Source organism: Astyanax mexicanus, chromosome 21 (genome assembly GCF_023375975.1).
Source record: "Astyanax mexicanus isolate ESR-SI-001 chromosome 21, AstMex3_surface, whole genome shotgun sequence".
Classification (NCBI taxonomy): Eukaryota; Metazoa; Chordata; class Actinopteri; order Characiformes; family Acestrorhamphidae; genus Astyanax; species Astyanax mexicanus.
In genome coordinates this window covers 39,886,287-40,030,465 of record NC_064428.1, presented here as the reverse complement: position 1 = coordinate 40,030,465, position 144,179 = coordinate 39,886,287, and the positions used below count along the sequence as shown (strand labels likewise).

Below are 144,179 nucleotides of genomic sequence, written 5' to 3'. Positions count from 1 at the left end.
TTCTTATGATCACCTGACACAGGGATGACTTCTGCAGTATCTGACTAGACCTAAAGGGGGAGTCAGTGTGACATTCTGTAACATCTTTTTTTATCTCATTAACTCTACAAAGCTGTTCATTTATTGTTTCTTCTGAAATCAAGGGCATTAAAAATAGTATTTCCTGTATTTGTTTGAAGTAACTCTTTTTTGTACTAACTTTTAGAGCATTGCTGTGAGGATTTGATTGCATTCAGCATGAAGAGCATTTGTGAGGCAGGACGGTGACTAAGCATCACCATACATTGTGCTGAACTCCATAAATCCATAATTATTTTTTTTTTCACTGATACACACTTCAACACTGGTGTTAAATAAATGTGGTTTTGAGATCACAAACTATACTGCATTCTTTAAAAGGGATTGACTAGCAGTGTGTTTGTAAACACTCAATGAATGCACTTTTAAAGTTTATTAAGTGGGGCTGGGGAGTTAACCCATATAAAAAATACTGGATGAAAATAAATACTGAATAAGATGCATTTAATCAAATAGAACATCAGATTAAAAAAAACCCTTCCAGTATAAAAGTATGGCCTAGATAAGCCTTTCGTCCAATACTCCAGAGAAATCTGTAAAGTCAGTGACACATTATGACAATAAGAATGACATCACTCTGAGGAGAACTGAGGATAACACACAGGAGACTAAAGTTCATTGGAGTGGTTTTACTGTCATGTTTCTTTATGATTCTCTATTGTTTCTAATCATATCCACATAAAGTTGGTACATAGTTATGTCTTAGGCAGATATGTAAATGATTAAAGGTGTGGTTGGATTATAAATGGAGTTTTGAAACAAATGGGGGGAGTAAAAGTTCTTCCCTCACTGTCCTAAAAAAATGGCTCTCAGGGACTACTTTTAGGTAGTGTACCTCTTTGTGAGAGACCACTGGTTGCTAAACATGCCTATATCACACTTTCAAAGACATTTGTCCCAACAGACCTTGAGAGGGGGCACATTAGTCATTAGCAGAAAAAAAACTGACCCAATAACAATCAAGGTTTGAATATGGAAGCTTCATGGTGAGCACTTCAATCCTGCCTTTGAGGTGGACTGAAGAGTTCACACTGTAAACTGCTGGTGTGACTGATTATCTGGGAAGCATTGCATACGGTAACCCCTAGTAGTGATTCGAGAATCACAGAATGTCCTGCAGTATTCTTTACGAACCCCCCACAATATGGTGTCACAGTTCGGTTTGCACAATTGCGTGCAGAATACACGGTACAGGCAGTCTGTAGGAGACTTGAAGAACCAAATTAAAATAATGCAGAACTAATGGAATGTTGCACCCGGACAGAATAGCTTTAGCAATGGTGCTTTTAGCAACTTTAAATACTTTTTCTGACTAAAGACGCCTTTATAAGTTACCATAGCAAACCATAGTTACCTAGCAACACTATAACAATTGGCTCTACTACAAAGTGACCCCTTTTAGCTTCTTCCTGCATTGTTTAAATAGCAACAGAGCTTCTGAATATAGCTTCACTGATGGTGGTGGTGGTGGTCTGGAAATTAGGTGTGTTCAGGTAAATTTCTGGAGTATTTCTATCTTGGTAACTTTTAAATCAACAATAAACAGAATACTAAATAAAATAACATTGCTGTTCCCGTAAATGAGCTTCTGCAGCCATTTAAATATCCATACCTGGATATTTAATAGGCCTTAGTGAAATTACATTCTCTAGTTTTTATTGGTAAAATCAATACTAACAATACTAGTGTCATTTTATATCAAGGACCATTATAGAATAAATGGCCTGAGCAGCCAGCTTTACTCACAGCCCCTCCTCCTCAGTGTTAAACTCAGTGTCTGGTTGGTGGGTTTGGTGGTAGGAGCTCAAAAGCAGAAGATCTGACTCATATTTAAGAAACAGGAAACAGTCGACAGCAGTCGGAGAGTGAATTTTGTTAGACAGACAGGTACCAGAGATAGAAGAGACCTCCCAAACAAGTGGACTGGAGTTAGAGTGGACATCCCTGACATCACCAAGATGAAGATCCTCCTCATCCTCACCCTGTACCTGATCTCAGGTCAGATTTTCTAATTCTGTTTAAAATATAAACTGTATTTTCAAAGGTTTTTGGACACCATGTCTAATGAAAGACAATACTGACAAATATATATAAAAAATACTGCCAATAGAATGTGGACTTTTTGCATCAGATAAAGAAACAAAACTTTTTTTTATCTACTGTCTTCACCCAAGAATGATGCAGCTCCATCCAACACTTTTAAATTTCATGAGTTGGGGAGTTGAGGATCAGTTTGTAAGGCTGGTGATCATCAAACATCTTTACGTCACAAGCAATCCTCTAAAATTTTGTTCGGGATGAGAGAAAATAGACTGTTAGCAGGGTGTAGGATAACAATGAACATCACAATACTACTTGCATGGGGTGTAAGATATAAATAAAGTGGCTTAGTTCGAATAGCCCTTTGTAGCATCTCCGTTTTAAGGCCTTAGATATTATTAGGAAGGGTTTCTTAGAACTCAGCAAGCTGCTAGCATGAACCACAGACACCCAACAGGAAGTCACTTGTGACGGTCAAGCTGCAGAGGGGTTTTAGTTTTAGTCTTCTTATATGTGACAAATGTGACAATCATGTCTATAGATTGTGGAATACTCTACCAGGAATGATCAAACCAAGCCAAAAATCCCCATTTAGCCTATGCTAATAGCTAATGCTTGGGCTAGTACATGAAAACACACTGATAGAAGTTTTAACAATGGCATGCATTGTTCAATAATGTGAATATATTGTTCTGTTATTGTGTCATTAATCACTGAAGAGGTCTGAAGTCATGGTTGCAACAAATTCTAAGAAGAAGGCCGCTGTACATCTCTCTCATTTTTATCTTAAGTGGAGACAATGTAATTGTTAAGCACCACATATAGACCTGCTTTTAAAACTGTTTCAGTGCATCATTCTGTCATCAGTGCGGTTTATTCTTAATGTTTCACTAAGGTTTTGAACTTCCATTTGAGTGTCTGTACACACACTGCACAGTAGCATGCTAAAGCTAAAGCACCCTGGTCTACTGTATTTTTTGCACTATAAGGTGCACCGAATTATAATGCACACTATCAATGAATGTCAATGTCCTGGTCTATTTTTCATACACAAGACGCCTTGGATTATAAGGCGCATTTTATGCAATGCTAGTAAGGAACAGGGGGTTGCCATTTTTTCCTACTAATTCAGCAGGGTTTGACCTGTACTGACCTGTACCAGCAGGTAATTTAAAGAAGCACTAGGTAGAATTTCCTTGATTTTTGATCTTTTTGTAAAGAAGTAAAATTACAGCTTGAAACTCACTGCAGCGCTGCATTGAGGTGTAATAGGGGGAATAGCGGTGCCCTTGTGTCTGTGTCGGAGCTCCTCTGAGCTCAAACCAGACTCTGTAAGTTTTCCGAGGCAGCCGCGACTGACGCTCGCGAGAACTGCGACCTGCTTTCCGACCTTTAGTTCTAACCGTTCTACAAGGACTACTGGTTCATTCTTTACAAACTAACATACAGTCACTCTGGCAGAAGCTGGAAAGAGACCGGATATGTCTGTGAAAGACAGAAAATGAGAAAGAGAAACTAATCCGCCTGAAACATTTATTACACTCTACAACTGTAGGGGGAGCCCACGAGCACAAAATCTCAATCCTACCTAGTGGAGCTTTAAGAGAACAGTAATGTTATTTTGTTCTATATTCTGTTTATTGTTGATGCAAAAGTTGGATTTGCATGGCTACAATAGAAATTGGACGGCTGACTGTTGACTGTTGTCAGGGTTTTAATCAGTCAATGGAGCACCACTTTTTTCCACCGCCTAGATAAAAACACAACAGAAATGTACCTGAACACACCTCATTTCCAGACGTTTCCAATATGCAAAGTATTACATTTAAAAATATATACTTCAAGTGTATTAAAAAAGGTGTTTTAAAACACATACTCGTGCTTAAATCTACTAAAGTTTGCAGAAGTTATACGAAAAAAGCCGCACTCAAGCACAACTTAATGCTTTTTTGTTGTGTTTAAATATTTAAGCTTAATTGCAACTAAAATATAAAAAAGTTGACATAAGTTGTTCCAAAATAGTACATTTAGTATGTATGTATTACGTGCATATTTACATTCTAATAAATTATGTACTTGTCCAGGTTTAGTATGCTTTAAAAATATATACTTAATACACTTTTCTTTCACACAGGAAGAGCAAGAGTTTCCTCTGTTGCACAGGATAAGTTATCAGAGTAACCCACCTCGGAAATATGCAAAGCAAAACAATAATACTGGTGTTGTTTAATTTATCAGTTGGAAACTGGAAACTCTGATAATCAATGTTTTTTTCATGAATAATCAGGATTAGTTTAATTTGTACTTAGAAATGGTATTATATTATATTCTATTATATTGTTGAATGAGATCAAAGAGATGAGTGAAGTGTTGAATATCATTGGCAGGTCTTGGGGGCTGCTTCAATGTGATTGGCTACCCAGGAGGAGGAGTTATGATAACCTGCAGAGATGAAAACTATGGAGGAGGACAGAAGGCTTTTTGCAAATTAAAATCAATAACCAGACAGTGTGGAGATGCTGTAAGTACTCAGTATGGACAGTATAACACACTGGTTCATAACGACAGGTTTTCTCTATATGATGATTATGGGAAAGCACTTACAGCCACCATCAGACACCTGACATCAAAAGATGCTGGATTATATCAGTGGGGAGAATATGGAGGGTGGATTCATGATCTGAACCTGGTGATGAAAGAAGGTAACTGATTTGATACAATTCTTGTTTTTATCATTAACTGTATAAAGCAAAAATAACACTGTGTCTCTCAAAAGGCGTTTGTGGCCCCAAGCAAAATGGTGTTGAAGGTTCGTATTTTGCCGGCTGCAGGAATGACGAACCTGACTGACTAGCTAGTAACTACTGGGAGCGCCCTATTGAGGGGGATTCTGATAACAGTGCTATTGGACTTTTCTGCACTGAAGGTGTGCTTGCAAAAAAAATCATAACCAGTCGTTTTTTTAGGGACCCCAGGCCAGATCGAGCCTCTACACAATTGATTGGTTTGCTTGCCCTGTTTTCATAGTCTTGTTTTCTTCAGTTTGGTCTTTGTAGCTGATTTCTCTTAGTCTTGCTTATTTGGTTTTACATTACCTTATCTGTGTTTGCTTTCTGTTTTGCTTTTGTTCATGTGTAAATAAATCTGTATTGCTTGCATTTACATTGTTTATTGTTTATATAAAACAAAGGGAATGAAACCGCAATGAAACACAATGTCTATACAATAAACATTTATTGGTTTCTTTATATGGATCATTTAGAATACGTATAATTTTTACTCTACACTTTACAAGAGAGTTGATATTAGTATTGATTATACACAGGGATTTAAAATGAATAAAAACAAGATTATTTCTAAAATAAAGTACATAATAGGGATGAGATTACTGACGCTGGACGCTAATCACCTCTGTATGATTGGCAGGTCCGTGTTGTTCTGAAACAAAGCCGGAGGTGATTGGTTATGCTGGAGAGACCGTCACCATCAACTGTTCCTATCCAGAGGAGTTTCAGAAATACAGCAAGGGATTATATAAAGAGAAAAATAAATCTCTTATTCCAGTGCTCAGAACCACTGACCCAACGCTGTACAAGTTCTCCATCTCTGAGGACAGAAGATCTGGAGTTTTCAGTGTGAGAATCAGAGATGTGAGAGAAGATGATGGAGGAGTTTATTACTGTGGAGTGGAATCTGGAGGAAAGTCACTCAGTTATGAATCCCTCTACACACAGATTCATCTACAAGTTAGAAAGTCGAGAAATGGTGAGAAATGCTATTTTATTTGCTTTTTCTTATTTCATTACAGGAGATTATTAATAATAAACATCCTAGAAACAAGCACTAAATGTAGATATATGCTATAATATGATAATGTTCTGGTTCTATTTAATGTATTTTTCCAATTTTTCAAGGGCACCTTATGTAAGATTTCTACCAGTCAGGTATTAAGGAGCAGTAAAGCCACTCCGCTGAAGTTCAGAGTTATACAGGAGTTTCAGTTTAGTTCTCCAGCACTAAAGCTCTATTAACATTAGCTGCTAACTGTGCTAAGTGATAGCTCTTTTGTCGTTAAGAGGTCAGTATTAGTGTTTACAGTGTTCTAACAAGCTACATGGGACGAACCACTAGCTAATATCGCCCTGGCTTTCTATAACACTCAGCCGGCAAATGATAAATAATGCTAATGCTTCAGCCATAGTGAAGAAGAAAACTGTCGCATGATTTTCTATTTTCATAAAATAATGTATGAAAATAGACCAAAAAATAGATGTTCATTGATAATGTGCCTTATAATCTGGTGTGCCTTTCAGTGCAAAATGTATAGTATTAACTCTTAATTTGCTGTGTTTATTACACTTTAGGCTTTCCAATATTTTATGTTTTATTATATTACCTTAAATAATGTCAACGTATTACGTGTTATTGTGCAGTAAAACTGAAATAAACTAAAAGTAAGGGGATATGTTCATTACAAATCCAATAATAGGCCAGCATTTAATATTTGTAGCATGATATATTTTAATACAGTTATATATTTAGCTGAAATTATGCAATCATCCATTGCATGTATGTATTTTCTGTATTTACATATGTTCCACACTTCTGATCCTCAACATAATCACCGAAATATAACTGTAATCAAGATTAAAGCACAACAGTGAGAATAGAACATACATCAGTCACAGTCACAACAACAGCACCTGGTAAGATATTATAATAATATACAGATTTGGAGTGAGTGCAAGTATGTTTATTGGTGTTTTTGGGGACTGAATTCTTTAGAAAATATAAAACAACTTACCTTTTCTCATATAAATTTGAATGCTATTTAACATGGTTTGTGTTTTTTTATTGTTTGCATAACTGCTGATTTATGAACACTGCTGTTTATATATTGATCTTTTCCGTAATTAAAATAACCAAGATCTGTTCAGAATCTTTAACTACATCTTTTACTCAAGCTGTTCACATTTATCAGCAGAGACACTCAAATATCCTGGAATTCCATTAATTTTCTAAAATGCCTTAAATACGTAAAGCCACACCTGCTTTAATCCTCTTGTATTTCAGTTTGTGTGCTTAGATTCAGAATAATTTTTGTCTGAATATGAAATAAAATAATTTTCTGTGTCCCATCTTTAGCTCCAAGTTTCATCATCATCTCTGTGAGTATCTGTGTGGTTCTGCTGCTGATTGGAGGCTTAATACTGATCTTCTACAAGCTAAGACACTCCAAGACTCCAGGTACTGTTCCCAATCACACAAACACACCTGTTCACAAACACTCCTATGCACCAGAAAATAAGATATTGGACCATCTGAAAACCCTACTATACAATAAAATAAGAGAAAATAGTCCATGGACACCTCAGAAAATGCTTATATATCCAACAATATTGGAATATAGTATATATTAGATAGTAAACACCCCCTGAAAACCATATTATACCATACTAAGACCTGGCGTCCACATGTGTGGACATCAAATTTTGGGTTGTCTAGACCAAAACACAAAATTTTGCTCTTCAAGGGCCTGGTGCCATCTAGTGGTGGCAGAAGAGTTTAACAAGTTTTAGTTTTGATTTTGTTCAGATTTTTTTTTGTTCAGACATTTGGAGTTTTTTAAATATTATCGTTAACACTGGAGAGAAGATTATAAATGTGACAGATTCTCTCTTTCGTCTGGTATAATACAGATTTCTGATTGATCTTCTGTTGTTTGCAGGCTCCACCTCCACCAATCAGCAGATGAGAAGAAATGAAACAGTGAGTAAAACAAGAATCTAAACTAATCCTATTTTTATTGTGTTGAAAATATGTGGTTTATCTTTATCATTATGTTAATCTGGCATGAACTGCTAAATCTAAGAACGTTGTTTTATTCTACCGTGTTAATTTTTCTTCTTTCTTTAATTTCAGGCTGATCGTGATTATGAAATTGATCCACCTACCAACCAGAATATCAATCTGAACCTAAACCAATCAGATTCAGTCTACCAGAGCCTAAACCCCAACACCAACCAATCAGATTCAATCTACCAGAGCCTAAACCCCAACATCAACCAATCAGATTCAGTCTACCAGAGCCTAAACCCCAAAACATCCAATCACATTCAGTTTACCAGAGCCTAAACCCCAACACCAACCAATCAGATTCAATCTACCAGAGCCTAAACCCCAACATCAACCAATCAGATTCAGTCTACCAGAGCCTAAACCCCAAGACCATCCAATCAGATTCCGTTTACCATACCATACTCTAAGCCCCTATACCAATCAATCAAATCCATCTACAAGAGCATAGCCCCAAATAAATCAAATTAATATTTTCAGTCTACCAGAATCTAACTGCAAACACCAACCAATCAGATTCAGTCTACTAGAGCCCAAATCTTAACACCAACCAATAAGATTCAATCCACTGAAATATAGACCAAGCTGATTGAATTTTCAAAAGCTTACACCAGAAGACCTACCATTCAGATTCAGTCTACCAGAGTCTAAACCCAAACTCTTACCAGTCAGTCATACTTTTTGATTAGGCTGATTGATTGGTTAGTGATTAACCTGTGTACTAAATGTATTTAATTCACTATTACTTTGCTTCTAGGTTCCATTTAATTTGCATAATGTGTGCTCTGAATTATTGCAGCATCTAGTGTCTGTTATGTTGTATTATAAACAAAACCAGCTTTCCTTTAATAAATGTAAACATATCCATGCAAACACAGTTCAGAATATATGTCAATATTTCATTATGTTCTATCATTATTTTAAATAATTTGACTGCTTTATATCTTTTAATATATAATGAACGTTTTTGCTTGTTTTTTTATATTTTTATTTGTTCAGCTTTCAGGGATTTTCATATTATTATGGTATATGATGGTTCAATTGTATATTCAGCCTAATAAAGAAAAAAATAAAATAATTGGGTATCTCTGATTCATTCAACATATTTTAAAGTTTAAAAACTGAAACTACAATAAACAAATATTGTCATGTCCAACATTATACGTTTCTAATTCATTCTTACACAAAACTGATTTAGGATTAAGATTCTAGTCAAATATTTGCACACACTTTGTTCAAAAGGACAAATTCAAGCTTTTTAACACATTTTTTAACATAAGTTTCTTTCTGAGGCAAAATAACAGGGTGAAACAATGACTAGCTAAACCATATCTGAGCTAGCCATAGCTCACACTATTTACAAAACACACTATTTACAAAACAGACAGCTTAAATAAAAACTAATAATTATACAAAAAAACCCATCTTCAGCACTAAAAAAACATATTGATTCTAAAAAAGCAGGTTGTGAGTGGTGAGTAGCTTTAATAATGGTAATCTAATCCTTATGTTCATCAAATGTAACAGGGATGCAGTACATGACTAAACCAGAAGGGGGAGTCAGTCTGACATTGTGTAACATCATCTTGACATCTCATTAACACTACAAAGCTTTAAAATAATAAATTATTATTTATTCTAAAATCAAGGGCATTAAAGTAATACTTCCTGCTTTTGATACTTTTTTTTACTAACTTTTAGAGCATTGCTGTGAGGATTTAATTGAATTCAGCATGCAGAGCATTGGTGAGGTCAGGATGATGATTAAGCACCACCATACATTGTGCTGAACTCCCCAAAAGTATTGCATGGAGCTCCATAAATCCTTAATTCAAAATAGTTCCACTGATACACACTTTATTACTGGGGTTTTATACCCCTCTATAGCCCACATCTGGCATTAGATTAGGCATGGACCCAGTAGATTCATGATTGTTCATGATTCCAAAGAGTCCTATTGTTTTGGAAGTACTTTTCTACTGGGACTAGGCAAGCTTTGATTGTGTGTGCATTTGCACATCTGTGTCAGCAATGGGTTCAACTTAAATTAGCTAAATGCAGCATTGATTAAAAGGGATATACAGAAACATGTGGACATGTGAATTTGAACTGTTTTATAGTTTTAAAGACTATAAAAGACAATTTATATCAAGAAACTATTTTTCTTATCCTATCAATGGAAAATATCCATTCACACTGCTGTGTATTCCAAGACTAGGCTTAATCCCTGTATGGGAATCTGTCCCATAGATTGTAAAATTAAATTAATAATATGTAGATATGTACACTTACATCTGTTTGGAGCAATTTTACGTTATTATTTACAACATGTGAACAAAGAAATATATGTCATATAAATGTTTACACAAGGGACTGACTAGCAGTGTGTTTGTAGACACTTAGTAAAAAAGTCTTTAAAGTGTATTGATCTTAAAGTCTTATTTAAGTTTATTTATGTAGCACATTTTAAAACGTAGGGGGTCTTTAATGGGTTAGAAAAATCTAAATTAATCCAGTCCAAAAAAATTCTGGACAACAATAAAGACTGAATTAATCAAATAGAACATCAGAGTCTAAAAAAATTGCTTACAGGACAAAAATAGGGCCTAGTTACGCCTTTCATCTATAGAAAGCAGAACCAACACTCCAGAGAAATCTGTAAAGTCAGTGAATCATTATGACAACAAGAATGACATCACTCTGAGGAGTACTGAAAATAAAACAGGAGACTGAAGTTCATTTGATTGGTTTTACCTTCACGTTCCTTTATAATTATATATAGTCTCTTATCATATCTGTAAAAACTTGCTATGCCATTATGTCTTAGACAGATATGTAAATTATTAGAGGTGCATTTGGATTATATATGGAGTCTTAACACAAATGAGGGAGTAAAAGTGCTTCCCTCACTGTCCTATAAAAACAGCTCTTAGAGCCTTTTTTTGGGAGGTGTATCTTTTTTGAGAGACTATTAACTGTTAAACATGCCTATATGACACTTTCAAAGACAATTAGCATTTAGCACATTAGTCATTAATAAAAAAAACTGACCCAATAACAATCAAGGTTTGAGTATGGAAGCATCATGGTGAGCACTTCAAGTCGGCCTGTGAGGTGGACTGAAGAGTTCACACTGTAAACTGCAGGTGTGGACCTAAGAGTTCACACTGTAAACTGCTGGTGTGGACTAAAGAGTTCACACTGTAAACTGCAGGTGTGACTGATGATCTGGGGAGTGTCTCATATGACAGTCATAAACCACTAGTAGTGAAACGAGGAATACTAACAGCTCAGTGATATGTGCAGAACATCCTGCAGACATCTGTCTTGCTGCCTCTCATGGCAGAACTTCCAACTGATAGCATTTTTCAGCAGGATAATGCTCACCCACACACAGCAAGGGTTTCCTAGGAATGTCTCCACCAGAATGCAGAGTGTAGAGCATGATCTACAGGCCCATATGTAGTAACATCAGTGGGTAAATGTGCTGCAGGATCCATACAGAACCTATAAACCTCCATAACCTTCCATATCTGCATCTCCAAAATTATCATCCATACCCTTTGTTTCCTGTAGTGGTACACAGCCCCAGTTGCCCTTGTTGATTGAGCCTGGTGGTGGCTGGCAAGTTCAATCAACAATAAACAGAATACTAAATAAAATAACATTGCTGTTCCCGTAAATGAGCTGCTGGAGCCATTTCTCATTTTTTGGAAATAAATGCTATTTAAATATTTTTATCTGGAATTTGGGAGAAATGTTGTCTGTAGTTTTTTTAAAAACAAACCCCGGCGGCCGGCAACAGGGAGAGGCTGGGAATAACAGGAGATGAGATCGGGGACTGAAACTGAGACAGGACAGAGAACAGAGACAGAAACGGGTACAGGGACAAAGACAGAGACAGGGACCAAAACAGGGAGAGACATGGGGACCAGAAACACGGGTGGTGCCCAGGACTGGCAAAAGTCCAGGGAAAAGTCTGAGGCAAAGACTGAGGAGCCAGCCTGGGCACAGTTATGGGGTCAAAGTCAGGGGACCTCAGTGCCTGCCTGGGTACGTGGGACCTGGAGCCAAACACTGTCCTGGGTGCAGGAACCAGTTGGTTGGCGACTCGGGCAGCGGGTGCTGGCGGCGCAGCGACTCTGGCAGCGGGTGCTGGCACTGAGACTTGGACAGCTGGCACTGATGCTGAGACTTGGACAGCTGGCGCTGGTACAGAGACTTGGGCAGCTGGCTCTGGCATTGAGACTGTTGGAGCAGACACAGAGGCTTGAACTGCTGGAGCAGACACTGATGCTTGAACTGCTGGAGCAGACACTGAGACTTGAGAAGCACGCACAGTAGCATATGCAGAGTCTGGGACAGCAGGAGTCCGGGGGCGTGGCTCAGCAACCGAAAGAATTTCGGAGCTGGGCGTGTGAAGATCCAGCGCTGCAGCTGTGAGGCCTGAAGCCGCGGGTGAAAGTCCACAGTAAGCAGCGCGGGGCCGCCGGTAGAGACTGGCACGGGAAAAGTCACTGACCGCAGCTGGTTCACCGCGGAAATAGTCCCGGAGCACGGCTGGGTTGCCGTGGAGAGAGTCCAAGAGCGAGGCTAGATTGCAGCGGCAGAATCCAGCTCTGCAGCCGCCATGAAAGCCAGCTCCTCAGCCTGAGATGCTGGCGCTGCAGCTGCGGGGCTCAAAGCTGCGGGTGCCGCAAAAACCCGGACTGGAGTTTTACTTTCTCCGGCTGAGTCAAGCGTGTTGAAAGTCCCTGCTCGCGGGTAGGAGGTGCTGTAGCGCGGTTCGGCTGCTACCGCGGGAATCACGGAGCGCGGTTCAGCAGCAACCGCAGGTATCACGGGGCGAGGTTCGGCTGCTACCACAGGGATCACGGGGCGCGGTTTCACAGCCGTTGCGGAAGTCACGGAGCGTGGTTTAGCCGCTGAAGAGGAGAGTGTCTTGGCCGCGGGAGCTAGCTTGAGAGGCACCGGAGATGCTAACACCTTGAGAGGAGGACGGAGGGGAGACGGCATCTGGAAGACCGACGCCGCTGCAGATCTCCCCGGAGTGATTGCCGCTTCCTCCAGGAACCAGGGTGGACACAAGTGTGCCGGAGGCAGAACCGCTCCCGGAGGCAGCGGCCGATGAGCTGGTGTAGGGAGAAAGTCCTCCTCCTCCTCAGAGCTGCTGAGAGCGCACCCGAGAAAATCTCATGGGTCGCGCTTAACCTGCCTCTGGTCCTCGTAGGCACCACCTTGTCCAGGGTGAGGACCAAGGCTCACCGCACCAACCCTTATCGCCCCCCAAGAAAATCCTCCCCGGAAAAGGGGTCTTCCTCCGGCTGGCAGGACCCCTTAGAGGACTACTGCTTTAATCCTCTTGTATTTCAGTTTGTGTGCTTAGATTCAGAATAATTTTTGTCTGAATATGAAATAAAATAATTTTCTGTGTCCCATCTTTAGCTCCAAGTTTCATCATCATCTCTGTGAGTATCTGTGTGGTTCTGCTGCTGATTGGAGGCTTAATACTGATCTTCTACAAGCTAAGACACTCCAAGACTCCAGGTACTGTTCCCAATCACACAAACACACCTGTTCACAAACACTCCTATGCACCAGAAAAGAAGATATTGGACCATCTGAAAACCCTACAATACAATAAAATAAGAGAAAATAGTCCATGGACACCTCAGAAAATGCTTATATATCCAACAATATTGGAATATAGTATATATTAGATAGTAAACACCCCCTGAAAACCATATTATACCATACTAAGACCTGGCGTCCACATGTGTGGACATCAAATTTTGGGTTGTCTAGACCAAAACACAAAATTTTGCTCTTCAAGGGCCTGGTGCCATCTAGTGGTGGCAGAAGAGTTTAACAAGTTTTAGTTTTGATTTTGTTCAGATTTTTTTTGTTCAGACATTTTGAGTTTTTTAAATATTATCGTTAACACTGGAGAGAAGATTATAAATGTGACAGATTCTCTCTTTCGTCTGGTATAATACAGATTTCTGATTGATCTTCTGTTGTTTGCAGGCTCCACCTCCACCAATCAGCAGATGAGAAGAAATGAAACAGTGAGTAAAACAAGAATCTAAACTAATCCTATTTTTATTGTGTTGAAAATATGTGGTTTATCTTTATCATTATATTAAGCTGGCATGAACTGCTAAATCTAAGAATGTTGTTTTATTCTACCGTGTTAATTTTTCTTCTTTCTTTAATTTCAGGCTGATCGTGATTATGAAATTGATCCACCTACAAACCAGAACATCAATCTGAACCTCAACACCAACCAATCAGATTCAGTCTACCAGAGCCTAAACCCCAACACCAACCAATCAGATTCAATCTACCAGAGCCTAAACCCCAACATCAACCAATCAGATTCAGTCTACCAGAGCCTAAACCCCAACAACATCCAATCAGATTTAGTCTACCAGAGCCTAAACCCCAACACCATCCAATCACATTCAGTATATCAGAGCCTAAACCCCAACAACATCCAATCAGATTCAGTTTACCAGAGCCTAAACCCCAACACCATCCAAATCCGATTCAGTCTACCAGAGACTAAACCCCAAGACCATCCAATCAGATTCCATTTACCATACCATACTCTAAGCCCCTATACCAATCAATCAAATCCATCTACAAGAGCATAGCCCCAAATAAATCAAAATAATATTTTCAGTCTACCAGAATCTAACTGCAAACACCAACCAATCAGATTCAGTCTACTAGAGCCCAAATCTTAACACCAACCAATAAGATTCAATCCACTGAAATATAGACCAAGCTGATTGAATTTTCAAAAGCTTACACCAGAAGACCTACCATTCAGATTCAGTCTACCAGAGTCTAAACCCAAACTCTTACCAGTCAGTCATACTTTTTGATTAGGCTGATTGATTGGTTAGTGATTAACCTGTGTACTAAATGTATTTAATTCACTATTACTTTGCTTCTAGGTTCCATTTAATTTGCATAATGTGTGCTCTGAATTATTGCAGCATCTAGTGTCTGTTATGTTGTATTATAAACAAAACCAGCTTTCCTTTAATAAATGTAAATATATCCATGCAAACACAGTTCAGAATATATGTCAATATTTCATTATGTTCTATCATTATTTTAAATAATTTGACTGCTTTATATCTTTTAATATATAATGAACGTTTTTGCTTGTTTTTTATATTTTTATTTGTTCAGCTTTCAGGGATTTTCATATTATTATGGTATATGATGGTTCAATTGTATATTCAGCCTAATAAAGAAATAAAAAAAATAAATAATTGGGTATCTCTGATTCATTCAACATATTTTAAAGTTTAAAAACTGAAACTACAATAAACAAATATTGTCATGTCCAACATTATACATTTGTAATTCATTCTTACACAAAACTGATTTAGGATTAAGATTCTAGTCAAATATTTGCACACACTTTGTTCAAAAGGACAAATTCAAGCTTTTTAACACATTTTTTAACATAAGTTTCTTTCTGAGGCAAAATAACAGGGTGAAACAATGACTAGCTAAACCATATCTGAGCTAGCCATAGCTCACACTATTTACAAAACACACTATTTACAAAACAGACAGCTTAAATAAAAACTAATAATTATACAAAAAAAACATCTTCAGCACTAAAAAAACATATTGATTCTAAAAAAGCAGGTTGTGAGTGGTGAGTAGCTTTAATAATGGTAATCTAATCCTTATGTTCATCAAATGTCACAGGGATGCAGTACATTACTACACCAGAAGGGGGAGTCAGTCTGACATTGTGTAACATCATCTTGACATCTCATTAACACTACAAAGCTTTAAAATAATAAATAATTATTTATTCTAAAATCAAGGGCATTAAAGTAGTACTTCCTGCTTTTGATACTTTTTTTTACTAACTTTTAGAGCATTGCTGTGAGGATTTAATTGAATTCAGCATGCAGAGCATTGGTGAGGTCAGGATGATGATTAAGCACAACCATACATTGTGCTGAACTCCCCAAAAGTATTGCATGGAGCTCCATAAATCCTTAATTCAAAATAGTTCCACTGATACACACTTTATTACTGGGGTTTTATACCCCTCTATAGCCCACATCTGGCATTAGATAAGGCATGGACCCAGTAGATTCATGATTGTTCATGATTCCAAAGAGTCCTATTGTTTTGGAAGTACTTTTCTACTGGGACTAGGCAAGCTTTGATTGTGTGTGCATTTGCACATCTGTGTCAGCAATGGGTTCAACTTAAATTAGCTAAATGCAGCATTGATTAAAAGGGGTATACAGAAACATGTGGACATGTGAATTTGAACTTTTTTATAGTTTTAAAGACTATAAAAGACAATTTATATCAAGAAACTATTTTTCTTACCATATCAATGGAAAATATCCATTCACACTGCTGTGTAGTCCAAGACTAGGCTTAATCCCTGTATGGGAATCTGTCCCATAGATTGTAAAATTAAATTAATAATATGTAGATATGTACACTTACATCTGTTTGGAGCAATTTTACGTTATTATTTACAACATGTGAACAAAGAAATATATGTCATATAAATGTTTACGCAAGGGACTGACTAGCAGTGTGTTTGTAGACACTTATTAAAAAAGTCTTTAAAGTGTATTGATCTTAAAGTCTTATTTAAGTTTATTTATGTAGCACATTTTAAAACGTAGGGGGTCTTTAATGGGTTAGAAAAATCTAAATTAATCCAGTCCAAAAAAATTCTGGACAAAAATAAAGACTGAATTAATCAAATAGAACATCAGAGTCTAAAAAATTGCTTACAGGACAAAAATAGGGCCTAGTTACGCCTTTCATCTATAGAAAGCAGAACCAACACTCCAGAGAAATCTGTAAAGTCAGTGAATCATTATGACAACAAGAATGACATCACTCTGAGGAGTACTGAAAATAAAACAGGAGACTGAAGTTCATTTGATTGGTTTTACCTTCACGTTCCTTTATAATTATATATAGTCTCTTATCATATCTGTAAAAACTTGCTATGCCATTATGTCTTAGACAGATATGTAAATTATTAGAGGTGCATTTGGATTATATATGGAGTCTTAACACAAATGAGGGAGTAAAAGTGCTTCCCTCACTGTCCTATAAAAACAGCTCTTAGAGCCTTTTTTTGGGAGGTGTATCTTTTTTGAGAGACTATTAACTGTTAAACATGCCTATATGACACTTTCAAAGACAATTAGCATTTAGCACATTAGTCATTAATAAAAAAAACTGACCCAATAACAATCAAGGTTTGAGTATGGAAGCATCATGGTGAGCACTTCAAGTCGGCCTGTGAGGTGGACTGAAGAGTTCACACTGTAAACTGCAGGTGTGGACCTAAGAGTTCACACTGTAAACTGCTGGTGTGGACTGAGGAGTTCACACTGTAAACTGCTGGTGTGGACTGAAGAGTTCACACTGTAAACTGCTGGTGTGGACTAAAGAGTTCACACTGTAAACTGCAGGTGTGACTGATGATCTGGGGAGTGTCTCATATGACAGTCATAAACCACTAGTAGTGAAACGAGGAATACTAACAGCTCAGTGATATGTGCAGAACATCCTGCAGACATCTGTCTTGCTGCCTCTCATGGCAGAACTTCCAACTGATAGCATTTTTCAGCAGGATAATGCTCACCCACACACAGCAAGGGTTTCCTAGGAATGTCTCCACCAGAATGCAGAGTGTAGAGCATGATCTACAGGCCCATATGTAGTAACATCAGTGGGTAAATGTGCTGCAGGATCCATACAGAACCTATAAACCTCCATAACCTTCCATATCTGCATCTCCAAAATTATCATCCATACCCTTTGTTTCCTGTAGTGGTACACAGCCCCAGTTGCCCTTGTTGATTGAGCCTGGTGGTGGCTGGCAAGTTCAATCAACAATAAACAGAATACTAAATAAAATAACATTGCTGTTCCCGTAAATGAGCTGCTGGAGCCATTTCTCATTTTTTGGAAATAAATGCTATTTAAATATTTTTATCTGGAATTTGGGAGAAATGTTGTCTGTAGTTTTTTTAAAAAGAGGCAGAGACAGGACAGAGAACAGAGACAGAAACGGGTACAGGGACAAAGACAGAGACAGGGACCAAAACAGGGAGAGACATGGGGACCAGAAACACGGGTGGTGCCCAGGACTGGCAAAAGTCCAGGGAAAAGTCTGAGGCAAAGACTGAGGAGCCAGCCTGGGCACAGTTATGGGGTCAAAGTCAGGGGACCTCAGTGCCTGCCTGGGTACGTGGGACCTGGAGCCAAACACTGTCCTGGGTGCAGGAACCAGTTGGTTGGCGACTCGGGCAGCGGGTGCTGGCGGCGCAGCGACTCTGGCAGCGGGTGCTGGCACTGAGACTTGGACAGCTGGCACTGATGCTGAGACTTGGACAGCTGGCGCTGGTACAGAGACTTGGGCAGCTGGCTCTGGCATTGAGACTGTTGGAGCAGACACAGAGGCTTGAACTGCTGGAGCAGACACTGATGCTTGAACTGCTGGAGCAGACACTGAGACTTGAGAAGCACGCACAGTAGCATATGCAGAGTCTGGGACAGCAGGAGTCCGGGGGCGTGGCTCAGCAACCGAAAGAATTTCGGAGCTGGGCGTGTGAAGATCCAGCGCTGCAGCTGTGAGGCCTGAAGCCGCGGGTGAAAGTCCACAGTAAGCAGCGCGGGGCCGCCGGTAGAGACTGGCACGGGAAAAGTCACTGACCGCAGCTGGTTCACCGCGGAAATAGTCCCGGAGCACGGCTGGGTTGCCGTGGAGAGAGTCCAAGAGCGAGGCTAGATTGCAGCGGCAGAATCCAGCTCTGCAGCCGCCATGAAAGCCAGCTCCTCAGCCTGAGATGCTGGCGCTGCAGCTGCGGGGCTCAAAGCTGCGGGTGCCGCAAAAACCCGGACTGGAGTTTTACTTTCTCCGGCTGAGTCAAGCGTGTTGAAAGTCCCTGCTCGCGGGTAGGAGGTGCTGTAGCGCGGTTCGGCTGCTACCGCGGGAATCACGGAGCGCGGTTCAGCAGCAACCGCAGGTATCACGGGGCGAGGTTCGGCTGCTACCACAGGGATCACGGGGCGCGGTTTCACAGCCGTTGCGGAAGTCACGGAGCGTGGTTTAGCCGCTGAAGAGGAGAGTGTCTTGGCCGCGGGAGCTAGCTTGAGAGGCACCGGAGATGCTAACACCTTGAGAGGAGGACGGAGGGGAGACGGCATCTGGAAGACCGACGCCGCTGCAGATCTCCCCGGAGTGATTGCCGCTTCCTCCAGGAACCAGGGTGGACACAAGTGTGCCGGAGGCAGAACCGCTCCCGGAGGCAGCGGCCGATGAGCTGGTGTAGGGAGAAAGTCCTCCTCCTCCTCAGAGCTGCTGAGAGCGCACCCGAGAAAATCTCATGGGTCGCGCTTAACCTGCCTCTGGTCCTCGTAGGCACCACCTTGTCCAGGGTGAGGACCAAGGCTCACCGCACCAACCCTTATCGCCCCCCAAGAAAATCCTCCCCGGAAAAGGGGTCTTCCTCCGGCTGGCAGGACCCCTTAGAGGACTACTGCTTTAATCCTCTTGTATTTCAGTTTGTGTGCTTAGATTCAGAATAATTTTTGTCTGAATATGAAATAAAATAATTTTCTGTGTCCCATCTTTAGCTCCAAGTTTCATCATCATCTCTGTGAGTATCTGTGTGGTTCTGCTGCTGATTGGAGGCTTAATACTGATCTTCTACAAGCTAAGACACTCCAAGACTCCAGGTACTGTTCCCAATCACACAAACACACCTGTTCACAAACACTCCTATGCACCAGAAAAGAAGATATTGGACCATCTGAAAACCCTACAATACAATAAAATAAGAGAAAATAGTCCATGGACACCTCAGAAAATGCTTATATATCCAACAATATTGGAATATAGTATATATTAGATAGTAAACACCCCCTGAAAACCATATTATACCATACTAAGACCTGGCGTCCACATGTGTGGACATCAAATTTTGGGTTGTCTAGACCAAAACACAAAATTTTGCTCTTCAAGGGCCTGGTGCCATCTAGTGGTGGCAGAAGAGTTTAACAAGTTTTAGTTTTGATTTTGTTCAGATTTTTTTTGTTCAGACATTTTGAGTTTTTTAAATATTATCGTTAACACTGGAGAGAAGATTATAAATGTGACAGATTCTCTCTTTCGTCTGGTATAATACAGATTTCTGATTGATCTTCTGTTGTTTGCAGGCTCCACCTCCACCAATCAGCAGATGAGAAGAAATGAAACAGTGAGTAAAACAAGAATCTAAACTAATCCTATTTTTATTGTGTTGAAAATATGTGGTTTATCTTTATCATTATATTAAGCTGGCATGAACTGCTAAATCTAAGAATGTTGTTTTATTCTACCGTGTTAATTTTTCTTCTTTCTTTAATTTCAGGCTGATCGTGATTATGAAATTGATCCACCTACAAACCAGAACATCAATCTGAACCTCAACACCAACCAATCAGATTCAGTCTACCAGAGCCTAAACCCCAACACCAACCAATCAGATTCAATCTACCAGAGCCTAAACCCCAACATCAACCAATCAGATTCAGTCTACCAGAGCCTAAACCCCAACAACATCCAATCAGATTTAGTCTACCAGAGCCTAAACCCCAACACCATCCAATCACATTCAGTATATCAGAGCCTAAACCCCAACAACATCCAATCAGATTCAGTTTACCAGAGCCTAAACCCCAACACCATCCAAATCCGATTCAGTCTACCAGAGACTAAACCCCAAGACCATCCAATCAGATTCCATTTACCATACCATACTCTAAGCCCCTATACCAATCAATCAAATCCATCTACAAGAGCATAGCCCCAAATAAATCAAAATAATATTTTCAGTCTACCAGAATCTAACTGCAAACACCAACCAATCAGATTCAGTCTACTAGAGCCCAAATCTTAACACCAACCAATAAGATTCAATCCACTGAAATATAGACCAAGCTGATTGAATTTTCAAAAGCTTACACCAGAAGACCTACCATTCAGATTCAGTCTACCAGAGTCTAAACCCAAACTCTTACCAGTCAGTCATACTTTTTGATTAGGCTGATTGATTGGTTAGTGATTAACCTGTGTACTAAATGTATTTAATTCACTATTACTTTGCTTCTAGGTTCCATTTAATTTGCATAATGTGTGCTCTGAATTATTGCAGCATCTAGTGTCTGTTATGTTGTATTATAAACAAAACCAGCTTTCCTTTAATAAATGTAAATATATCCATGCAAACACAGTTCAGAATATATGTCAATATTTCATTATGTTCTATCATTATTTTAAATAATTTGACTGCTTTATATCTTTTAATATATAATGAACGTTTTTGCTTGTTTTTTATATTTTTATTTGTTCAGCTTTCAGGGATTTTCATATTATTATGGTATATGATGGTTCAATTGTATATTCAGCCTAATAAAGAAATAAAAAAAATAAATAATTGGGTATCTCTGATTCATTCAACATATTTTAAAGTTTAAAAACTGAAACTACAATAAACAAATATTGTCATGTCCAACATTATACATTTGTAATTCATTCTTACACAAAACTGATTTAGGATTAAGATTCTAGTCAAATATTTGCACACACTTTGTTCAAAAGGACAAATTCAAGCTTTTTAACACATTTTTTAACATAAGTTTCTTTCTGAGGCAAAATAACAGGGTGAAACAATGACTAGCTAAACCATATCTGAGCTAGCCATAGCTCACACTATTTACAAAACACACTATTTACAAAACAGACAGCTTAAATAAAAACTAATAATTATACAAAAAAAACATCTTCAGCACTAAAAAAACATATTGATTCTAAAAAAGCAGGTTGTGAGTGGTGAGTAGCTTTAATAATGGTAATCTAATCCTTATGTTCATCAAATGTCACAGGGATGCAGTACATGACTACACCAGAAGGGGGAGTCAGTCTGACATTGTGTAACATCATCTTGACATCTCATTAACACTACAAAGCTTTAAAATAATAAATAATTATTTATTCTAAAATCAAGGGCATTAAAGTAGTACTTCCTGCTTTTGATACTTTTTTTTACTAACTTTTAGAGCATTGCTGTGAGGATTTAATTGAATTCAGCATGCAGAGCATTGGTGAGGTCAGGATGATGATTAAGCACAACCATACATTGTGCTGAACTCCCCAAAAGTATTGCATGGAGCTCCATAAATCCTTAATTCAAAATAGTTCCACTGATACACACTTTATTACTGGGGTTTTATACCCCTCTATAGCCCACATCTGGCATTAGATAAGGCATGGACCCAGTAGATTCATGATTGTTCATGATTCCAAAGAGTCCTATTGTTTTGGAAGTACTTTTCTACTGGGACTAGGCAAGCTTTGATTGTGTGTGCATTTGCACATCTGTGTCAGCAATGGGTTCAACTTAAATTAGCTAAATGCAGCATTGATTAAAAGGGGTATACAGAAACATGTGGACATGTGAATTTGAACTTTTTTATAGTTTTAAAGACTATAAAAGACAATTTATATCAAGAAACTATTTTTCTTACCATATCAATGGAAAATATCCATTCACACTGCTGTGTAGTCCAAGACTAGGCTTAATCCCTGTATGGGAATCTGTCCCATAGATTGTAAAATTAAATTAATAATATGTAGATATGTACACTTACATCTGTTTGGAGCAATTTTACGTTATTATTTACAACATGTGAACAAAGAAATATATGTCATATAAATGTTTACGCAAGGGACTGACTAGCAGTGTGTTTGTAGACACTTATTAAAAAAGTCTTTAAAGTGTATTGATCTTAAAGTCTTATTTAAGTTTATTTATGTAGCACATTTTAAAACGTAGGGGGTCTTTAATGGGTTAGAAAAATCTAAATTAATCCATTCCAAAAAAATTCTGGACAAAAATAAAGACTGAATTAATCAAATAGAACATCAGAGTCTAAAAAAATTGCTTACAGGACAAAAATAGGGCCTAGTTACGCCTTTCATCTATAGAAAGCAGAACCAACACTCCAGAGAAATCTGTAAAGTCAGTGAATCATTATGACAACAAGAATGACATCACTCTGAGGAGTACTGAAAATAAAACAGGAGACTGAAGTTCATTTGATTGGTTTTACCTTCACGTTCCTTTATAATTATATATAGTCTCTTATCATATCTGTAAAAACTTGCTATGCCATTATGTCTTAGACAGATATGTAAATTATTAGAGGTGCATTTGGATTACATATGGAGTCTTAACACAAATGAGGGAGTAAAAGTGCTTCCCTCACTGTCCTATAAAAACAGCTCTTAGAGCCTTTTTTTGGGAGGTGTATCTTTTTTGAGAGACTATTAACTGTTAAACATGCCTATATGACACTTTCAAAGACAATTAGCATTTAGCACATTAGTCATTAATAAAAAAACTGACCCAATAACAATCAAGGTTTGAGTATGGAAGCATCATGGTGAGCACTTCAAGTCGGCCTGTGAGGTGGACTGAAGAGTTCACACTGTAAACTGCAGGTGTGGACCTAAGAGTTCACACTGTAAACTGCTGGTGTGGACTGAGGAGTTCACACTGTAAACTGCTGGTGTGGACTGAAGAGTTCACACTGTAAACTGCTGGTGTGGACTAAAGAGTTCACACTGTAAACTGCAGGTGTGACTGATGATCTGGGGAGCGTCTCATATGACAGTCATAAACCCCTAGTAGTGAAACGAGGAATACTAACAGCTCTGTGATATGTGCAGAACATCCTGCAGACATCTGTCTTGCTGCCTCTCATGGCAGAACTTCCAACTGATAGCATTTTTCAGCAGGATAATGCTCACCCACACACAGCAAGGGTTTCCTAGGAATGTCTCCACCAGAATGCAGAGTGTAGAGCATGATCTACAGGCCCATATGTAGTAACATCAGTGGGTAAATGTGCTGCAGGATCCATACAGAACCTATAAACCTCCATAACATTCCATATCTGCATCTCCAAAATTATATCATCCATACGCTTTGTTTCCTGTAGTGGTACACAGCCCCAGTTGCCCTTGTTGATTGAGGCTTTTGGTGGCTGCCACGTTTCTTCTAGTATCACGTTCATATGAAGTGGTACACAATCCCAGTGGCACATTTAGAGTAGGGATCCCATGGTCTGGAAATGAGGTGTGTTCAGGTACATTTCTGAAGTATTTCTATCTTGGTAACAGAAAACACAAGAGCTCCACTGACTGATTTGAACCCTGATAACAGTCAAGAGTCAGACATTCATTGCTACCTTGGCAACACAGGTGCATACCCAACGTTCATATAACCCTACTTATTACACACATGAACACACAGCAGCACAAACCCAACTTTTCCATCAACAATAAACAGAATACTAAATAAAATAACATTGCTGTTCCCGTAAATGAGCTGCTGGATCCATTCCTTATTTTCTGTAAATAAATGCTCTAAATGAGAATATTTTTATTTGAAATTTGGGAGAAATGTTGACTGTAGTTTATAGAATAAAACAACAATGTTCATTTTACTCAAACATAAACCTATAAATAGCAAAATCAGAGAAACTGATTCATAGACTGAAGTGGTCTCTTTGTTTTTTACCAAAGCTGTATCCCTACATACCACAACATATTTTTATTTATAAATTATTATAGCTTGTTATCAAAATTTAAAAAGTATGAAAATGTTCCAGAAGAAAATAATATCTTAATAAGTGGTGTGAATAATATATAATTAATATAATTAATGTCATAGAGGATTAACACTCCAGTAGAATGGTTGACCCTTCACTATACCTGGATTTTTGAATAGGCCTAGGTTTTATTGGTAAAATTAATACTAACAATACTAGTGTCATTTTAGATCAAGGACCATTATAGAATACATGGCCTGAGCAGCCAGCAACACCCACAGCCCCTCCCCCTCAGTGTTAAACTCAGTGTCTGATTGGTGGTTTTGGTGGTAGGAGCTTAAAAGCAGGAGATCTGACTCATATTTAAAAAACAGGAAACAGTCGACAGCAGTCAGAGAGTGAACTGTGTTAGATAGACAGGTACCAGAGATAGAAGAGACCTTCCGGACGAGTGGACTGGAGTTAGAGTGGACATCCCTGACATCACCAAGATGAAGATCCTCCTCATCCTCACCCTGTACCTGATCTCAGGTCAGATTTACTAATTGTGTTTAAAATATAAACTGTATTTTTAAAGGTTTTTGGAAACCCTGTCTAATGAAGGACAATACTGACAAATATATATATATGTATATATATAAATGTACTGCCAATAGAATGTGGACTTTTTTGCATCAGATAAATAAACAAAACTTTTTAATCTACTGTCTTCACCCAAGAATGATGCAGCTCCATCCAACACTTTTAAATTTCATGAGTTGGGGAGTTGAGGATCAGTTTGTAAGGCTGGTGATCATCAAACATCTTTACGTCACAAGCAATCCTCTAAAATTTTGTTCGGGAGGAGTGAAAATAGACTGTTAGCAGGGTGTAGGATAGCAATGAACATCACACTACTACTTGCATGGGGTGTAAGATATAAATAAAATAAAATAAATAAAAAGTCTGTCTTCTGGTATTTTACCAGTTTGAAGGTGTGTCACACTTACAGCTCCTTTAAACCAAAATCCCCCATGTACTAAAAGTGGCTTAGTTCGAATAGCCCTTTGTAGCATCTCCGTTTTAAGGCCTTAGATATTATTAGGAAGGGTTTCTTAGAACTCAGCAAGCAACTGCTAGCATTAACCACAGACACCCAACAGAAAGTCACTTGTGCAGAGGGGTTTTAGTTTTAGTCTTCTTATATGTGACAAATGTGACAATCATGTCTATAGATTGTGGAATACTCTACCAGGAATGATCAAACCAAGCAAAAAATCCCCCTTTAGCCTATGCTAATAGCTAATGCTTGGGCTAGTACATGAAAACACACTGATAGAAGTTTTATCAATGGCATGCATTGTTCAATAACGTGAATATATTTTTCTGTTATTGTGTCATTAATCACTGAAGAGGTCTGAAGTTAAAGTTGCAACAAATTCTAAGAAGAAGGCCGCTGTACATCTCTCTCATTTTTATCTTAAGTGGAGACGATGTAATTGTTAAGCACCACATATAGACCTGCTTTTAAAACTGTTCCAGTGCGTCATTCTGTCATCAGTGCGGTTTATTCTTAATGTTTCACTCATTTGAGTGTCTGTACACACACTGCACAGTAGCATGCTAAAGCTAAAGCACCCTGGTCTACTGTATTTTTTGCACTATAAGGTGCACCGAATTATAATGCACACTATCAATGAATGTCTATGTTCTGGTCTATTTTCATACATAAGACGCCTTGGATTATAAGGCGCATTTTATGCAATGCTAGTAAGGAACAGGGGGTTGCCATGTTTTCCTACTAATTCAGCAGGGTTTGACCTGTACTGACCTGTACCAGCAGGTAATTTAAAGAAGCCCTAGGTAGATTTTCTTTGATTTTTGATCTTTTTTAAAGCAGTAAAATTACAGCTCGAAACTCACTGCAGCGCTGCATTGAGGTGTAATAGGAGGAATAGCGGTGCTCTTGTGTCTGTGCCGGAGCTCCTCTGAGCTCAAACCAGACTCTAATTTTTCCGAGGCGGCCACGACCGACGCTCGCGAGAACTGCGACCTGCTTTCCGACCTTTAGTTCTAACAGTTCTACAAGGACTACTGGTTCATTCTTTACAAACTAACATACAGACACGCTGGCAGAAGCTGGAAAGAGGCCGAATATGTCTGTGAAAGCCAGAAAACGAGAAAGAGAAACGAATCCGCCTGAAACATTTATTACAGCCCACGAGCACACAATCTCAATCCTACCCAGTGGAGCTTTAAGGGAACAGTAATGTTATTTTATTCTATATTCTGTTTATTGTTGATGCAAAAGTTGGATTTGCATGGCTACAATAGAAATTGGACGGCTGACTGTTGACTGTTGTCAGGGTTTTAATCAGTCAATGGAGGACCACTATTTTCCACCGCCAAGATAAAAACACAACAGAAATGTACCTGAACACACCTCATTTCCAGACTACCACGTCCATCAGTGTACATTTATTCTTAAACTCTGATGCTATTTTGTAACAATAATGCGGGAGCGTGGAGTGAAAATAGACTGTTGACGGGGTGTGAGATAACAAAGAACATTGTGACACACCTTGCACAGGGTGTACGATAGAGCCCTTTGTCTCTTTTGAACAATAAAGAACGCAAAATGACCACACCTTAAAAAAAATAATGCTTAAATTCCTGTTATTATAAAAATAACTCCTAAAAATATAATAAATTAAATATATAATAATATTGCTTATTGTTTTGGTGAGGATTTTAAAATGTTGAATGAGATCAGAGAGATGAGTGAAGAGTTGAATGTGATTGGCAGGTCTTTTCGGCTGCTTTGATGTGATTGGCTACCCAGGAGGAGAAGTTATTATAACCTGCAGATATGATGACATCTATGGAGGAGAACAGAAGCCTTTTTTTCCACGTTAAAAACAAATGCCAGAGTGTGTGAATATGCTGTACAAACTCAATATGCAAAGTAGTACATTTACACTTCCGGCGATAATGTCCAAAGTAGTACATTATCACTTCCGGCGCCGACGCGAGTGGCTGTCTGTTCCAGTAGCTCCGTCTCTTTGTGTGTTTTTCTGAGTTTTTTTTACGTTTATTTATCGTCTCTGTGCTACTACACACGTCTAGTGTGCATCTTATTTATATCCTAAGGATATTTTTTGTGTAAATATGCGGGGCAGCGAGGAATACCGTGTTTATTCCCGGGAAGAACTGCTAGCCCTCCGACCCGCGGGACGTGGGGGCATTGTCCACACAATACCGGATGATCTGAGAAGGAGGTACCGAGGTTGCAGGGCCGGCGCTATGCTAAAGGCTAAGCTAAAGGCTAAGAGCAGACTGTACTTCCTCAGAAGGCTCAGGGCTTTCAACATCTGCCAGAAACTCCTCCTGATGTTCTACCAGTCTGTGGTAGCCAGCGTCCTCTTTTACACTGTTGTGTGTTGGGGAGGCAGCATCAGCAAGAGGGATGCTGGACGACTGGACAGGCTGGTGAGGAAAGCTGGTTCTGTGCTGGGATTAGAGCTGGAGTCCTTAACACCACTGGCAGAGAGGAGAGCCCTCAGTAAGCTGCTGAACATCATGGACAATGTTCACCACCCTCTGCACAGCACCATCACCAGGCAGAGGAGCTCATTCAGCGGCAGACTGCTGTCCCAGTCCTGCTCCACAGACAGACTCCGAAAGTCTTTTGTTCCTCAGGCCATAAGACTTTTCAACTCCTCTCAGCACAGCAAACTAAAGACTCTGTGACACTTTTTCATTCCGGCCACTCTGGCCACACCATGAACACACCCTCAGCTATGGACACACTCTCAGACTTGCTGATGCCTAGAACACTTTTTATAGTTCTAACATATTTTGCACTAGTAGTTCATTCACTAGTTAATTCATCTACTGTTTACGTATCTTTTGCACTCTTTACGTATCTTTTGCACTGCTTAATTTAAATTATTATATAACTGTGTATTTGCACTTTCTGTTTGGCTGACATCAGTTATCCTCACTTTATGCACATCAACTGGTGTTCACTGTCTATTGTGTTCAACTGCACTACCTCCATTCTCCATCTCCATCACACACACACACACGAAGACTGTACATTTACACTGTATATTCTATTTCTTATTTGATTGTATTTATATGTATCTTTATATTTTATATTTTATCTTTTTTAACTTTGTGTATTGTGTAACCTGCTACTGGATGCCAAGAATTTCCCCCCGGGGATCAATAAAGTATCTATCTATCTATCTATCTATCTATCTATCTATCTATCTATCTATCTATCTATCTATCTATCTATTTACAATATACTTCAAGTGTATTAAAAATGTGTTTAAAAACACATAACATACTTAAATCTACTAAAGTTTGCAGAAGTTATACGAAAAAAGTAGCACTCAAAAGCACAATTTAATGCTTTTTTGTTGTGTTTAAATATTTAAGATTCATTACAACAGAAATATACTTAAGTTGCCATGAGTTAGTACATTTAGTATGTATTTAAGTGCATATTTAAATTCTAATAAATTATGTACTTTTCCAGGTTTAGTATACTTTAAAAATATATACCTAATACACTTTTCTTTTACAAGGGAAGAGCAAGAGTATCCTCTGTTGCACAGGATAAGTTATCAGAGTTACCCACCTCGGAAATATGCAAAGCAAAACAATAATACTGGTGTTGTTTAATTTATTAGTTAGCAATGAAAACTCTGATAATTAATGATTTATTCATTAATGATCGGGATTGGTTTAATTTTTATTTATAAATGGTATTATAATGTATTCTATTTAAGTGTTGAATGAGATCAGAGAGATGAGTGAAGTGTTGAATGTCATTGGCAGGTCTTGGGCGCTGCTTTGATGTGATTGGCTACCCAGGAGGAGGAGTTCTAATAACCTGCAGAGATGAAAACTATGGAGGAGGACGGAAGGATTTTTGCAAATTAAAAATAGAGGGAGAATCCAGAGAGTGTGGAGATGCTGTAGAAACTCAGTATGGACAGTATAACACACTGGTTCATAACGGCAGATATTCTCTAATTGATGGCTCTGATAAAGCACTTACAGCCACCATCAGACACCTGACATCAAAAGATGCTGGATTATATCAGTGTGGAGAAGCTAGTGGGTGGAGTCATGATCTGAACCTGGTGATGAAAGAAGGTAACTGATTTGATACAATTCTTGTTTTTATTATTAACTGTATAAAGCATAGATAACACTGTGTCTCTCAGAAGTAAAGCTCCACAAGTCTAGCGCCTCTGCTGGCTGGTTGCAGTATGACGTGTAGCTCCGCCCATATCCATATGTTTCAATGATAAAACCATTTCCTTTCCATCTCTAATGTCTAATTCCAACAGTTAGTTTTCACTGTGCTAATATTACCCAGAATTCAGTTTATAAACTTTTTTCTGATATATTCAATTATGTTAGTTTAGCTAACTAGCTAGTTAATCATACTATTATTGATTACATTATTATTATTATTATTATTATTATTATTATTATTACATTATTATTGTCACATAACACTCTGTATGAAGTTCTTTATAGTTAAATTGGCCAGTGTGCTCCAATTAGCAAGTTAGCCACTCAGCTAACGTTAGATTAGTTATACGCATTGAACTTGGTTGTATTAGTTCTATTATTTTGGTGTTCAAAACTGAATTGAGTCCAAATAGCATTAAAACACCAATAAGAAGAATTTTCAATTGTATGTAAATCTATGAGATTTTATAGTCATGTGCATATTTCTCCATAGTCACATTACCTGTATTCTATATGTAAATGAGGTGGGTAGGAAAGGGGTAATATTTTTGAATTTTGAATAAGGCTATTCAAGTAGTCAACAAACAAATATAACATGTGGCATAAACTTGGGTAATAATTTAACTATTATAGAATAATTTTCTCGAGTTTAAAATGGCTGACATAATGGCCAAACATAATAGATGTTGTTATTGTTAATAACATAAAATATGTTTTATTCTAAATGTTTTGGATTACATAACAAGTTTTACTTAAAAATAATATAAAGACAATAAAGTACCAAATAAAATCTATATTTTCAATTTCAAGAATTTTTTAAAAATGCTATTCAAGTATTCAACAAACAAATATAGCATGTAACATAAACTTATTATATAATAAATATATGTAGTTTAAATTTGCTGGGGTTAAATTGACCACAAATATAAAAGATGTTAGTACATTTGAAGGTAACAGGAGGGTTAAAATATTTATTTTAATCTTTTTTTATCGTAAACTTGGTTATAGTAGCTTCGGAAATTAAAACTGTTACCCCATGTTTGTTGTGTTTCTTCTTTTCTTGGTTATTTTTTGCTTGTCTTCCCTGGTCTGCTTGTGTTCTTAGCTATGTTCTCCCGCCCCCTCGTTATCTACCCCAGGTGTTCCCGGTCTCTCTGTGTATATAGAGCCTCTTTGTTTCAGTGTTCTTTGTCTGGTGTTTTGTGTGCTTTGTGGTTTCAGATCTGGGAGTGTTTGTTTGTGTTTAGAGCTGTATCTAGGCATTTGGGGGCCCAAGCAAAATGGTGTTGAAGTTTTATATTTTGCCGGCTGCAGGAATGATGAATTTGACTGACTGGCTGCTGTCAGTAACTAGTGGGAGCGCCCCCTTGGGGGGGATTCTGATAACAGTGCTATTGGACTGTTCTGCACTGAAGGTGTGCTTGCAAAAAAATTTATAACCAGTCATTTTTTTAGGGACCCCAGGCCAGATTGAGCCTCTAGGCAATTGATTGGTTTGCTTGCCCTGTTAAAACGGGACCTGATCATGCTCCTTGCCTGTTCTTCATTGTTCTGTTCTTTTTCCTTTTCTTAGTCACGTTTATTAAGTCTAGTTTTCATAGTCTTGTTTTCTTCAGTTTGGTCTTTGTAGTTGATTTCTCTTAGTCTTGCTTATTTGGTTTTACATTACCTTATCTGTGTTTGCTTTCTGTTTTGCTTTTGTTCATGTTTAAATAAATCTGTATTACTTGCATTTACATTGTTTATTGTTTATATAAAACAAAGGGAATGAAACCGCAATGAAACACAATGTCTATACAATAAACATTTATTGGTTTCTTTATATGGATCATTTTGAATACGTATAATTTTTACTTTACACTTTACAAGAGAGTTGACATTAGTAGTTATTATACACAGGGATTTAATATTAACAAAAACAAGATTATTCCTAAAATAAAGTCACATAATAGTGATCAGATTACTGGACGCTAATCACCTCTGTATGATTGGCAGGTCCGTGTTGTTCTGGAACAAAGCCGGAGGTGATTGGTTATCTGGGAGAAACCATCACCATCAACTGTCCCTATCCAGAGGAGTTTCAGAATCACAGCAAGGGATTATATAAAGATAAAAATACATCTCTTAATCGAGTGATCAGAACCACTGACCCTCCACTGTACAAGTTCTTCATCTCTGATAACAGAATCTCTAGAGTTCTCAGTGTGAGAATCAGAGATGTGAGAGAAGATGATGGAGGAGTTTATTACTGTGGAGCGGATTTTGGAAGAAAGTCAGTCAGTTATGAATCCCTCTACACACAGATTCATCTACAAGTTAGAAAGTCGAGAAATGGTGAGAAATGCTATTTTATTTGCTTTGCTTATTTTATTACAGGAGATTATTAATGATTACTAAACATCCTATAAACACGCACTAAATGTAGATATACTGTATGCTATAATATGATAATGTTCTGGTTCTATTTACTGTATTTTTCCCATTTTCCAAGAGTACCTTATGTAAGATTTCTACCAGTCAGGTATTAAGGAGCAGTAAAGACACTCCGCTGAGGTACAGAGTTATACAGGAGTTTCAGTTTAGTTCTCCAGCACTAAAGCTCTATTAGCATTAGCTGCTAACTGTGCTAAGCGATAGCTCTTTTGTCATTAAGAGGTCAGTATTAGTGTTTACAGTGTTCTAACAAGCTACATGGGACGAACCGCTAGCTAATATCGCCCTGGCTTTCCATAACACTCAGCCGGCAAATGATAAATAATGCTAATGCTTCAGCCTTAGTGCTGGGAATCTAAGCTTACTGTAAATAAACAGAAGCGCTTTACTCACCCAAATAAACAGTTTTCAGGAGAGAAATCTGTGTAGATTAACATCCAGTGCTCGTTTTATTTAAAAAAAAAATTTGTTTTTTAAGAATGACATTTTTATGAGTATTTATAGCACCCAGCGGCAAGACCTGCTAAATCAGAAGGGAAAAATGGCGACAACCCTTTTTCTTACTAGTGTCGCATGATTTTCTATTTTCATAATATAATGTATGAAAATAGACCAAAAAATAGATGTTCATTGATAATGTGCCTTATAATCTGGTGTGCCTTTCAGTGCAAAATGTATAGTATTAACTCTTAATTTGCTGTGTTTATTACAGTTTAGGCTTTCCAATATTTTATGTTTTATTATATTACCTTAAATAATGTCAACGTATTACGTGTTATTGTGCAGTAAAACTGAAATAAACTGGAAGTAAGGGGATATGTTCATTACAAATCCAATAATAGGCCAGCATTAATATTTGTAGCATGATATATTTTAATACAGTTATATATTTAGCTGAAATGATGCAATCATCCATTACATGTATGTATTTTCTGTATTTACATATGTTCCACACTTCTGATCCTCAACATAATCACCGAAATATAACTGTAATCAAGATCAAAGCACAACTGAGATGATAGAACATACAACAGTCACAACAACAGCACCTGGTAAGATATTATAATAATATACAGATTTGGAGTGAGTGCAAGTATGTTTATTGGTGTTTTTGGGGACTGAATTCTTTAGAAAATATAAAACAACTGACCTTTTCTCATATAAATTTGAATGCTATTTAACATGGTTTGTGTTTTTTATTGTTTGCATAACTGCTGATTTATGAACACTGTTGTTCATATATTGATCTTTCCCGTAATTAAGAGGAAACCAGAGCAGCCTCAGATCAGACTGGTAAGAAACTTCTACATTACTACTTTACTACCCATGTGGGATAAGCTCCTCCCCTTTTTATCATTCTTTTAGGGGGTTATTCCTTTCTTTTACAGACTCCCCCTAATGATTCTGTATGATATTAGATCTGTTGAGGATCTTTAACTACATCTTTTACTCAAGCTGTTCACATTTATCAGCAGAGACACTTAAATATTATGGCATTCCATGAATTGTCTAAAATGCTTAAAATAAATAAAGCCACACCAGTTTAATCCTCTTGTATTTCAATTTGTGTGCTCAGATTCAGAATATTTTTTAAAATAATTTTCTGTGTCCCATCTTTAGCTTTATATTTCGTTGTTATTACTGTGAGTATCTGTGTGGTTCTGCTGCTGATTGGAGGAACAACACTGATTCTCTACATGCTGAGATGCTCCAAGACTCAAGGTACTGTTCCCAATCACACAAACACACCTGTTCACAAACACTCCAAAAAAGAAGATATCAGACCCTAAACACCATCTGAAAACCCTACTATACAATAAAATAAGATACAATAGTCCATGGACACCTCAGGAAATGCTTATATATCCAAGAATATTGCAATATAGTATATATTAGATAGTAAACACCCCCTGAAAACCATATTATACCATCCTAAGACCTGGTGTCCACATGTGTGGACATCAAATTTTGGGTTGTCTAAACCATAACACTAAAGTTTGCTCTACAAGGGCCTGGTGTCCTCTTATGAGGCCATTATACTGCCATCTAGTGTGGCAGAAGAGTTTAACACGTTTTAGTTTTGATTTTGTTCAGACATTTGGAGCTTTCAAAATATTATCGTTAACACTGGAGAGAAGATTATAAATGTGACAGATTCTCTCTTTGGTCTGTTATAATACAGATTTCTGATTTGATCTTCTGATGTTTTGCAGACTCCACCTCCACCAATCTGCAGATGAGAAGAAATGACACAGTGAGTAAAACAAGAATCTAAACTAATCCTATTGTTATTGTGTTGACAATATATGGTTAATGTTCCTCATTATATTAAGCTGGCATGAACTGCTAAATCTAAGAACGTTGTTTTATTCTACTGTGTGATTTTTTCTTCTTTCTTTAATTTTAGGCTGATTGTGATTATGAAAATGATCCACCTACAAACCAGAACATCAATCTGAACCTCAACACCAACCAATCAGATTCAGTCTACCAGAGCCTAAACCCCAACACCATCCAGTCAGATTCAATCTACCAGAGTCTATACCCCAACACCAACCAATCAGATTCTGTTTACCAGAGCCTAAACCCCAACACCATCCAATCAGATTCTGTTTACCATACTCTAAGCCCCTATGCCAATCAATCAAATCCATCTACAAGAGCATAGCCCCAAATAAATCAAATTAATACATTCAGTCTAACAGAATCTAACACCAAACACCAACCAATCAGATTCAGTCTACCAGAACCTAAGCCCCAACACCTAATCAAATTAAGTCTAAACCCCAAAACCAACCAATCAGATTCAATCCACTGAAATATGGACCAAGCAGATTGAATTTTCAAGAGCTTAAACCAGAAGACCTACCATTCAGATTCAGTCTACCAGAGTCTAAACCCAAACTCTAACCAGTCAGTCATACTTATTGATTAGGCTGATTGATTGGTTAGTGATTAACCTGTATACTAAATGTATTTCATTCACTATTACTTTGCTTCTGGATTCCATTTAATTTGCATAATGTGTGCTCTGAATTATTGCAGCATCTAGTGTCTGTTATGTTGTATTATGAACAAAACCAGCTTTCCTTTAATAAATGTAAATGTACAGTTCAGTTCAGAATATATGCCAATATTTCACGATGTTTTGTCATTATTTAAAATAATTTGACTGCTTTATATCTCTCAATACATTATGAACTTTTTTCTGCTTGTGGTTATTTTTATTTGTTTAGCTTTTAGGAATTCTCATGTTACTATGGTATATGATGGGTCATGTGTATTTTCAGCCTAATAAAAAATAAAAAAAATAAAATGTGCTTGTATTCACTGATTCATTTAACTTATTTTAAAATGTAGATACTGAAACTACAATAAAACAAAAATATTGTCCTGAATCCAACATTATAAATGCTTAATTTATTCTTACACAAAACTGATCTAAGATTAAGATTCTAGTCAAAAGTTTGGACACTTTGTGTTCAAATCACAACTTTCAGCTTTTTAACACATTTAAGTATCGGTACTTTCTGAAGCAAAATAACAGGGTGAAATATAGACTTGCTAAAACTAAAATTTAAACTAGCCATAGTCACAAATGCACTATTTATACAACACATCTTATATTGTTAAGAGCACCAAGTTCCTTGGTGTCCACTTAGCAGATAACCTCACCTGGACCCTGAACACCAGCTCTACAGCCAAGAAAGCCCAGCAGTGTCTCTACTTCCTCCGGAAGCTGAGAAAGGCCCGTCTCCCTCCACCCATCCTCACACTCTTCTATAGAGGGACCATTGAGAGCATCCTGAGCAGCTGCATCACTGCCTGGTTTGGGACCTGCACCGTCTCTGACCGCAAGACCCTCCAGCGTATTGTGAGGACAGCTGAGAGGATCATCAGCGTCTCTCTCCCCTCCATCACGGACATTTACACCACCCGCAGCATCCGCAAAGCAACCAGCATTGTGAATGACCCCACTCATCCCTCACACGAACTGTTCTCCCTCCTGCCTTCGGGAAGAAGGTACCGCAGCATCCGGTCCAGCACGACCAGATTCTGCAACAGCTTCTACCCCCAAGCCATCAGACTCCTCAACTGCAGAGACTGAACTGATGGTTTTTCTGTACATGCACACACACTCTTACCCCACTTACCCCAGAAAATGGAAAGCACTAAAAACCCTACTACCTCACTGGACTCTATTGCACACTGTGTAATAGAGGTAATTACTACCTCACTGGACTCTATTGCACACTGTGTAATAGAGGTAATTACTACCTCACTGGTCTTTTTTGCACACGTTTTGCACACTGCATAATTTGCACACTGTCTTGTTATTTATTATTCTTTGTCTGTATTGTGTTGTATTGTCTGTCTGCACTTTTGTACTGTTGCACTATTGTTCTGTCTACACTGTGTTTATGTGCACCATGGTCCCTGGAGGAACGTTGTTTCGTTTCACTGTGTACTCTGTATATAGCTGAAATGACAATAAAAACCACTTTGACTTTGACTTTGACACACAACATAAATAAAAAGTAATACATTCTCCAGATCTTTAAATTATGAATATATTTTTGTTCACTAAATGAAATTCATTTTTATATAAACACACTTATAATAAAAAAAACATCTTCAGCACTAAAAAAAAACATATTGATTCTAAAAAAGCAGGTTGTGGGTGGTGAGAAGCTTTAATAATGGTAATCCAATCCTTATGTTCATCAAATGTCAAAGGGATGCAGTACATGACTAAACCAGAAGGGGGAGTCAGTCTGACATTGTGTAACATCATCTTGACATTAACACTACAAAGCTTTAAAATAATAAATTATTATTTATTGTAAAATCAAAGGGCATTAAAGTAATATTTCCTGCTTTTGTTACTTTTTTTTACTAACTTTTAGAGCATTGCTGTGAGGATTTAATTGAATTCAGCATGAAGAGCATTTGTGAGGTCAGGATGATGATTAAGCACCACCATACATTGTGCTCAACAACCCCATTGGGTATTGGAGCTCCATAAATCCATAATTAAACACGGTTCCACTGATATACACTTCAATATTAGAGGGTTTATTCCCCTCTATAGCACACACCTGGCATTAGATTAGGCATGGACCCAGTAGGTTCATGATTGTTCATGATTCCAAAGAGTCCTATTGGAAGTACTTTTTTACTGGGACTAGGCAAGCTTTGATTGTGTGTGCATTTGCACATATGTTTCAGCAATGGGTTCAACTTAAACTAGCTGAATGCAGCATTGATTAAAAGGGGTATACACAAACATACAGCATGAATTTGACTTTTTTATAGTTTTAAAAACTTTGTATCATGAAACCTTTTTTTCTTATTCTATTAATGGAAAATATCCATTCACACTGCTGTGTAGTCCAAGACTAGGCTTAATCCCTGTATGGGAATATGTCCCGTTAGATCGTGAAATTAAATGAGTAATATGTAGATATGTATACATCTACTTATATCTGTTTGGAACAATTTCACATTATTATTTACAACATGTGAACAAAGAAATACATGTCAAATAAATGTTTATGTAACGGACTGACTAGCAGTGTGTTTGTAGACACTCAGTAAACACACTTTTAAGGTTTATTTGTCTTTAAGTCTTATTTAAGTTAATTCATGTAGCACATTTTAAAACTCAGAGGGGCCTTCAAAGGATTAGTAAAATCTATATTAATCCAGTCCAAAAAAATCTGGACAAAAATAAAGACTGAATAAGATGCACGTAAACAAACAGAACATTCGAATCTAAAAAACTGCTTACAGGACAAAAATAGGGCCTAGTTACGCCTTTCATCTATAGAAAGCAGAACCAACACTCCAGAGAAATCTGTGAAGTCAGTGAATCATTATGACAAAAAGAATGACATCACTCTAAAGAGAACTGAGAATAACATACAGGACACTAAAGTTCATTGAAGTGGTTTTACTGTTATGTTTCTTTATGATTATCTACTGTCTCTAATCATTTCCATATGAACTTGGTACATAGTTAAGTCTCAGACAGATATGTAAATGATTACAGGTGTATGGATATGGAGTCTTAACACAAATGGGAAGGGGGGGGGGTAAAAGTGCTTCCCACACTGTCCTATAAAAACAGCTCTTAGAGGCTACTTCTGGGAGGTGTACCTCTTCGTGAGAGACCGTTAACTGCTAAACATGCCTATATGATACTTTCAAAAACAATTAGCATTTAGCACACTAGTCATTAACAAAAAAAAAACTGACCCAATAACAATCAAGGTTTGAGTATGGAAGCATCATGGTGAGCACTTCAAGTCTGCCTGTGAGGTGGACTGAAGAGTTCACACTGTAAACTGCTGGTGTGGACTAAAGAGTTCACACTGTAAACTGCAGGTGTGATTGATGATCTGGGGAGCATCTCATATGACAGTCAGAAACCCCTAGTAGTGATAGGAGGAACACTAACAGTGATCTCAGTGATATGTCCAGAACATCCTGCAGACACATGTGTTGCTGCCTCTCGTGGCCGAATGTCCAACAGATACTATTTTTCAGCAGGATAATATTCAACCACACACAGCAAACATTTTCCATAAACGTCTCCACCAGGTTGGTCACAAGATTTATCACAAATCCAGCATTTATGGGGCAGCTAGTGTAGAGCAGGATCTACAGGCCCAGCTTTAGCAACATCTGTTGGTAAATGTGCTGCAGGATCCATACAGAACCTCCATAACCTACCATATCTGCATCTACAAAATTATATCGTCCATACCTTTTGTTTCATGTTCCCATTGTTGCTTGAGGCTGGTGGTGGCTGGCACGTTTCTTCTAGTAGTTATTGTTATATGAAGTGGTACACAACCTCAGTTGCACTTGTAGGGTAAATTTTTCCTTGAAATCTCTGGATTAGCTCCTGTGCTCTTTAGAGCTCCCTTTTGCAGTTGTTAAGGACTGGCATAATAGTATTTACAGTAATGGGTCATCCTGGCTTGCATATGATCCGCCCCCTTTCCTTCATGTGAAATGGTGCTTATGTCTGGAAATTTTGTTCCCTAGTGTGGTGTTGTGGGGGGTTTTGGTCTCTACAGATTGCCTCATCATGAACTCATCCCATCCAAAAGTGTTGGTGGGAGCACCATCATTCCAGAGAACCAAGTTCAACAACTTAAAGTTCTGCCCCTTAAATGTAAGAAAGGTGCAAATACGTTTCAGAGAGTCCTAATCTTTTGGCAGTTACTTTCTTTCTACAGTGACTAACCAAGCTGTACAGTGTGTGAGCATTTGCACTTCTGTGTCAACAATGGGTATTGCACAATACAATCATTAGAATAGGTGCCCGCAGTTATTAATATATATATAGTTGTATGACCTTATTTGTAGATTATGATATCTTTCACAATGCATTGCATGATATTTTCCATCAGCCTTTACAGAAAGCAGACGATGCAGTGGTCAGTTTCAGCATTTCAGCAGAAGAACCACAGACAGGAAAGGGAGATAGAGATCAGTATGAAGCAATTCAGGTGGTGGATGAGGCAGCATCGAGGGTATTGTAAGACGGGGGTGGAGCATTGAGGTTAACTTCTCTGACAGCATTGAGTTCTTAGAAAGAGGAACCAAGCAGGCTTGAGCAAACTGAAGGCCGAGACAAGCACTCATGCAGTTTGACACATAACGGCAAGGAGAATGACATCACTCTGAGAAGAAAGAAAGAAAGCGAGTGAACATTTTAAACTCATCAGAACGTCCGTGAAGCTGAAGATAGTCCACATCGTCTTCATCACCCTGTTTAAGATCTCAGGTCAGATCTTTTACACTTTTACTTTACCTCAAAATAAGCTAAATGACAATGGTATAGCTGATCTTCTCCAGGTTTTACAGTGTTTATGATAAAGTTAGAGGTTTGACAGAAATGTTGGAGAGATGTATGAGTAGCACTGATGGGTTGGCAGATTGTCAAATTCATTTTGAATTGGCTTTTGTTTTGTGTATATTGTATGCTTGTTGATGCTCAAGTACGCTTGTACTGTAAGAGTTGGTGGCGTGTTGAGGTGTTCATTTTGTTCCTCTACTGAACATTTAGCTTTTAGCTATGATTTACCTACATTTGTGAACTCAAGGGGGCAGAAAAGGCAACCGCCCCAACCCCAGTATACACATAGGTCCAAAATGCAATGCTAAAGTGCCCTATATAGTGGCAAAATAGACAAATTGATGCACTGGTTGCACTTTTTTGTTGTAAAAATCAAAGGCCTTGAATGCCAGCTAGGGTGCCCCTTCTTGCAGTAATCTATGACGATGTGCCCTTTAGATCAAGGATAATTGGATAGTGTTAAAAAGAGTGGCCATCTCTGGGGTCCTTCTGCCCTTAACATAGAACTGACAGACTCATGAGGGTTGCAACCACCCCCTCATGGTGCCTCCATAGTTGAAAAACTGTCACCAGATTGCCAGTGTGCCAGTTTGGATGCCACTTTTGTCTGAAAAAAGCAATTGAGTGCCTTCTAGGTCATTTGCAGTAAATCATGATCATGTGCCCTTAAGAACAATTGAATTCTGAGTCATGATGAGTTCTCATCTACTCCTTTATTCCTATAAACAGAAAATGGTGTCATCATACTCCCATGGTTGTAAAAGCAAAACTAAAGTGCCGTTTTGGCTGCCCCTCTTGTGGGGAAGTGTGATTGAGTGTCTGCTAGGGTGCCCCATTTTCCAGTACGTTATGATGACCTACCTTTAGATCAATACATTTTAATAATGTGTTTTTAATAACTACATATGTGGTCTTTTGGGTCCTTAAATATAAAAATATATGGTTTAAAGTGCCTTCCAAAGGGGTGCCCTTTCTCACTGGTGAACTTGGCACCTCAGAACACACATGGTTAAAAAAAAAAACAAAGCTAAAGCTATAGTGCCATATAGTGGCAAAATAGAGACAAAGTGCCATTTTGGTTAACCCTTTTGTGGTGCAAAGTGAATAAGTGCCTGCTAGGGTACCTCTTCCTGCAGGAAAGTATGATGTGCCCTAAAAGCAATAATGATTGGATACTATGTTGTAATGAGTACCAATCTCTGGGGTCCTTCTTCCCTATAAACAAAAAAAAAAGTAGTGCCTCCTATTCCACCCCTAATTTACAGTGTCCCAAAGGGTGTCCTTTTCCACTAGTGGACTTAAGTACCCCAAGGGTTGATAAAGCTAAAGCTAAAGTGCCCTCTGGAGTGGCAAACTAGAGACAAAGTGCCCTTTTGCCTGCCCCTCTTGTGGTGCACTATGATTTGAGTGCATGTAGGGTACCCCTTCTTCTAGTAAATGATAAGGTCCCATCTTTGGGGTCCTTTACTATACATAGAAAGAAAATACAAAATAGAAAGGCCTTCTATTTCACTCCTAATCGAAAGTGCCCCAAAGAGTGCCCTTTCCTATTGTTGACTCAAGTTGGGTGGCAGGGGGTTATCAGTCAGTTTTGGTGTTTTCACAGTTTAAAATGTGTCACTAAAGTTCCATCTAGAGTGCCAAAAAAGAGATGAAATGTTCTGTTGGCTGCTCATCTTGTAGGAAAAAGCAATTAAGTTCCTGCTAGGTTGCCCCTTCTTGCAGTATCTTCTAATTAAGTCAGAGAGGTTAAACATGGGCCTAGATGAGTCTCATATGAAATTAAGGTAGGCTGTAATGATGGAGCCCATTTGGAAACTGGGTCCCAGTAACAACACATATTCAAACTCCTTTAAAAGCAATGCCCACCTAGAACCCACCTAGCCCACATTCCAGCTCCACATAAGCATGTTGGCATGGTGCCAATTGTCAAAAAAAATCAGTAAACTAAACCATTAAAGTTTTCCTTCATTGGAACTAAGCTGGTAGGGGTCTGGACAACCGCAATAGCATTATCCCTCCTCCACCAAACTTTATACTTGTCCCAGTTCAGTTACTCGTCAGGCATTTGCTCAGAAAATGGTTCCACTCCTCCAGCCTAGCAACACCATAGCAACCACCTGGCAACCACTTACCAGCAACTTAGCAACCACTTTGAATACCACAGCGACTGCCTATCAACCACTTATCAAACACTTTAGCAACTACATGGGAAACAATAGGCAAATACAACTGCAGATCACAGAAACCCCAATTCAACACCATAGCAATCACTAATCAACTCTAATTCAACAATCTAGACTAGTATAGTTACCACTTAACGACACCTTAGTAACTATCTGGAACATTACAACAACCACTTGGCACTAACTTATCAGCCACCCAGGATTACATAACACTAACCAGATGTCACTATTGGATTTTTACCTTCAAAAAACTACCTGGGATACAATAGAAAGGCCCATGTAGCACCATAGCAACCACTAAGAAACAACAAAGCACCCAACTTTGCAACACCTTCACAACCACTGGGATACCATGTGGTGCCAACCAGGTCATCAACCACTAGGATAGTATAGCAACTACTTAGCAGCACCTTAGCAACCAACTATTAACATCTTAGCAATAACACCAGGAGTATTATAGGTACCTCCAAACAACACCACAACACCACAGCAACCATCTACAAAGCTTAGTGTAGGCATTATCAGTATCTATCTGATCACTGTCAGTGTGTGGTTAAAAGAGCTGGTGAGATCAGTGATGCTGGACGTCACTGGCTGGTTTTACCAATTTAGACCTGAGGTCACTAAAGCGAACGTAGGCATAGCGACCACAAACACCCACCCCCTTCCTCCTCAGTGTTAAACTGAGAAACAGGAAACAGCGATCTGAAACTCAGTACATCAACTTTGTTGTCTGACAGGCAAAGAAGATCAAAGACACTTCAGAGAAGAGTGGACTGGTGGTCACTGAAGTTGATGTTTAGACCAGGATGAAGATTCTCCTCATCTTCACTCTCCAGCTGATCTCAGGTCAGTGTTTTGATGAGGATAGTCCCTTTAAATGTCCTGTTTTTAATATGTCTAATGTCTGTTTTTTAGGGCCAGAATTGTATAATTAGGCCTACTTAACCCTTTTAGGCCTAAATTATGTTCTAGTGATATAAAATAATATAAGAATGCTGTTTTGTGTCTATAATGCACTTGGAAACAAGGTTCAAGGTTCCAATCCTGCCATGCTTTACTTTTTATTTTTTTATTTTTTTTTTGCAGTGGGAGGTGTTAAGCTGTTGTTTGATTGGCCAATAAATGTCTAAACTGATTAAAAATATTTCTCAATCTGGGTTAAGTGTAGATATACACAAGAAATAACCGAAACACATGGATTTATGGTTTGTAAAGTAGTGAAGAGGTAGAGTTACAGGTATACAGTGAATAGCTTTATTGGAATAATGTTCTAATCTATATTATGAGAAGTACTTCAACAACTACTCAACTCAAAAGTAAAGAAAAACATATTTTAAAAGGAAATGAAGCTCATTTAATCAAAAAAGAAGAATTTCAAGAACTTTGAAAGTATCCTCAGGTACAGTCATCGCAAAGACCATCAAAAACATTATAAAGATGAAACTGGCACTCATCAAGACCGTCCCAGGAAAGGAAGATCAAGAGTTGTCTCTGTTGGACAAAATTCGTTTATACAGAACAGAAATCATATTTTCTCAGTTTAAGCATGTTATATCATCCATCCCATTACAGCAAGCTGAGTGACATAGCGAACAATGACTAATTTTATCTTAGCAAAAATAAGCATTTGATGGAAACGTGGTTCATCTAGGGTTAAAGACATGTTAAATTATGCACAGTGACCTTGTTCTCTATTAAATATACACACTGATTTCCTAAAATTAATATAATTACCGTGATATTTTTACCACGACAGTTTGCACAGCTTTAGCTAAAGACAATTTAAGTATATATAGAAATAGTATTCAGTGAAATTAATAATAGTAACAGTATTTTTAACATGCAACAAGTGTCTTAACTGAAGAAAAACACATATGGAATTATTTAGTAAACTTTATGAGGTAGAGTCACCTGGAATTCAGGCTTTCAGTTAACAGCTGTGCTGAACTCATCAAGAGTTAATTAGTTGAATTTCTTGTCTCTTAATAAAGTGTTTGAGAGCATCAGTTAAAGTAAAGTAGTGAAGAGGTAGAGTTACAGGTATACAGTGAATAGAGAATATTTGAGTAATGTTCTAATCCAGATTATGAGAAGCAAAAACTACTCAACTCAAAAGTAAAGAAAAAATATATTTTAAGAAAAAATGAAGGTCATTCAGTCTGAAAAGAAGAATTTCAGGAGCTTTGAAAGTATCTTCAAGTGCAGTCACAGCAAAGACCATCAAAATGTAATAATGATGGAATTGGCACTCATCAGGACCACCCCAGTAAATGAACCCTTGTGAAAAGGAAGTATACTTAAGAGCAGCAGTGAAGAACAAAAGAACGCGTTCATTGAACACGCTCATTTTTTCGTGAACGTTGAACTGAACGCAACACATTTTTAATAAAGAACTTGAACGTGAATTAGTTCACTTCATGTGTCATGAACGGCAGACATCCCTGTAAATGAACGTTGGCTAGTTAATAACATACTGGCAACGACGCGGAGAGCGTGGAGCGTGAGGGCGCGAGAGAGAGAGACCAATGACGGAGCGCGAGGGCGAGAGAGAGAGAGCTACAGAAAGAGAGAGAGAAGTGTGAGAGAAAGCGCTGCAATTATTTAAAAAAAATGGCTAGTGGAAGTGATGCACGGAGACAGAACCGATTCTCCTTATGAACATTTTCATCAGCTGGTAAGAAACCCACAATCGCAGTATCATGATCAAACGTCTACAATCAGCAGTTTAAGGAACGTATAGTGATTTCTAGCTTGTAGTGTGAAAAAATAGTATTTATTTGAATATCTCACCAAAAAAGTAAAATGAACTGAACTTTGTACTATTTCAGAATTAAAACTGTGAACTTTGAACCTGAACTGTTCACTTTGAGCATGTATGAACTGAACTTGAACTAGTTCAGAAAAGCTGTGAACTGGCACAACACTGGTTTTCAGTTTAATATACTTTATGAAAACTCTCATTAAATATACTTTTTTGTATTTCCATAAAATGTATTTTTAAGCAATGCGCTTTAAATTATACGTTGTGTTGATAGAAAATATATATAGTGGCATTAAAACTTTAGTGTCGTTTTTGTTTTTTCATTAGCATAAGGTGTACTCAATATGTGTATTAATATGCAAAGTAGTACATTTACAATATACTTCAAGTATATTAAAAAAAGGTGTTTAAAAAACACATACCATATTTAAATCTACTAAAGTTTGCAGAAGTTATACAAAAAAAGTAGCACTCAAAAGCACAATTTAATGCTTTTTTGTTGTGTTTAAATATTTAAGATTCATTACAACAGAAATATACTTAAGTTGCCATGAGTTGTTCCAAAATAGTACATTTAGTATGTTTTTAAGTGCGTATTTAAATTTTTAAAAGTATGTACTTTTCCAAGTTTAGTATACTTTAAATATATACTTAATACACTTTTCTTTCACATGGAAAGAGCAAGAGTTCCCTCTGTTGCACCAGATAAGTTCATCAGCGATACCAACCTCAAAAATATGTAAAGCAAAACAATAATACTGGTGTTGTTTAATTTATTAGTTAGCAATGAAAACTCTGATAATTAATGATTTATTCATTAATGATCGGGATTGGTTTAATTTTTATTTATAAATGGTATTATAATGTATTCTATTTAAGTGTTGAATGAGATCAGAGAGATGAGTGAAGTGTTGAATGTCATTGGCAGGTATTGGGGGCTCCTCTGATGTGATTGGCTACCCAGGAGGAGGAGTTCTAATAACCTGCAGAGATGAAAACTATGGAGGAGGACAGAAGTTTTTTTGCAAATTAAACCCAAGAACCAGAGACTGTGGAGATTCTGTAGAAACTCAGTATGGACAGTATAACACACTGGTTCATAACGGCAGATTTTCTCTATATGATGACTCTGATAAAGTACTTACAGCCACCATCAGACACCTGACATCAAAAGATGCTGGATTATATCAGTGTGGAGAAGCTAGTGGGTGGAGTCATGATCTGAACCTGGTGATGAAAGAAGGTAACTGATTTGATACAATTCTTGTTTTTATCATTAACTGTATAAAGCATAGATAACACTGTGTCTCTCAGAAGTAAAGCTCCACAAGTCTAGCGCCTCTGCTGGCTGGTTGCAGTATGACGTGTAGCTCCGCCCATAACCATATGTTTCAATGATAAAACTGTCTTTCCATCTCTAATGTCTAATTCCAACAGTTAGTTTTCACTGTGCTAATATTACCCAGAATTCAGTTTATAAACCTTTTTCTGATATATTCAATTATGTTAGTTTAGCTAACTAGCTAGTTAATCATACTATTATTGATTACGTTATTGTGTTATTGTCACATTAACAAACACTCTGTATGAAGTTCTTTATAGTTAAATTGGCCAGAGTGCTACAATTAGCAAGTTAGCCACTCAGCTAACGTTAGATTAGTTATAGATGTTGTACTTGGTTGTATTTGTTCTATTATTTTGGTGTTCAAATAGCGTTAAAACACCAATAAGAACTCTATTTTCAATTGTATGTAAATCTATGAGATTTTATAGTGATGTGCATATTTCTCCATAGTCACATTACCTGTATTCTATATGTAAATGGAGTGGGTAGGGAAGGGGTACTATATTTCAATTTTTAATAAGGTTATTCGAGTAGTCAACAAACAAATGTAGCATGTGACATAAAGTTGGGTAATACTTTAATTATTATAGAATCATTTTCTGCTGTTTAAAATGGCTGCGGTCAAATTGACCCCAAACATAATAGTTGTTGTTTGCTAAGTGCGGACCACGCCTTATAGAAGTAGAAAAGGAGGAAGAAAAAGGGGAGGGAACTCTGGGAAATTTGGGCTGGAGTTCTGAACTGCGTGCTTGAAGAAGCGTGCAGTTATATCCCCCCTTTTTATTTAATGAGAAGTGGAAGAGTAGAAAAAGGGGGTTGTTGGGGAGAAGGTGGGTTGCGAATTTTTCGTCACGAGAGGTAGTTAGTTAGGGTAGGTATTTATAGGACAGTTGATTGATACGGGGTGGAGTTAGAACGTAGAGTTCGGGCGTGGTCCTTCTCCCAAACTTTTGTTATTACATAACATCATTTATTGTTAATAACATAAAATATGTTTTAATTCTAAATGTTTTAGATTACACAAAAATACGTAAAATAATATAAAGACAATAAAGTACCAAATAAAATCTCTATTTTCAATTATAGGTAAATCAGTGAGATTTTATGGTGAAGTGCGTATTTCTCCATAGTCACATTACATGTATTCTGTTGTATATAGAGGATGGTTTGGTGGGGGGTAGAATTTTTTTTTAAATGCTATTCTAGTAGTCAACAAACAAATATAGCATGTTACATAAACTTATTATATAATAAATATATGTAGTTTAAATTTGCTGGGGTTAAGTTGACCAGAAATATAAAAGATGTTAGTACATTTGAAGGTAACAGGAGGGTAAAAATATTTATTTTAATCTTTTTTTTTTATCGTAAACTTGGTTATAGTAGCTTCGGAAATTAAAAGTGTTACCCCATGTTTGTTGTGTTTCTTCTTTTCTTGGTTATTTTTCTTCCTGTCTAAAGTTCTTGCTTGTCTTCCCTGGTCTGATTGTGTTTTTAGCTATGTTCTTTGTTTTGTTTGTTACCCTGCCCCCTTGTTATCTACCCCAGGTGTTCCCAGTCTCTCTGTGTATATGGAGCCCCTTTGTTTCAGTGTTCTTTGTCTGGTGTTTTGTTTTCTTTAGTTTGGTCTTTATAGCTGATTTCTCTTAGTCTTGCTTATTTGGTTTTACATTACCTTACCTGTGTTTGCTTTCTGTTTTGCTTTTGTTCATTTGCATTTACATCTGCCATCTCATCCCACATTGTCCATGAAAACACATTTTTATTGTTATTTCAAAGAAAATTCCCTTTGTTTATATAAAACACAGCAATGAAACACAATGTCTATGCAATAAACATTTATTGGTTTCTTTATATGTATCATTTAGAATAAATATATTTTTTATTTTACACTTAACAAGATAATTGACATTAGTAGTTATTATACACACGAATTTAATATTTACAAAAACAAGCTTATTCCTAAAATAAAGTCACATAATAGTGATCAGATTACTGGATGCTAATCACCGCTGTATGATTGGCAGGTCCGTGTTGTTCTGGAACAAAGCCGGAGGTGATTGGTTATCTGGGAGAAACCATCACCATCAACTGTCCCTATCCAGAGGAGTTTCAGAATCACAGCAAGGGATTATATAAAGATAAAAATAAATCTCTTCATCCAGTGATCAGAACCACTGATTCTCAGATAGACAGATTCTCCATCTCTGATAACAGAAGATCTGGAGTTTTCAGTGTGAGAATCAGTGATGTGAGAGAAGATGATGGAGGAGTTTATTACTGTGGAGCAGATTTGGGAGGAAAGTCAGTCAGTTATGAATCCCTCTACACACAGATTCATCTACAAGTTAGAAAGTCAGGAAATGGTGAGAAATGCTATTTTATTTGCTTTGTCTCATTTCATGACAGGAGATTATTAATGATTACTAAACAACACATTAACAAGCACTAAATATAGTATATGCTATATGATCAAGTTCTCACTCTGTTTATTATAATCTTAATCTTTGCTGTCTTTATTGCAGATTAGGCTTTCCAACGTTTTATGTTTTATTATAATACATAGTTTAAGGCCAACTGATTGTGTTATTGTGCAGTAAAACTGAAATAAGTTGAAAGTAAGAGGATTTAGGTCTGGATAATTTTCCCATACATCAGTAAAACGCACCAATAATAGGTCAGCATGTAGTATTTGTCCTAATACGGTTATATGTTTTCGTGCAAGAGATTGCTGAAATTGTGCAATCATCTATTTTCCTTGTGCATTTTCTGTATTTACATATTTTCCATATTTTCCAACTGTAATCAAGATCAAACCACAACAAAGATGATAGAACATACATCAGTCACAGTCACAACAACAGCACCAAATACAGGTGGAGAAACAATAATAGCGGATTTTTTTTCTATAAAACATCGTCTTAAGATCATTGGGAAAATTGCTGTGAAATTTCCTCTGCATTTTTTCCACCACTGTTTATAAAAAATAAGAGAGCAGAGTTTCTTTTCAGAGTGATTTTACCAAATTAAAAAACCTCTGGAATATAATCAAGAGGAAGATGGATGATCAAAAGCCATCAAACCACCAAACTGAACTGCTTGAATTATTTTTGCACCAGGAGTAAAGCAGCATAAAGTTATCCAAAAGCAGTGTGTAAGACTGGAGGAGGAGAACATGATGCCAAGATGCATGAAAAAAACTGTGATTAAAAAACACCAGGATTATTCCACCAAATATTGATTATTTCTGAACTCTTAAAACTTTATGAATATGAACTTGTTTTCTTTGCATTATTTGAGGTCTGAAAGTTCTGAATTTTTTTTTTATTTCATAAATTTCACATTTTCTGTAAATAAATGCTCTAAATGATTAAAATATTTTTATTTGGAATTTGGGAGAAATGTTGTCTATAGTTTATAAACAACAATGTTCATTTTACTCAAACATAAACCTATAAATAGCAAAATCAGAGGAACTCAGGTGGTCTCTTCATTTTTATTTGAATTAACCCACATTCTCCACCAGTGTGGTCAGAAATAAGCCAGATAGGGTTGATAAAGAGTCTTTTACAGAGTCCATGCAGGACACTGGCATGAAAATTACTTTTCCCTACATCACCGACACTGATGTCATGAGTAATGACATTGGAACAGGACTCTGTGTATCTTCTAACTGTGTGTGTTGTGATTTAATACATTCTGTTCTGTTTTCATGTTCCTCTGAAGATTCCTCTATTATCGTCATCATCATCATCATCTCTGTGATTGTGTGTGTTGTTCTGCTACTGATTGGAGGATTAATCCTGGTCTACAGATGCATGAAAGCACGAGGTTATTTTCTCTTGCATAAACATTAATTGAAATTCATTGTAGTCATTATATTCCTATTATTCCACCATGGTTGATTGATAATGTTGTGATCTGTTGGGAGTGTGATATTGTCCAATTGTGGTGAAGTTTAAAACCATCTAGTTCTACTTTTTTCTTTTCTATTTGGTACATTTTGTGCAATGGTACCAGTTCCACTGGGAGGACCATGTAACTCCCACCACCATGCTTAACAGTTGGAACAGTGTTCCTTTGATTAAATGCCTCGTCTTTTCTCAAATTTAATCATAAGACATTTGTGCAATTTTTCTTTCTTTTTTCATGTGGTTTAGATGCTACTTGCTTATTTAGAGGCAACCCTTTGGTCCAGAGCGCAGTGGTGTCAGTGATTTCAACTATATTGATGTCAGGGTGTTGTGGGTTCAATCCCAGATTTGTACAAGCTTCAACAAGCTATTTCCCCGTGACATAGCACACAATATCTCACTAACCTACCAACTGAGTTGTGTAAATCTGAGATAATTCTATTTCAGATCTGCTCTGATCTAACTGGAAGCTACCATTGTACTGTGTATTGGTCAATCCAATGTGTCCTATCAATCAAATCTGTAGAAAGTACAACAATCCTTTCAAAACTTCCAGTTTGTGGCATTTATTTAACATTATACTAAGAAGGGTAAACATATTGGCAATAATGGATCCACATATACAATTATTTGATATTTCAGGTTTTAGACATGGTATTTAGACAAGCTGATATTGTCTAATACTGTGTGCTGTTGTGTTGCGCAGGTTTTGCCACTTCATTAAACAGAAGAGCTGTTGGAAGCAACTCTGAAGTGAGTACCTGAATGTTGGGGGTTTTGAAGGGAATGTCTTCAGACCTAATTATTTTTTTACTGGGGTTAATAATGAATAAAAATGGCTAATTTCCTTTTGTAGCTAAAAAGTTGAGTAGAAAACAGTAGTAAAATAGTATAATGAAGTTCTGGGCTTTAGTGTAAGAAATATGCAATTTTCTTGTCAATCTTTCTTTAACATTAAAATTTCAATATCATGTACTTGTTACAAACTAGAGATCCTCTAGAGATATTCACTTTTGCTCCTCAGAGACTCAGCCTTTTGTGGATATTGCTTTTTTTTACCAAATCATGATTATAATCACCTGTTGACATCACCTGGTTTGACTTACATATTTATATATTTTTTTAATTGCCCCTGTTTTAATGCATGAATGAATAGGTTTTACCAAAATTAAATGATGTTAGGCAGATAAAACAAACAAATACAGATCAAAAATAATACATTAAAGCATTTTCTGTACTGTCCCAAACTTTTTCTCTGTTTGTAACAGTTTATCTCTCTCCTCAGATTTCTCCAACCTACGAAGAGATCAGAGACACCAGACTTCAGTCAGACTTAGAGACAACTCATCTTTATGATACTATTCAGCAGCCCCCAGCTCGCTCAGATCCTCTAAAATCTGTATACGTTACTGCTCAACTACCCAAAACTCAATCTGATCCCCTAAAATCTGTATACGCCACTGCTCAACTACCCAAAACTCAATCTGATCCTCTAAAATCTGTATACGTTACTGCTCAACTACCCAAAACTCATTCTGATCCTCTAAAATCTGTATACGCCACTGCTCAACTACCCAAAACTCAATCTGATCCTCTAAAATCTGTATATGTTACTGCTCAACTACCCAAAACTCCATCCGAACCTCCAAACGCTGTGTACGCTACTGCCCAACTGCCGAAAAATGAATCTGATACCCTAAAATCTGTATATGTTACTGCTCAACTACCCACAACCCCCTCAGAACCTCCAAATGCTGTATACGCTACTGCCCAACTGGCGAAAAATCAATCTGATCCCCTAAAATCTGTATATGTTACTGCTCAACTACCCACAACCCCCTCAGAACCTCCAAACGCTGTGTAGACCATCACCCAACTACCCAAAACTCATTCTGATCCTCTAAAATCTGTATACGCCACTGCTCAACTACCCAAACTCTCTCAGAACCTTCAAACACTGTGTAGACCATCACCCAACTACCCACAACCCCCTCAGATCCTCTAAAATATGCATACATCATTGCTCAACTACCTAAAACTCCTTCTGATCCCCCTAATGCCACTGCCCAACTACACACAACTTCCTCAGAACATACAAACGCTGTATACGCCATTGCCCAACCTCCCAAAACTCCCTCAGAACCTCTAAACACCATGTAAACCACCGCCAACCTCCCAAAACTCCCTCAGAACCTCTAAACACCATGTAAACCACCGCCCAACACTGTGTACGCATTGTTCAACTACCCAAAACTACCCACTGATCATCTAAAATCTGTATACACCACTACTTAACTACCTAAAACTCCTTCTAACACCACTGCCCAACTACCCACAACTTCCTAAGAACCTTTAAACTCTGAGTACTCAACTGCCCAACTACCCACAACCCTCTCAGAACCTCCAAATGCTAAGTACGCCACTGCCTAACTAACCAAAACCCTCTCAGAACCTCCAAACACCATGTAAACCACCGCCCAACGCTGTGTACGCATTGCTCAACTACCCAAAACCCCCACTGAGCCACTAAAATCTGTATACACCACTACTTAACTACCTAAAACTCCTTCTGATCCCCCTATCGCCACTGCCCAACTACCCACAACACCTTCAAAACCTCCAAACACTGTGTGCTCCAGTGATTTTAAAAGGGTGAGCGAATATTTCTGGCAATACAGTCAATATAGTGTATGGTTTATTCTGTGTACAGAATTCAATCCATTTAAAAGCCAAAAAACAAATGCTGACGCTTTAATATACATGTATGGCTTAAATGTACAGTCCCAACTTTACCAATGCTGCCCTCTAGTGGCAGATATGCAGCTTAACAGTTACTGAGAAGATGGAAATGTTCCTAATTTAATCCACAACAAATCGTTTAAGTGTGTTGTGTTAAAGAGTCGACCTTAAAAAGTATTGTTGTTAGATGGGAAGATTAGATATGAGATACGTGTCATGAGATACATTTACTTTCTCAGGTTCTTTCTGGTTAAGATCTAATTTTGAAGTTACTGGTGAGTAGAATTTTTAGCCACACTGAATATGTGATTTAAGTGAATGTATGTATAATTTTGAACATGTTTGTATATTTTTAAACCTCAGTTGATTTTCTGAAAATCACAAAAAATGTAATTTGTGTACCAGATTCTTGTGTTTATTAAAATATGTGTTGTTAAGCCTTTATTTGACTGTACAACTTATTTGTACAGAATTAAAAACCTAACTAAGAATAATTGTACTCATCTCTCTGTGTTATATTCAACCTTGTGTTCTTGTGTTTCCTCTGGGCAAGTTGTCTATATCACTAGGTTTTGGGGTAATGTTCTCTTTTATGTTTTATCTCCTGTGATTTTATTCAGACGTCCTCTGAGAAAATTACAGGCTGAATTATCTACAGTTTTTCTCTGAACTCCGTGCTCCTCCAGTAATTTTAGTCCTGCCTGGAAGCACATCTCTGAGTTTCGTCTCCTCACCTTTAATAAAATAGCTATTTGTCCACTGCCGCACACCGTAATTACACTTTGGGCGCATGTTTCCACGGAGATCCACTGTAAAAACACAACAGCGAGTGGAAATCCCGTCCGGATAGGGCTTTAGTCTGGAACTGCCTATAAAATAAGTTAATATATTCTTGTTTATTAATATATTTTTAATATAACTTGTTACTGTGTGAATACTTTTTTCTCTACCAGGTCTTTTGTCAGTAGTATTAACCCGTTTAAATAAAGATTCAATAAACTAGAATATTAAGAGATAAATAAGAGAAAAAATATACTTGCATCACAATTGATAACACATGGTTTGTCTGGTTTATTTTCAGTGGAACAGCTTTTTTTTATTATACTACAACCTTGTACAAAAGTGCAAAATCTGACATTTTTCACATCAGTGTATAAAGAAAACAGCAAGCAAGATGGCACAATTCATGCTATAACGTTCAGATAAAATTGATCATCCAAATTTTTCCAAATATTATTGCTAACATTCGGGCACAGCAGGGTTGGAACTGGTTTGCCGCGATGCTAACAGCCAGTCTCAGCAGGAGTTGGTCCCGCAATGCTACCAGGGACAGCAGCCAGGATAGCAGTTTAGTCGCAATTCTCACAGTCAGTTTTGGCAGGGGTAATTGCTGCAATGCTAACAAAACCAGCTACCAGGCCTGGAAGGTTTGGAGCAGATTAGCGGCAATGCTAATGTTTGGCCTCAGCATGGTTTGCGCTATGATATTGTATAAAGGATTTGCTTTAACCTGAAATGCTGGTGCTCCAGTATGACATCTACCATTGAAAATCACTTTTTATCAGTTATTTATAATAACAACTAAACAGACCCTATTACCAATCATAAATATCATTCCAATGGACCTGACTATGACTTCAATGCTGGAGGCCACCAACGAGGAGATGATCTACACTGATGACCTGTTGGTAAGCAACAAATAAAAGTTAAGCATAAGGAAATACGAATAAGGAAAGTCTCAATGCATATCTTTATGTATTCATCCACATTCCAAACATGAAGGACACTATCATCGCTATCACCAAAATTATTGCAAAAAGAACATGTTTCCTGGTTTCTTCGTTTGTCGGTAGAGGAAGTGTGTGCTCCACTGTGTGGATCACATCGACAGGAGCAATGCGGAGACGAGAAGAACGATCATGCGGGATCAGGAATGGAAACAGAGGCACCCAGGGAGGTACAATAATAAATGCAAGCATGGAATCGTCATCAGCATCTATAAAGCTCAGGAGCCTCTGCCTGTGCCACGCCCTGGGTTTACCCAGAGAAATGTGCCAACTCAGATGTAGCCGCACCACTCGGAGCTTCTTCTTCACTTGAAACGAGTTGGAATTGGGTAGCAGGAACCTGTAGGAATCCCCATGACGGCTCATGCCCCAAAATCCGTTGTGAGGATTCAATGAATTGAAGGAAAGGTTGGTTTCTTCTGAGCGTAGACACACCCCCAAGCTCCAGTGCTTGCTGTCTCCAACCTCCACATCCCACCAGTGAGTGCCGTTACCAATGAAACATGTAGATCCAAGCACCAGGCGATTCCCCTGAAGAGGTATAGGGATGGAACGGTCATGGTTTGACTTTCCTACAGACGACAGGTCATCAGACACCGAGAGGTCAGCAGAGGCGGAGTTTGGATCCAGAAGCACAGGATCTGAATAAAGAAAGAGAGAGAGGTAGATTTGTTTTAAACTTTGTTTTACTGACCCCGTGTCTGTTTTCCTTAATAGTTCTGATCTGTAAATACACTGGCAGAGATGATCAACTTTGGGATAAAAGTACGAGATCAACAGAATCTTAAAGAGGTAAAGATTTTTGGTTTGAAATGCGAAAATATAAGTTAAAAAAGGTTAAACAATGTAATAACAATGTAATGTTTCTAAAAGGCTTTGAGTGGACTCTCTGGGATGGAGGTCATTAAAAGAGTGAATGTTATTGAAAATTACCTTAAGAGTGGAGTTTTTTGAGAACTCTCTTTAGAAGCTGTTAAGCAGGTTTTTATAATGTGAGATTCAAAGTTTGAACGCTAGGTGTCAGAAACGGGCCAAAGAGTCTAAAAGCGGAGAGGGTGCTCAGTTGTAGCGCAGAATAACGGGCTTATGAGTCTAAAAGTGGCGAGAGTGTTCAGTTTTAGCGCAGAAAAACGGGCCAAAGAGTCTAAAAGCGGAGAGAGTGCGTATTTCTAGTGCAGAAAAACAGGCCAAAGAGTCTAAAAGCGGAGAGGGTGCGCATTTCTAGCGCAGAATAACGGGCCAAATATTCTTAAAGGGGAGAGAGTGATCAGTTGTAGCGCAGAAAAACGGGCTAAAGAGTCTAAAAGCGGAGAGAGTGCACATTTCTAGCACAGAAAAATGGGCCAAAGAGTCTAAAAGCGGAGAGAGTGCGCATTTCTAGCGCAGAAAAACGGGCCAAAGAGTCTAAAAGCGGAGAGAGTGCACATTTCTAGCGCAGAAAAACGGGCCAAAGAGTCTAAAAGCGGAGAGAGTGCACATTTCTAGCGCAGAAAAACGGGCCAAAGAGTCTAAAAGCGGAGAGAGTGCGCATTTCTAGCGCAGAAAAACGGGCCAAAGAGTCTAAAAGCGGAGAGGGTGCGCATTTCTAGCGCAAAAAAACAGGCCAAAGAGTCTAAAAGAGGAGAGGGTGCGCATTTCTAGCGCAGAATAACGGGCCAAATATTCTTAAAGGGGAGAGAGTGATCAGTTGTAGCGCAGAAAAACGGGCCAAAGAGTCTAAAAGCGGAGAGAGTGCACATTTCTAGCGCAGAAAAACGGGCCAAAGAGTCTAAAAGCGGAGAGTGCGCATTTCTAGTGCAGAAAAACGGGCCAAAGAGTCTAAAAGCGGAGAGAGTGCACATTTCTAGCGCAGAAAAACGGGCCAAAGAGTCTAAAAGCGGAGAGGGTGCGCATTTCTAGCGCAGAAAAACAGGCCAAAGAGTCTAAAAGCGGAGAGGGTGCGCATTTCTAGCGCAGAAAAACAGGCCAAAGAGTCTAAAAGCGGAGAGGGTGCGCATTGCTAGCGCAGAATAACGGGCCAAATATTCTTAATGGGGAGAGAGTGATCAGTTGTAGCGCAGAAAAACGGGCCAAAGAGTCTAAAAGCGGAGAGAGTGCACATTTCTAGCGCAGAAAAACGGGCCAAAGAGTCTAAAAGCGGAGAGAGTGTGCATTTCTAGCGCAGAAAAACAGGCCAAATATTCTTAAAGGGGAGAGAGTGATCAGTTGTAGCGCAGAAAAACGGGCCAAAGAGTCTAAAAGTTGCCGTAATTAAGGAGTTTAATATTAAGAGACATCATGAAATGAAACATCAATTTGAAAAATCTTAGTTTACACAACACTGTCCAAGATAAAGATAGTAAGTCAAGAAAAATGGTGTGTAAATGAAAATAATCAGGGAAATGTATTATTTAAAGTGGTATATTTCATTGTTTGTTTTATTACAGAGTCTGTGGCCCGTGACTTCAAATATATTTCTCCTTCTGGCCCCCAACAAAAAAAGTTTGGACACCCCTGCTCTACAGCATGGAGGTTTTTATAAACATGCATTAGGGTGGAGGTTTTTAAAGTGTTCTCCATGGGTGAGGTGTGGTGTGGATACTCTTACTCACAGTAATGAACTTTATCTTTCATCTCCTGCCACACTCTGTACCCCAGATTCCCCACATGTTCCGGAATGTTGATGAGAATTTCAGAACCAAACTGTGAATCCGGCTCCGTATACTTTGCTCTGAAATATATCGACACACACACATACATACAAATACAGACTACAATACATGTGCACTTATTCATAGAGAATGTTTATAAACAAGTAAATAAAAAATACCTCAGCAATATGTAGTCAAAATTCTGAAAAAAGACAAGAAAAGGGTTTATAATTTTCATTAAAATAATCTATATAAAACTAAACACGGTATTACAATGGCAGACTCAAAAAAATAAAAAGGGCACCACCAGCATGCAAAAAGTCCAACTTTAGGTAGTCACTTAAGATACATTATAGATTTTTGTATCTAGAGGACACAATCATTACAATCAATACAAAAACGCCTTTGTCTTCTAGCACCCATAGACTGCATGGCCAACTGTACTCTCTCAGACTCCGGCTGCTGATGGTGAAGCTGCATAATCCATGGTTTCAAAGTTGCAATTATTGGGTTCAAGTCTCAATGAGCCACACTGAGCTATAATTTATTATTCATTATAGATCAGTTTATATTGTGATATTAACCCTCGAACTCTAACACCAGGTGATTTTCACCCACACAATGATTTTCATGTGATTTTTATTGTGTTTCATTGTGTTTGCCGCTTTTGGGACTTTGGGTTTGTAGCTTCAGGGCTCATTGATGTCATTGATGTTATAGTCGATTCTCTCCTCCCATCTATGTTTTTTTAAGAGGTGTGCGATTTTAGTGGTGCACCAAAGACCACGTTCCCAGCAATATTATTTTTTTTGTTCGGACACCTGTTAAGGATTACCTGATTTTCCAATAAGTTTTTCTGATTTTTATAGGGTCACCCATGGTACATTCTATTTTTATTTTATGTGATGTTGTATGTTATAAAATTTAAGAACGGTTCCAAAATGTGTCATACAGTGTATACCCAGCGTTAGTGATTTTAGCTACTAATTTTAGTGTTCTAGGGTTAATATCACAAATTGTATTGCAAAAATGGTCTAGAACTGGTATAGAAATTTCATATTTCATATACAAGTGACTGATCTGATACTTCCTTTGGTTGGTAACTATGAACTTGCTCCTTTGATTGAGTTACTGTATCTGGGGGAGGCTTTGAATAGAACCGGCTTAAGCAGTGATTGGAGATGTACCAAGAGGAAGGTCCAGGACCAGTTGGAGGGATTATATCTCCTGTCTGGCCTGGGAGAACTTGGGAGAGCCTCCAACAGGAGATGGTAGATGTCTCTGGGGTGTCCATGGTGTCTTCAAGTAGTAAAAAGCCATGCATCACAGGCTATCCATGCATGATTTAAATCCCCATGGGTTTCAAACTCTTACATTTACATTTGCCTATCCGAGCTGTGCACCAGGGCCATCACTATATAAGATATATGAATAGGGGAGTTAACGTTCGATTAGTAGGGTTTTTTTTTACAGATAAAAACAGGTCTAAAAAGTATTGCTCTAGTCTCAGAACTACGGTTGTTACCTGCAAGAATGTAGCTCCATCATTCTCCAGCTCCTCCTCCACCTCCTTCACTCTTTCAGAGAGAGACTGTATCTCTCGCTCTATCTTTTCTTGCACCTTCTTCCTCTTCCGGTCCCCTTCCTTCTTCACAGCAGAGATCCGGGCTTCCTCTTCATCACGGAGAAACTGATGAAACTTCTCAAACTCTTTCTTAATCAGCTTCTCGACTCGCTGAGCCTGAGACTTAAACAGGAAACACACGAGAAAATAAATAATAGATGGTGACATATCCAGTTTATCTACAACTTAGAATCTCTTAAGAAGTTCTTCAGGTCCAGTCTAAAACCATACATGGTACAATTTCCTTTGTCAAAAAAATGTCACTGCCTTTAAGTGAAAGAAACATAACTAAAACTGAAAAAGCTATTTTAGTATTGTAAAAAAAATAGTATGTTGTAAAAAACCCTGAAAAAATGTATATTGTTTAAACAAAAGTTAATTGGTTAAAAGCTTAACCAACTCTGTAACTACTAAAAGTAGAAGTATTTCTTTTCTTTAGAGAAATTACAGATACAGAAGTCAGAGAGTGGGGAGTACTTTTTCCTACATCTTCAAATAAAGACTCTTAGAAACTGGAGAAAAAAAAACTGCTACAGGAAGACGTCTGGCTGACCCACATGGAAAACAGCTTTAGCTTTAGCCTTTAGCTCATATTAACATGATTAAGGACTGAGTCTCAGTTTCAGCAGAGACGAGAATAAGAATTAGAATTAGAATCAGAGTTAATCTGACAGGAGAAGAACTGCAGTGATAAAGTAATAAAGTCATTGATAAGATCAAGATAAATATATACAATAATAAATTGTTGATTTTAGGTTTACTACATAATTTGAACAGACAAACTGTCTCTTACTCTGTGCCAAAATTTCTTGATGAACGGACCAATAGAAACTCTTCAGAATTACAATTACAGAAGTAAACTCTTTTTACACTGATTCCATTGAAAGTTTACAAGGTTTTTGCTCTCTCTTGTAAAGTTGATGTTTTGGAGATACTTTGTTTTTTTGGGGGTTTTTTTTGACAGCGACAATATTTATGTGACCAAAAAGGAACTAAACTGGACACTCAAATTGCGTATTTTGTAGAGTCCGCTCCATTTACCCCAATAATTATCATAGTTGTTGTAGAACCAGGCGGCTGCAACCAGAATATGTGTGTAGGATGAACTCACAAAATCTCAACTCAAGCTATTTTCTTATCTTAAATACACTATAAACCAACAACTAGTTTGAACTCAAACACATTAGGTCTGTTTTATGTAAAATTGGATATTTCCAAACATTACTTAACTATTATAAATTAGGTGAACATTTGTGGGCATGTAAACATTTAAACGGAGACCTTTGAGTTGATTCAACTATTCAAACTATTTGCATTTTGGGTGTGTCCTCCAGTTTCTGACACTTACCTTCAGGGCTACCTTTTATAAACTTGTAGATCATGTGTTATGATTATATTATGGCCTCTAAATTAACTTTTTCCAGGCTTACAGTGTGAATATTTATAAAATAAAAATTTAAGTAAAAGGCGATTCAAAAGAGAAGTAAGACGGGATCAACATATGTCTTTATTTATTTATTTATTTGGAATACAAGATACTAAGTAGAATTTTTGGGCAAATAAACTGGTATAACACAAATTAAAAAAGTTAAATCAACATCACTTTTAGTTGTAATAACTTTTTTTTTATTTTATTTTATGGTAATTCAACTTTTTATTCCCCATTACTGTAAAAAAATTGGGCAAACTGGTTGTCTTAAACCCTTTAACAGCCCAGGATTTCCTGATTGCCTTATATTACACCCCTAAATCAAAACCAATATTTTCCTGAATACAAATAGCTTTTATGTCTATTTTTACACATGCAGAATTTGGGTTAATTCCTGTTACCGATCTGGAATTATTACAAAGATTTCAAAAACCTAAATTTTTTAAAGTGTAAATAACTTATTTCACTGAGGAGAAAAAGGGTTTTGTATCACCTAAACCAAGGCAACTCAAGTAAACTCAACTTATCAGGTCTCACAGTATAACAAAAATAAAAGTTAAATCAGCTTCCCTTTTAGTTGTAATAACTTGAAGTTTTAAGTTATGTTAACTCAAGTTTTTACTACCCATTACTTAACTTTTGTGAGTCAACTAGTTTTCTCAAATTTTTTAAAGTAAATTCAGCTTATCCAGGTTTACAGATGAGAGCATGTTTTAACTGAGTTACCTGAATGTATTTGGAGAGCTGGGGCTTCTGAGCCGTGCCGTTCTTCAGGGACTCCAGAGCTTTCTCAGCTGGACCAAGTGCTGCTTTCACTTGAGCCTGGAGAGAAAAGATAAAAAAATTATACAAAAAGTGATAAAACTTGCAATCCAAAGTGCATTCTCTAGAGAACTCCAGCTGAGCTGTTGGCACCTCTGAAATGTTGTTGCTATAGTATATATTCAGTATATATATATATATATTTTTTTAAGTATGGTTTGCAGGAATTTGGGTGCCACTTTTATCTAATCTAAAATCAGGTAAATCAGGTGAGCTGCTGATGGAATTGAACACGTTCAGTGGGGTGATGGCTGTTCTAAAGTAATGTGAAGTTTTTACAGCGAAAGTTAATTTTTGTTTTCACTGAAAGAATTAAGGTATAATAATATAATAAGGGTCCTAGAACGAGAAGAAAACACTAAAACTAGTCTAACAAAATTGTATAGTAATAAACCAAACATGGGTCAGTTAAATTTCATAGTTTCTAGAGCCAACTCTAATAACTCTAATTATAGAATTATCATAGTTGTTGTAAAACTACTATAACAAACCATAAACAGGCAATCGCAACCAGTGTGTAACATGAGCTCACAAAAATCAGCTCAAGCTTTGTTTTTTGAAAAGTGCAAAAATGCATCAAATGCTTCAAAAAAGAGAGCACTTAAAAATGATGCGTTTCTTTGATTTCATCAAATTGAAAATCTCTAAAATAAAGAGGAAGATGGATGATCACAAGCCATCAAACCACCAAACTGAACTGCTTGATTTGATTTTTTGCACCAGGAGTAAAGCAGCATAAAGTTATCCAAAAGCAGTGTGTAAGACTGGTGGAGGAGGAAAACCAGGGTTATTCCACCAAATATTGATTTTTTTGAACTCTTAAAACTTTATGAATATGAACTTGTTTTCTGTGTATTATTTGAGGTCTGAAAACTTTTTGATATTTTCTGTAAATAAATGCTCTAAGTGAGAATATTTTTATTTGTAATTTGGGAGAAATGTTGTCTGTAGTTTATAGAATAAAACAACAATGTTCATTTTACTCAAACATAAACCTATAAATAGCAACATCAGAGGAGACCTGTTTATAGCTATCTTTTACCTTGCGCTGGCGCACAGCGTGGGTCAGAGGCTGAACACTGTGTAAGCTGTGGGTGTATTTTCTGCACTCTGAGCAGATCAGCATCGCTTCTGCTCTGCAGAAAAAGGTGATCTTCTCTCCGTGAAGAGAACACCTGACCTCCACATCGCTCTCCCTCTCGCGCTCCCGCTCCTTCAGGTAGGACTCACAGGTGTTCCTCAGAGCCAGGTTTGCCACCGGTTGCTGTGGAGACGTCTGGCGACAGACCGGACAGGCTCGCGCAGGGTTGACGGCGTGGTGTTTGTTCAGACAGCGGCGGCAGAAGCTGTGGCCACAAGATAGCAGCTGAGGATCCTGATAGAGCTCACAGCACACCGGGCAGGAGAGATCATCCTCCAGGGAAGAGGACATGGAGGCGGCGGGGGTGGGGGGGTTAGGCAGCAGGTGGAGGTGTAAGAGGATGAAGAGAGCGCGGAGAAAAAGCTGAGAAACGAGTTTAGAAAGTTTCTGAGCTGCAGACGGGACGGGAGTTGAAGGAAAGTGAAACCTACTGAAGCTCGTGTAGCTCCTCCCTCTCTGGGGAAGGAAGTTCAAATGCACTGAAAAAAATGATGAGCAAAATTTACTTAAAAAAAGTTTCGCAACTTTCTGCATTTGCTTTTTTAAGTAAATTTATTTTCAGATAAATTTAAGTAACTTTAACTCGGTTTCAAGACTTAAATAGAGTTACACAGAGTAAATAAGTGAACTGAACTTCAGGCAATCCTTTCTTTTAGTAAACTTTACTTCATTTATTTTTACTGAATCAATCCTTTCTTTTAGTAAACTTTACTACATTTATTTTTACTGAATCAATTCTTTCTTTTAGTAAACTTTACTTCATTTATTTTTACGTAAAGTTTAAGTGAAGTAAAGTTCACTAAAAGAAAGAATTGATTCAGTAAAAATAAATGAAGTAAAGTTTAATAAAAGAAAGGATTGATTCAGTAAAAATAAATGAAGTAAAGTTTAATAAAAGAAAGAATTGATTCAGTAAAAATAAATGAAGTAAAGTTTACTAAAAGAAAGGATTGATTCAGTAAAAATAAATGAAGTAAAGTTTACTAAAAGAAAGGATTGATTCAGTAAAAATAAATGAAGTAAAGTTTACTAAAAGAAAGGATTGATTCAGTAAAAATAAATGAAGTACAGTTTACTAAAAGAAAGGATTGATTCAGTAAAATAAATGAAGTAAAGTTTAATAAAATAAAGGATTGATTCAGTAAAAATAAATGAAGTAAAGTTTACTAAAAGAAAGGATTGATTCAGTAAAAATAAATGAAGTAAAGTTTACTAAAAGAAAGGATTGATTCAGTAAAAATAAATGAAGTACAGTTTACTAAAAGAAAGGATTGATTCAGTAAAATAAATGAAGTAAAGTTTAATAAAATAAAGGATTGATTCAGTAAAAATAAATGAAGTAAAGTTTACTAAAAGAAAGGATTGATTCAGTAAAAATAAATGAAGTAAAGTTTACTAAAAGAAAGGATTGATTCAGTAAAAATAAATGAAGTAAAGTTTACTAAAAGAAAGGATTGATTCAATAAAAATAAATGAAGTAAAGTTTACTAAAAGAAAGGATTGATTCAATAAAAATAAATGAAGTAAAGTTTACTAAAAGAAAGGATTGATTCAGCAAAAATAAATGAAGTAAAGTTTAATAAAAGAAAGGATTGATTCAGTAAAAATAAATGAAGTAAAGTTTACTAAAAGAAAGGATTGACTAAAGTTCAGTTCACTTATTTACTCTGTGTAACATTTAAGTCTTGAAACCGAGTTGAAGTTACTTGAATTTATCTGAAATTAAATTTACTTAAAAAAAGCAAATGCAGAAAGTTGCAAAACTTTTTTTAAGTAAATGTTACTCATCATTTTTTTAGTGTGGGGTAAAACTTAAGTAAAGCAGTAAATGAAGGTGGATGAATGAATGAACTTCCTGATTCTTTTCCGCTGTGTAAACATGCATAAACTTCATTATGCAAATGTTTGCCTATCTTTATTTAAAGTTATGTGTTGTTGACGCCCTCCCTTCATACTCGCGTACAACTTGAATACATTAAGCTCACCATTCCCAAAACTATTTGGCTGCAACTCCTTTCGCTTTGCAGCAGCAAATGATTGGAACACTTTTACAAAACACCCACAAACTTCCCATTTTTACTCCTTTTTCTATTTTAAAGCACACAATTAAAAACAGGTGATACTAGACAGACTTGCTCTTGCATTAGATTTGTTCCTTTAAGTCAATAGGCTTATTTGCTTTGTAGAACGATCTGTGCCTGACTTGGCAACGCTGGCATTGTGCTTCATTTTTAAATAAATAAATAGTTTTTTAACCAAGTTGACCTTTAAAAAACAGATTAGACCATCTAAAAGCAAGCTATTTAAAAAAAAACATCTAGAGAAAAATATATAAAACTATACTAATAAGATTGTGGTTTACCAACTCTGTTATTTAACTTGTTCAGATTTCTTTAAATGTTAAGGTAACCAGCTTCCTCAAATAATTTACGTAAATTAAACTTATCCAGGCTTACATAGTGTGTAAAGCTGGGAATAGGTGTTGTTTCTGATTTATTTATGATCATTCTTTGTTGAATTACGTAAGAATATTGCAGTTACAAGAGACATGCCTGTCTTATTTCAAAAGAAAATACTTTTAAGTTAAAAAAACTGAAATTATGTTATTGTTGGTCTTTTTGTTTTCATGAATATTAAAAAATACAATACGAAAACACTTTATCATGATGTTTTTACATGATTTTACCTAATTGAAAACCTCTGGAATATAATCAAGAGAAAGATGGATGAATATTTCAGACATTTCAGAATATTTCAGACATAAATAAATGCTCTAAATGATTAACTGATTTAATTTGTACAAAAATGAAAAAAAGTTAAATCAACCTTTGTTTTATTTGTGTTAACTTATGCTAACTTAAGTTTTCATTGGCCATTACGTTTTCTCAGTTTTTAAGCAAAGGTTTTATAATATTTTAAATACATTCAGTACAATCTAGGCTTACAGTGCAGCCTTATATAAATGTGCACAAATACCCAGAAATATATGAAAACCGCATATCTCCAAAATACTGTAGCAACAATAACCCTGTTATTATAACTCTAAAGAACTGCCAGAGTCAGATAGACATACTATAATGGATATTTACATATTTTACTACTTACAGTACATGGACATAGCATAGAGTATAAATATATACCTACCAACAGAAATATACTGTATGTCCAATACTGTATATGATTTTGTCATTTCTAATGGTAATCACGAATGTAAATTCATTTAAAAACTGAACACATTCAAAAAGTTCAGCTTGGTGAGTTGGATCACGCTTGTATTCCAGCTAAACTCAACAAACTAACTCACAAAAAAACTTATACACCATATACTGGCCAGAATCAAAGATGTTCAACCAGCTGAGCCAGTTTGATTAGTTTGAGCATATCTTTTACCGGTGCTGCTATGTGTTGTACTGGATGAATGCCAGCCTCAAACAAATCATTACACTGTTATTTACATAAGCCCACATGTAATTTACATAACACCCACATCCACTGCTGACATTCATTACATACAAGCATAATTAACAAACACACAGACTGTTCATAATCAGACAGCCGCAGTAAAACTGGTTCTGTTTAAGAGCTAAACATGTCAGGAACGTTCTCCCAGTTAGTACGTTTATTCTTTGATTTTTACCAAATTAAAAACCTCTGGAATATAATCAAGAGAAAAAAGGATGATCACAAGCCATCAAACCACCAAACTGAACTGTTAGATTTTTTGCACCAGGAGTAAAGCAGCATAAAGTTATCCAAAAGCAGTGTTGGGAAGGTTACTTTTAAAATGTAATCCCTTACAGATTACTGATTACATCACTCAAAATGTAATTTGTAACGTAATCAGTTACATTACTTCAAGTGAGTAACGTAATCTGATTACTTTGGATTACTTTAAATATTGTCATTGTTTTAAGCCTGAATGAATGTAACAAATAGATAAACAAATAAAACAGCCTTTTCAATCACTCTATAAAAATACTTATGAAACCATTTCATCAAACAATTTTATAAAACACTTCTATAAATTGATGATAAAACAATTTAAAACCAAACAATGTAACAACAACCGTAAGCTATCTACTTGCAGGTTTGCCACCAGTGTTAATTTTGACAACAAATTTTGATTTAGTCTTAGTTATAGTCTTGTGACGAAAATAGCATTTAGTTTTAGTCACAATTCAGTAATTTAGTCGACTTAGTTTTAGTCGACTTAATGTCATAAGAATATAGTCTACTAAAATTACAGTAAATTTATTCGACTAAAATGTAAAAGGGTGTAAATGTAAATGCTTTTCCATCAGTTCCCTTGAATTATTAACTCTACACTTATACGAAATGAAACGTTTAATAACCACTTGAGTAATATTGTTAATGTTTGAATGTGAAATATATTTATATATGATTTAATGTATATTATTATTATTATTATTGTAGGTGTGTGACTATATATATTTTACATTTAAAATTTTGCTCTAGAAATCAGGTCATAAAACAACTGAATAGTTAAATTATAGTTTAAACAGAGCTGTAGATGCAAAAACAGCTTTTAAATGATCTAGTTTTATCTCCAGCAGTAACCCAGCACACCTACTGTAGCTACAGTCTATAAATGAGATCAAAAACACACGTTCACACACTGTCCTGTAGAGATGCTCTCAGGATGTACAGAGAGACTTCATGAGTTAAAGTGAGAAACTTATGAGAAAGTGCTGTAAGGAACTTTACACAGACTTTTGGGTTCATAGATTTTATTGTTTTATTTTGGATATATTATTGAGTTTCTTTCTGACCTGCTGCTGCTTTAACACTAGCTATATCTTTCCCACTGTGAGACTAAACAGATGATCTGATCTTAATGAGTTAGGGTTCTGTATCAGTTCTGTGTTTTAGTGCACTGCCGAGTTAAACACATCAGCTCATGAAATAACATCAGTATTAAAACGCGGACTCTGGTCTGCAGAAGCTGAAAGATTAGTGGAGTTTTTACCGGAGATGGAGTCGCTCCACACGGTTTACACGTTATCTTGTTTTTCGCGACGTCAAAGGAGAAATATATCGGCCCTCTCTCTCTCTCCCTGCTGAACACTGTGGAGTTAACTTCCAGTCGAGCTCCGTATCGACAGGTTAATTCCCGGGTTTGTAACTGAGCGCGCGGCGCTACTGCAGGAGAGCCGGGTACTGATTGGATGACTACCCCTCTTATCCCGCCTCTCCACCTTCGCTAAAGTAGCAGTGATTGGATCTCTTCCTAACTGGTCCCTACCTTTCACAGAACTAAATCAGTTCTGATTGGATTTCGTCCCTGCCAAACATTTTCGTCTCGTTTTTATTCGTTGACCAAAATGTCAGTTAATTTCGTCTCGTTGTGTGTGCGGAGCCGCTGTCTGCCCCTCCTCCCTGTGTGTGTGTGCAGCGAGACGGGACGAGGGGCAGACAGTTCCCTTTCATATCAGAGCGATTTCACCGCAAAATGTTATTTGCGTTTTGTCAGTTTTGGATTGGAAGAGCAAAAATAGGAAAGTACCGCAATGTAATCCTTTAATTTTAGCAGAGTTACTGTAATCTGATTACCACTTACTGAAGCAGTAACTGTTACGGATTACAGTTACTTATAATTTGTAATCTGATTACGTAACGCCGTTACATGTAATCCGTTACTTCCCAACACTGTCCAAAAGCAGTGTGTAAGACTGGTGGAGGAGAACATGATGATGCCAAGATGCATGAAAAAAAACCTGTGATTAAAAACAAACCAAGGTTATTCCACCAAATATTGATTATTTCTGAACTCTTAAAACTTTATGAATATGAACTTGTTTTCTTTGCATTATTTGAGGTCTGAAAGCTCTGCATCTTTTTTTTTTGTTATTTCAGTCATTTCTCATTTTCTGTAAATAAATGCTCTAAATGATTAAAATATTTTTATTTGGAATTTGGGAATAATGTATAGGAAAAATATATGTCTAATATATGATACTGTTTTTACTTCTTAAAAAATTGTAGCTTCTATTATTAACAGAAAAAAACAAAACAACAACTAAGAACATTTTTTACTAGATAGAACTTATTGTTTATAACTAATAAGACATATATATATATATATATATATATAATCTGTAATTAACCCTAACCCTGATCTGTAACATCGCAAAAAAATGGAGATGCAACATACATAAGCCAACATTAATGCATACATTACATTGAATAGAAATTAATAAAAGCAAAAGAATAGAAACACTTTGTTAATAACCTTGTTACACATATTTAATTACAATTAATCGTGAATTTAGGAAAATATAATCTCAATTATAATATTAACATAAAGACCAGGACTACACATGATATACATGTATATTTATAAGTGTAGAGCAGCATTTCAATACAGTGCACTGCAATGATTTTCATGTTCATATTTTGATGTAAGGTAAATATTTGTTGAACTGCATTTATGTACTGAAGTGATCATAAACAAAGGAATACCGCTATTCAGGTTTTACAAGAATTTACTTCTTTAAATATAGTTTTAAATAAGAATTACACAGGACGACAGAAATGTCTAATAATAATAAGGGGGGTTTCGTGCCTGAGATAAAAAAATGTAAGGTTTAATTAATCAACTATCAGATGAAATGATGTATAAAATATAATCCAAAAGGCACCTGTCTCAGAGAACCCCAACCCCTACCTGTACTGAAGCCTAGATTTTCCACTGAATATGATCCACCCATTTTACGAAAACAAAAACTATTACTAATAACACTATTAATAAAAGGAATATGATAAATACAAGTGTCCTCTTTCTGATTCTCTTATCGATGTACATCATCATGCATCTTAATGCCAGGTTTGAATGGGGTCTCGCCATGTCCTGAAGAAACAACCCCCATTCACAGTGAGGACAGAGTTCCTTCATCTTCTCCCAGACACAGTATCTCAGATTCCCCAGGTGTGTCGCCACATCGATCATGAATCTGGAATCCGGTGCTGGATCCGGAACGTTGTTCTGGGCTCTGTAGATACACAATAAGTGAACCTCAGCACTATTCGTGCACTCACAATAGTGTATGTTTGTGAACGTGAGTGTATGGTGTAGATTTAAAAAATGTTTTACCTCTGCTGCATTGAGCCTAAATCCTGAAAAAGAGAGTAAAAAAACGTATTTGCAAAGTTACAAGCTGATTTTCTTACCAAATCAGTCCAACCAAACCAAGGAGATCCAGTGTGTGATGGCAGGATGTAGCCATGGAACAAAATTTGCAACTACATCCTGCCATCAGACACTGGGTCTCCTGCGATGCTGGAGAAAATGAAACCGAAACTGCACGTGAAGCGTGAAATATATGAACTTTTTAAGCTATCTACAAGGGTAAATTCACACAGTTGGTAAAAGTGGTCCAAATCTGATTTTCTCACCAAATCCAATATTTGTTTTAGGCTGTTCACATTGTCGTTTCAATATGATTCTTGTCTGACACTGGTCTGAATGGTTCACGCTTCACATGAAGTTTCGGTTTCATTTTCTCAAGCATCACAAGAGCTATCAAGGAGATCCAGTTTTTGATGGCAGGATGAAGCCATGGAACAAAATTTACAGCTACATTCTGTCACCATAATTCACAGTACATGGGCTGCATCACTTTATACTTTTTTTATTTAGCCTTTCCAGGTAAAAGTGTGAACTAAGTTCGAATCAACGTATTTGTTCAATTGTATTCTGTACATTTAGTTTGTTAAGCTTTGTTTTGTTCTTTACTTTTGTTCAGTTTCACACTGCAGTTTAGTGATTGAGTGCAATAAAGAACTTTACTTCATCCTGCTGTCATGACCTTTGTAGGCGGAGTCTCCCAATACTTTGCAGAATGGTTTGTAGAATGTCCTCAATTAGGAGAACTGACTTTCCCGTGTTATGCTAAATTCTGCCTCCCTGCAAGAATCTGACTCCCTTCATCAGAAGGAGTTTAACAGATTCCCTTTAGATTTGTTTTATTTCTGTTTATAAGTAAGGGTTAATCTACAGTTACAGTAGATACAGAAGCACCTGCACATCGCCACGAGGAGTCGGATTTCAGCACAACACCTCTTTTTTTTCTTCTTCTATTGTTTAATAGGTGATGATAGCCTGACTTAACATCTTATAGTTAGGTAACCCAATTTCGAACCATCCAAAAAAGCGTTTTTCACATCATGTTTTAGCCGATTTGTACTGAGACCACCTCTTTTGGTTGGACCAAATTTTGGTCCTATGAACACTGAAAGATCTGAAACACCTAGAGGTGTTACTGTTTTACCTCCTGGAACGTGGCTCCATTCTCCCCCAAAACACCTTCCACTGCTCTCGCTCTGAACAAGACAGCCTGTATCCGTTGTTCTTCACTTGTTTCCAGTTCTTCCATTTTTCTATGCTCTTCGTCCTTCAGGGCAGCCACCCTGTTTTCCTCTTCCTCTTTCAGAAACTGGTGCAATGTCTGAAAGTGTTGTCTCATCAGCCTCTCCGTCTCCTGGGCCTGAAACTGTGAAAGGAAGTGTTTTAAATTTAAAATTTACTTAATTTCCTTCCTGAAATTGACTATTTTCATTATTGGACAAACTGACAAGGTTTAAAATTTTAAAATAAAGGAAAATCAGCATCATCCATCAGCAACCGGAGTCTGAGAGAGACAGAGAGAGTACAGTAAGACGTGCTGTTTCTCCATCAGCGGTCAGAGTCTGAGAGAGAGTACAGTAGATCATGCTGCTTTTCCATCTCTATCTTTACTGCCACCGCCCAGCACTATGGTGATTAATTTACAATGTATGCTTTTTTCCTTGTATGACCTGCTGCTGTAGGAATTAACAGGCAGGACAATGGGAGGAGTGCACCTGTAAGATCAAGGTTCATATGTGTTTACTTATTGTAGACCAAATCCCTCAGCAAACCTTAGCAACCACCCAGGAGACTGACTATAGCATTCACAAACTCTAGTACTGTTGTATACCCAGCTGGGAAGCTTTAATAATAACCACCTAGCAGAATAGCAACAACAACCTACACAATTCCTAAGCAAACCATAACAACTACCTGGAAAGCCATAAAAAACATTAAGAAGTATAAAAAAAAACAACCTAGTAACATTAGCTGGGTAATGGGTTTGGTGTAAAAAGTAAAACAGTGTTACTTGAATTCTGCTCTTCAGTCTGGAGTGTCGGGAAGTGCTGTTGTTTAGAGCCTCGTAGAAAACATTCCTCCTCCTCTCCATCGTTTTCCTTTTCTCTTTTCTCTCTTTACCTCAAAGACAGGCAGAACCGTGAAAGACTAAGTCCAGAAGACAGCAGTGTGACAGCACTGTAGACTTTGTAGCCCAGTGTGGCTCCTCCCTCTCTGGGGAAGGTGAATTTAAGAACTGAAGACTTCCTGCTGTGGAAACAGGTTTGACATCATTTCTGATGGACATTGAGAGAAAGATCAAACGATCACAAAATAACGACAAAGGATTATTTAAACAACTCAAGAGACCTCTTGTTAGGGCAACATCAAACAAATAGGTGGTAGGAATAGATAGACTGACAGAAAGATTTGACAGAAAAACATAGAGTTATATCTTAGGCAGAGCTTAGAAGCCCTCAGATGCGTCTGTGATGCTTCTTTTGGGTAGTTAAAACAGACAAACAGCACATCCTCTCTGTCATCTGGTCTGGCTGATCTAGAACAAAACCCTGTTACTGAAGTTAGGTTGGAAGTCTTTAACCCACTTCCACAGCTAGAACTAGAGAAAATTATCTCCTCTTCAAACAGCACAACCTGCATACTTGATGCTGTTCCCACAAAATTATTAAAGCAGGTACTACCAGATATAATTAAACCTCTGTTAATGATAGTAAACTCATCGCTCGCCCTGGGCCATGTACCCAAAGCCTTTAAAACAGCTGTAATTAAACCTCTGATCAAGAAACCAAATCTTGATCCTAGTGTACTGTCTAACTATAGACCTATTTCAAACTTACCCTTTATTTCTAAGATTTTAGAAAAAGCTGTAGCCCAACAACTTTGCTCTTACCTGCAAAGAAACCAGATCTATGAAAAATTTCAAGAGACAGCTTTAGTTAGAATAACAAACGATCTACTTATAGCCGCCGACCAAGGCTGTGTTTCCCTACTCGTACTTCTGGATCTGAGCGCAGCCTTTGATACAATAGATCATACTATCCTTTTAGAAAGACTAGAGAACATGGTCGGTGTAACCGGAACTGCCTTAGCATGGTTTAAATCGTACTTAACCGATCGCTATCAGTTTGTGAGGTTAAATGATATGTCTTCCAGTTATACCAAGGTAAGATATGGAATTCCACAAGGCTCTATATTAGGACCGTTATTATTTACATTATATATGCTCCCACTGGGCAAAGTTATTAGAAAACACAATGTGAATTTTCATTGTTATGCGGATGACACGCAGCTCTTCATATCAGCCAAACCTGATGACAGAGTGAGATTAAAGAAAATCGAGGATTGTGTAGAAGATGTAAAATCATGGATGTCGCACAACTTCCTCCTATTAAATAGTGATAAAACAGAAGTTCTCCTATTAGGCCCCAAAGCTGCTAGAAATAAATTATCAGACTTAATGCTAAATCTGGCTGACTTCTCAGCCACCCCTGGTTCAGCAGCTAAAAACCTTGGAGTTATCATAGATTCAGATCTAGCATTCGATAAACACATATCTAATGTTACTAGAACAGCTTTTCTACACCTCCGTAATATTGCCAAGCTAAGAAATGCCCTATCACTGCATGACGCAGAAAAATTAGTACATGCCTTTATTACCTCAAGGCTAGATTATTGTAATGCGCTACTGTCTGGATGTTCCGGCAGTAACTTAAATAAACTTCAGCTAGTTCAAAATGCTGCAGCCAGGGTCCTTACTAAAACTAGAAAATTTGACCATATTAGTCCAGTACTATCAGCACTGCACTGGCTTCCAGTCAAATTCCGCATAGACTATAAAATTCTCCTGTTAACGTATAAAGCCCCACACGGGCTCGCTCCTGAGTATTTACAAGACCTCATATCCTGTTATGAACCACCGCGATTACTTAGATCTCAGGGTGCTGGTTTATTAGTAGTGCCTAAAATTCAGAGGAGCTCTGCAGGAGGAAGAGCTTTCTCTTATAAAGCGCCTCAACTCTGGAATAATCTCCCCGAATATGTTCGGGACTCAGACACAGTCTCGATCTTTAAGTCTAGACTGAAAACTTACTTGTTTAGTTTAGCTTTTGGTAATTAATGTTTTTCCCTTTAGATAAGGCTGCAGATTCAGGGGTTCATGGACAGAGGAAATTGTGGTAAACTGAGATGCTGGTGCTGTTGTTCTCCCACTGCACACGGTCACTCAGGTTTGTGGACGGTGGAGTGGGTGGATGCCAGTGTTTCAGGGAGCCTCCATGTCTATGTTACCTTCTGGCTCTCTGCCTTTAGTTAGGCTGTTTTATTCAGTTCTGCCGGAGTCATTTGCCACACTCTGATAATGTTTTATATTCTCTGTTTTACATAAATCCAGTCAAAACTAATTCCATCTCTCTGCTCCTCCGAGTTACTGACTGCCCACCTGTCTGACCCGATACCGAGGGATGTTGGACCCTCAGGCTCTCATGTCCTCTGTCTGGCCAGACTGGAAGTTTCTGAAGTCAGCTCTTCTCCATCCACCACCACAGATCAGCTGCTCATCATCCATCTTACTCCATAAGCCATTAGTGGAGCTGCTATACACCTGAGTATATAAAACCTATGTGGATGTATAAAAGACTTTTTAAATTTTAATTTAAAAGCAGTTTGACCAGTGGTAGGATGGTCCCCCCTTTAATGTGAGTCTTGGTCCTCCCAAGGTTTCTTCCTCCTCCTGCAGCTCTGAGGGAGTTTTTCACTGGGGGTTCTGTATTCTGTATTTTCTATGTTTAATGTTTTGCCTAATTGTTTGTCCTGTAATCATGTTTCTGTAAAGCTGCTTTGTGCCAACACCTGTTGTAAAAAGCGCTATACAAATAAATTAGATTTGATTTTACAAAACACCCACAAACTTCCAATTTTTACATCTTTTTCTACTTTTAAGCACACAATTAAAAAGTGATACTATACAATTAAAGGTGATACTAGACAGACTTGCTCTTGCATTAGATTTGTTCCTTTAAGTCAATCGGCTTGTTTGCTTTGCAGAACGATCTGTGCCTGACTTGGCACCGTTGGCATTGTGCTTCATTTTTAAATAAATAAATAGTTTTTTAACCAAGTTGACCTTTAAAAAACAGATTAGACCATCTAAAAGCAAGCTATTTAAAAAAAACATCTAGAGAAAAATATATAAAACTATACTAATAAGATAGCTGGTTTACCAACTCTGTTATTTAACTTGTTCAGATTTCTTTCTTGTTACGGGAACCAGCTTCCTCAAATAATTTACGTAAATCCAGGCTTACATAATACATAGTACATAGTGTGTAAAGCTGGGAATAGGTGTTGTTTCTGAACAATTTATGATTATTCTTTGTTGAATTACGTAAGAATATTGCAGTTACAAGAAACATGCCTGTCTTATTTCAAAAGTAAATACTTTTAAGTTAAAATAAAACACAAATTATGTTATTGTTGGTCGTTTTTTTTTGTGAATATTTAAAAATACAATATGAAAACACTTTATTATCATGTTTTTACATGATTTCACCAAATTGAAAACCTCTGGAATATAATCAAGAGGAAGATGGATGATCACAAACCATCAAACCAAACTGAATATTTCAGACATTTCTCATTTTCTGTAAATAAATGCTCTAAATGAGAATATTTTTATTTGGAATTTGGGAGAAATGTTGTCTGTAGTTTATAGAATAAAACAACAACGTTCATTTTACTCAAACAAAAACCTATAAATAGCAAATAGGTTTAGAGAAACTGATTCAATTGTACAAAAATAAAAAAAAAAATTTTATTTGTGTTAACTTTTTTTAAGTTATGCTAACTTAAGTTTTCATTGGCCATTACGTTTTCTCAGTTTTTAAGGAATGGTTTTCTAATATTTTATAAATACATTCAATACAATCTAGGCTTACAGTGCAGCCTAATATAAATGTGCACAAATACTCAACAATATATGAAAACCTCATATCTCCAAAATACTGTAGCAACAATAACCCTGTTATTATAACTCTAAAGAACTGAACAAGTCAGATAAACATACTATAATGGATATTTACGTATTTTAACTACTTACAGTACATGGACAGTATACAGTATATATGTACCTCACAACAGAAATATACTGTATATGGATTTGCCATTTCCAATGGTAATCACAGATGTAAATGTCTATGAACTTACATCACAGATGTAAGTTCATAGACAACTATGAACAATGAACACTGAACAACCAGTAAAACTGGTTGTGTTTAGCAATTTATTCTTTGATTTGACCAAATTAAAAACCTCTGGAATATAATCAAGAGGAAGATGGATGATCACAAACCATCAAACCACCAAACTGAACTGCTTGAATTTTTGCACCAGGAGTAAAGCAGCATAAAGTTATCCAAAAGCAGTGTGTAAGACTGGTGGAGGAGAGAACATGATGACAAGATGCATGAAAAAAAACTGTGATTAAAAACCAACCAGGGTTATTCCACCAAATATTGATTTCTGAACTCTTAAAACTTTATGAATATGAACTTGTTTTCTTTGCATTATTTAAGGTCTGAAAGCTCTGCATCTTTTTTTGTTATTTCAGCCATTTCTCATTTTCTGCAAATAAATGCTCTAAATGAGAATATTTTTATTTGGAATTTGGGAATAATGTAAAGTAAAATATATGTATGTATATGTCTAATATATGATACTGTCATTTCCAATGGTAATCACAGCTTAAAATAATTTTACTTTTTAAAATATTGTAGCTTCTATTATTAACAGAAAAATCAAAACAACAACTAAGAACATTTTACTAGATAGAACTTCATATTTATAACTAATAAGATATATGTATGTATATATATATATATATATATATATATATATATATATATATATATATATATATATATATATATATATATATATCTGTAATTAATCTCCATGCAATGTTACAGATTAATTACAGATATATATATATATATATATATATATATATATATATATATATATATATATATATATATATATATATATATATATATATATATATATATCTGTAATTAATCTGTAACATTGCATGGAGATTCAACATACAGAAACCAACATTAAATTATACTTTACATTGAATAGAAATTAATAAAAGCAAAAGAATAGAAACACTTTGTTAATAACCTTGTTACACATATTTAATTACAATTAATCGTGAATTTAGGAAAATATAATCTCAATTATAATATTAACATAAAGACCAGGACTACACATGATATACATGTATATTTATAAGTGTAGAGCAGCATTTCAATACAGTGCACTGCAATGATTTTCATGTTCATATTTTGATGTAAGGTAAATATTTGTTGAACTGTATTTATGTACTGAAGTGATCATAAACAAAGGAATACCGCTATTCAGTTTTTACAAGAATTTACTTCTTTAAATATAGTTTTAAATAAGAATTACACAGGGGTCACATTGTGTGTGATGGGGTTGAACTAAAAAAACAAATCAGTGAGAAAGAAGACAGAAATGTCTAATAATAATAAGGGGGGTTTCGTACCTGAGATGGAAAAATGTAAGGTTTAACTAATCAACTATCAGATGAAATGATGTATAAAATATAATCCAAAAGGCACCTGTCTCAGAGAACCAACCCCTACCTGTACTGAAGCCTAGATTTTCCACTGAATATGATCCACCCATATTACGAAAACAAAAACTATTACTAATAACACTATTAATAAAAGGAATATGATAAATACAAGTGTCCTCTTTCTTATTCTCTTATCCATGTACATCATCATGCATCTTAATGCCAGGTTTGAATGGGGTCTCGCCATGTCCTGACGAAATAACTCCCGTTCACAGTGAGGACAGAGTTCCTTCATCTTCTCCCAGACACAGTATCTCAGATTCCCCAGGTGTGTCGCCACATCGATCATGAATCTGGAATCCGGTGCTGGATCTGGAACCTTGAGAGTAAAAGAGAGTAAAAAAACGTATTTGCAAAGTTTCAAGCTATCTACAAGCTTAAGTTCACACAGTAGGTAAAAGTGGTCCAAATTTGATTTTTGCTTTAGGCTGTTCACACTCTCGTTTTAATGTGATTCTTGTCAGACACTGGTCTAAACAGTTCAAGCTTCACGTGAAGTTTCGGTTTCATTTTCTCCAGCATCCCAAGGGCTATCAAGGAGATCCAGGGTGTGATGGCAGGATGAAGCCATGGAACAAAATTTGCAGCTACATTCTGTCACCATCATTTACAGTACATGGGCTGCATCACCTTATACTTTTTTTATTTAGCCTTTCCAGGTAAAAGTGTGAACTAAGTTCGAATCAACGTATTTGTTAAATTGTATTCTGTACATTTCGTTTGTTAAGTTTTGTTTTGTTCTTTACTTTTGTTCAGTTTCACACTGCAGTTTAGTGATTGAGTGCAATAAAGAACTTTACTATATCCTGCTGTCATGACCTTTGTAGGCGGAGTCTCCCAATACTTTGTAGAATGGTTTGTAGAATGTCCTCAATTAGAAGAAATTGACGTTCCAGGTGTTATGCTAAATTCTGCCTCCCTGCCAGAATCTGACTCCCTTCATAAGAAAGAGTGTAACAGATTCCCCTCTGATTTGTTTTATTTCTGTTTATAAGTAAGGGTTAATCTACAGTTACAGTAGATACAGAAGCACCTGCACATCGCCACGAGGAGTCGGATTTCAGCACAACACCTCTTTTTTTTCTTCTTCTATTGTTTAATAGGTGATGATAGCCTGACTTAACATCTTATAGTTAGGTAACCCAATTTCGAACCATCCAAAAAAGCGTTTTTCACATCATGTTTTAGCTGATTTGTACTGAGACCACCTCTTTTGGTTGGACCAAATTTATCCTATGAACACTGAAAGATCTGAAACACCTAGAGGTGTTACTGTTTTACCTCCTGGAATGTGGCTCCATTATCCCCAAAATCACCTTCCACTGCTCTCGCTCTGAACAAGACAGCCTGTTTCCATTGTTCTTCACTTGTTTCCAGTTCTTCCATTTTTCTATGCTCTTCGTCCTTCAGGGCAGCCACCCTGTTTTCCTCTTCCTCTTTCAGAAACTGGTGCAACGTCTGAAAGTGTTGTCTCATCAGCCTCTCCGTCTCCTGGGCCTGAAACTGTGAAAGGAAGTGTTTGAAATGTAAAATTTCCTTCCTGAAATTGCATATGTTCATTATTGGACAAACTGACAAGGTTTAAAGTTTTAAAATAAAGGAAAATCAGCATCATCCATCAGCAACCGGAGTCTGAGAGAGACAGAGAGAGTACAGTAAGACGTGCTGTTTCTCCATCAGCGGTCAGAGTCTGAGAGAGAGTACAGTAGATCATGCTGCTTTTCCATCTCTATCTTTACTGCCACTGCCCAGCACTATGGTGATTAATTTACAATGTATGCTTTTTCCTTGTATGACCTGCTGCTGTAGGAATTAACAGGCAGGACAATGGGAGGAGTGCACCTGTAAGATCAAGGTTCATATGTGTTTACTTATTGTAGACCAAATCCCTCAGCAAACCTTAGCAACCACCCAGGAGACTGACTATAGCATTCACAAACTCTAGTACTGTTGTATACCCACGTGGGAAGCTTTAATAATAACCACCTAGCAGAATAGCAACAACAACCTACACAATTCCTAAGCAAACCATAACAACTACCTGGAAAGTCATAAAAAACATTAAGAAGTATAAAAAAACAACCTAGTAACATTAGCTGGGTAATGGGTTTAGTGTAAAAAGTAAAACAGTGTTACTTGAATTCTGCTCTTCAGTCTGGAGTGTCGGGAAGTGCTGTTGTTTAGAGCCTCGTAGAAAACATTCCTTCTTCTCTCCATCGTTTTCCTTTTCTCTTTTCTCTCTTTACCTCAAAGACAGGCAGAACCGTGAAAGACTAAGTCCAGAAGACAGCAGTGTGACAGCACTGCAGACTTTGTAGCCAATGTGGCTCCTCCCTCTCTGGGGAAGGTGAATTTAACGGGTGTAAAAGATTCAGACTTCCTGCTGTGGAAACAGGTTTGACATCATTTCTGATGGACCTTGAGAGATAGATCAAAAGATCACAAAATAACGACAGAAGATAATTTAAACAACTTAAGAGACCTCTTGTTAGAGCAACATCAAACAAATAGGGGGTAGGAAAAGATATACTGATAGAAAGATTTGACAGAAAAGCATAGAGTTATATCTTAGGCAGAGCTTAGAAGCCCTTGCCCAACTGTCTCAATCTCATCTTGTATCCAGGATAGAGGCTCCAACAGGGTACTAGAACTTCTTTTTGAGTAAGAGACTAAGTAAAGGACAGTAAATGTAGATTAAACAAAAAAGAAAGGAAGAATAAAGAACAAGAGAGTGGGACACTGATTCTCTGATTTTAATGTACATGCAAAGACGCATTGAATTTTACTGATGATTTCCAGTCAATCCACCAGGGGGAAGCAACTGCATACATAATAAAATACCCATGTGCCCAATCCCTCCAGAAGTTAAAGTCCTATAAATTGTGAGGAAGGCTCTCCGTGAGTATGTATGAACCCTGTCCCTGGCTCTAGTACCATGTTGGCACATCTATCCTGGATTCAAGATGGGATGTGGATGTTCTGGAGATGTTCTGACCCAGTTTTTGTCTAGAACGCCAAAGTTTGTGCCTCAAAGGGTCTCATATTCTTACCATTTTTCATTTTCTTTGAGAAATGACTGTTCGCTTTCCGCCTAATATATCAATATATCCACCCCAATTACAGGATCCACTGAAACTAGATCATAAATTGTCTCACTTAAACTAGCAGTGGTTCTAATGTTATGGCTGATTGGAATGTATATTGATTTATACTGAGAATTCCCAGTCAGTCCACCAGAGGGCACCTCCTGCATTGTGATTCATGATAAAGTGACCCTATAGACTAGAGCCACATGTTCATATTTTAAAATGCTACAAATAATGAATTTTATAGAAATGGCACTTTGATTAAAATAAAATTATTTTCAAAAGCACAATAGTGTAAAATAATAACATGCATGCAAAATGCATATCGTCACTGTCCAATGAAAAACAAGTATCGCCATTTTTGTCCATTTTTATTGTACTACATATTTTGAAAAGTCAAACTGTCCTTTACAACAATAGAAAGAACTAAAAATCACCTGAAATAAACTCTTTTTACATTAAATTTCACTGTATGTCAAAAGGTTTTTTCTCTCTCCTGTAAAGTTGCTGTTTTTCACTGGACATTGGATATATAAGCTTTGTTTAAAGCTTTACAAAATTAAATAATATGTAATATATAAAGTTAAAGTAATTGTTCTTGGTGTTTAAACACATTCAATTCATTTAGTAAATGAAACATACATTCCCTTCTAATTTAAATAAAATAAAATAATTTTAATAAATTTAAATTAAAATAGAATGTTATGCATTTTTATTGCAAATACTGTTTTCCATCTACACGCCTGTTTTACATTACTCTATGTTGGACACGCCCACTTTCTCACGCCCCCAGTTCGGTCTGATTACTCCACCATATGATGGACAAGCCCTCATTGCCACGCTCTCAGTCTTGTCTGTCACGCCCCCTTATTATAGCCACGCCCCTCTCTATGTTTTACACTACCCTGTGAAGGACGAGCCCTCTTGCCACGCTTCCAGCGCTGTTCTACACGCTACCACGCCCCCTGTGGTGTAACCACGCCCCTCGTCATGTTTTACACCACTCTGTGAAGGACGAGCCTACTTGGTCACGCCCCCAGTTTTGTTTTACACCACTCTGTGAAAGACAAGCCTACTTTACCACGCCCCCTTTAGTTTGGTCACGCCCCCAACACTTCTGGCAAATTCTAACTGGGCACAGCTGTGCTTTCTCTTAAAGGGCGAGCCCACCAGAATTCAGAGACCCCCACCAAATACACACCGCTTTAAAGCTCTGCGGTACTATCGCTTTAATTCCAGCCTCCTCTGCAGGATTACTCTGCTTCAGCCGCCTGAGCTCTCTCCTCTCCCCGCAGTTCATACCACCACCATGCGCCGGCTTTCCGCGCTCCCTCTGGTCGCCTCTTGCCTGCTTCTGGCCGGCCTGAGCCGAGCCTACTTCCCGGAGGAGCGCTGGAGCCCCGAGTCCCCGCTACTCGCCCCGCGGTTGCTGGCGGCGTTGGTCTGCCGCAACTCGGAGCACTCCCTGCCGCATGTGCTGGGAGCCATCGACCGCCTCAACTACCCGAAGGACCGGATGGCCCTCTGGTGAGTCAGCCGCTACATTGTAACATTAGAGCGGGTGTGGGGTCTACAGTGGACCGGGGGGGAAGAACGGGGGTCGGTTATTTTACTTCACAAACAGCTTGGTTTTGGGTTCAGTGGTTGAGATTGAAACACATGTTTAGTTTACTCCCTTAAATTGCAGCAAATTGCTTTATCCTTGGGTAATGTTCTGTTTATTCCATAAAAAATTGGTTAAAGTGGGATTTACTCTCAGAAATGAGAGTAAACATTGAAATTACTGGAGGTTTTACTGCAATAAACTGGAGAAAATGATCTGTTAGATGGGCTACAGTGTAGTGGAAGGACATGCTTAATTATTTGATGTTTTACTCAGTGGAAATTTACTCAATGGAATTTTACTCAGTGGAATTTTACTTACATAGAATAGAAGCAAATTAACATAAATGAACAAAGATTGCATCTTTGGTAAATGTACTGTATATAAAAATTCTTATATTATTGTGTGTAGTAAAAGGGATATGTTAAAATGTTTGTACCTCACAATATATAATTACAAACTAGGCCATGTGGGCTTGGGTATTATGTTAGGATGCTTTATTATTTGAGGTAGTTTTTTACTAAGTGTTAAATTTCTCTCAATGGAATTTTCTTACATAGAATAGAAGCAAATCTTTGTTAAGTGTGCTGTATCTAAACATTCCTTTATTATTGTGTATAGTAAAAAGGGTGTGTTCGAAGGTTTGGATCCCAATATATTTACAAAAGTAGGCCATGTGAGTTTGGGTATTATGTTAAGATATGTTGTTGCCTACTACATAACCTGGTAGTTATGTAGTTAAAAAGAAAGACCATGTTCATCCTGTTTATACTTTCAGAAATGAGAGTAAAGATTCTGCTCACTTGAGGTTTTACTCAACGAAATGGAAGCAAACTGATATTTCATTGGGATTAATGTTTCGGATGTCTCTTTACTGTTATTGCTTCAATATATGTTATGTAATTATTACTGTTTACTCTAAGGAAAGTCCGAAAAAGAGCACAAATATTATCTTCACTATTTTTTTACTGCAAGAAACTGGACAACCTATCATGAGGGATTCAGAGCTATATCTTTATGAAACATAAGAACATGTTCAGTTTTGTGATCTTGTTGTTCATGTTAATATATTGTTCACAGTGGAAGCAAGATGCTTTTTGTTTGAGATGAATAGAAGAATATTTTAGTGGCTCCAGTGTTTCAGCTGTTTGGTCTCCAATATCTTTGCAAAACTTAAAAATATCAACTTACTTTTTGTTTATTCCATGGAATTTTAGCTGTTTTCGATCCAATCTAGGAAATGAGTAAACATTCATTTAGTTCTATGGAACTGGATAAACTGTCCTGTGAGATGGACTATCTGATTATCTGGCATTGTTTTTCATTGAAATTGAAGTAGATGGCTTTACCTTAAATATAATTCCATGGTTGAGTGAACATGTTCAATGGCATGGAGTCCAGTTTCCTCAAAGAACTAGGAAATATTTACTTTCTAGGGATTGTTATTGTCAGTTAGTATGACCTGATTCCTCACTGGGTATGGGGTTTATTAACACTGAGAAACCCGAGGAAACCTTCACTTAGCACGGCTTGATTAGCCTTGAGAAAGGAGGACAAATGTTGAGTTGTCTGGATTCCTGTTGCTTCAGGAAAGGGAAGAAACTGTTGAGTAAGTGTGGTCTCATATGTTCTTCCATTGAAAAGGGAACCAGCTAAAGCTAAAGACCTTCTTTCACTTCTCTGTTTTATAAACTCAGACCATGGAGATAACCATATTTAACAGGCGAATGTCTTAATCTTTGGTAAATGTATCTATTGTATTAAATTAGTATTATTTGTCATTGTTGTTGTAGTTTACTCCATAATTTTGTAGTTTGCAAGTATTTACTCCACTAAATTAACAAGGAACTAGCTAAAGCTAATGACCTGCTTTAACCTTTTTGTTTTAATAAGCTACAGATCATGGAGATAACTGTATTTAACAGGCAAATGGCTTAAAAATCTTTGGTAAATGAGCCTAAACATTCATTTATTACTCTATAGATTATGATTGGATATGTTAGGAGGTTTGGACCCCAATATATTCCCAAAACTTGGAACTATCTGCCCGGGTATTAGGTAATTTGTTGCTGTTTTTGTTTATTCCATAGTAGTTTTTAGTGCAATTTAGTTCACTAACTTCTGCATTAACAATATTATTTTTGGAAATACACTGAAAGTGTGCTTATACACTGCAAACAAACAATTATACAAGAATACTTTTAATGTCTGTCATGGAACTAGAAACTAGCTAAGGCTAATGACCTTTCACTTCTCTGTTTTAACCCTTTCATACCTGAATTATGTTCCACTAATAGGAAAATAAAAAAGGCTGTTTTTTCTGTGTTGGACACAAACAGGACTGTATTATGTTACCTCTTTTTAAACACTGTACTGTGTTTTCCAGTGCTAAGCAACTTTTTCAATAGCTGGTTCATGGTCTATTCTGATGGACAAACGGGCTTCCATTACTGTGATGGGTCATGAAGATAACCCTATTAAACAGGGAAATGGCTTAATCTTTGGTAAATGTGTTCTAAATGTTACTTTGGTAGGATCTCCAGTATATTGCCAAAACTAGGAATTTTTAGGTTAATAATTGTTGTGCACTCCATATTTCTGTAGTTTTAGTAGAATTTAGTCCATTAAGTTATGCACTGATATTAGAGGTGGGTGATATGGGGAAAATAATTACTGAAGGCTAAAGCTAATAACCTTAAGCTTTCTTTGACTGTTTTATGAGCTCCAGGTCAAGGGGATAACCGTACTTAACAGATCTGGGTTGTGGTTCCAGTGTTTAAGGTTGAACCTAGTCGTGACCAGCTGTAGATTACAGTGTTTACAGTAGAGATCCTGGCTGAAAGTTCCTTCAGATGGGTGGGGGGGGGGGGGTTGCAGTGGGGTTTTTTGCATGGTTTGTATTGGAGGTTTGGTGGTTTGTAGTTTTGGGTTATTGCTCATACTAGGACCTATCAGCCTGGAAGTTGGGTTATTTGTTTTTGTTTGCTCTGACATTAGAGGTGGGCGATATAGGGGGAAAAAACATTTTAACATTTAAACTCTATAACTTTCTTTGACTGTTTTATGAGCTCCAGATCATGGAGACAACCTTATGTAACAGATCTGGGTCATGGTTCCAGTGTTTAAGGTTGAACCTAGTCGTGAACAGCTGTAGATTAGTGTTTACAGTTAAGATCCTGGTTGAGAGTTCCATTAAATGTGCATGGAGGGGGTTTTGCACTGGGGTTTTGCAGTAGGGTTTTTTTGCAGTAGGGTTTTTTTGCAGTAGGGTTTTTTTGCAGTAGGGTTTTTTTGCAGTAGGGTTTTTTTGCAGTAGGGTTTTTTTGCAGTAGGGTTTTTTGCAGTGGGGGTTTGTAGTTGGGTTATTGCTCATGCGTCGGCTGCCGGAGTCTCGTCTCCGGGTTTTTGGGTATGACCCGAGTGACTGAAGGGAAGTGAGCAAGTTGAAACGTGTCCAGGCTTCAGTACAGTGAGCCCCTTCATACCCACGTCACCACCAACCCCTCCAACTCCACTCCCCGCCCACCATCCATCCTCCCTCTGGGCCACAGTTCCAGCCTGCCCAGTCCAGCCCACATCACTCCCTCACTTTCACACTCGCCTAGCCGTATGGAAGAATGGAAGCATGGGGAGTTTGGGGGGGGGGGGGGGGAGAGTCGCCTGGTGAGATTGGCAATGAACGAAACTCTCACTCTTAGGAGGAACCTTGCCAAAAAGGGTTCCCCAGAGCGTTGACCGTGAAAGAACGACCTTAGCTTTCCCTTTTGGCCTTTCGATTGGAGGTTTCAGTTCAATGTCTTTGAAAAACGATCTTCTGAAAGATCAGCTCAATTTTATTAACCCTCCTGTTCTGTTCATTTGTTTAAAACCAAACAAATCCTACAAAGCAGTGTGAATATTTAAGCAGTAACTTATATTAAGGAGTAACTCCATTACTAATTATTCTATCAATATTTAGTGCAATACTGTTCCTTACCTCTAACAGGTAATGCTTCAATTAGGACAATTCATTGGTTTTTCACAAAAAATACATGTTTATCACTACTTTATAACTTTTGAAAGAACATCATATAAAACACAGTAGTTTTATGTAACATTGAAATGTAACCTTGCAATTTAGTTTTTTAGTGTTTGTCTCACATATTTGGTGGTTGCAGACATGTAAGATGAACCATGTTCATATTATATGTGAATTGCACTAATTAATGCAAACAGAAGGAGTTTCATACTGAAAACTTCATACTTTAAACTTTAAAATGTGTCAGTTTGACCAAGAACATAACAGGAGGGTTAAGCAACACTTTCTTTTCACCATATTAGTGCTTCCAGAACAGTTCTACTGTAAATGTCCCTTCTAAAAGAACCTTCTGTAAAATAACCTTCTATTTAGGGCTGTTATTTAAGCTGTGGTCCTCAAGAAACCTTAAGACGTCCTGAGGGGCCACAAAGCAGTCCACAGTTCTTGCCCAAGCAAGCCCTGAGAATTCAAGATCCATCCATACATCAATAAAGATAAAATAAAGTCTTGCTTTTAGGACTAATTTTACATTATTTCGTAGAGAAAAATTCCATATGTGTGGAGAACCTTTTTAGGTATGCCTGTTGTGGTTCTCAAACCAAGCCCTTGGGTGCCACCAAAGAGTCCACATTCCTTACTCTCTCTGGATCCTTGAGAAACCGTGATTGTAACTGGAAAGGTTTTATGTCTAAATTAAACCTTTAAAAGTACTGCCAAAAAGTACTGCCAAAAAAATGTTCTCAAGAACAAAAGGTGGGATTGAAATCTGGACCGCGTCTCGAACAAGAGCAAACGAAGGTGACATTGGCTTAGCTAATTGACTTCTTTGATGTATGACAATTCGTAAAAATTAATGTTTTGTTTATCTCAGTCCAGTATTGAGTGGTTTCAAAGTTTGTCCACTGGGCAAAATGTCTAAATGTGTTGTAGAAGCATGTCTAACAGTCAACAATTTCTCACTAAGTAGTGCACTACCCAAAAGTAGCCTCTAAGAGTCTTTATTCATTGGTTTAGTTTAGTCCTTCTTCTGGTTTGCTTGAACTGTATGTATGTCCATGTTGGCTGTTATGTTTGTTTGCTAATTTTACAATATACCTAACATTTCTGGAAGAAAAAAATAGTTTCCATTCGAAAAAGTATGCCAAAACTCATTGATGAGGTCTTTGGCATGCACTGTGGGGAAATGGCATGTAGCTCTAGGCTGCAACTAAAGAAAACACACCTTTTGAGATGTCTGGAGATGTCTGACCATGGCAATTTTGGTATTAGCTATACTATTACTTTAACAGAACCTCCACAGATGTGTTATTGAGTCTGGTTAGCAGCAGAACATCAGGGACGCTGGGGTAACAGGGGGGGGGGGGGTAATTGGCTTTGTTTGGAATGTAAACATTCAAAAGGAGGACAAACCGAGCAGTTGGTGCTTCATCTTGGTACAGATTGTTTGCTGGAGAGATTCTGATGCCTTTCTAGATTACTAACTTCATTGGTTTAGTTTAGTCCTTCTTCTGATTTACCAAATTATTGGAAGATCAGGGGCGCTGGGGTAACAGAGGGGTAATTGGCTTTGTTTGGAATGTAAACATTCAAAAGGAGGACAAACCGAGCAGTTGGTGCAATGGATCTTGGTACAATGCTGGAGAGATTCTGACTAACTTCAGATTTGGGCTGGGTGATGTTGTGAAACCCAAGATATACTTGAAATATATACAGGTGATTCTCAATTATGACTTCCAGTTGTAAAACTTAAAAGAAACCCAAAATAAATTTGTTTGTAAAAGTGACCAAATTGGTAAAGAACAATTCAAAGTTATGAGTTATGAAATTTGCAAACTAGGGATGTGCTAATACAATAGTATTGCAAAAAGTTGTTGTGATATTGCGATATATTTGAAAGCATATATTTTGTACTTGTTTTGAACTCAATACGATGCACTTTATTGTTTATGGTCAAATTTTGTTGTTGCATTTTTTTTTTTGTCACATTTTTAAGTTATAAAAAATCAGGTTTTACTGTTACGTTACTGTTTTCGTATAACTGTGCAAGCTTCATAAAACATGTATGAAATTTACCTTTTTTTATTAAGAACAGCATGCAGCTCTCTTCAGCCTTACAGGATGCAAAAACAAAATGAATGAATTAAATAAATGAATGAATTTTTATTTATTGCCCAGAACTACAGTGCCTTGCAAAAGTATTCATACCCCTTGAACCTTTTCACATTTTGTCACCTTAACCCACAAACTAGAATGTATTTTAAGTGATGGACCAACACAGAGTAGCACGTAATTTTAAAGCTGACAATTTTAATCAAATAAATCTGAAAAATGTGATGTGCAAAAGTATTCAGTACACATCAATACTTAGTAGAGGCAGCATTCGCTACTATCACAGCTCCAAGTCTTTTGAGGTTTATTTTTGCCAGCTTTTATCATCTAGAGTCTAGAGAATTTTTACCCCATTCTTCTAAATAAAACAGCTGAAGCTCAAACAGGTTGGATGGAGAGCGTTTGTGAACAGTGGTTTTTATGGTTTGGCACGGTTTGTGGTTGTAAGCCGACCAAATTTTGGGAAAAGTTCAAGGAGTATGATTTTTTTTTCCAAGCCAATGTGCTTCAAATATGATTTAGGATCTAACTGGGTTAACAGGGTTACCATAACTCTGGAAAATTAGTATTTCATGGAGTTTTCCTCCAGCCCACTGTTATTTATCAGTGTGGTGGATGTAATAAGTGGTGTGTACTTAAGCTCAAAATAATAGACCCTCTCACAGCCCAGCAGTGTGAGTTTAAAGCCATTCACCTCACTAATCCAACGCTGTAGCCTCAGGCAAACTTTCAGCACCTCTCCAAATTCCATCACCACTTCCCTGTCTTTCCTAGACTGACTGGAAAATTCAAAGAGCTCTCTGTATAGAACAGAACATGGAGCACCAAAAACAACCAAACCGTGTCCTACTGAACCCACCATATTTAAAACTGGTCTGTACCTTCAAACTTTTCATAAAAAAAAATAAAATAACACAAAATACAATATGTCAAATGTTTTACTAAACGATTTACAGAAACTCTCATTTCAATTGTTAATTAGTAGCTAAATTGGTGGCAAATGACTAGAAACAATGACGTTTTAACTCGATGCTATGACTTAAAGAATGCTTAAATAATTATTTTTTATTATATACAGTTCTGGAAAAAAAACAAGACCATTAAAAATGAAGTGTTTATTTGATTTTACCAAATTGAAATGGAATATAATCAAGAGGAAGATGGATGATGAGAAGCCAATAAACCAAACTGAACTGCTTGAATTTTTGCACCAGGAGTAAAGCAGCATAAAGTTATCCAAAAGCAGTGTGTAAGACTGGTGGAGGAGAACATGATGCCAAACTGTGATTAAAAACCAACCAGGGTTATTCCACCAAATATTGATTTCTGAACCCTTAAAAGTTTATAAACATGAATGCTCTAAATGAGAATATTTTTATTTGGAATTTGGGAGAAATGTTGTCTGTAGTTTATAGAATAAAACAACAATGTTCATTTTACTCAAACATAAACCTATAAATAGCAAAATCAGAGAAACTGATTCAGAAACTGAAGTGATCTTTATTGTTTCCGGAGCTGTATATATAGGATATATATAGGAGCTTCCAGGTTCATAACCCAGATCCACCAGCTCGTTTCTGAGACTGGCGGTCAGACTGATTGTGATTGGTCTGTCTGGGTGCTGTAAATATTTCTGTAGATGTGAGCCGGGTGTTTATGGTGGAGGGTCGGCGGTGAGGTGGCAGCAGAAGACTGCAGGCTGTACGTCGTTTTCTGGATCTGAACCAGATGGGGAGCGTGGAGCAGGAGGTCAGCTCTGGAATTCGGGGGTTAATGTCGGCAGGCTGGGGCTCTACCACACACTGCTGTACTGACGGAGCTGATAATGACGCTGTGTGTGTTAGAGGGATGCAGGCTGTGGGTGATGGGTGGGGTGGTGTGTTGTGTTGGGCTCTGAATTGACTGAACACCCTGTGTTTCCATCATGGCGGCGCCCGGGTTGTTTGGTCTTCTCTAGTCTTATCTGAGATCTGGAAGCTGAAGGAAGAGCTGCAAGCCGTGGTGGGGGCAAATCTGACTACACCAGTGCAGTCATTGGTGACATTAACAGGGGGGTAATAAGGGTACTGTATTTTTCACACTATAAAGTGCACTGAATTATAAGGTGCACTATCGATGAACGTCATATTTTCTGGTGTATTTTCATACATAAGGCACATCTGATTTTAAAGCGTATAGGCCTGTCACAAAAATTGCAATATCAATTTATCGTACAATAAATGAGCATGTCCTCAATAACTTTTTAATAATGTGTGCTTTGTGGCATGTGTAAAGTTTGGTTGAGGGGGGATAATGGTGTTAGGTTGGTTTGCAATGTAGGCCCTCCAGTGAAAGGAACTCCTTTATGCTTCAGCATAACAAGAGTTCTTGGACATTTTCACGCTTCCAGCTGATATTGTTGCTTGTTAAAAATAAAAATGTAGATTTTCTACTTGCATGTTTCATTACACAGGTCTTAACTAGTAAACCCTTTGTCTATAGCTATTTCTGGCTAAAACTGCTTATCACAGGCAGTCTAGATGTATCAGATCTGATCAGAAACTCAGAATCAGACATTAAATAATGCCATCACAGGCCTAGATAGTGTCGTAAGTGAAAGTGAACGAGAGAGAGACCTAAAAAAATAAAATTGTACTATACTTAACTGACCAAAACTCAGCCGCCACCACCACTGTGGTCTGACTACATTGGCCTGCTCAGACCACTCTCGCCTCAGTGGCGGTCCCGGTGTGGTCCGGTGGCTTGTTGCCACTTGTGTTCTTTCACTTTTCACCAGAACCTCAGAACAACAGACAGCTGGAGGCAGTGTTTTTGTTGCTGAAGTGATCAGCCAGAACGTTATAACCACTGCTGTTATGCTGTTTAAAACCACTTTAAGATAGGAAAACAGCTCAGACCTGTTGATGCATGAATTCCACAAGACTTCTGGAGGTGTCCTGTGGTATCTGGCACAGGATGATTTAATGTTAGCAGCAGATCATTTAATACTGTAAGTTATGAGGTGGGCAGCCTTGAGGTTTTGATTGGCATTTGACCACTTCAAAGCAGGACAACACTCCATAAAACCTGCCAGATGTTCTGAAGATGTTTTGATCCAGTCTTCTAGATCATGACTAGCATTTTGGTTTGGATTGAATAGCCTTAGTTTCTTACACTTGTCTGTTTTGTCCTGCTTCAAGAAATCAACTTCAGAATTACCTGGCAGTGGTTTTATTGGCAAATAAATATTCTACAATTGTGCTGAAAATGGTTAATGTATTCATATGTAATCCATTAAAATGCTACATAGAACTAATTTAAATACATTTTTAGAACCATCAATTAAAAAACATTTGCCACCAATCAGAATAGCTATTTAAATATCTAAAAGGTTTTCTTAAGTTTTCCTAAAGATAAAGAACCATAAAAACATGAGTTTTTCTACTAAACAAAAACATACCCATTTGTTCTTTGTGTGGATCTTGACCCAAAATTCTAGTTTTGGATATTTTAATCCTGGATTATTTCTAATTTACAGTTACAGTATCTGTAACTGTATGTGTTGAATGTGGTTGTTTCTAACAGTTTCCTAACATTCAAACAAGAACATAAACTTTTAAACCCCTGACCCATAAAGTACCACTATGAAGAGGTAACTATATCCCTTTTAAATATATTAATACTGTAGCTTAAAGGATGATTTAAAAAAAATGTGTATTTGTTAAATCGAGAAAGAAGGGAATTGTGGCTGATTTTAATACAGTAATGCATGTAATGGCTTCAGAAAAAAACACTGTAAATTAATATTAAACTTGTATTTCACTTGTGAAATTTATCACTCTGTTTATTAGAACTTCTATATCTTCTACTGCCCTTACAACACTGAAGTTAGCCAGCTGGTGGTATCTTGGGTGGTATCATTTTAGCCATCGCAATATCTTTGGAACACATGGCTTGCCAGTGAAACTATGAGCTGGTAGGACTGTTGTGGTTCAGGATCTCCATCTAGAAGTTCTCAGTAAGTCGTCTGGACTCACCTGTCCCAGCAGGTAGTGGAGAATATGGTAGGCTGTAGATACTGGAACACACCCTGCAGTCGTCTCGAAGGAGCTGGTGATTGCAGGTGGTCTTGGGTCAACGACCGAGGCCTACAGTCAGTTTAGCTCTTAGATAAACGTCTTTCTGTACCTGCACAGCAAACATCTGGCAACCTCTGTCAGCAGTTGTACTTCTGGAGGTTTATGTCACTCCCTGGTTCACACTTTGTCTTACCGTCCACCGCCATGTAATTCACCCCCATCTCCAAGCCCAGACCTCCTCGGAGTGTAAGTTGTGGTCGGGTGTGAAGTTTGGACCTGCCCACTCCTGCGGCGTAATGACTTTAATTATCCAATTATCCCCCTCATTTAGAATCGTGGTGATAATCAGTCATTTTTTCATCACTGATTATCTCTGACCACAGCAGTTTACAAAGAGAGAGTGGGAGCGAGGGCGGGCGAGCGTGAGTATAAATAGAAGGAAGTTCTAACATCTAAAACCGATTGTGTTGAAGTTTCGTCATCTTTGTGGAAAATGCCAAAAAACCCTAATTATACTTTTTAAAATTCTATACTACAGCTAAAAGAGATTTTACTGTAACGTTACGGAAATAATGTTCCAAGAACTTTATGAAAATGTGCGACTTACTGTAATAATGGTTTGCATTATATTAACATTATTATAACGTTTCTCACACAATGTTACTTATTTAATGTAAATGTAACATTCCTAAAACTAACAATTAAAATAATTGATTACTGACGTTTTAGCAACGTTACTAGAACATTTAAAAACAATAAATCTAAATGTTCTGAAAACTTGACAAATTGACTGGTTTAAGAACGTTATAAGTGACTTCAAGAAAACAGTAGTGAAATAATTGTTGGCACCATCTAGAACTACTTATGTTCACACCAGCACTTTTTGGTAAATTGAGAATTGGTTAGTTATTCTTTGCAAATACAAGAAAAATAAGTTAATGTATGTATGTATGAAAATGTATTGTGGCTATTGATTTCTACACTTGAGGGTCAGAAAATCCAACCTGTAGAAAAGTTAGAATTAATGGGTTTAGTATTTATTTATTTATTTTTATGGCCATTGTAGGAATAATATTATTGTTTATATGAAAGTTATTTAAAAACATTTAAGCATTAGTATTTTTACTGCACAAATAAAGAGCTCATTATTCTAAACACTTTTTGGTAAATATTAGAATTGGTTAATTCTTTTTTGCAAAAAAGAAAAATAAATAAATATTAATGTATGATCATTTACTTTAGATATTGTTTTTATGTTTTCACCACAAAAATCCAACCTGTAGAAAAGTAAGATTTTTTTTATTACTTTTATAGGAGTATTATTGTTTGTATGAAAGTTGTTTAAATGTATTCTAATCTTAGTGTTTTTACTAAAACATTTACTACACAAATAAAGAGCTCTTTATTCTATTCTCAAAAAACTTAAAGTTGTAACGCTGATCTGTGGTGTAAATGAGTTTGACTGATTTATGTTTGGTTTGAGTATAAGAAAATTGAGCTTCAGGGCCTTCACCTGCTTCTTACCTGCTCAACACCTGGATGTAGACACACACTATAGGTATTCTACCCTCATTGACAAGGAGTTGAAGTTGATTAAACTGTATCAGTGTGAATATACTAATGATATCTTAGAGTGAAAGAATACGTTTATTGGGAAAACTGTGGTATAATTGAAAGGAGACTCTAGTTTAGACCATGTTGTTTCCTTTATCCTGGATATAAGATGAGATTGAGATTGTTAGGTATGGAGGTTCTACAGGTTCCGTATGGATCATGCAGCACATTTACCCACAGGTGTTGCTACCGCTGGACCTGTAGATCCTGCTCTACACTCATTGGTTGTCCCAGCTTCTCCCATAATTAATGCTGGATTGGCGATAACGTATCATAGAAATTCCTGGAAAACCCTTGCTTTGTGTGGGTGAGCATTATCCTGCTGAAAAAGGCCAACAGGAAGTTCTGCATGAGAGGCAGCAACATGTGTCTGCAGGATGTTCTGCACATATCACTGAGCTGTTAGTGTTCCTCTTATCACTACTAGAGGTGACCAACTGTCGCATGGAATGCTCCTCAGATTATGAATCACACCAGCAGTTTACAGTGTGAACTCTTCAGTCCATACCAGCAGTTTACAGTGTGAACTCTTCAGTCCAGGTCAAAGTCTGAATTGAAGTGATCGCCATGAATCTTCCATACTTGTGTTTGTCTGTGTGTCTGTCTGTGTGTCTGTCTGTGTGTCTGTCTGTGTGTCTGTCTGTCTGTGTGTCTGTCTGTCTGTGTGTCTGTCTGTGTGTCTGTCTGTGTGTCTGTGTCTGTCTGTGTGTCTGTGTCTGTGTGTGTGTGTGTGTCTGTGTGTGTAATAGCTGGCATGCTGCCGCTATTACTGTGTTTTGTGTTTTGAGCCTTTCCATTATGTTCTCACACACCAGCACAAATTCCACAAGTATATGAACATACACACTCATGCACACTTACTCTCTCTCTCTCACACACACACACACACACACACACACACACACACTCTTACACACACAGCCCATAAGTACGGGATTCCTTTCCAGAGTCTCGCCGCTGACTCAGACACGCACTGTAATTCCACTGCTTTATATATGAGCACATTTATGGACTCTCTCTCTCTTTTGCTCTCTTGCTTTCTCATTGTCTTTCTCTCTCTTTCTGTCCCTTTCTATTTCTCTCTCTCTACCTTGGTGTCTCTCTCCCTCTCTCTTGCTCTCTCTCTCATATTCAGTCCCTCTTGTTTGGCTGGTTCTTTAAACATATTGTCCAGATGTCATAATTACTGCTTTATTTCACCCATATAAATTTAAACCACTGAGCGGCTCTTTGTTTTGTCTCTACTCGTGAAAATAAGCTCCACTTATGATATTTGGAACAAGTGCGTCTCTGTTATGCTTGCTACAGGTTGGAACATGGCACTAGATCTTCGCAGGCATTGCTTAAGTTCACTTAATTTGCCAAAGCTAAGTGAACAAAATCTCAAAACCTAAGAAGTATGCTGGTTCCTTAATCTAAGTCATGTTTGTGCAAAATGCTGTAATATGACTCTAAAACCTCCAGGATAGTCCACATCCTTCTCACTTATGTTGCTGCTTCTGTATCTCTCAGCTTGTCCAGAAATGCATGTGTACAGCTGTCTGTGAGGAGGTGTTTAAAGTGTGATCTGTATTCACAACAGTTTTGTAAAAGTAAATTTGCCCAGAACCAAAGACATTTAAAAAACTATGTTGTTCCATAGTCATAGAAAACCAGAGTCTTCTTCTTAGAACCCACAGATTTAAAGCATTGGTCCCACGTAGAAAAGCACTTTCACTGTTAAGGTCTCGATGGTCTGTTTCGTTGTGGGTAATTTTTTTATTGTTGTGATTTTCTGCTTCAGGGTGGCGACCGACCATAACTCTGACAACACCACGGCGATGCTGCGGGAGTGGCTGATAAAGGTGCAGAACCTGTACCACTATGTGGAGTGGAGGCCAGAGGAGGAGTCCAGGTCAGTATAAAAATCATGTCAATCATTAATTATGTTGTAGGGATTCAAAGATTCAACATATATATATATATATATATATATATATATATATATATATATATATATATATATATATATATATATATATATATATATTTAACATATTGGCATCTTTTAACAAAAAGACCTGAATCTGGTTTTGAAAAATGGCCGATTAATGGATGCTAGGTTTCATGCAGCAGAAGCAGACCTGAGTACTGTTTTTGATAATAATAATAATTTATATTACTATACTATTGTATATATTAACACTACTACAGTGCCAGTTAACCTGTAAAAAATCTGATATTTTCTTAAATTAAATTTCAAAATATTTAATGCTTTTTCTGTTTGTTTCAGTGAGTTTGAAGAGGAGGCGGGACCAAAGCACTGGACGAATCAGCGTTATGAACATGTGATGAAGTTACGGCAGGCGGCGCTGGAAACCGCACGGGAGATGTGGGCCGACTATTTCCTGGTACGTTTATATTCTGACCTCCTGACATGATGATGATGATGATTATGATGATTTTATTATTATTATTAGATATTATTTTGCCTAGGGATCCATACTAAAAAGTCATAAGTAAGGTAAATCTACACATACTCACAGTACGTTTTAGTTTTACTAGGGTTCCTCATACTTTCACGTCTCCACTTGAAGACCGTTCAGTCAACTGTTATGTGAAATGTTCTGTTTGAGGGTTTTGGAGTTAGGGTTCATTCACACATCCTGTCCTATGAACCTTCAATCTCTAAAATACAAATTTTACAGAAAATGTAGGGGAAACCTCATTGACCTCCAGTAGAAGATAAGTGAAAATATTATATTATTATTATTTTATAATATATATGTAATTTTGGATCATTTCTATTGGCCCACTCATAATGACATTCTGACAGGATATAAAGTTCCAAATTCACTATATGGAGAAAATAGAAAGATGGGAGATATTCTGTAACTTGGAAAATGCACATGCTAGCACACATAGTACCAGTCATTCTTATTTAATGCTATAATACTGAAGACATTCAAGCTATACCAGACCACAATTATTAACTCTAAATTAAATGTTAAACCAGAATATTTTAGTAGGCCCATGTTACGTTGATTTAATATTAATCTACAATGTAGAATGTAAATTAAATAAAGAAATAAAGAAAAACATTGAATGTATATGTATGTACTGTATAGCCAAAAAAACAATCAATACAAAAAAAGTGAAAATCAGAAAAAATGTGGATAGCATTTTGTCAGCACAATGGAAAACAAATTATAAAACTGTAAATATCTCTATATAATGAAGTCTTCCCTGGAAAATAGACCTCAGAAAGAGAAATTGGCTGTGCTAATTGTTTGGATGTAAACTTCCTTAACTTGTTAGCGACATTGGATTAGAAACTGAAGAACCAGCCTTTTAGATAATGGAATTTTGGATGAATTCTCATAACAATAAGCCTAAATAAACATTTAAAATATTTAAAACAGTCCCTGTCCAAATCAGTCACTTAAAAAGCTGGTGGGGCTGTAGAGGACCATAATATGATCTATATATAGTGCATTATTTTATTCTCCGTGCTCTGTTATTGTTTAAGCTGTAGTTTCCGTAGCTGTACTCTCTGATTAGTCCAGTATTCCGCTGAGCGCTGGACCCGGCCGGGTTCTGAGGGCTATAATCTGTAGCGCTGGGCTCAGTTCACTGTAGTGTGTCCTACAAAGCTGTGTGTACTGGATATTATAGGCTGCCTGAGTCTGTTTGTAGATCCAGACCACTACAGAGGCTCTGAATAGTGACTGTTGATCTCAAGCTTGTGCCGCTGGCCTCGGCGTGGGGACTGGAATCGATCCCAGGAACAGCTGATTCGCTTTTTCCAGGCCTGTAGGAATCAAGAGTTCGTGTCAAAGCGTTGAGTTACGCTTCTTTCAGATGTTTCAGAGACATTTTGGACACATCTATCTATCTATCTGTCTGTCTGTCTGTCTGTCTGTACCTACTACTGACTGAAAATTTAATTTAAGACATTGAAACCTCCTTTCACAAAAACTTGAATACTTTAGAAATAAAAGTAGTCAAAATAAATCAATGCTCAATATTATTTGCATATAGCAAAATAATAACATGACATCCCTGTCAAACATAAGCCTATATAACTATTACCAATAAAAATATAAATTACAACAGAGGCAGAGCTTCTTATTCTTTGAACAAATTTAACAGATTAAAACAAAAGTGTTTCAACTAGGATATAGAGTACAAGAAGCCTTTATATACGTAAAAGCAACAAGATTTTCCCGTCAAATAAACAAACCTACAGGCTCTATCAGCTATGAATAACTTAGTTACAACATAAGCTATAGAAGTGCTTCAGTCAGTATAAGAAAAATATTGTATGTAGTGGAGTTGCTTGAAGTGGTGGAACAGATTATAGTATTAGTATTAACATTACCGCTGCTGGTCGGCTGCACTCTCCGGCACAATTTGCAGCAAAGCGGCAAGGGAGCGGACCCGCGGCCGAGCGAGCGGACCCGTGGATCCGCTCGTCCCGGCTCTGTTTGGCTCCAGCGCGAGACATATGTGCTGAGTAGCGAAGCGGACCCGAGCCTAGCCATTTTAATCTAGCCTTGCCTAGCCTAGCCTATTTGGCTACGTGCCTGTGTGGTTACGTCATCACGCACTGACGTAGCCCAGCTATGGGGGCTGAATGTGTTCAGCTCTGCGGCGAGCTGACGCCAGTAAAAAACGCCTGTCCGTGATTCTGTAAATAATGCATATCGATATACCACAAAACTGATATCACCGTTATTGAAACATTTCTTATCGCGATAAATAACCGCATATATGTAACCGATATCGAATTATTGTCCAGGCCTAGTGTAGAGACTCATGGAATCGAGAGTTTACATTCCAACCAACCACAATGCCAAGCGTCAGATGCAGTGTTGTAAAGCATGCCAGCACTGGACTCTAAAGTAATGAATTACACATCTCTATCTGGCAATCCAGTGGACATGTCTTGGTTTTAGAGTTGCCAGGAGAACAATCCTTGTCTGACTAAATTGTGCCAAGAGTAAAGTTTGGTGGAGGGGGGATCATTATAGTGCTGGATTGTTTTTTAGGAGTTTGGTTTGGACTCTTTGTTACAATAAAGGAAAATTCTAATGCTTTAGCAGAACAAGAGATTTTGGACAATTTCAAGCTCCCAACTTTCGCCGGAACAATTTAAGGTTTGCCCTTCCTGTTCCAACATGACTGCATTATGCACTGGTGTGCACTAAAGTCTGTAAAGACATGGATGATCTTATGAGTTTGGTGTGAGTTTTGACCTCAACCTGATAGACTGAGTCAGACCTCCTTCATTGTCTGAGCTTACAATGTGCTTCTTGAACACACTCCTAAACCTTGTGCAAAGCCTTTACAGACGAATAAAAGCTGTTTTACCTGTAATGAGTGGGCTGATATCTTATTAAACCCTATGGTTTAAGAATGAGCTGTCACTCATCATAAGCATGCTACCTTAAGTTGTCACAAATGTGCAAATGCACAAACATCTTATGTATTCTCTTTAATAGAAAAGTACTGCCAGTAGAATAGGACTCTGTAGAGCATGTCTTATGCCAGGTGTGGTCTACAGGGGTATAAAACCTCCAGTATTGAGCTGAGGAACTGTGTTCTCTGGAATAAAGGAGCTCCATCTGACACTTTTTGTCCATGTTCATGATGTATCCAATCCCAATGTTGTTTTGTATGTTTTCTGTTGTGCAGGTGATGGACTGTGATAATTTGCTGACTAATCCTGATGTTCTGTGGAAGTTAATGAAGGAAAATAAAACCATTGTAGCCCCGATGTTGGAGTCCAGAGCCGCCTACTCCAACTTCTGGTGCGGCATGACCTCCCAGGTATGGTGTGTGTTTTTTTCTGATTACAAATGCATAAATTATAACACTTTTCCTTAAGTGTATAGACTTCTAAGAGAAGATATCATCTTGTTATTATGTGGCCAGTTCTAGATAGTGGTGGACCTAAAGGAGGGAAGAAAACTCACCAAAAAGTCTTGGAATAAGAATAAGAAGAATAAAGTATAGATTTCCCAAAGCTAGATGATTAATTACAATTGTATTGTCTTTTAAAAGGGTATAACTGCTTTTTATTAAACTATTCTATTAATATATCAGTGTCAGTCTTGAACTGAAAATAGTATTATAATAAGATAATAAGCTGAGTAAGAAAAGTGCCAGATTAGAACAAGGTTATGTGGTTAAAAGTTGTTAAAAGCCTCATGTAACTGTATTTATTGTGTTTCTGTATGTTTAGGGCTACTATAAGCGCACTGTGGCGTACATGCCCATCCGGAGGCAGGAGAGGAAGGGCTGTTTTCCGGTTCCGATGGTTCACTCCACCTTCTTGATAGACCTGAGAAAGCAGGCGTCCAGCGAACTGGCCTTCTACCCACCTCACCCGGACTACAGCTGGGCCTTCGACGACATCATCATCTTCGCCTTCTCCGCCCGCATGGCAGGTGAGAGCTTTCATTTAGCTTTTAATAAAAAAGTATTATTAAGAATTGGCAGACTGTAATTCACTATATGAAGCACAGGAGATGCTAGAAATATCTTTATTTGTTTGGTTGTTTGCTTTGGCTTTTATTTAGCCGTAAAATGCTTAATAGGGATGCACTAAAAACAAGCAAAAGAAAAAAAATTGGCCAATACCTAATATGGATGCAGGTATTTATGAATGTCCCCCCCCCCCCCCCCCCTAACTGTACATGAATAAAATGGCGTACATGTATAAAGTAATGTAATGTATAATCTATATATGTTTTCTTTCTTTTCTCAGATGTTCAAATGTACGTGTGTAATAAAGAGACGTATGGGTATTTTCCTGTTCCTCTCCGATCCCAGAATTCCCTGCGGGACGAGGCGGACAGCTTCCTCCACTCTGTGCTGGAGGTCATGGGTGAGTCCAATGGAATTCAGTAGGTGTACCATATTGTGTTGTGCACAATTTTTGAAAATGGTTTTCGCAAAAATACCCATATTTCTATTGGTCCATTAATCAATTAATTTTGGCACAGTGTAAGGGACAGTGTGTGTGTTCAAATTATGTAGGAAACACTACACTACACTACACTACACAATAAATACAAGTGTTTTTGTTTTGTATATAATTGTATTTATATCTCAGATCTTTATATCTTATGTCTCCATGTTGTTGTTGTTGTTTTTTTTTTTTTTTTTCTTTCCTCCCCCTCCTCTCTAGTGCGTGGTCCTCCATTGCAGCCCTCGGTGCATCTCTCGCTTCCTGTTAAACAGTCGGATAAGTTAAGTTTTGATGAGGTAAGTCTTGCAGCATCACTGCTTAAGTACACCAAGTAAGAATAAACAGCCAACTGTGATAATTCTAATCATTAATCATTATGAACTATGGGCCTGTTGGGACAGGATAAGATCTTTCAGTATAAATGACTGAGGTGGGGGTGGCTTCTCGATTTATGCACTGCAGGAATCATCGAAACACTGTGATCTTTTAGTTTTGAGTTTATGTTTAAATGTTGTCTGTAGTTTATAGAATAAAACAACAATGTTCATTTTACTCAAAAATAAGCCTATAAATTTCAAAATCTGGGAAACTGATTCAGAAACTGATGTGGTCTTATTTTTTTGTATATATGTAATAGGGGTGTCACGATTCTCTAAATCCTCGATTCGATTTCATTTTCGATTTGAGGGTCACGATTCGATTCGATTCTCGATTTCCTTTTTTTTTTTTTCTTGTTATTATTTTATGCCTCATAAAATTTAAATAATATATTTATTATTATTATTATTATAAATATTATAAATATTATTATTATTATTTATTAAGATATATATGGTAATGCCATCTAGTGACTTTTTTTGGTAGCAACAGTGTGCACTATTAAAACAAGCAGTTTATCAGAGCTGTGTGTGGATGGCTGGTGAAACTGCTCACTTACATGAAGCTGCAGTTCTTCATCCAACCACTAGTCGGAGCTGCAGTCGCAGCTCACTACTTCAGTACAGCCCAGCCACGGGCTACAGAGCTCAGCCAGTCCGTTTTTACTGTTTCTGTAAACAAATAAAAGTTTTAACCCCACTAACCGGATAATACAGCTCTCTACAGTTCATCTTTCAGCCCAAGCAGCTAACAGCAGCAGGTTAGAACAGCCGACACGGAGTCACTGCTGGGATTACATTATAAACAGGTCAGTTAGCGCGCTGCTAACCTCAGGATGTTTATAACTACGGAGTTTAGTGGACACACCACGGCCGCCAGGTAAGTCTTTTAAAGGCTACTGAAGACTATTAAAGGCTATTAGAGGTTATTGAAAGCATTATTGGGGGGCAGAAATCAGTACAGGCTGGTTAGATAAGTGATGTGGTGAAACTGTGACTAGCGCTGTCACAGTGATGTTTATTAACGTCATTAAAACAGATTTTGTCAGGTATTGTCTTATAAATATTTACACATAACTTATATCTCTCCTGAAAAGCTTTTATTTTAGTCAGAAACACGCTTGTGTTTACTTTATCTGAGAGAAAGATGTTTTTTTAATTCAATGGAAAGCAACAGGTGTAGTCAATTATAAGTTTAAGATTTTTAATCCACCTCACTGTGATCTATAGTCAGTGTTCTCAAGTCACACTGACACACGCATTTCAGCGAGTTCACACGCTCTCACCTGCGCGCACCCACCCCTCCGTCAGATACAGATACAAAACCTGCGCGCCCAACCCCCGCCCCCCCTCCCCCGTTGGACAGATAAAAAACAGTGATCACACTCAAAACTTGAGAGCCCTGTCTATATTTCTATAAATCCGTTTTCAGTTTCTCCTCCGTGGTTGAAAGGCAGCTGTCTCTCACACAGCAGAGCTGAGGGCGGGGCTGCGCTCATGCAGTGGCTCTCTCTATTTAAATGAATATGATGCGCTGTGTTGGTGCCGCGCCATTTGCGTAGCGCGCTGCGCTATTTGCGTAGCACGCGCGGGAGGGATCGTCGATCCTCTTTTTGACTTCGATACTCGAGACCATGACCTCATTTCGATTCGATTTCGATAAAATATCGAGATCGTGACACCCCTAATATGTAACTATATATGCATTTTTTGTTATTTATTTTTAAAGCTATTTTTATTTCTGTTGCTGTTGCTATTTTTTTTCCAATATTTTTTTTATTTTTTTTTTTTTACAGTGTACTTTTTTTGATAGTGTACTGCAAAATTTTGTATTGTATTATTTTTTGTATTTATTGCATTTCCTGGTTGTTTGGCAAAAATAAAGGGAAATAATTGAGTATGTTTTATGTGTTTAGGTGTTTATGATAAATCTGCAGAGGCGTCCGGACCGTAGGGAGAGGATGTTGAGGACTCTGTGGGAGCAGGAGATCAGCTGTAAGATCATAAACGCCGTGGACGGAAAGTAGGTTTAACCCCCAACCCAACACCACCCCCAAACCACCACCCACTCCGATTATCACCAGTGTGTTACTGGTTCAGACTGGCTGAGCTGCTGGGTGGAGTTTTTCACAGCCTACTGTGATTCTTCTTTCCCAGCACTTCTCCTGTCAGACTCAGATTTATACAGAGTTACAGCTGAGGATAAATGTTGAAAGTGAGACATTTTATCATTTCATACATTAACCTATTTATTTTTTACATTTATGTCAAAATTTTATCCCATTATCTCCCCAATTTACAAAGGCCAATTACCCAACCCACTCATTAGGATTCCTTAGCATTCCTTAGTGATGCCCCCAAACATCAGGAGGATGAAGACCAGCACACGCCTCCTCCGATACATGTGAAGTCAGACCCGCCTCTTTTTAAACTGCTGCTGATGTATCATTGTGGAGTAGCATCACAGCGCTAACGCTCGGAGAAAAGTGCAGTGACTCGGTTCTGATACATCAGCTCACAGACGCAGCCTTGTGCTGATCCACATCACCCTAGGAGTGATGAAGGGAAAGAGTGAGCGCCATCTACTGTACTGTACCCACCCAGAGAGAGAGCAAGAACAACTGTGGGGCTCCGGCAGCTGGTGGCACATTAACTAATTTAGAACTTAGATGCATTTATAAAATAACGATGAGGAAACAATAATCAGGAAAAGTGTTACTAATAAAAACAGCTACAATAGAAGCGACTGGCTAGTGCTATCCAAAAATTCCATATCAGTAAATATCATGATAAAAAAAAAACTAAACAAACAAAAAACATTTTAACAATGTTTAACAATGAAATTGTCAGAATTTGTAGGTACAGACATCTATTGTGGGCATTTTTCTAAGACTTTTCATTATTTAAAAATGTTCTGCATTGTAGATTAATACAAAAGTCACCCAATACTATGAAAAAAAAAACATACAGAATTATTTAATAAACAGAAAAGTGTTAAACAAAGCAGGATGTTTTATATTTTACATTCTTCAGATGATCAGTTTTACACATCTTTCTCCATCTTTCTCTCAGAGCGCTGAATGAGAGTCACGTCCGAAGGATGGGTATTACCATGTTGCCGGGATACAGCGACCCGTACCACGGCCGCCCGCTAACTAAAGGAGAGCTGGGCTGCTTCCTGTCCCACTACAACATCTGGAACGAGGTGAGTATGAGTGTGTTAAGCATGTATGTAGGTTCCTAATGTTCCTCTTGTGATAATCCATCCCATAATAACTCCATTATTCTCACATAGCTCCTGCAGATTGTGTGGTAGCTGGAGATGGTTCAGTATCTGCAGTGTCTTCAAGACTCAAAGCTCTTGCAGCAGTGTGTGTTGTCCAATTAGACATTAATGTTGGGCTTTTATAGATAGATAGATAGATAGATAGATAGATAGATAGATAGATAGATAGATAGATAGATAGATAGATAGATAGATAGATAGATAGATAGATAGATAGATAGATAGATAGATAGATAGATAGATAGATAGATAGATAGATAGATAGATAGATAGATAGATAGATAGATAGATAGATAGATAGATAGATAGATAGATAGATAGATACTTTATTGATCCCGAAGGAAATTTAGCAGCCAGCAGCAATTACACAACACAGTAGAAACAAAAACAATACACAGTAGAAACAAGCAATAAGTGTAGTACAATACACTTATTGAGGGATAAAATTCTAAATTGAGACTTAAAAAAAATATATACATAAATATATAAATACAAAAAAACTATAGAAAGTGTGGAAGTAAACAGTCGTAGATATGAGGTAGTGCAGTAAAAGAATAAACTAAGTATAGGAGGTATTAGTAGATAATAGGAGGTATTAGTAGATAATGTATGTTTGTGTGTGTTTGTGTTTTTTATAGATAGTGGAGCGAGATCTGAAGGTGTCTCTGGTGATCGAGGATGATCTTCGCTTTGAGATTTTCTTCAAAAGACGACTTCAGAACCTGATGCAGGAGATTAAAGCGCAGAAACTGGACTGGGACTTAATGTGAGAACAAACACAAACATACATATACATATACATATACATATACATATACATGTAAGACCAATTATTGCTTTTGGCAGTGTGCCAAGTCCTGCTGAAAAATAGATTTTGCAGGAAAAGCTTTGGAAAATATATTTTTCACAAAAAATTGTTTTGTTCAACACTTGTTTATTTCCTTTGTGGGTATTGGAACAACACAAAAAAAACAGAGAACAAAAGCAACATTTGATCTAATTTTACAAATTTTATTAAATTAGAGTAAATATCTTTGTTTCTAGCATGTGATGCTCGTTTAAACTCACCTGTGTAAATTAACAGGTGTAGGCAATGTAAAAAAAAAAACTCTTAAAACCTGAGAAAATGGATAAAAAAGTTTTAAGTCCATCAACAGAGCTTTTAATGTTCTTTTTGTCATTGTGCGCAACATAATCAAGACATTTACAACCCGTGGCACTGTAGCTAACCGCCCTGGACGTGGACGGAAGAGAAAAAAATGGATTAGTTGTCAAGATGGTGGATAAGCAGCCTGAATCAACATCCATATCAACTATATCTGTCCTGCAGGCTCAGGGTGCATCAGTCTCAGCAGAAACTGGTGGAAACACCTACAGTGGTAGCGGTATAAGTTGTGAGGTGTTATCTTGTGAGTGATGTTGAAAACTGGCCATTATAGATGGCATTAACATTTACAAAAGTTACTAAGCTAATCTAATTTAATAGTTTATAAGTAGAAACTGATGTGAGATGGATTGAAAGGGATGGATGTGCCACAGTTTCTCCAGTTTTTCAGTTAAATGAAGTTAGAAATGATGCGTATAACTGTTGTAAGTGCTTTTTATATAGATATTTTATAGCTTTTCCTGAAATATGTGTATATAATTCACATTTCTGCTGTAAATCTGTCGGAACACGTGTGTGTAAACTATATTTTAGCGCACATGTTGAAAGCTGTAACTCTTAAAGATGACTTAAGCTCACAGTGTAATTAGCGTTAATTACAGCTGGGAGATAATGGTAATTACAGGGCCCAGGCTCCTCTTTTTGTACAGTAATTAGTAATTTGTACAGTATATTCTCTGATTTACACACAGTTATATCGGAAGGAAGAGGATGCAGGTGGACCATCCGGAGAAATCCGTGCCCAACATCCACAACCTGGTGGAAGCGGACTATTCCTATTGGACGCTGGGCTACATGATCTCGTTACAAGGCGCTAAGAAGCTGCTGAGGGCGGAGCCTCTGAAGAAGATGCTTCCTGTCGACGAGTTCCTGCCTGTGATGTACAACAAGCATCCAGTGTAAGAATTTAATATTAAACATTACTGTAATTTTAATTTTACGCTCTACACCAGTTTTTCATGCATCTTGGCATCCTGTTCTCCTCCACCAGTCTTACACACTGCTTTTGGATAACTTTATGCTGCTTTACTCCTGGTGCAAAAATTCAAGCAGTTCAGTTTGGTGGTTTGATGGTTTGTGATCATCCATCTTCCTCTTGATTATATTCCAGAGGTTTTCAATTTGGTAAAATCAAAGAAAATCATCATTTTTTTTTGTCCTATTACAGCTCAAACTAGACAAATATTATATTAAACAGCATCATTTTATAAATATCAATCATTTCTAATTCAATGATATTTAAATTGTAAAATAGTTTTTTTTTTTCGAATTCTAGATTTTTTCATTAGTTTAGCACATAAATTTAAATGACTGTTTTTGACAGATTTTATTGATTTATCATAAACGTAAAAGTAGTGCACAACGTTATTGTTGTCTGCTTTATATTATTCTTCAGTTTTCTTCTTGTTATAGATATTAATACAATATCAATTCCAGATTCAAGTTATATTTTAAAATATTTTACACTTCTACTCAGTAATAAAACTCCTGCATCAGGACTGAAATTGAAAAAACAGGAGGACCAGTGAGTTTTTAGGCTTTCTCGTTCACATGACCTCACGTTCAGTAGCTCCTCCATTTCCACTCGCTGTTGTGTTTTTTTTACATGTATGTCCGTGGAAACCGCGGCGTGTCCAAAGTGTAATTACGGTGCGCGGCAGTGGACAAATAGCTATTTTATTAAACGCGAGGAGACGAAACTCATAGGTGTGCCAAAATTTCGAAATGAATGGATCAATGGAAATACGTAAGAGTGATCTAAAATAAACTCTGTTTTGAAGATACTTGTTTTTCATTGGACAGCGATTATATGTTTCTCTTCATAGTTTGGATGAGTTCAGTATTAATCTACAGAAAAAATACAGAACATTTAAAAATAATGAAAAAACACTGAATTTAAGGTCTAAACGTTGGTTGTTTTTGGTTATCGTTCTGCAGGAAGGACTACATGACTCCGTTCGAGCCTAGAGATCTGCGGGCGTTTTCGGCCGAGCCCCTGCTGGTGTTCCCGACGCACTACACCGGAGACCCCGGCTACATCAGCGACACCGAGACGTCCACGGTGTGGAATAATGAGACGGTGCGGACCGACTGGGACCGGGCCCGGTCCCGCAAAACCCTGGAGCAGGAGGAGCTCAGCTCCGAGGCCCAGAACTCCGACGTCCTGCAGTCGGCTCTGGACAGCACGGCCCGGGACGAGCTCTGAGCTCTATATAAGAAATGCTGACTGAGAAAAAATACGAAAAATAGTCATGTCACCTGCAGCCTCTTCCAAGAGGGGGTGCTTTTCCTGGCGGGGGTTCTGAATTCAGCACTATAGTAGTGCCTAAATCTGCACCCCCGCCAGGAAAAGCACCCCCTCTCTGCTAGATATATGCTCCTGAGGTTGTGTTTTCCTGGTGGGGGTGCTGAATTCGGCACAACACCAGGACTCACCAGGCTGCGCTGCATGGAGTACCACCATAACCATTATCATGATCGTCATCAGAAATTCAGTCAGAATAATTAAATAATGCTCTTCATTCACACTCAATATAAAGTGTTATAGACTGAACAATGATGAACCCAAGTGAAATAGACCCAAATCTAGTCTAAACATCTGATAATTCACATGAGATCATTTATACCATATGTTCTCAACTTTATGACTTATTTTTAAATTCTTTTTACTGACTTTTATCATTTCTGTAAGTTTCTTATATTTCATTTCCTAATTTAGATATAAGACACTGTTATTAATACCCAATAACAACAATTCAATCAACTAGAATAAGAAAAATAGCATATTTTAGACAGTGTTATTTTTGCAGTATCTGGTATTAGAGATTACTGAACAATTCCACATGATCTGAGGAGATTATATAAGGTTTTAGGCCGTGTTTGGTCATTCAAATACCATGGTACTAGCTTTGATATATTCCAAATATCAGTTTAAAGTTTAATTCTTAAAATTTAAGGTGCTACAAAGTGCTGCTATTGAATAACTAGTTATTTCCCATGTATCTGATTAAACAAATGGTTTATCATGGAAGAAAACCTGGTTATTTTATGGTATGGAATCTCTCAAATAGCCCTTTGTAGCGTCTTCATATTTTTCTATGTGTGTATTAAAGAGGTAAGTGTGTACAGAGCAGTGTATTGAAATGGGCTATTGGTGGGGATTTGATGGGTTAATGAAGGGGTTTTAATGGGTCGTTGGGTAGAACTTTCTGGGTAGAAGAGAAGGGACCAATACCAGACGAGTTATTCTGGGGTTCAGGAAAAATACTGGAGAACACTTTATTATAAAAACGGTTCAGGAATGGTTTTGGTTATTTCCGTTACAACTGTATGCAGCTTAAAAGCTGACAAGTATTTAAATTAGTTTATAAACTGTATGTAATTACGTAATGTATATGTTTGCATTTTATTATTGATTTCTGTGTTGAAAAGCAAAAATGTTAGCCTTTTTTTCCCAGATTCAAAAACTTTAGACGCATACTTTTTTTAAGATGATAACAATTCAAATGCATACGTTTTCAAAATAGAATTGTACACCCATAAATGTAATTAACTTGTTATAAAAAATATGTCCATACATTTTTTGATCAAAAATCAAGATTCATAAATACGTTAATAGAATCAAATCGATTTTAATTCATGGATCTGAGTTTATTTATTTTTTAATCTAAGAATCCTATAAAAATTCAGATGCAGTATTAATGTCAGCTTTTCTGCTCCATATTTCTAAACAGTTGAGGCCGGTTGTAAAGACTTTGGGTCGGTTGTGAGTTCGGCGTTTTTGTTTGTGGGATCGAGGCCTGAAATACTTGACTGACTGAAAGCTCAGGCGCTTCTAAACTATAAATATATGGTTTTTATAACTGAATTAAAACCGGTTCATCTCGGGGAAACTGAACTGGTTTATTATTTGGTTTTGGGAGATTTTTCAGCGTAGCGTAGCTTATAGAGAAGCATGAATAGCCTGAATCTGAATCCAGCATCAGTGTGAACAGTTCAGTCCTAATCTGATGCTCAGGCTCTATACGGGACAGAGCTTCACGGGAAGTTTCGGTTTCATTTTCTCCAGATTCTGCCTGTTCTAACAGAGTCTGAATTCGAGGTGTGAATCGGATATGGGTCAGATTTCGGTACCACATATAAAAGTGGCCCAAATTGTTCAGTGTTATGTTTATTAACAATTGTTTTTGACTGTTTTAAGCTAAATGCAAAAATAGTAAATTGGATGTTATTATTTTTATTACAATTAGAATTTCAGGAAAAATGAAAAAAATGTAAGTATGTTCTTTTTTTTTCAATTTGATTATACAGTCAGATTTGTTACAGGATACGTAAATGGAAAAATCTGAACATCGAGAAAATATATATTTTTTTCTCTTGAAATTCTGTCTATGAAAGGCTGAAATGAAAAACTTGATCAAAACCCATTTCTTCTTTACTGTGCAAAATGAAAAATAATAATAAAATGAAATGAAAAGTTTTACACCCAGTGTTCTAATTTTTTAATTTAGCTTGAAGCTTTTAGAAAATGGAACTGTTAAACATTAGACTGACCCAAATTGAACTGAAAAAGGTCAGATTAGGATTGTTTTTGCCAACTGTTCACACTGCATAACGAGATTAATCTGATTTGGGCCACTTTTACCTGCAGTGTGAACGCAGCCATAGACTTGCATGCAGTTTTAACTTAATGTAACGCTATTTTAACAGTGCCTCGATGCTAAACTGAATCTAAATGTCATTTACGCTTTTTTAACATGTTCAGATTTATCTGATTTTACCTGTTTAACTCTTAAACACGATGTCTGTATGTGATCAGGTGATGGTTTTCCTGTAATCTGAGATGTTTAATGAGATGCGGAGGTTAATCGGCCGCTGTGTGTAAAGTAACGCCGCTTGCAGATCACTAATTTATTGCTCGTCCCGCTAATCAAAACTAGCTTCCCGAGGATCAGTGTAAATATGGAGCAGATACAGTAAATACAGTGTTGAATGATTTGCCAAAGTAGAGCCAGAAGTTCTCCACCTGCTGGCCAGAGTGTGAACTGCACCAGTGACAGGCCACAGAGGGAGACTTTATTATTTCTTTCTTTTACTTTTATTTTTTATTTTACATCTGCATTTTTAGTTTTTATTTTTTGTCTTTGTTTTTTCATTTAGGTAAATCTGCACCTGTATTTACCTTAAAATGTTCTTTCTTGATGTTTTTTATTGTCAGGTAGGGGATAAAAAATTAACTTTTCTTTACTTTTTGTTCCTCCTTTTCTATTTATTTTTTATATTAAGGTAAATCTACACCCATGTATGTTTTCAAGTTTCTTTTTTGTTTTTTTTTTTGTTTGTTTTTTTAAGTTTAAGATTGTATTGGAGGGTAAGGGTAAGCCTTTCTTTATCTGTTCTTCCTCTGTTACATTTATTTTTTAAATTAAGATACAGGTCCACCCATATTTACTTTGAACTTTCTTTCTTGCAATTTGTTTAAGATTATACTGGAGTGTAGGGGATAAAAAAATGCTTTTCTTTACTTTTTCATGCTCCTTTTTATCTTTTATCTTTTTTGACATTTTTAAAGATTTATATTTGAGGGTTGAGGAAAAATAAAGATAATACTTCCTCTGTATTTGCTTAATATTATACTTTGTTGAAAACTAAAAACAAAAATTGAATCATTAGCCAATAAAACTTTGTGTAAATGTACCCTACCTCCAACACCCAGCCCCCCCCCCCCTTTATTTTCACTCCTGACACTTTCATTTTTCATGTTTGTTACTTTTGTCGTTGAATGTTTATCAGAATGTGCCTTTATTCCGAAAAATAAAGGTGAACTTGTTTCTTAAACTGTTTTTGTAATTTTTGTCATTTTTATCCTATAAGCCCAGTAGCTTATTCAGTGTGTCTGGTGTTTCTATTAAAGTAATAGAATGAGGTATATGATGAGTGTTTCCAAAAAAGTGGCCACCATTCAGTAGATCTTCAGATTCGGTGTGTCTATTTAAGGCCAGTAAGACTACGGTAGGTGTTTCCAATACAGTGGCCAATGAGTGTAAGCATGATATAGTAGGTGTTTCTAATAAAGTGGCTACTCAAAAAAAGTATAAAAGGGTTGTTTCCAATAAGTAAGTTGCCAGTAAGTCAAAGTATATGTTGGTTGTGTTTCCAATAAAGTGGCCAAAGTACGAGAAAGTGTATGGTAGGTGTTTCCAATAAAGTGTCCACAGAAAGGGAAAACACAATGTTCAATAGTGTGGCCAATCAGTGAGTGAAAGCGCAAGGTATTAAGTAGGTGTTTCCAATAAAGTGGCCAGAGGGAGTTTTTACTCAAGGCAGTAGGTGTTTCTAATAAAGTGGCCATTCAGTAGATTCTCAGATTTTGTTTCCATTAAAGTGGCCAGTGAGTAGAAGCATGATGATGTACTAGATGTTTCCAATAAAGTGGCCACAGAGAGGCAAAGCACAAGGTTCAATAGGTGTTTCCAATAAAGTGGCCATTGAGAAAGTAAAATGGGTTTGTTTCCAATAAAGTGGTAAGCGAGTGGAAGCACAAGGTATAAAGTAGGTGTTTCCAATAAAGTGGCCAAAGGGAGTGTTTACTCAAGGCAGTAGGTGTTTCTAATAAATTGGTCATTCTTTAGTCTCTCAGATTTGATGTTTCCATTAAAGGGGCCAATAATGGAGGGTATAAGGTGAGTGTTTCCAATAAAGTGGCCACAGAGAATTCAATAGAGTGGCCAATAAGTAGAAGCCCCAGATAAAGTAGTTGTTTCCAATAAAGTGGCCAGATTTGGTGTTTCCATTAAAGTGGCCAGTGAGAGTAAGTATTTGGTGGGTGTTTCTAATAAAGTGGCCAATGAGAAAAAGTGTAAAATGTTTGTTTCCAATAAATTGGCCAGTTAGTCAAAGTATACGGTGGGTGTTTCCAATAAAGTGGCCTAGTGAGTGAAAGTATAAGGTTCAATAGGTGCAGTGTTGGGAAGTAACGGATTACATGTAACAGCGTTACGTAATCAGATTACAAATTATAAGTAACTGTAATCCGTTACAGTTACTGCTTCAATAAATGGTAATCAGATTACAGTTACTCTGCTAAAATAAAAGGGTTACATTGCGGTACTTTCCTATTTTTGCTCTTCCAATCCAACACTGACAAAACGCAAATAACATTTTGGTGTGAAATCGCTCTGATATGACAGGGAACTGTCTGCCCCTCCTCCCGTCTCGCTGCACACACACACACACACACACAGGGAGGAGGGGCAGACAGCGGCTCCGCACATTTTGGTCAACGAATAAAAACGAGACGAAAATATTTGGCAGGAACGAAATCCAATCAGAACTGATTTAGTTCTGTGAAAGGAAGGGACCAGTTAAGAAGAGATCCAATCACTGCTACTTTAGCGAAGGTGGCGCCGCGCGCTCAGTTACAAACCCGGGAATTAACCTGTCGATACTTACGGAGCTCGACTGGAAGTTAACTCGTTCAGCAGGGAGAGAGAGAGAGGAGAGGCGATATATTTCTCCTTTGACGTCGCGAAAAACAAGATAACGTGTAAACCGCGTGGAGCGACTCAATCTCCGGTAAAAACACCACAATTCAGCTTCTGCAGACCAGAGTCCCACAGATCTCCATGCAGAGATCCGCGTTTTAATACTGATGTTATTTCATGAGCTGATGTGTTTAACTCAGCAGTGCACTAAAACACAGAACTGATACAGAACCCTAACTCATTAAGATCAGATCATCTGTTTAGTCTCACACTGGGAAAGATATAGCTAGTGTTAAAGCAGGAACAGGTCAGAAAGAAACTCAATAATATAACCAAAATAAAACAATAAAATAAGTGAATCTATGAACCCAAAAGTCTGTGTAAAGTTCCTTACAGCACTTTCTCATAAGTTTCTCACTTTAACTCATGAAGTCTCTCAGTACATCCTGAGAGCATCTCTACAGGACAGTGTGTGAAGGTGTGTTTTTGATCTCATTTATAGACTGTAGCTCCAGTAGGTGTGCTGGGTTAGTGCTGGAGATAAAACTAGATCATTTAAAAGCTGTTTTTGCATCTACAACGCTGTTCAAACTATAATTTAACTATTCAGATTTTTAATGACCTGATTTCTAGAGCAAAATGCTTTAAATGTAAAATATATATAGTCACACACCTACAATAATAATAATATACATTAAATCATATAAAAAATATATTTCACTTTCAAACATTAACAATATTACTCAAGTGGTTATTAAACGTTTCATTTCGTATAAGTGTATAGTTAATAATTCAAGGAAACTGATGAAAAATGCATTTACATTTACACCCTTTACAGTTTAGTCGACTAAATTTACTGTAATTTTAGTCGACTATATTCTTATGACATTAAGTCGACTAAAACTAAAAACATTTCAGATGACTAAATTGTGACTAAAACTAAATGCTATTTTCGTCACAAGACTATAACTAAGACTAAATCAAAATTTGTTGTCAAAATTAACACTGGTGGCAAACCTGCAAATAGATAACTTACGGTTGTTGTTACATTGTTTGGTTTTGAATGGTTTTATTATCAATTTATAGAAGTGTTTCATAAAATTGTTTGATGAAATGGTTTCATAAGTATTTTTATAGAGTGATTGAAAAGGCTGTTTTATTTGTTTATCTATTTGTTAACTGGAAAGAAAAATAAAATAATAATATGCAATATGTGGTTGCTACATTCATTCAGGCTTAAAAAAATGACAATATTTAAAGTAATCCAAAGTAATCAGATTACGTTACTCACTTGAAGTAATGTAACTGATTACGTTACAAATTACATTTTGAGTGATGTAATCAGTAATCTGTAAGGGATTACATTTTAAAAGTAACCTTCCCAACACTGAATAGGTGTTTCTATTACAGTGGTCATTATCAAAAGGTATAAGTTTAGCATTTCCAATAAAGTCAAAGTAAAAGGTAGGTGTTTCCGATAATATGGCCACTGACTCTCTTCTATGCTCTAGGGTAAAGTTCAGCTGCTTTAGGAAGGTCATTCTGTGGTTTGGAAAGCTGTAATACTGTTTCTGTTTTTGAGTGAAGTGAATTTTTGATGTTATAAAAGCTTTATAATAATTGTTATAAACTGCGGGGAGGATGAGGAACTCGGAGATGATTGGAAGCGTAAAGGTCGTAATTACAGAATGTAGCCGTGCTGAATTTTACAGCATGTTATAATTTTACTGAGGAATTCCTGCAGCAGCACATGTTCAGCTCTTTACTCGGCGCGTGTGATACACTCTTCTTATAATCACACTTTCCCCACCGCGTGAGTATCATCATCAGCATGTCTCTCATTACCCATAACCCCCTGCGATAATTACCCAGCTAAACTTAACCCCACACTTTCAGCCCTGCAGGAGTTAATCAGCATCGTCCGCATGCAAATACGCATCTGCACTAACCACTAACAACCAATTACACTGCAGCATGTGTGTGTGTGTGTAAGGCGCAGTGAGACAGGTTTAGCATATGCAGCGACAGCAATGTTCTCGCAAAGAAAGAATGCAAGACAGTTTGCTCAGTACACACATTTTAAGGCCACTTTTTTTACAACTTTTCTCAAGTAGAAGAAGCATAAGGTACAGAATGTTTTTTAATAACATGCAGCTTATATAAGAGCGTAAATTTTTTTCTTCCCTCAAAATAACTCAATATACAGCAATTAATGTCTAAACCCACCAACACAAGTGAGTACACCCCTAAATTCTTATCATTTTCCCTCCAAAATGTCATGTGACTCGTTACTAGGTCTCAGGTGGTCATAGGGAGCAGATGTGTTCAGTTTTGTAGTCACTGAAAGTTCCAACATGGCACCTCATGGCAAAGAACTCTTTGAGGGTCTTAAAAGACGAATTGTTGCGCTACAAGTATATTGCCAACACCCTGAGACTGAGCTGCAGCACAGTGGCCAAGATCATCCAGAGTTTTAAAAGACCAGGATCTAATCAGAACAGACCTCGCATTGGTCGTCCAAACGTAAAGCTCAGCGTCACGTCCAATTGCTGTCTTTTAAAGATCGGCACAGGAGTGCTGTCAGCAGAGATTGAAAAGGTAGGGAGTCAGCCTGTCACCAGAGCTCAGACCATATTTTGCTACACTACATCAAATTGGTCTGCATGGCTGTCACCCCAGAAGGTGGCCTCTTCTGAAGTCTGTACACAAGAAAGCCTGCAAACAGTTTGCTAAGGACCTGTCAACAATGGAAAATGGATTACTGGAACCATGACCTATGGTCTGATGAGGCCAAGATTAATTTGTTTGTTTCAGATTGTTTGGTCTCAAGCATGTGTGGCAGGAATCAGGTGAGGAGTACAAAAGTAAGTTAAGTGGGAATGCCATGGTCTGGGGCTGTATGAGTGCAGCAGGTGTTGGGGAGTTACAGAATGATTCCCTCCCTACGGAAACTGGGTCGCAGGGCAGAGTTTCAGCATGATAATGACCCCAAACACACCTCTAAGACGAGCACTGCTTTACTGAATAAGTTGAGGGTAAAGTGATGGCTGGCCGAGCATCTCCAGACCTAAATCCAATAGAGCATCTTTGGGCATCCTAAAGCGAAGATGGACTTGGGCTCTGGTAAACTCCATGCCCAGGAGAGTTAAAGCAAGTTCTGGAAAATAATACTGACACTTCAGGAACTTTCACTAAGGGGTGTTCTCACTATTGTTGCCGGTGGTTTTTAGACATTAATGGTTGTATATTGAGTTATTTGGGAGGGAAGAAGAATAAATGTACACTGTTATATAAGCTGCACACAGACTACTTTTCATTCGGTCAAAGTGTCATTTTGTCAGTGTTTTCCCATGAAAAGATAAACTTAAATATCTGCAGAAATGAAAGGGGTGTACCCACTTTTGTGATACACTGCAGGTGTTTCTAGTGAAGTTTCCAATGAGGTATTGGTTTCCAATGAAGCAGACAGTAAGGTAGGCGTTTCTAATAAAGTGGCCAGTGAGTGACGGACAATGTGTAGTGTTGATTAATCCTCTTTATCTCTCCTCGTGCAGCCCCGCCCCCTCCCTCTCTTCTAACTCGCTCACCGCTCACTCTCTCACTATCCCTATATTGGATTAGGGCCCAGGGGTATTTTTGGCATTGAAGCTTAGAGGATCTTTGACAACCGTCACCACAATCCTTTAACAAAGCAAACTCTGAGAGCTAGGACCCGGGAGACAGCGGCGGGGTGAGATCCAAACATGTACACAACAACAACAACAACAACAAGGAAAATACAGTCAAAATATACTAAAACCAATATATACGAGAAGGCCTTGTTTTAATTGTACTATAATTAAAAGGAGTCTCTAGTTTAGACCCTGTTGATTCCTCTATTCTGGATATAAGATGATATGAGATTGAGACGGTTGGGTTTAGAAGAGGTTCTACAGGATCCGTATAGATCCTGCAGCACATTTACCCACAGATGTTGCTACAGCTGGACCTGTAGATCCTGTAGCTCTACACTCGTAGGTTGAAGCTGAAGCTGCAGAGTCCCAGCTGCTCCATAAATGCTGAATTGGTGATAAATCTGTTGACCGACTGTCGTATGAGATGATCTGGGGAGTAGTTTGGGAAGTGTGTCGCTCCACACCAAAGGCAGGGTTAAAGCTAGTGCTGGGTGATTTTCACTATTCATTTGGTTAATTCGAATTACAGTTTTAATGTGATTTTCAAAATGGAGTAACCGCAATTTTACCTACATGCTTTTTAATCTAAAATGTCCGAAAACGCTCCTCATTTCTGAAGTGTTTATCCATCTTACCCTAGTTACCCGCACCTCCCACAGACTAACGTATGCATATTTTTTAAACATTCCTCCGAGGACTGAGCTCGTACTGAAAACAGTTCCAGCATTTGCGACACAAACATTTGCTTATAAACAATGTTTTGAATCATTGATTCACTCAATGAGTCCACTCAACCACTCAACTTTTTTTACAGGTAGGTAAACCTAGTGTTGAACCATTTCATTGTCATCTGTAGGTAGATTTTTAGTAGGGGAGAAAATAATCGATTTGAACCGAAAATTTGATTTTTTTTTGTGGAGAAATCATCACCCAGCTTTAGTTGAAGCCCTCACTACCTTTAAAACTTCATACTTAAAACTTACCATTCTCATACCCAAACAGAACTGGTGTTTTTCGCTAAAGACAATACAGATCCAGTTTGTCGCACTCAAAGATTCTCTTTAGATGGTCTAGTTGGTCTGAGCTTTTTCTCTTAGTCCAATGATGTACCCCATCTCAAAGTCTCGTCAACTGGGCAAAATGTCTTTGAGTCTTTGATTTCTAGCAGTCGATGATCTCTCACCAAGAGGTGCACTATCCAAAAGCAACCTATAAGAGGCTTTTATTAGGGTTGCAGGGGAAGTCTTTTAATTCCCTTTCTTGTGTCAAGACCCAGTGTCTAATCAGCCCACACCTGTACTCACCAGAAAATACTCTATGAATCTATGAGACATTGTAGCACCATTAAACACATTAAACGAGAGCAAATTTCAAACACCAGACAAGAACAGTTTGACATTCTGAAGCCATTGTTTATCCCTTATCCATGTTTCGCACTGTTCCAGACCCCCCACCAGCAGGTTGTAGGATTAGTTGAACACCTCAGTGGCCAGAGAGTCGAGTCCAAGAGCGTAGAGGTGCTGACCCTCTCTCCTGGCTCTCATACACACCTACACACTCAATCACACTCAACCCTGTCTGCTGCTCGGATTTACCCACTTAATCCCCAACGACACGAGTAGTCAGAGAGTCAGGACACCACAGCACCTCCAGCACCTCCACCTGAGAACCACCAGGCCAGGAAACCCCTGACGCCATCCTCCGTCTCTGCACCTGTAGACGGGGCTCGTCCTGAACCTCAGGTACACCTGTGAACGTCCGAGCCTCGACCCAACAGGTAAGTTAGAGGGCAATAAGACCATGAACACTGTCGCTTTTCGCTGTTCCTGTCGCTCTGCCTGAGTTAAGGCCTCGCTGTGAATTAGATTAATGCTAAGAGCTTCTTTAGCAGGAGGGACTGTCAACAACACAGCGCTGTGTTTATGGGATTCTGTTCTCTTCAAAATTTAGGGGCTTGTGTTTTTACCTTATACAGCTCTGGAAAAAAAATAAGAGACCATTTAAAAATTTAATATTTTTCCTCTGGAATATAATCAAGAGGAAGATGAATGATCACAAGCCATCAAACCAAGGATTTTTGCACCAGAAGTAAAGGCATAAAACTATCCAAAAGCAGTGTGTAAGACTGGTGGAGGAGAACATGATGCCAAGACGCATTAAAAAAAACTGTGATACAAAACCAGGGTTATTCCACCAAATATTGATTATTTCTGAACTCTTAAACTTTATGAATATGAACTTGTTTTCTTTGCATTATTTGAGGTCTGAAAGTTCTGCATCTTTTTGTTATTTCAGACATTTCTCATTTTCTGTAAATAAATGCTCTAAATGAGAATATTTTTATTTGTAATTTGGAAGAAATGTTGTCTGTAGTTTATAGAATAAAACAACGATGTTCATTTTACTCAAATATAAACCTATAAATAGTAAAATCAGAGAAACTGATTCAGAAACTAAAGTGATCTCTTCATTTTTTTCCAGAGCTGTATATAGATACTGACTCATCCCTAGTAGAGACTGCATAGTTAATAGTAGTTACTGATAATTTAGCTTTACCTGTAGCCTCCAGATTAACCTACAATAGATAATGAATACTCAACAGTAAAAAAGTGAATAATTAAGAGTAGGTACTAAATAGTTGAGTAAATTCTCAATAACTAGTACTGAACAAAAAGTTATTGAATAATTCATTGTAGAAACTAAATAATGTATATATATTAATATATTAATATAAATGCAGAATAATTTATACTATAAAATGAATTGTTCATAGTGGATAGTATTTATTCATAGTAATAGTATTTACTGAACACTTCATAGCAGTGATTGAATAAATGCTAGCATATATATATATAATTTACAGTATGTTCTGAAAACAAATCATAGTGGATACTGAATGTTTTCTGTGTAATTAATAGTAGATACTAAAAAGATCATAGTAGACACAAAATAATAAATAGTAGCTTCAATAAATAATTTATGTTGAACAGTGAATAATTCAATTAATTGTAGATACTACATAACCTTAAGTAGATTTCAAATCGGTTTTAATAAATACTGAGTAATTCATGGTTACTTAATAAATCATTGTACTTTAAAGTGGATACCAAATCATTTATAATGTACACGGAATAACTCAGTGAAGACTGAATAATCTATAGTTGAGACTGAATAATTGGTAGTGGATACCTAATGATTTATAATGGTTACTGAATAGTTTACAGCGTATATTAAATATTTCATACAGTGGGTACTGAATCATTTGTAGTGGGTGGTAAATAATTCATAGTGGATGGTGAATTATTTGTAGTGGACATGGTTATGGTTATAATGGTTACTGAATAGTTTACAGTGGATACTAAATAATTCATAGTGGACACGTGGTGCAGTAGTGTACTGTAATAGTGATCTGTTTATGGATGTTCTCTATGCAGAAGCTGGGATGGTGGACCTGTTCCTGGAGAAGGTTCTGGTGAAGAACAATAAGGACAGGGATGAGCTGGATACGGAGCGCGAGATCATCCTGCGGCTCCAGAACCGGATCCTGATGCTGTTCTTCGCTTCAGGAGACTGCGAGCGGTGTCAGGACTTCGCCCCCACCCTCAAAGACTTCTTCAAGAAGCTGACGGATGAGTTCTACGTGGAGCGCTCGGCCCAGCTGGTCCTGATCTTCATCTCTCTGGACTCTTCAGAGGATCAGCAGGAGAAGTTCCTGAAGGAGCTGCCCAAGCGCTGCCTGTACCTGCCCTACGAGGACCCCTACCGGAAGTACGCGCTCAGTGCATGTAGGGCGTAGAGGGGTTCAGGGGTTTAAAAGAACAATTCTGTGGGGAAAGAAATAATTTTACAAATGTAGTTGAACATCTATAACGTGTTGATCAAGTTACATCTGTCAATCTGTCACTTTCTTTAAACTATGTTGGTTTAAGCTTTTATCTCTTTTTTTTTGCAATTGGTTCTAAGGATTGGTCTGATTTTTAAGTTTTAAATTTAATTTGTTCAAAGAATAAGTTAAGAATTTAGTTTTTCTTAATTCATCTTTTCTTTTTCGTTTTGGTTTATTTACCGATTCAAACAAATTGTCAAATGTTTTCATAGGTCCTTAAAAATAGACCAACTCACTTAAAATAAGACCTTATTTTAAGATTGCAATGAAAGTTTGGAAGTTTGTTTGTTGTTCTCCTATAGAAGCGACTTTTTTTTTTTTTACAGATATGAGATTTTTTGCATGTTTGTATGTTGCATTTTTTAGATTTTGTCCATGCTTTTTCTCAGCTAACTACATTTGGGAAAATTGAAAAACATGGAAATAATACTTTTACTGGCTTTATTTTGTTCCTGGATCATGGTTTAGATTTTTATATCAGTGAGAAATCAAAATTTCAGGCCTATAGATCTTTAGACTCTTGTACAGGGTTTATATCCTCTCTTAATCCTCTTGTTTTGGCTCTGATTCTTCTGAAAGTCTTGATTATCTGGTTTGGGTGTTAGAGCTAAACTCAGCAGGGTGGTAAATCTCCAGGGTAAAGTGTACGTAATGAGATGTACCAACTGTTTTTCTTAATCCAGCTACAGTGAATTGTGCCCAAAATACTTAAAACAGAGGATGGGGAAATGTGAGACATGCAGTTCTAATTTTCATAATCAGTATTTAAGTTACATTTTAATAAGTGGTCCAATCTTTTAACTGGTTTGAATGGATTATACAAATTGGTTTGTATTTTTAATTGATCCAAAGAAATGGTTAAAAGCTGGGACGTTTTCTTTGATCCAAAAAATAAGTACATTTTTGAAGAATTGGTCCAAGAAACTTGTCCACAATTTGCGACTTTTTTCATTGGTCCAAAAATTGGTCCTTGAAAAACTGGTCCTCAAGATGGTCTAACATTTGACTTTTTCAGTCAAGATCTAAACTTGTTAACCATCTTCTTTGCTAAATCCCAATAGTTGAGATGGTCAGTGTTTGAGATGTTCAATGGTTGAGATGCTCTATGGCTGACATGGTCATTGGTTGAGATGGTCAATGGTTTAGATGGCCAGTGTTTGAGATAGTCAATGGTAGAAATGGTCAGTGTTTGAGATGATTAATGGTTGAGATGGTCAATGGTTGATGAGATGATCAATGTTTGAAATAGTCAGTGGTTGAGATTGTCAATTGTTGACATACTCAATGATTCTCCATGTTGGATTGAGTTTGCGTATGTTAATAAGTGTATTGGTCTCTGGTCTCATTTGCAGGGAGCTGGGGGTGATGTTCGAGGTAGAAGACCTGCCCACGGTTGTGGTCCTGCGGCCAGACTGCACGGTCCTGTCTCCGAACGCCGTGTCGGAAATCTGCTCGCTTGGCCCGGACTGCTACCGCAACTGGCAGGAAGGGGCGGAGCTTATCGACAGGAACTTTATGATGAACGAGGAGTTTGACGACAGCAAAATGCGTAGCCTCACGGACCCCATCCGCCGCATCAAGTACAAAGTGGAAGACAAAAAGAAGAAGAGGAAGGATGACGATGGAGACGACGACGATAACGACGGAGGAGGTGGACCTTGGGGTTGAGACTGATTTCGGAAATCAAGAAAACCACAAATTCCTCAAAACTGAAAACACTCAAAGCTTGTCAAACAGCCGTTGCTTCGTTTGGGATTGGCTGCCAGTCTTGGAGTAGACCTGTTGTTGATTGTTTTTTGATTGAAGTCCTGCCAGAAGAAATGCTTGTGTTTCACATTAGCATTAGCGGTCAGATGTTATGAGTTTTTGGTTTCTACTAATACACACTAAGCTAAAATACTGACATGCTTCACGTCATGGGTCAGGAACTAGGAACTGTTGTGTCCAAAGACTTTTGCCATGTCCCATGGAAGCTATAGAGCTCAGCATTGACCTTCAGGATAGGTTAACCTCACTCACAAGAAAACACCTCACAACTTACCTATACAGGTGTGGCTTTCCCAAGCCTCCCGTCCTTTCAAGCAAGACTTCTTAATGAATTGACCCACTGCTGTCCCATGATTTTTGCATGTCAGTGCATGAGGCTAGAGGGAAATGTAGCACTATGGGAAAACATAATCAGCCATAACATTAAGACCACCTCCCTCATATTGTGCCACCACATAGCCTTGAACCGTTGAGGTATGGACACCACAAGCCTCCGTAGGGCATCAATCAACGTGCCTTGGGTGCCCATAATCGTAGATTTCCTAGCCCTCACGGTTTGGTCTTAATGTTATGGCTGATCAGTGTACAGCTCTGGAAAAAAATAAGAGAGCACTATATAGAGGAATATAATCAAGAGGAAGATGGATGATCACAAACCATCAAACCACCAAACTGAACTGCTTGTATTTCTGCACCAGGAGTAAAGCAGCATAAAGTTATCCAAAAGCAGTGTGTAAGACTGGTGGAGGAGAACATGATGCCAAGATGCATGAAAAAAAAACTGATTAAAAACCAGGATTATTCCACCAAATATTGATTATTTCTGAACTCTTAAAACTTTATGAATATGAACTTGTTTTCTTTGCATTATTTGAGGTCTGAAAGCTCTGCTTCTTTTTTGTTATTTCAGTCATTTTTCATTTTCTGTAAATAAATGCTCTAAATGAGAATATTTTTACTTGTAATTTGGGAGAAATGTTGTCTGTAGTTTATAGAATTAAACAACAATGTTCATTTTACTCAAATATAAACCTATAAATAGCAAAATCACAGAAACTCTTAATTGTTTCCAGAGCTGTATATACTGAATAATGAAGTGATGAAATGATGGTCAGTTAAAAAGAAAATTTAGCAAAGACCTGAAGATCTTTCTACTACGAATACACTCTATGGGTACCTGTTCATTGCTTCTGTTTATTGTTTGTACAGAAAATAAAAGAGTATTAAAAGAGTTTGTCTAGCTTTTGTTGGAGTAACTGTCTCTACTGTCCAGAGACGACTTGTCCTAGATGATGGAGCACCATTTCTGTGAGAATTTGATTGCATTCAGTGACAAATGAAGATTTATTGAGGGATGGTGCCTAATTCTATTGGAAGTATCTCTCTACTACAGACTACACACTACTGCTAGACACACTGCTCATGTGTGTTGCATTTGCACATATGTGTCAGCAATGGGTTTAACTTAAAGTTTTAGCTGAATAATTATGCATTCATTAGAAGTGTTAAACATATACAACTCTTCAACAGCACTGCAGTTTCTAAATTTGTTTCTCTGATTTTGCTATTTATAGGTTTATATTTGAGTAAAATGAACATTGTTGTTTTATTCTATAAAATACAACATTTCTCCCAAATTTCAAATAAAAGTATTCTCATTTAGAGCATTTATTTACAGAAAATGAGAAATAACAAAAGATGCAGATATTTCAGACCTCAAAAAATGCAAAGAAAACAAGTTCATATTTATAAAGTTTTCAAGAGTTCAGAAATCAATATTTGGTGGAATAACCCTGGTTGGTTTTTAATCACAGTTTTTTTTCATGCATCTTGGCATCATGTTCTCCTCCACCAGTCTTACACACTGCTTTTGGATAACTTTATGCTGCTTTACTCCTGGTGCAAAAATTCAAGCAGTTCAGTTTGGTGGTTTGATGGTTTGTGATCATCCATCTTCCTCTTGATTATATTCCAGAGGATTTCGATTTGGTAAAATCAAAGAAACTCATCATTTTTAATCGCTCTCTTATTGTTTTTCCAGAGTTTTTTTTAATTAAGTGAAGAGTAATGCAAACAATACTTATGAAAGGATAACGTTGAATCCATGTAAAACAAACTGGTGTGCTCTAATAAATCAAAAAAATTCTGACGTTGTTTTTATGCATTTAAATGACATAATTCTGATATTATTCTGATATAAAAAAAGACGGGTACAATACTAAACTTGACCTCCAGGGGACGTCAAAAACACAAACAATCGTTTAAAGTTCCGCTTTAATGTTTACATTTAAGACTTATTCCGTATTAATCACTGAATCAATCTCTCAAAATAATATATTTAACTAATTGAACATAATGCGACAATATTACTATTAATAGACAACGCTTTAAATAATCGATTAAATAAAGTCTTTAATTGAAAACAGCTCTAAACTATAAGACCATAAACACACCCTATGGGCAGATGTTAAAATTTCGCAATGTAAAGGAAGTGGTGCGCTCGAGAAAACGAAAGTAAAAACAGAAGAAAGTTAAGAAAACAACACGTACGTTTTAAACTCAGCAGAACAGGATTGTTTCCGAGGTAAGCCGGATTAAACTAGATTTTTAAGGTGTTTTTAAACCGAATTATTAGGGGTAGGTGGTCGTGTGATGCGGTTCCAGATGTTTCGTCAAACTTCCGTCAAATTAAAGTGTAGTTTAATGTAATATTTTGTTTACGTTAATATTAGCGCAGTTTTCCGCACCGTCGGGGTTTAATATATTTGTCGGGTTTTATATTTTACACGTTATTTCACACGTTTACACTCTTAAAAATCTCTGCAGATTCATTTATACCAAATTCAGATACACTATCACTTTATTACCAGCGTTAAACAATAACAAAGATAATGTAATTTGTTCTCTACTTACGTATTTTTTCATGTATCTTCGTACACCTTACTTTCTTACTTTTTGTATTTCAAGCTTGGTTAACTTTTTTTGTTTTGTTTTCTTTAAAGAAAGAAAAATGCTTAACGTGTATTTTTATGTTTAATTTTTTAGTAAATTTGAAGTATTTATTATTAAGCTTTTGGCTTTAACACTGTTAACAACAAAACAATATAAAATACATCAGTGACTAAAATGTGCATTTGCTGAAGATGATTGCATCTCAGCTTTTATATATATGTTACGTTCCCACTACTTAATAGGCCATGGTCTAGGGGTGTAGAGCGGAACCAGTAACATTATTAAGATATGGATCGCTTAAGGTGGAACTTGAAACTGGTTTCTAAGGAGTGAATTGACTGGAGAGCAGGCAGCTTAAAGCAGAACAAGTAATTAGATTTATTTAGGCTTTTCAACAAACAGGGGAAACATCAGAGACAGACATGATTTGGATTAACCTCACCTCAGAAAGAGAAGATGAACGGTACCAAAGAAAAGAACAGAACAAAACAAAAATCACACTAAGCTATTTTAAGAGACTAGCCTAACTACCCAAAAGAAAAGGAATAAACAAACAAAACCTGTCTAGTTACACTAGTCTAATAAAACAAAAAATACATATGTTGGTACCCGCCCTTTTAATCTAATGTGTTTATACAATGAATTACCTACGTGGTGGAATGTAGGTGCGCGCACAGTCTAACCTGTTCTCAATCTGAGGGGGAGAAAGATATAAAATTCAGGACTGAACCAAAACAGAGCTTTTGAATAAAGCACTACTTCAGTAACACAGAGAAGCAAGATCTCGACTAGTTTCTGACAAAAGCAATAAAACAGAGTGCAACCACAATAAAAACGGAGCGTGCAAACGAGTGGTCAGTATGTGAGCCGGCAGGCTGCCGCGCAGCTCCTTCACGCAGCTTTTATACTGGAAGCCCCGCCTCAGTCTCCACTCAATTGGTTAGCCGGCAGCATGCTCAATGATGATTGACAGGATGTGCAACCTATAGAGAGAGAGACAGGGAGAGAGGGAGAGAGAGAGAGCGAGCAAGCGTGCGAGAGAGAAAGAGAGAGACGAACATGCAGACACGTAACAATATAGATGTGGTAATTGGTTGCAATTTTACTACATTACATTTTATTAGGAGGAAAAAAAGCTTAATGTAAACTGTGTTACTATTTTCTGTAGGAGTTCTGTGTATCAGCACTTCCTTATTTTAGGTATTTAAAACTCTGGTGACCTTTTTTTTTACACTAACTTCACTACATTTCCACTAAGTTCTACTTCCTTTTTTTTACTCCACTTCAATATACAATATAAATCTTTTACATTTAAGCATCTAAAATAAAGGTAATACAGATCAAGCTCAAGTATAGTTGAATCAACGTTTATTTTTTATAGTACATAGTTTGCTCTATGGAGAACAACCATTGTGAAAAAGCTATATTGTTCCATAAATATAAAAAATAATATTTTTCCTTCAGTAGGATTACTAATAACATCGTTATTTGGCTAAACTAAACCTTTACAGCTACAAAGACAGTGTTTTTTCTAATAAATAAATCAATAACCTAATAAATGACCTAATAAATGAATTTTGACATTGTTTTAATGCATTTAAATTATATAATTAAGATATTTGGCCTGGAACCAGATTATGAAAAAATAAAGACGGATTAATACTAAATTAATACTAAACTTGGTCGTCAGAAACACAAATATCGTTTAAAGTTCTGCTTTAATGTTTACATTCAAGACTTATTCTGTGTTTTCACTGAATCAGTGTTTCAAAATGAGAGATTTGCGTATTTGAACATAATGTGCCAATATTACTAATATTAGCCGAGGCTTTAATTGATCAATTTTTATTGTTCCATAAATATAATAAAATATTTTTTGTTCCTTGCGTAAGATTACTAATAACATCGTTATTTGGCTAAACTAAATATTTACAGATGCAAAGACAGTGTTTTAATAAACATATTTTCTTTATTACATTACTCATTAATTAAAGATTAATAATAATCTTAATAATAATTATTAAAATTACTACAAATTTCGAATGGAAATTGGAGCCATATTAATTTGTCTTGGTTTTTCTTCACAGTAAATCAGCAGAATGACCACCATCTGCAAAGTGCTGAAAGATATCCTGGATGAGCTGACAGGAAAGGATTTTAAAAGGTTTAAGTGGTACATGACGGACGGCAAACTAAACGATATCACATCCATAGCGAGAAGTAAGCTGGAGAACACGAGCGTTGAGGACACTGTGGACCTAATGATTGACCAGTACAAACAAGATGCTGGAGAGGTCGCTGAGAAGATCCTTAAAAATATGGAACAGAATAATCTTGCCGAGCAGCTGAAGAACAAGCTTTCAGAAGGTACAAAATAATTACAGCTCTGAAAAAAATGAAGAGATCATCTCAGATTCTGAATCAGTTTCTATGATTTTGCCATTTATAGGTTTATGTTTGAGTAAAATGAACATTGTTGTTTTATTCTATAAACTACAGACAACATTTCTCCCAAATTCCAAATAAAAATATTTTAGTCATTTATTTGCAGAAAATGAGAAATGACTGAAATAACAAAAAATAGATGCAGAGCTTTCAGACCTCAAATAATGCAAAGAAAACAAGTTCATATTCATAAAGTTTTAAGAGTTCCGAAATAATCAATATTTGGTGGAATAACCCTGGTTGGTTTTTAATCACAGTTTTTTTATGCATCTTGGCATCATGTTCTCCTCGACCAGTCTTACACACTGCTTTTGGATAACTTTATGCTGCTTTACTCCTGGTGTAAAAATTCAAGCAGTTCAGTTTGGTGGTTTGATGGCTTGTGATCATCCATCTTCCTCTTGATTATATTCCAGAGGTTTTACATTTGGTAAAATCAAAGAAACAATTTTTTTTAAGCAAAATCCATTGTGTTATCAAACAAATGTCCTGAAATTTTGTAATATTATATAGATTATTATATCTACCAACGTCCTAATTTTATTGTTGTTTTTTGCTCTTGTTTGTTTAGTGCAACGGCAGGCAGCTGAAGGCAGCACCGTGCCTCCGGGTCCCGGAGCTCCTGCAGGTCCTGGGGTCCAGCAGACCATCACAGCTTCAGAGAGCAGCAAGGTTCACGCCCCTGTGATGTCCGGTGGCCAGTATAATGCCCCAGTGACTTTTAACTTTAACTGATGGAGATATCGATTAGATGTGTGGGATATTTCTCAGGACTGTTCTTTCTTTCTTTCTTTCTTTCTTTCTTTCTTTCTTTCTATCTATCTATCTATCTATCTATCTATCTATCTATCTATCTATCTATCTATCTACCTACCTACCTACCTACCTACCTACCTACCTACCTACCTACCTACCTACCTACCTACCTACCCAACTATCTATCCACCTACCTAACTACCCAACTATCTACCCACCCACCTATCTACCTACCTACCAACCTAATGCTCTACCAACTCACCTACCCAACTATCTACCCACTTACTGTACCTACCCACCTATCTACCTACCTACTTACCTACCTACTCACTCAACTATATACCCACCAACCCATATATCCAGCTAACTCTCTACCAACCCACCTACCCAACTATCTACCCACCTACTGTACCTACCCAACTATCTACCCACCTATCCATCTATCTATCGACCAAGTTGTATGTAGTCCAATATGGAATTATGGGCTCAGTGTGCTGTTTACCTCTTACCTCTATAACTGTGACTTTGTTTTTAGTGACCACATATTCTTTTTAAAAAGATAACAGTCATTGTAGCCTTGTTTCTACAACTATGGCATTACACAGCTGTTACACGCAACATAATTAAATGATGGGCATTCAAATATGGACTTGATATCATAGGAAATTTAAGCATCTATTTTTTTTTATTGTAATTCTAATTCTTCATTGGCACAATCCACATTTATAATAAAACAAAGATCCCAAAAGAGGTAGCGTCAGAGTCTCATTTACAACACAGAGCAAATCAGCTGATAATTTTAGTATTGTTTTAATGCAACAACAACCCCAAATCAGGAAAAAGTTGGGACAGTATGGAAGGGCCTGCATTTTTGGAATACTTATTTATTCCAATAGAGAACTTAATGCTTTTTGGCTTGGCTAACATAAGGCTTTTGTTTTTTTCTTCAGTTGAAGAAGAGGGAAATGGCAGTGGAAACTGGTACAAAACATGCTAAGTGCCTCCCTCTGACTGACAGTGGAAGTGTTATTACTGTGGGCTATATGTGGGCATGCGTTTGTTTATATGTGAAATACATATCAAATATCTCGAACAATTTCAGTAAGAAATACATATTTATATCCATTTTAATGAATTTATAAATGCCTTTTATATATGAGTGAACAATAAAGTTAAAGCTATAATGAATCATCTGCCAAAGTGCCAGAATCAAACGGTCAGTATATCACATATAACAAAAACATATATTTTTAGCATATTTTCCACAGTATTGTTTTAAAATTGCATCTTTTAAAACAGCTTTCATTTTAGATTTAGTTCTAAGATTAGAAAAGACAACAGTTTTTTTATTAATTTAAATCAGTACAATCAATAATTCACATTAGAATGCCTTCATTTGGCTTTCTTTTGAGGTCTTCTTTTTTCTTTTTTTGAGATCTTGTTTTTGTCTTTTGTCATTTCTTGTTTACCCATTGTTACCGGTTACCCTTCTACAAAGGTGCGACAACTGAGATTTGAATGAGGATTTTATACTGTCTCATAGCTGATGCATTCAGTGTTCAGTGCTGATTACTGCTGAGGATGCTGGAACTTGGAGTTATTTGGTCCAGATCCACCAGTTCTTACACTGTGTCCAGGCCATCTGCTGGTGGCTGGGGTACATGCTGCATTCTTACAGATACAGGTAAAGTAGAGGTCATTCCATGTTGCACAATATAACTGATGACTGAGGCACTCCGAGTTTAAAGCCTGCATAGAGCGGCTCGGTGAATGTGGACTGGAACGTATGTATGTGGGTCAGTTTGTGATGTTTAGAGATGCTGTAGAAGGACAGAGTGCCGGCTGGCCAGTCCAGATACACTCCCACTCGTGAGGAGGTGGTGCCCTGCTGTACTGTGCTCTTACTTTTGTGGCAGACACTTTGGCAGAAGTTGTCACATTCCAGGCTCCAGGATTTGTCGTTAAACCCCAGACTGCAGTCATCGCCTTGTCCTTTCCTGTTGATCTCTTTGTAGGTCACCCCGGCGATCATTTTCTTCTGCCACTTCACCTCCCAGTAGTGGCGTCCAGACAGTGGCTCCTTACACAGGACTTGCTTACAGAACTCAAATCTCTCACGGTGCACGGGATACTCAACTTTCTGCCTTTGCAGTACGACCCTCCTTTTGTCTTCAGATAATAAGAGATTGGTGTTTGAGGTGTTTGGATCCAGTGTGAGATCACAGGCATCTGCAGATAAGAAGTCATTAAGATGTGGGATATGCATCCTGTTCTAGTTGAAAATCTCAATTAGGGCTGCACGATATTGGGAAAAATGTTTCAAATGTTCTTTTTTCTGCAATATATATTGCGATATTAAAGAATGCAGGGCCCATGACATCATCAGCCCCGTCCCCACCTGCACACTGTCTTGCGTCCGGACCGTTTAAGAGCTGAGTCAGCGCAGAGCTCTCAAACCCGAGGAGAACAAGCAAAACAACAGTAATCGGCCCTTTAATCAGGCATTTAAATGGCTTTTAAAAGGTAAAAAAATAGTGTTTGTTTTTCTGGGATTAAAAGTGTAACTTCAGCTGTAACTGGAAATATCTGCACTGCAAAACTGTGCTGGACTGAGGTGCACAGCTTTCCACACGTGCTCTCGTTTACAAGCACGTGCCCAAGCATGTGGATGGAGGCATTGCACTGTGCATGTTTGATTTAATTGCCTTAAGTGACATCACATGTCCTGCGATGTTGTGACTTATGCGCATGCGCACATCGCAATGACGACGCTTAAATGATATATTGTGCAGCCCTAATATTTGGGACATTACAACTATACAACTTGAAAAGAACTGCAGGATTGGCATTTTGTTGAAACTTACATTTTGAAAGGCCTGGTTTGATTCGTTTCTGTCCTCCATGGTCTGTGCTACATAATAAACATGAAATGCACAATGATATCTATATATACTGTATATATATATATATATATATATATATATATATATATATATATATATATATATATATATACATACATACATACAGGTCCATTAAAAAAAGTTACAGTATTTTAGTAATTCAGTTTAAATTGTGAAAAGTGTTTTACTTATTTTATTGTTTATGATTATGGCTTATATCCAATAAAAAAAATCAGTGTCACAGAAAATTAGAATATTATGTGTATATGCAAATTATAAGTGGTTGTAACTAATATTTAAACATTCCTATTAAAACCCAGCAGTGTGACTGCTGTCAACAATACAAAAAGTACAATACCATAGAAGTGTGATTGTTTATTCTGTAGTGGATTTTTTTTCATTATAATTAAAATGCAATTTTAACGTTTTCCTATCACTTCAACTTGAGATGGCTTGGGTAGTCTGCAAATGTTGACAATGACAATAAGCTCACTAAGTGTGAAAATGAATGTGCTATGATCAAAAATTGCATTTATTAATTTATTTTTCAAGCCACATTTAACATTCTCCAAGTGTTGACCTCATTTTTGGTTATTACTATTAGAATTATTTACTTACCTAAAAATATGGAAAATAAATATATTGTCTGTTTATATTCTTACATTCTTGTTTAGACTTGTAAAAGTGTTTTTATATTTGTTGCCTTGTGCAGTTGGACCACGTTGGTTATATTTTAATTGTATTAATTAATTGTTTTAGATGCTTTCTTGATCTAAAACACCTGATTCAATTAATTAGCTTGTTATCAAAAGTCAAAATCAAAATTTAAGTTTGCTGTATACATAGGGCTTCCTGTGGATCCATTCTAAGCTTCCAAAAATTGTTCCTCCTAAAAAATAAATTTATGGCATATAGGGCTAATTTCTTATTTCAGATAAAGTTGGCTAGTTACTGCAAAAAATATATATTAAAAAACTGTTATACTACTCTTATAATATGTATGCAGGATTTTGTTCTACCATATACAGCCATATATACAACAAAATACTCTGCAGTGCTCAGGAAAACTTCACATCTAAATGATTCCTCAGTTTAGTAATAATTCCAGAGTACCCACTTCAGTATCTTTAGTTTACAGCTCAAAAGCTTCATCCACCCTGATTCTCCTGGATGATTATAGCTTAGATCCAGATCTTTCAGGTGGGATTGGCTTGAATTCACAGCTGAAGCAAGAGAATAACATCCTTCCTCTGTGATCATGCAACCAGACAACCTGCAAAAAGAAAGATTCATGTTTGGAAATTATACGTGCATAAAATTACTCAAAGACTAAACCTCCAAAAGTCTCCAAAAGTAATGTTAATACATATTTACTTCAGTATTTCCAGTTTACAGTGTTGATTTCTCAATCCTACTGAAAGTAGCTTCACTCCTGAATCTTGCAGGTCATTGTCACTCAGATTCAGTTCCCTCAGAGTTGAGTCTGAGCTGAGAGCTAGGGCTAGTGTCTCAGCACTGACCTTAGTAAGATTGCATCCAACAAGTCTGAAATGAAGTAAATGAATTAATCACCAACGGTAACCGTGATTTTTTTTTTTTACACAGAACTTTTCAATTAGTAAAAACTATACTGCATTCTCACATGAGTTTTTCCAGTTTACAGTGTGAACTCTTCAGTCCTTTTGCGAGCTGTTCAACTCCTAAATCCTGCAAGTCATTGGTACTAAGGTTCATCTCTTTTAGGCAGGTGGATTTCAAGCTTAGCGCCTCAGACAAAGCTTCACAACTTTCTTTGTTAAGGTGACATCTCACCAACCTGAATAAATAAATACATGATCAAATGTTATTGTCTATAAATACACTGTAACAAACAAAATTTACAGTTGTTCTCCTTAATGTGATTTTTAAGTCAACTAAAGAAAACATATTAAATGTATTATTTGTTATTAAAATATATTAAACTATATGCCTCAAATAATTTTATCAAGTTTCTTGTTAAAAGTTGGTCTAACCTAATAGTTTGTGGTCCAAAATTTACAAACTGTAGTTGAACTCTAGTTGAGCCCAGGACAACTTCTCTACATTAAACTGCACATGCTTAGTTTGACTCTTTAGTTAAATGGGTTCTACTGAGCAATTCTGCAGGGGTTTAACCTGATGTTGGTCACACTATTTGCATATTGGGCGTGTCCTCCCACCTTTCACTCACAATCAGTGTGTAGTCATTTCGCACAGGCTCCTGCTGCTTATCTTTGAGTTTATATACTGTACTATGTTAAATAATAGTTATTAATTACCTGGTCTCGGTGTTGTAGACTGTAAGAACAAGTTACTGTGTTTAGTGTTGCTGAGTGTATATAGAATATATGCTGGTTGGGTTCAACTGATCATATTTACATAAACTGTAAGCTTATATGACTGACAATAAGACAGATATGTAACTGTCATAAATTCCCATTTCCCAGTAGCTACATTAAATTAACACAAACTATAATGCTGCCCCCACTGGATGATTTTGATTATGTGAACCCCCTAGTGAAAAATATACTTAATTGTACTTTAAACATATTGAGAAATGTCTAAATATGCTATAAACAGATTTATGTACTTACTTAACAAAATATTAAAAGTACATTATTATTATACTTTCATCAAAAGTTTGAATAAAAAAGTAAACGTTGATCATAATTTTGTGCAATAAAGTGCAATATAGTATATTTAAAAAAAATAGACTACTATAAAGTACACTTATTTTAATGTAACTAAATATACTTCTTAAATACTTATTTCCAAATATACTTTTGGTATTTTTAGCAAAGTGTGTTAAAAACAGCTTTTACAGTAGTTCACTTAATGTACAATGTATCATGTACATTTTCAGAAAGTAAATTAAATGACTACTAATTTAATAAAATTTAAGTAAATTTGTGACACACTAAAACTTGTAGTACAGTATATTAAAATATATTTTTATACCCAATCAAGTATACTAGAAGTGTGCTACTTACAAAAGACAGGAAGAAGACGCATATTTGTACTCTAATAGTTCACATATATTTAACATCAGTTCTTAGTACATGTTTAATATACCTGGTGTATAATAATAGTAATACAGTTGTAATAATCATTAAATGTATAATAATTCTGCTGTAAGCATATTTAAAATATGGGGTTACATACATGAGATAAAATGTTCAAATGTTACTTAAATATATTTAAAATAAATCCATTTTAGTACAGTTAAGTACACGTTGCACAATTTAGGTACAAATTTTGTACTATTTTTATACTGTAATTAAAAGTATAATAAGTACAAAAAAGTTGTTCTATTTTATCACTCTTAAAATATACTGATTAATAATATTGTGGCTACAAGAACACTTTATTGCACTATAGCATAATAATGCTTAGTATACTTTGCAAAACTTACAATGCACATTTTAGAGAACTTGAATCATGCCAGCTAAAAATTAAATATTTAAGTTGGTAAAAGTTAATATCTGAAGTTTCAATACATTTGAAAAATGTATTATCTGGGCTAAAGATTTCTAGCTGGCCCAACTGTCTGTGGTTTTCTTCAAATCTTAAAAATATAGTGCAGCAAGTTGCCTTAAAATTTTTAGTTTTCTTAACCTTTAAATTTTTAGAGTGTAGATATTTACAAATTATTAACATTATAATAAGATGAACATACATGTGCATTGTTAATTGCTAATGTGAATCTTAGTAAAAACTACTAACCTCAAAATTTCCAGTTTGCAGTTTGGACTCTTCAAACCATCTGAAAGCAAACTGAACCCTACATTGGAATCTTCACATTTATTTCTTGTCCTGAATGATGCTTTTGCATCATTATAACTCAAATCCAGCTCTCTCAGGTGTGAGTTGGCTAGCTGTAGTGCCAAGGCCACACTGTCAATGGACTTCTCCGAAAGTTCACAGTCTGCTAACCTTAAGTCCGTAGATATATAGACACAAATACGTTAAAACATTAATACATTTATAGATAACACATCTCTTAGCATGCACACCTACAGATCAAACAATCTTCTTATGTTCTTGTTCATGATCACATGACACTGCCCACGGCACTACAAGGAGGTTCAGCACCGGAATATTGATTTCACCTGTTCACTATTGATGGTTATCCCTACAACAAAGCGTTTATTCCTTTCCTGTGTTCGCACTTTTGTTATGACCCTGGCCAGATTCTTGAGTACAGTATGTTTTTTTTTTTTCTCTGACTGCTGTTTACCAGTATTGACCCTACTCATTTAGACTTCCGTTTTTACACTACTATTATAGTGAATAAAGTATTTCATTTGCATCTGAGTCCTGTCCAGTCATGATAATTAAACTGTCCAATAAAACTGGACAAACTGTAATCTGTAAATGTAACAATGACGAGTTGGTTAAAAGGGTCTGATAAATTGTACCATAAAAATTGACTACATTCAGTAATTTGTACATTCAGTATACATGTTTGAAAATCCAGTCGTGGGTGAAAATTCAGGGGAGGCGGGGTGTTTCTTTGGGCTACTTAAAAAAAAAAAAAACTGCAGCTGCCAAAAAACAAAATAAAAAGTGTGTGTTGCCTTGGTTTACCTTTGATTACCTATGTTTTTATGTTCTTGACTAGAACATAAATCTTTTATAAAATTGTAAAAACAATAAAATTATATAAAACTAATAAAATATTAATGTCACAATATTATTAGTGACTTACTAATAATATTGTAACTAATAATATACTGATAATAAATGAAACAAAATACTAAGTTGTACATTCCAAGCTGTTTTGTCATTTGCTTCAAACATGTGAGACAGCTATTGGGCTAGTTTAGGCTTCTGAAGGGCGGGTTTTAACTGACTTTGAGCTGGATATTACTGAGTGTTACTCTGCAGTTGAGCAGTCTGGCTGTAATGTGTTCCACATATTATTTAAAGGGTTCATATACTACGGAGGCACTATATACAGTATCAGGTGATTGAGAACCTTAAATTTCAACTTACAATGCGTTTCTGCAACACTTTACAGCTGGTATCAGTCTCCTCCGACCTTCCACTGACGTGTTGTATTTCTTCAGGTCAAACTCGTCCAGCACTTCCTCAGACATCAGCAGCATGTACGCCAGAGCGGAGCACTGAGCTGGTGAGAGCTCTTTGATGGAGCGCTTTTCTGACTGCAGGTACTCTTGAATCTCAAAATGCAGTGTGTTGTCATTCATCTCAAGCAAGCAAAGGAAAAGATTGATGCACCTTTCCGGGGAGATGTCCTTCCTTTTTATGCCTTTAATGTACTTGCATGTGCTCTCAATAACCTCTGCGCTGTCTTCTCTGTGCATGAGCAAAGCCTGCAGGAGGTCCTGATTGGCTTCCAAAGAAATGCCAAGGAGGAAACGGAGGAAAAGGTCTAGGGAACCCTGGGTGTTTAGGAGTGTTTTATCCACCGCCTGCTTGAGAAGGTCTTGCAAGGACATGTTCTCGCATTGGGTGCCACTTCCAAGAAGTACCTCCAGTGTCTTCCTGTCCTTCTTAACACAAGCTAGAAAAACATGCAGAGCTGCAAGAAACTCTTGGAAGCTCATGTGAATAAAGCTGTAGAACTTCTCTCGGTAGATACCACGTCTTCTTTTGAAAATGGCAGTGCACAATCCGGTGCTCATCAAGACTTTGCTAAGATCACTACTGAAGTCCCTCAGCTCTTTCTCTGAGAAGATCAAGTTGCCTTTCATCAGTTCCTCAAAAGCCAGCTCAGCAAGCTTCAGGATTAGGGGTTTATTTGATTCTAAAATCAGTACAGGGTCCATTTCAAGGGTTTCTCCACGTTTGTTGCTATCCAGGCGTGCCTGAATGATCAAGAAGTGTATGTACATTTCGGTCAAAGTTTTCGGTACTGTGTCTTCCTCTTCAGCTGGTAGAGACTGGAGCACAGATGCCAGGATTAAGCAGAACACCGGTATGTGACACATAATATGAAGGCTCCTTGAGACTTTAATGTGTGAGATGATTGCACTGGCCAGAGTTTTATCCTTAATCTGCTTCCTGAAGTACTCCACCTTCTGTTGATCAGTGAAGCCTCTGATTTCCGTTACGTGATCAGTGTATCTGGAGATTTTGAGGGACGCCTCTGGTCTTGAAGTCACCCAGATCTGGGCTGAATTCAGTAGGTTTCCCTTTAAGATGTTTGTTATCAGAACATCAAGCGACATCTCCTTTGTCACATCTGAAAACAACTGGTTGCTTTCAAAAGCTAAAGGCAATCTGCTCTCATCCAAACCGTCCAATATCAGCACAACGTTGCTGCTCAAAATCATGTTAGGGGGAGCTTTTATTTCCTCTAGCTCAGGATGAAAGTTCAAAAGAAGCTTATGAAGACTCCACTGACCTTGATACAAATTAAGCTCTCTGAAAGGCATGTAGAACACAAGGTCAACACCCTGGTTGGCTTTGCACTGTGCCCAGTTGAGGATGAACTTCTGGACCGAAACAGATTTTCCAATACCTGCGATACCTTTGGTTAGGACGACCCTGCTTTTCTTCTTTAGACTCTTTTCTGAGGGTGTCAGGATATTATCACAGGTGATCGAAGTATCCAGTGAAGTGTGCGCTCGAGACGCTCTTTCAATTTGCCATATTTCATGTTCAGTGTTGATTGAATCACTTTCTCCTTCAGTGATGTAAAGCTCTGTGTAGACCTCCTCTAGAGGCGTCTGCGTTCCCTCTATTGCTATGCCATCGATCATTCCAAATTTCATTATAAAAGAAGACTTAAGCTTTGCACAAGCTTCCTGCAAAACGTCCATATCTGAAACGGAGACAACTGAGTGGTTTAATTATATAACACTATTTAATTAATAAATATATTAAATAAACATGTGTTTTAGCATTTCAGCCTTCCACATAACTCGCTTCTTTGTTGAGGCAAAGACCCGGCTTGAAAATACTGATCTGATACGTTGCTGATAATTTACAGAATGTCTGATGGTGGTAATATAAAAAGTGTAACCCAAAAAAAAGAATATGTTTCTAATTAAACTCTACTAGGAGACTCTAACGCTATCTTGACCAATCATTAGCTTGTGCGGAAAAGAAAAATCCAACCACTATTGATCAATAGGTCAATGGACAGTGAAATTAGTAATATTCAAGTCGAATTAATAGGTATTTTGCAGTATTTATATATGTTTTTACATAAACATTACATGAAAGTTCATTCTAAGAACGTTGCACCAAAATTGTTGCCTACATAAGTACTGTCCACATTTCTAAACACTGTAGTTTGGTACATTGCACAACAGAACTTTGAATTTACCAACACAGCAACAGATAAACCATTACCATTAGATGTCTCAGAATACTTCCTTCCATCTGAATGACCTTTAAGAAAGAGAGTGATGGCATGTTTTTATTCCTCTGGTAATAATAATATTTGTATTATAAAATAAATGTGTGTAATATTTATTTGAAGCAATATAGTGTCATACTTACAATCATCTTTGTGTTTAGAGCAAATTTCAATACTAACAGGGCCATTTATGACATTGTGGTGCAATGCAGGAGCATTAATGTTCCCTCCAGTCTGGGCTGTATGGTGGACTGGATGTAAGGAGTCTCAGCCCTGGTAGTGGACTGGATGTAGGGAGTCTCAGCCATGGAGGTGGACTGGATGTAGGGAGTCTCAGCTGTAATAGTTGATTGGGTGTAGGGAGTCCCAGCTGTAGTAGTTGACTGGATGTAGGGAGTCTCAGCTGTAGTAGTTGACTGGATGTAGGGAGTCCCAGCTGTAGTAGTTGACTGGATGTAGGGAGTATCAGCTGTAGTAGTTGACTGGATGTAGGGAGTCCCAGCTGTAGTAGTTGACTGGATGTAGGGAGTCCCAGCCGTAGTAGTTGACTGGATGTAGGGAGTCTCAGCCATGACAGTAGACTGGATGTAGGGAGTATCAGCTGTAGTAGTTAACTGGATGTAGGGAGTCCCAGCTGTAGTAGTTGACTGGATGTAGGGAGTCCCAGCTGTAGTAGTTGACTGGATGTAGGGAGTATCAGCTGTAGTAGTTGACTGGATGTAGGGAGTCTCAGCTGTAGTAGTTGACTGGATGTAGGGAGTCCCAGCTGTAGTAGATGACTGGATGTAGGGAGTCCCAGCTGTAATAGTTGATTGGGTGTAGGGAGTCCCAGCTGTAGTAGTTGACTGGATGTAGGGAGTATCAGCTGTAGTAGTTGACTGGATGTAGGGAGTCTCAGCTGTAGTAGTTGACTGGATGTAGGGAGTCCCAGCTGTAGTAGATGACTGGATGTAGGGAGTCCCAGCTGTAGTAGTTGACTGGATGTAGGGAGTCCCAGCCGTAGTAGTTGACTGGATGTAGGGAGTCTCAGCCATGACAGTAGACTGGATGTAGGGAGTATCAGCTGTAGTAGTTAACTGGATGTAGGGAGTCCCAGCTGTAGTAGTTGACTGGATGTAGGGAGTCCCAGCTGTAGTAGTTGACTGGATGTAGGGAGTCCCAGCTGTAGTAGATGACTGGATGTAGGGAGTCCCAGCTGCAGTAGTTGACTGGATGTAGGGAGTCCCAGCTGTAGTAGTTGACTGGATGTAGGGAGTCCCAGCCGTAGTAGTTGACTGGATGTAGGGAGTCTCAGCTGTAGTAGTTGACTGGATGTAGGGAGTATCAGCCATAGTATTTGACTGGATGTAGGTAGTCCCAGCCAAGGAGGTGGACTGGATGTAGGGAGTCTCAGCTGTAGTAGTTGACTGGATGTAGGGAGTCTCAGCCATAGTTGTTGATTGGGTGTAGGGAGTATCAGCTGTAGTAGTTGACTGGATGTAGGGAGTCCCAGCTGTAGTAGTTGACTGGATGTAGGGAGTATCAGCTGTAGTAGTTGACTGGATGTAGGGAGTATCAGCTGTAGTAGTTGACTGGATGTAGGGAGTGCCAGCCATAGTGGTGGACTGGATGTAGGGAGTCTCAGCCGTGGAGGTGAACTGGATGTAGGGAGTCTTAGCTGTGGTGGTGGACTGAGTAGAGGAACACCAGGCACTAGTGATAGACTGGGTGAATGGGGTCTGCTCTTCGATGGTAGCTGGGAAAGGAGGAGTCTTGGCTGCATTGGTGGACTGGATATAGAGAGTTCTAAATAAAACTAATCAATGACAAAGGTCAATTTAGCTTATTTCAATACATTTTTAGAAATACAATAAATACAATCTGTTGCCCATCTTGATATCCTAATGATTGAAACAAATATGCTGTTAATTAATCCTTTTTTGTAGATAGCTAACTGCCAAAAAATTGAATTTAAATACTGTGCTGCATATTTAGCATTAATCAGGCCCTTAATAACATTCCACAGATAGCAATAATAACTGTAATTACTGTAACAATGTATATTAAATATTAATATACACTTTCATATATGCATTGGGATAATCTGAAGCAAAATAGTTGATAAAGATATTTACCTGCATTGATCTGAGTGTTATAGGTCTTAGTTAAGAGCCAGGTGATGAGAACAATCAGCAAACCAACCAACAGTTCAAACACAAGCTCCATCTTCAGTCACAGAGAGAGGAAATCCAACCTATCTTGGTGTGAACAAATGAAAACAGTTTCTACAGTTTTTGATCATTTATCTTATCACGTGAGTCAGGCACACTTATCTCAGACTGCACTGCCATACAGGCCAGTATTTAACAATACAATCAAATCACATTTCTTTTTTTTATAAATTTCTGCAGAAAATAGAATAGAACAATTTCATATTTACCCATAACCACTTCAAACTGCTTCCTTCTCCTTGTATTCCTGCTTTGATATCTTCCCTAATGCTACAATTCAAAGGTCATTTTTATTAGTTTATTGCAAATGGACTTGTGGAACAATAACTATTAGAGGTCGACCGATCGATCGGCCAGCCGATTTAATCGGCCGATTTTTGTTATTTTTTTATCAATCGGCATCGGCCGATTTTCTTATTTGGCCGCGCCGATTTTAATCCGGCACATCTGCGGGCAGCTACTTGGAACGCAGCGCAAGGTTTCAAGAGTGAGCAAGACTTTCAACGGGTAAGGCATCCATTTTTACAATCCAGTGTCCCAAAGTCTATATTTTCTCTCATGATTAGATCTGTGATGTTGCTTCATTTACTGAAAAAGAATAGAATTTCAACTGCATCGGTGTTGTAGCATTTCTCTCCAAACGAAACTATGCTTAGCGTTGATGGCAGGAGTGCATTTGGAATGCGCCCTGACTATGCAAGGCAAGCCCTATCTACAAGCTCTAGTATAAAATAACTGACGTCTCTTCTTCAGAAACGAAAATCTAAGTAAATAAAATCAAATTAACACTTGATATTTTCAGTATTTAAATTATTTTTAGACGAAATGAAAAAGGGCAGGACTAAAACTGTTTAAGGATATTTGCAGCATCAGCTGTGCTGAAATAATAATTACTGGTTAGTCAGGATTATTAGAGGACTGTACTTCTCCTTATATATAAACAGTGTTGGGCACGTTACTTTGAAAAAGTAATTAGTTATAGTTACTCGTTACTTCTCCAAAAAAGTAACTGAGTTACTAACGGAGTTACTCCACTATAAAAGTAATTAGTTACCAGTAAAAGTAACTATCGCGTTACTTTTTATTATTCGCCCGTCAAAAAAAGGAAATCAATTATGCATTTACTATTATTATTAGAAAAATAACAAAAAATAACAAACGAAAATAAACCCAAAATGCTGACAAAAATATAATCTAACGAATTTCAAAAAAATAAAACGAAATTCTCCACACAACCAAAGAAAATTACTAAAACTTGTAATACTGAAAAAAGCGGAAAAACGCGTCTGGGGATGAAATTTAACAAACCAAGCCACACTCAAAAGAAATATGTATATATAAAACAAAATAATGGACAAAAACAACAATTTAATGCCCGTTAAAATGGTATTAATATAACAGCTTCACCAAAAGAGAATAGAGTTTAGATCGTGCCCAAAAAATCCAACCCAGCCGGAGCCCGTGCACATTCTGCCCAAGCCCGAACCATAAACTGTCATTATGAGCCTGACCCGATCCGCCCCATAAACTGTCTGTTTTCGGGCTGATTGAATGAGCGAAATATAATCAGAATTATGTTAATTAACACTGTAACATAGAAGCATAGAACTATTATTTAATTTAAATGATTTTTAAGAACAGCTACACACAATGCTGCAAGTCAAACGCGGAGGCGTTCACGTGCGCCCAGAGCTACGTGATTACAGTTTTCATTTTTATTATAGTTTAATTTTATTTTGTTTTTATTTTTTCTGTTCATTTTAGGGTGGGCTTGCTAGCGCGAGCGCTTTACACAAGAACTAACGGACCACGAGTGCCGCGCGCTCGGCACAACAACTCCCGCTGTACAACTCCGCTGTACAACAGCGCTTATAAATAAATTAAACACAAAAATGAGGGTATTCTATCAGTAATTTCAGTTCGTTTTAGTTAGTTTTATAAACACAAAATACAGTTCGAGATAGTTATGTTTTTCCTTTTAATTACCGTTTTTATTAGATTCAGTTAACACAAATGTTTTTCACTTTCAATTTTCGCTATTTCGTTTGCTTTAGTGAACAATAATAATTGGTTACTTAGCAACATTGTGATTATCACACCAGAGCTTTATATAAAATAAAAATAGGAGCCTGATTTCGGGTCGGTCCTCAGGTCAGGTGGGATTCGGGCAGAGAATCTAAGCTCTAAAATAGAAAGCAGCAGCACCACAAAAACCGGAGCAGCTAAAAAGAGCTTAACGTCCTTAATTCGGAACTTGGGTTGTCCACGGCAATCACTGAATTGATTAGAGCACGCAAATCGTCACAATTTTGCCTCACTTCACCACGCCAAACCACAGGCACATCGGCCAGAAGCTCAAGTTCACCGGACAGAGGAGGGGTTAACCAGGGCAAAGCGAAATAAAAAAAAAAAGTTCATAGAGCGGCTAAAGTAACGTGCAGTAACGGGGTGTCGGAAATGGTAATGGCGTTATAGTTACAGTCATAGTAATTAGTTAGATTACTCGTTACTGAAAAAAAGTAACGGCGTTAGTAACGTTAGTTTTAACGCCGTTACTCCCAACACTGTATATAAATAAGCTTTATTGTAAACGAATTAATAAAACAAATAGTTTCTAAAATAATGGAGTTAAAATAAAACATCTCTTTTTCCTTCACTACAAACAGACATTAAATCATGCCGCCTCCTGCTGTTCTGCTGTAAAACTCACCCGTTTAAAGCGGTTTGCGCTGTTAGATATTAAATGAAACGATGAGCAGAATTTTCTGTTTTGTCGGGTTCTACTTTAGAACCCCCTCCAGACTTTTCTGATAAAAGCTCATTTTATCCTGAACCTATAAAGTCCGCGCTCTTCAGCTTTCTCAACTCATTTTCCGCTCACGCACCGAACCTCCAGTACAGCTGATGAGACGCGTTTCTCTGGCTAAGGAGCTCATTTGAAGAAGAAAAAAAAAACAGATAAAGCTATATTTAAATTACAGCACCTGTCTGTTTTTGCATTATTTATAATTTTATTCTTAATTTAAACGTCACCCATTTTTGTAAAATAATAGCTGCAGCCCTAATGTGAACATTTTATAACATTGTCCTCCCA

The 144,179-nt window shown here is 37.2% G+C and overlaps 7 protein-coding genes across 8 annotated transcripts; 4 read left to right on the top strand and 3 right to left on the bottom strand.

The window, feature by feature from the left end:
- The first annotated feature begins 50,175 nt into the window (after positions 1-50,175).
- On the top strand, positions 50,176-53,446 carry LOC103045991 (uncharacterized). The gene is made up of 3 exons (XM_022687092.2): positions 50,176-50,333; positions 51,123-51,169; positions 51,702-53,446. The coding sequence occupies exons 1-3, from the start codon at positions 50,321-50,323 to the stop codon at positions 52,278-52,280; spliced, it is 639 nt and encodes a 212-aa protein (XP_022542813.2). The 5' UTR covers positions 50,176-50,320; the 3' UTR covers positions 52,281-53,446.
- A 756-nt stretch (positions 53,447-54,202) lies between these two features.
- Positions 54,203-62,978, bottom strand: LOC103046298 (nuclear factor 7, brain-like). The gene is made up of 6 exons (XM_022687088.2): positions 62,490-62,978; positions 61,352-61,447; positions 59,098-59,319; positions 57,752-57,774; positions 57,534-57,652; positions 54,203-55,583 (listed from the first exon to the last, which is right to left on the bottom strand). Exons 1-6 carry the CDS (start codon positions 62,877-62,879, stop codon positions 54,907-54,909), a joined length of 1,527 nt encoding a protein of 508 aa, XP_022542809.2. The 5' UTR covers positions 62,880-62,978; the 3' UTR covers positions 54,203-54,906.
- A 7,835-nt stretch (positions 62,979-70,813) lies between these two features.
- LOC103023880 (uncharacterized) lies at positions 70,814-79,699 on the bottom strand. Of its 2 annotated transcripts, none has more exons than XM_049469660.1 (2): positions 79,526-79,699; positions 70,814-71,098 (listed from the first exon to the last, which is right to left on the bottom strand). In XM_049469660.1, the coding sequence occupies exons 1-2, from the start codon at positions 79,604-79,606 to the stop codon at positions 70,865-70,867; spliced, it is 315 nt and encodes a 104-aa protein (XP_049325617.1). In that variant the 5' UTR covers positions 79,607-79,699; the 3' UTR covers positions 70,814-70,864. The 2 variants fall into 2 exon arrangements, with proteins under 2 accessions (XP_049325617.1, XP_049325616.1); XM_049469659.1 differs by lacking the exon at positions 79,526-79,699 and adding an exon at positions 71,744-71,933 and having other exon boundaries at positions 70,850-71,098.
- Positions 79,700-81,617: 1,918 nt separating this feature from the next.
- On the top strand, positions 81,618-111,498 carry colgalt1b (collagen beta(1-O)galactosyltransferase 1b). The gene is made up of 12 exons (XM_049469642.1): positions 81,618-82,002; positions 95,661-95,771; positions 96,150-96,267; positions 99,554-99,688; positions 100,104-100,308; positions 100,629-100,748; positions 101,052-101,128; positions 103,126-103,232; positions 104,282-104,414; positions 105,134-105,261; positions 106,353-106,559; positions 107,599-111,498. The coding sequence occupies exons 1-12, from the start codon at positions 81,785-81,787 to the stop codon at positions 107,864-107,866; spliced, it is 1,827 nt and encodes a 608-aa protein (XP_049325599.1). The 5' UTR covers positions 81,618-81,784; the 3' UTR covers positions 107,867-111,498.
- Positions 111,499-118,312: 6,814 nt separating this feature from the next.
- Positions 118,313-123,103, top strand: nxnl1 (nucleoredoxin like 1). Its single transcript, XM_007239010.4, has 3 exons — positions 118,313-118,595; positions 120,253-120,586; positions 122,057-123,103. Exons 2-3 carry the CDS (start codon positions 120,261-120,263, stop codon positions 122,370-122,372), a joined length of 642 nt encoding a protein of 213 aa, XP_007239072.1. The 5' UTR covers positions 118,313-118,595; positions 120,253-120,260; the 3' UTR covers positions 122,373-123,103.
- Positions 123,104-124,949: 1,846 nt separating this feature from the next.
- On the top strand, positions 124,950-128,603 carry LOC125785668 (caspase b-like). Its single transcript, XM_049469657.1, has 3 exons — positions 124,950-125,055; positions 127,511-127,790; positions 128,440-128,603. Exons 2-3 carry the CDS (start codon positions 127,523-127,525, stop codon positions 128,601-128,603), a joined length of 432 nt encoding a protein of 143 aa, XP_049325614.1. The 5' UTR covers positions 124,950-125,055; positions 127,511-127,522.
- Positions 128,604-130,020: 1,417 nt separating this feature from the next.
- Positions 130,021-139,064, bottom strand: LOC111197599 (NLR family CARD domain-containing protein 3). Its single transcript, XM_049469637.1, has 9 exons — positions 139,019-139,064; positions 138,869-138,907; positions 136,541-138,335; positions 135,269-135,478; positions 133,170-133,343; positions 132,902-133,072; positions 132,645-132,800; positions 131,489-131,535; positions 130,021-130,853 (listed from the first exon to the last, which is right to left on the bottom strand). The coding sequence occupies exons 3-9, from the start codon at positions 138,331-138,333 to the stop codon at positions 130,321-130,323; spliced, it is 3,084 nt and encodes a 1,027-aa protein (XP_049325594.1). The 5' UTR covers positions 138,334-138,335; positions 138,869-138,907; positions 139,019-139,064; the 3' UTR covers positions 130,021-130,320.
- Positions 139,065-144,179: the final 5,115 nt, after the last annotated feature.

What these genes read in the sequence shown, in the direction of transcription:
- nxnl1 (XM_007239010.4), top strand. Translation starts at nt 120,261, where the DNA reads ATGGTGGACCTGTTCCTGGAGAAGGTTCTGGTGAAGAACAATAAGGAC. An exon ending in TACGAGGACCCCTACCGGAA is followed by an intron (nt 120,587 to 122,056) that starts GTACGCGCTCAG and finishes TCTCATTTGCAG; the next exon opens with GGAGCTGGGGGTGATGTTCG.
- LOC125785668 (XM_049469657.1), top strand. Translation starts at nt 127,523, where the DNA reads ATGACCACCATCTGCAAAGTGCTGAAAGATATCCTGGATGAGCTGACA. An exon ending in GAAGAACAAGCTTTCAGAAG is followed by an intron (nt 127,791 to 128,439) that starts GTACAAAATAAT and finishes TTGTTTGTTTAG; the next exon opens with TGCAACGGCAGGCAGCTGAA.
- LOC103045991 (XM_022687092.2), top strand. An exon ending in CTGTTGGAAGCAACTCTGAA is followed by an intron (nt 51,170 to 51,701) that starts GTGAGTACCTGA and finishes CTCTCTCCTCAG; the next exon opens with ATTTCTCCAACCTACGAAGA.
- LOC103046298 (XM_022687088.2), bottom strand. Translation starts at nt 62,879, where the DNA reads ATGTCCTCTTCCCTGGAGGATGATCTCTCCTGCCCGGTGTGCTGTGAG. An exon ending in ACGCTGTGCGCCAGCGCAAG is followed by an intron (nt 61,448 to 62,489) that starts GTAAAAGATAGC and finishes TTTTCTCTCCAG; the next exon opens with GCTCAAGTGAAAGCAGCACT. An exon ending in GAAAGATAAAGTTCATTACT is followed by an intron (nt 55,584 to 57,533) that starts GTGAGTAAGAGT and finishes TTCTTTATTCAG; the next exon opens with ATCCTGTGCTTCTGGATCCA.
- colgalt1b (XM_049469642.1), top strand. Translation starts at nt 81,785, where the DNA reads ATGCGCCGGCTTTCCGCGCTCCCTCTGGTCGCCTCTTGCCTGCTTCTG. An exon ending in AAGGACCGGATGGCCCTCTG is followed by an intron (nt 82,003 to 95,660) that starts GTGAGTCAGCCG and finishes TTTCTGCTTCAG; the next exon opens with GGTGGCGACCGACCATAACT. An exon ending in GGTGCGGCATGACCTCCCAG is followed by an intron (nt 99,689 to 100,103) that starts GTATGGTGTGTG and finishes CTGTATGTTTAG; the next exon opens with GGCTACTATAAGCGCACTGT.
- LOC111197599 (XM_049469637.1), bottom strand. Translation starts at nt 138,333, where the DNA reads ATGGACGTTTTGCAGGAAGCTTGTGCAAAGCTTAAGTCTTCTTTTATA. An exon ending in TGTAAACTAAAGATACTGAA is followed by an intron (nt 131,536 to 132,644) that starts GTGGGTACTCTG and finishes TTTATTATGTAG; the next exon opens with CACAGACCATGGAGGACAGA. An exon ending in CAAACCAGGCCTTTCAAAAT is followed by an intron (nt 130,854 to 131,488) that starts GTAAGTTTCAAC and finishes TCTTATCTGCAG; the next exon opens with ATGCCTGTGATCTCACACTG.
- LOC103023880 (XM_049469660.1), bottom strand. Translation starts at nt 79,606, where the DNA reads ATGGAGAGAAGAAGGAATGTTTTCTACGAGGCTCTAAACAACAGCACT. An exon ending in GACTGAAGAGCAGAATTCAA is followed by an intron (nt 71,099 to 79,525) that starts GTAACACTGTTT and finishes TTCCTTTCACAG; the next exon opens with TTTCAGGCCCAGGAGACGGA.